This window comes from Momordica charantia (genome assembly GCF_013281855.1).
Source record: "Momordica charantia cultivar OHB3-1 chromosome 9 unlocalized genomic scaffold, Mcharantia_2.0 BLBB01000009.1, whole genome shotgun sequence".
NCBI classification, from domain to species: Eukaryota; Viridiplantae; Streptophyta; class Magnoliopsida; order Cucurbitales; family Cucurbitaceae; genus Momordica; species Momordica charantia.
Genome location: NW_028275167.1, coordinates 3,878,911 through 3,998,203, shown reverse-complemented (window position 1 = coordinate 3,998,203; position 119,293 = coordinate 3,878,911). Strand labels below are relative to the sequence as shown.

The following is a 119,293-nucleotide window of genomic DNA, read 5'->3' as shown; positions in this document are numbered from 1 at the left end:
ATTCATCGTACTTAATCGTTCATATTTTTGTCTTGTTTCGATCATATTCTTACTCGTAAACGTTCATACTTTTTCGTGTTGGTCCTTACATTTAAAAATGTTGGATTATCTGATGTATAAATTTTGCATTTGTTTTTTTGATTGTCAAAATTCAAACTTCATGTCGTGAGATCAGCTTAAGTACCAATTTTGAAATTTATACGCATTCTTTTATAATACATATGAAGGTAGAGATTCAAATCTATAAACTTTTAGATATAATATTGTTGGTGCTGTCTGATCTGACACAGTGCTGCCACTTCAAATAGTGATGCAAAAACATCTATTTTTACTACACGAATAAACATAAAATAATTGAAAAACTAAAAGAAAATAATACCAACAAAGAAACACAATAATTTACGTGGAAAACTTCATACCACAGAAAAATTATGGCCCACAAATGAAAATTCATTAAGTTAAAATTTATTACAATCACATAGAGTTTTTCTCCCTCCAATCTCAATTACACACCAATTGCACAAAACAATCTTTGAACGCTTTATACCATTCAAACAACTAAAGTTAGTTTATCTGAGTTAGAAGTATTTTCAATTGGAATTTATAAAACTCAAAGTCATGGGCTCTTTTTATAGTACTATGGAGCACATTTCCTTTCAATATTATGCAAAATAAATCCTACAAATTGAACATTTCATCTGGTGCTCGAGCACGTACGCTCCGAAGCTTAAGCTAAAACTTAATCTGAATTGATGTCGAGCTGAACTTAGTTTGAATGCATATGTACCCATTGAGAAGGTGAGACTCTGCCTTTTATATGATGGGAGCATTTGGGAATTGAGACGTTGTCACTGCGACTTTCGTACCTATTATTCAACTAGTTTTCTACCGACAATTGGAAGATCCTCTAACAGCAACATAATCCTTCCACGATTCCATCGAATGTCAGTGGACTTTCCCCCAGTTAGAATCGTCCCCAAGTCGGAGGCTGAGTTCTGCTTACAAAGTTAGCGTCTCTTCCTCCTCATCTTTGGAGCGTCCTAATAAAGAAGGTCATATGTTGTGTTTTTACTTTACCTCACAACAGATACTATACACAATCCAACAAGCTAAAATGAAAACTTAAACACACATAATTCACTCACTCCCTCAACTACCACCACACTTTCTTTTCATTGAAATATCGCACCACAAACCTTTTAAGCCCGAACACATCTAAAAATACATCATTTACTCCAGCATAGATTTAGCTACAATTCCACCCAAAACACTTCACATTACTAAATATATTAATGTCTATACTTATATAGTATCGATATTTCTTTCCCTGGCGGATGTGAGACTATGTTCGCATTAAAAAAAAAAAAAAAAGCATCGTCGAGAGGTGTGGGCATGTGGTGTAGAATCTAGATCCACTTTGTGCCACAAGATTATAGGGTTGGGTAGCCTAAAGCCTAGAATCCTTTGGGTACAAAAGGGGCATGTGAAAATGAAATCTGAATCTGGTGGGAGATGAAAAAGTCACTGTCCTCAGAAATGATGTTTGATTTGGAGGTCTTTTTATTTTCATACATCTCCCAAAAAAATAAAAATAAAATAAAAAAATTCTTTACCTTGTACATTGTTTTTTCAGATTTCTGAGCTCCCAACTTTGCAGTGAGCCAGTGACTATAAAAAAAGGGAGGGAAAAAAAAATTAGCCATAAAAAATGGGTATCAAAAGGAAAATGAAAACCTAAAAGTGTGTAATTATAGCCTTGCCCTTTGCCTCTTTTCCCAGGATTACAGAGATTTTCTCCCCTCCAACAAGTTTCAAATTTTCTCTGTAAAAACCTAATCATGATGTTGTAAAATTACCCAAAAAACAAAAAATAAGAAAATAAGAAAATAATAATAAAAGCCTAAATAAATATGTGTGTATATATATTTTTAGTTCAATTAGGAGATTCAAACCTTTTTTATATGTCTTTTAATTAGTCTTATTTAATTGAGCTATTTTCTGTTTAGTTACTCACATAAATATTAATGATTAAGATATTATTAAACTTACTTTTATAGATGAATCTCTGCCTTCAAAAAATGTTGGTGACAAGTGAAAAATAATGATCTTACTTTAGTTGAATATTTTTGAAAATACCATCAGTTTATTTAAAGCCTTATTTCATTTTTTTTTAATGACATTGTTATTTGATTTAGGGTTTTCTCTTTTTGTTAAGATAAAATTATGTCTATTGCATGTTTAAATCTTTTATTCTCTAACAACTTTTAGAAAAATGGTTTTTTTATAAGTAATTTATCTCAAAATAGAGCTAAGAACATTTCTAAGTTTCTTTAAAAAATATTTAAATTTAAATATATATATATATATATATATATATATATATATAAAACATTTAAATTGGAACTGTTTTTTTGTCCAACTTTTTTTTCCTTCTCAGATGAATAACTAAAGGTAAGACCAGTGCCTCTTCATTTCAAACCATTATTTTTAGGTTTCGTTTCTAAAAATTAAGTTAGAAACTACTTCGATTTTTTACTCCTTCTATAAATTTATTTTTATTAATATTCATGAGTTTCAAACTCAAATGAAGAGAAGTAGCTTGTGTCTCCTATTATTACTTCAACCCATAAAATTGAATCTCGTTCCGCCAAAAATAAATTAAATACACTCATTCAAATCTCAAGTTGGTCCATTATATTTTCTTTTAGATGTGCGATCTTCGTGGCTCTTTTGACTCATCGATCTTGGCTAGATCCATTTTGACTGGATGCGTGTGAATTTTTGAGCTCTGATACCACATTAATATTCATGAGATTTAATCTTAAAACTAGCTGGCAATGAGATGTGTTGGATGTAGAATTTCAGCTTACACGTGGGAAGAGATGGATAGATCCAAGACGTAACACGTGGCTCATGACTATGGACAGCCAAAGTATCATCACATCGGCCATCAGGTGTGGCGAGCCGATCTCCTTTGGTGGCTGAGTCGAACAAGTCTACTCATAATCCCATTTCCATATCAGTGGTTGAACCGATTACCTTAACTCGGCTCAGCCCCATCTCCGACATACTCCACGACAACACGCTGTATTTCACGACAGCCTTAAAGAGTCGTTGAGGCCTTGTCGGGAATACTGTCGGGAATTTTGTCTATAAATAGAACCATCCCGCTCCATTTTGAAGTACGCGAATACTAAATTTTTTTCTTGAGTTTGGTTCGGCCAGCTACTGATTTTGGCATTAGAGTGTCTTCTGTTTTGCAGGTCACCCTTCCAACTCATCCTTCGAGCAGTCTTCAGTCCAAGCCGAGCTATCCATACTTGATCAAACAAGATGTGTAGTCTATATGTCTATTACAAACCTTTATAAGGTCTATTTTCTTTTGGATCCTTAATAGTTTTGTCACGTAATTTTTAAAAACAGAAGACGAAACGGTCATCAAACAACGTCTAAATATACATTACACATCGAAACCCCACCACAAGTCCAAAGTTTCTTTTGGTTGGTGTTTAACCCAAGCTAGAAATACCCACAGTACAAAAGATAGGGAAGCAATTGGAAATGTAGAGAGCATTGAAAAAGGGTACTACAAAATGGAAGAAGGCAAAGGCATTGATTGGCATTTGACAGCAATGCCAAAACATGAACATGAACAATGGTTTTCAATAAATTTATACAAACCCTATTCAAAGATAAGGCCATCATCAACCCTCTTTCTCTCTGACTCCAAATTTATTAATAGAGACAGAAAATTATTACAAAAATATATTTATTACGTCATATATGTGAGTGAACAGTGAGTTCCAATGATAGACAAAAAGTGCACTGTTGGCCATCCCCATGCAAATTGCTCATCCCCAAACTCACTGTTCATTCTACTCTCTTTCATTTTTAATGAAATAACTTGCTTTTTGTACCATATACTAATATTTATGAATTAAATATATGTTACACAAACTTGTAACACTAGTTTATTTGATCTTAATTTTTCATTTTTTTTAACATCCGTGTGAGCGTTTGGATTAACTTACGCGCACATTAACTAGGACAACCATCTAACCCTACAATATTAAGTGCTGAGAAACACATAGGAATTACTACTTCCTAAGATAGGTGGTCATCTTAAATGTTGGTTTTGGTCTAATACTTTTAAAAAATGCGCATTTCGATCTTTTAATTTTATTGTTAGTTTCATTTTTCTATCACAATTTCGACCCAATACTACATTCAATATTTTTTTGAGATGTAATCATTATTGTATAATTAAATTTTTTTTGTTATGTATAGAATTTTGTAAATAAGGACCAAAATGGTAACTTTTTAAAAGTATATGAATCAAAATGAACTAAAATCGGAAACACAAAAACTATTTTAACATTTAATTACTTAGATAACTTGGAGTTCAATTTTAATGTAACCTATACTTATTAAAATCAGTAGCCGAACGCCTACAACTTCTTCCCTCACCACTTGTTCAAGAAAAAAAAATCTTCCCTCATCCTAATTAGCTTTGTAAATCTTTAATTAATTAGTTTTTCAATGGTGCATTTTTTATGGGTTATAATAAATATTCAAGATCAAGCACGTGAGTCTGTAACGATTTGTGTGTGTGTGTTTGAGGGTGCTTTTAAAATAAATGGAGTGGAAAGCACTTTTTTGTATAAATACTTCATTATTGAAAAGTATTTGTTTGCTTAGCAATTCGATATTTAATTTTCAAAATTCACATTTCGAACTCTTCTATTAATAGTCAACTTTAAGCATGTAGGGTTAAAACATATATTCCCAACTAAAAGATTATTGTAAGTTTGAATCTCTATTCTCACATATTGCTACCCGATTTCTCTCATTCTGTACAATACAACGTCTCCTTTTAATAACCCTCTATATTAACTCCGCGCACTAATTTCTCTCAACATACACACATTCGGTCTCTCGAGACAGGTCGAGGTGGGGCATGTAATTGAGAAAGTAAATGAAATGTGTGAGTGTTGAATGAGGGAGGGATATATACATAAATTATACATATGGTACTGAATGAAGTTAAGGGCAGGGTGTCCTAAGGAGGAAGGGCAGATTATAATGAATGATGGCATTGGAGACAGAGGGTCAGGGCTTTGGAGAGTGGAGAGGGGTTGTTATGTCTTTTTTGTTGTTGTTTTGTTATTACATTATTATAGAGAGAGGGGCTCTCTAAATAAAACCAAAACCAATTTTAGAAACAAACAATCACCAATTCCATTTTGTTGTGGGTTCCAAGATTGGGAGACATAACTTGTTGTGTTCAACAATCAAATAAATTTTTTTTTTTTTGAGTTCTGAAAATAGCTTTGGAAGAGATGAATGAATGCGATGATGTGAATTGTGATGAATAATTTTTCTTTTTTATTATTGTTTTTGTAATTATTTATTCATTTATTATTATTATTTGTTTAAGATTAGATCTTTCAGAGAGAAACAGAAGAGAGAGAGAGACTCACTTCCCAACCATGCACACTCGTGTAGTCTATAATGCATTAAATTATTGCCCTTTCCCTCCTCTTTTAGAGAGAGAGAGAAAAAATTAATCTCATATATATATATATTATATTATTGACCATTTTTGATTGGTTGAAAACTTAAAAGTTGAAGGAAGTTTACATTTACTCATGGAATTTTGGGTATTTTAATAGTATATATATATATAGTAGTGCGTGTTAAAAGTGTCAAGAGCTAACTCGGAAGTAAATGACGTCTATTCATTTCATTGGAGTTTGGAGGAGAAAAATTCAACCGTTAATATACGATGTATTTACTACTTTTATTAAAATTAGAGGTCAAATTTCACTCCTACGTTATAGTCGCTATCCGAATACTTTTATATATATATATATATATATATATGTATGTATGTATGTATGTATTTGACAAAGAAGATCTATAAATAAAACGAATTGAAAAATTAAATTAACAAAACCAATCGAGAACTCGATCAATTTAAAGTAATACTTGTTGGTCAGACCGATTTTCTAAAATATAAAAATAAGAAAAATAGTTTATCAACTTAATTTCGTCGGTTTGAAAGTTCAATTCCATCAATTTGATTGTTTTAAGAAAATAGTTTCAAAGTACGAATGAGGCCTAACACCTCTAATAGCTGTTAGAGGTAGATTATTCCAAAATCGTATGGATTCTTAGTGACATTATTAGATACAATTTTTTTAAAAGAATATTAGATATAAATTTTAAATGTCATAAAATAAATATATATTTTTAAAAATATCATTACTTTTTTCTTTTTTTTTTTTAAATGTCACATATATGGATATCAAATATATTAATTATTTCCAAATTGTTTTTCCATATCCCCTCACTCCCATAATATATAGCTGTCATTTTGGAGGGTTCCTTTGGGTATGACTTGGTGCCCTTCTTCTCATTTCTGCCCTCAACTTTTCAAACTTTTTTCTAACTCCCATTCCATTTCTCTTCGAAATCATTTGTTTATCCGATTCGAATATAGCTCAACCGATAAAGAGATATTGATAAACTTTTGAAAATTCGGACGTTTAAAAAACCACTTAAAAATTTGTTAGATAATTTTGTTCGAACTTTAAAAAAATTTAATCACATTTATAAATTGTTGATTTTAATTATATCAAATTGTTTCTATTGACGTGGTATGTTAATTAGGATTAATGAGTTATGATTTTAATGATTGTGACACTAGAAAAATAGATAAATATGATAAAATATAAGCATATTATGTCAACAAAATTTCGCAAATTTACCTACACACCCTTAATTCCTATTTTTTTCCTAGTTAGCAACGTGTCCTACTATTTATTTCTTTTTATTTTATTATTATTTTTTTCTTTTTGCCAACTATTGCCGATGTTCTACTTAGTTAAATCTACAGGCTACCGCAATTATGCTACTGATAATAGCTTATTAAAATAAAAAAATGGAAGTTTATAAATTAATCACAAATTTCATAGCAAATGGATTAAGTGGACTAGTACCATAAAGTTTATGAACTAAATTTATAATTTTATCAATAATTAAATTCATTTACCATATTAGCTAGAATTTGGATTTATCACCTCTTACCTTACTTTTTATAATAATTTTGGTGTCAAACTTTTAACAAATATGGGGTAAAGATTTTCGTTAAAAAACAAAAAAGGTAAAGATAAGTTTGCACCCTTATTCGGTGAACTATATTGATATTGACATTAAATTTTTATTTTTAACAGAAGCAAAAGCACGGTCAATTTTTAGTGCATAATTTTCTTTTGCCAAATAAGAAATTGGATGTTGATAATTCAAAATAGCTATTAGATATAGGCTCCCATGTAATTAAAGCTTTCAATTATATATTAAATGTGATGAATCTTGCTTCAAAAAAAAATGATGAATCTGGAGAAAAAAAGAACATTTCTTAAAAATAAAAAACCAAAACCAAAACAAACTAAATAATGAGTGACCATTCAGAATAAAATTAAATGTGAAATTAATGGGTGTGGGAGAGAGCCTGGTTATAAGATTTTCAGTCATGTTAGATTTGGTTTTTAATTAATATCATATTTATAATATCTTCTTCTTCTTTTTTTTTTTTTGTAAATACTCCCTATTTTTTGTTTACCTTCATAAAGAAAAGGAAAAAAATAAAGGGCTTGAAATTTATTTTTTAAACCATATAGAAAATACTGTATTATTTTTCTGGTATGATGTTGACTACATATGATGATTGATCGCAAACAATTAATAATATTTATTTGATTAAATACTATTTTTGTTTTTATATTTTATATTTTTATTTATTTCGATTCATATTTTAGTTTTTTTACAATATTTTTAAATTTTGTTATTTTTGTTCTTGTACTTTTAAAACGTCTTTTTTTTTTACATTTTTAAAGAGGGACCAATTTAGTTCTTATTTATAAAATTTTAACACAAAGTTTATACTCACTGGAAATCTGCTAATAAAAATTTATGACTATAAAAAAATTTATTGAGCTAAGTGTCACATTACCATTAGTATTGAAATAAATAAGATAAAAAAATAAAAATTAAGAGACCAAAACGATCCTTTTTTTTCAAGTACCAAAAGACTAAATTTGACGTTTTAAAGGTATAGAGACCAAAAGATGTCTTGAGAGTAGATGATATAAATGAACCAAATTCGAAAGTAAAATAACTAAAATAGTATTTAAACTTATTTATTATTATTATTATTATTTTCGTGAAAATGTTTATTTTTTGTTTAAAGTGAATTAATCCATGCCCTTCCCAAACCCAAAACCCCTGAACGAAAGAGTACATTAATTATTTCCCGAAGCGTTTGGATTTTTGTTTGTTTTCTCATAAAAAGCTACGGCCATTTTTCATTTTCCATTGAGAAATAATTGAATTGGGATAACTTTTTTTTTTCCTTTTACAAATCTTTTTATATATATTTTGGGAATAATTGCATGCTAATTATAACTTTAGTTGCTTGAAACTATTTTTAAAAATATTGAAATATGGTTTTGCAAAACAGGGAGTCTAGGGTGTTATTTCTTATCAGTGGAATCTAAACTTTATTTTTGCAAAAACATATTTCGAATTTAATATTTTAGATTAAATTTACTTAAATTCAATTTTTGGTTGTTCCTATCTTTTCGAGAGTTTCACAATTGGTTCGTATGTTAAAATTTAGTTTCAATTTAATTTTTTTTAAATTTCAATTTGGTCCACGCAGTTTGATTAATTAAATTTCATAATTCTTAAACCGTCTTTGATCTAACTTGGAAAAATCTATCTATTTCCTCCATTCTTTTACTCGACCCAAATTCCTAACACAACAAGACAACTAATTAGCTAAAGCGAAGGTAACATAGCTAACCGGTCAAGGAAAAACACATCGTCCCAATTTAATTAAACTATAGAGATTAAGTTGAAACTTTTAAACTATTCGAATCAAACTAAAACCACCAACTCCGACCATACGAACTAAATCGAAACTCGACTTAATTACCATGGTTGACAATTAAAGGGAATATGGAAGAAATGAATGATGGGCTACAAAATGCACATAATATACGTACAAGAGATCATGATAAGACTAAACATAATTTTTATATATGCGTCTGAAAGCTTGTCAATGTCACTTCGTTAACTTAAAAAAGGCAATCCCCAGAAGAAAAGATCATTGCATGAACAAACCCAAAAAAAAAAAAAAAAGGCAAGTTCATAAGATCATTCAGAGAAGAAGATTTTGGCAAATTGGATTTGATTGACAATTCAAAAAGCCCCTATAGCCCTTTAGCTCTGTTGGATTCTGCCATTTCTTTTTTCCTTTTCCTTCCAATAATTTTGATGGAAAATATATTTTTTATTTTTTGGTTCTCAGAGCTTTTTCATGTTTAAAGCCAAAACTAGGAGAGGGAATATTATTGAAAAATGTCTGAGGAGAGAGAGAATGATTCATATGGGAAACATTAAACACGACAATCCAAGCAAATGCTGGGATTTGGGTTTGCGAGAGAACTGAAATAAAACCCTGTTTGGTTGATGAGAAAGATGAGAAGAAAAATAAAATTATATATATAAATATATATAAATAAATATATATATGCATGCTTAAATTAAAAAGAATGTTCTCTCTCTCTCTTGTTTTTTTTTTTCTTTTTTTCTCTCTCTCTTTCCCCATCTCTCAGGGGACAAGCAGCATGTACTCTCTGACGTTGTCTTTTGGCTTTTTCTCTCTCTTTTTCTTTTACATTATTATTTTTTTTAACAGAAGGGGCTTAATTATAAATTATAATTACCCTAGCCGGTGAAAAAAATTTCTCGTTTTTTATTTTTATTTTTACTTCAACTTTGCAGGAGGGTTGAATTATTTCTCTACTTTTCCTCAGTCTGAATTAGCTTTGTTTTCTTTGCCTCACAGGTTAAAATTACGAGTTTGGAGAGTAATTTTCTTTCGGGGGTGTTTGGGGGTGAGAGTTTGGAATATCTCACGGGGGTTTGGCGATGTTTGTCCCGTGGATTTATCGAGCGTGTAAAGTTTATTGGATAAATGCGAGAATTTCCAACGGTATTCAAACCTACCCCTCTCTTATGTAGTTCTTAAACACTTCATTTAAATCCTCGAGTTCTACGTTCTCCAGTATCCGAACTCACACCATAAACTAGGATTACGTCTATTAAATCTCCGTACTTTAAAAAAATTTCTAATACATCCCTGATTTGTAGTACTCTATACTTTATTAGAATTTTGATATACCGTTTTTAATTCGATATTTTGTTCTCTAGTAGACTCGTATTATTCCTTTTTGTTATAAGTTTAACACTTAGAGACCACCATACTAAACACACTTAATTTGCCCAAAATCAACCGCCAAGGCTAGGTAATCCTCAACCAATACAATTAGCATGTCACAACTAATAGAGTTTTACAAAAAGCAATAACCTTAAACACCAGATTAGAAAATATTAGATAAAGAGGTAAGATAAAGCATCTAATTCACTCAACTATGTTTGAATTAGCTACATCTCTAAAGTGTGACATAATCATAGTTCGACGATAAAGTAACATACATACTGTTAAAAATCTCACGAAAAAAAAAGATCTAACTGTTAAGGAGACAACATGATAAAGCGTCTAATTCGCTGAACTATGTTCGAAATAGCTACATCTCTAAAACTGACATGATCATAGCTCAAATGATAAAGATACACACGGTTAAAGATCCCACCTTGATAAAAATAGGAGGCCTAACTGTTAAGGACAACAAGACCCAAGTACCCAGCTCATTTTCAGCATAACTCTTATAACTTCGCTTTTGGTTTCATCCAGAAGCCTCGTGTCAATAGAGATAATTGTCATCTAATCAAAGTGAGACTTTATTCGTATTCTCATTTACAAACCTAATACTAACAAAAGCGTTTATAATATAACTGAGTTACTTCTCTCATTACCAATTGATTTTGAGATTCAACTTGTGCTTTCAGGTGAGTTCGAGGTTGAAATTTCATCTTTCCACCTACATTTATTGTACTTTGGAAAAGAAAGAGCTACACACATCTCTTCTCTACAACATTTGTATGGACAGCAAACTTAAATATTGCATCAAAACATCACATCTCTCTTTCTCTCTCTTATCTCTCTCCTCTCTCACTTCTTATCATCAATATATTACTGTACTGGCCAAAGTACAAGCCTAAAAAAAAACCCTTGAATCCCTTTTTCCGTTTGGCAAATCTCTGCTGCAGAGCCCCCCGCCATGACAGATCCTTACTCCAATTTCTTCACTCCCAATTCCTTCAACTTCATCCCTCTCCATTCCGAATCAAACCCTTCTTTAAATTTCTCTCTCTCCCACCACTCCCATTCCGCCGCCGCCCATTGCCGGCCGCCGTCCCCTCCGCCGCAGGCCCTCCCTCTCCTCAACACCCTCTCGCCGGAAACCGCCGACCCCTCCTCCACCAGCTGCAGCTTCGACGACGAATCTGCCCTCGCCCTCGAAATCAGCCTGTCTTGCCCTAGCTCCGATCTGGAATCCCATTTCTCGCCGGAGCCGGCCGGAAAACCCGACGACGCCGACCTTTCCGGACACCCTTTGGAGAGCTCCGGCAAGGGTCAGTTCTGGATTCCCACTCCGGCTCAGATCCTCATCGGCCCTACGCAATTCTCTTGCCCTCTTTGCTCCAAAGCCTTCAATAGATACAATAATCTTCAGGTGATTTTTATTTTAATTTATTTTCAAAACCCTTAATTCTCGATTCTGATCTGTTTAATCCGTTGATTAATTATGACCCCATTTTGATATTCGGGTTTGTTTTGAATTTTTGTTGGGAATGATGGGTTTGATTTAACCTTTCGAGAAATGTTCTTTGTGTCTTTTGGTACTTTGGGAAGATTTGAGTTATTGCCATATTAAGGACTGTGAGTTCTTTTTCCTTTTTTATTTCGTTTATTTAATGTTATTTGTGTGTATATATATATATATTTTTTATTTTTTGCTTTCGTATGAGAAATCGAGTGGTCTTTCTGCAAAAGAACTGTTTGATATTAAAGTTTTTTGGCAGAAGGAGGGAGAAGTGAAGTAATGGAGAGAAGGGTTTTCTTTTTGGGTGACTAAAAGCTTCTGAAAATGGTGGAATTTATATGGAATTTTCCAATTCTCCTCTTTCGGGACTTCAAAGAAAAATGTTTTGACTATTATATATATATTGGTGATGTGTTTGATTTGGTTAATTTGATGATGATTTTCAGTTTTGGTTTTCTCTTTTGTTTATTAATATTAACACTTTTTTTTTCTTGAAATCTTAGTCAAATTCAAGAAAATAAAAAAGATGTTTTTTTGTGGGTTTGAAAATCTAGGTGAGATTTCAAAATTGTCTGTAAAAGAAAAACTAAACAAAGGGACTGTTAAACTAAATATGTCCAGTTATATTATATGTATTTCTTTCTTCTCCTTTTTTTTTTCTTTAAGATATTTCTAAATTTAATAAAGTTTTTGTTTCTGGGTTCATAAGTTCCATGTATAATATCAAAGGAATAAAAAAAAGAAGTCAAACTAAATATTATTTTTTTAAAAACAACATTTTGAGGAGGTGTTCTCTTTTTCTTCAAAAAAAGAATACTAAAGAACAATAAAGCATGTTTTTGTTTCTTCTTTTGTTGACCAGTATAAAAACTTTAACTAATTACTTCAATTTCTTTGACCTAAATCTCACAATCATTTCTAAGATAATCCTCTTTTTCATCTTATAATTAATTAAATCTTCATGGTTATAAACTCCTACTCAATTAACTTTTTGATACTCATATGAATCTTATTGATATTGGGTCATACAATACTTTAATGAGAAAGTATGTTCAAAATAATTACTTTGAAATAACTTTTGAGAGTAGTAAAACGTAGTTTTTTACAAGTGAAAACACGAGCTAAAGTTATACTAAACACGCTCTAAATCGGTAGTAATTTGTAAGGGAATTATTTTGTTAGTGTTGATTTTGATTGTATTGGTATGCAGATGCATATGTGGGGGCATGGTTCTCAGTACAGAAAGGGACCAGAGTCCCTAAAAGGGAGTCAGCCAACGGCAATGCTGCGGCTGCCGTGCTACTGCTGCGCCCCGGGCTGCAAACACAACATCGATAACCCGAGGTCGAGGCCGCTCAAGGACTTCCGCACCCTCCAAACACATTACAAGCGAAAGCACGGCGTCAAGCCCTTCACCTGCCGAAAATGCAGCAAAGCCTTCGCCGTGAAAGGCGACTGGCGAACCCACGAGAAGAACTGTGGGAAGATTTGGTATTGCTTCTGTGGCTCCGACTTCAAACACAAGCGCTCGCTCAAGGACCACATCAAGGCCTTTGGACGAGGCCATGGCGCCCTAGGCCTCGACTACTTTGAAGATGACAACGAACCTGCGTCCGAAGTCGAACATGAAGGCGTTGTCATCCATTGAGATCTACATAGTGATGATCCTTTTTTTCGTTCTTCGTTCTTGTTTGTGTGTCGAAATAATGTGTCGAGCAATCGAAGAGAGCGATCGATGTTCGTTGTTATGTTCCGTGGTGTTATGTGTATATTATGTGTTGAGCTGATCGGTTAACTCGGTTTCGTCTTCGGCTTCGGCTATACTGTAACTCTTGGGTTATGATACAAAGCTGCAAATATATTGAATTAGTTGTAAAGTTTTGGATGCAATTTTCAACCAATATTTATTTCTCTCCTCTCTCATTGTTGCTTTTCTAACAAACATGTTGTTGATCAGTCCTAAATATATTCTTAAAATTCCTTAGATATTAAGAGATTTTGTGATTTGACTTAGAACTCTATAGTTTGTTATGTAATTAATGTTTTCATTTTAGCCCAGTTTGAAATAAATGGAAGAGGAGCTTTCACTTTACTAGTTTTTGGTAATGATGACCAAAGTTTCATGTATAAATTTAGTGTGGGTCTGATAACCATTACATTTACATTGAAAAAATATATTTTTTTTATTTACAAATCTAGTTATGAAAAAGTTTGTTTTAGTTTTCTCAAAAACTTGGTTAAGAAGGGTGAAAACTAATGAAAAAATAAACCTAATTTTTAGTTGAGTTATGGTTATGCTATTATATATTGAAATGACACATGATACTTAATAGTCAAAGTGGTATAACTCAGCAATAATTGACATATATAACCTCTTAGTTGGAGATATGTGTCAATTACCGTTGACGTTGAACTATGCTCGCTTTTGGCTGGTGGAAATCAACATGATACTTAATGATTTATCCAGAAAAAAAAAAACATGATCCTTGATGACATCTACTTAATGAGTTTAATTCGTATAAATTATTAAAAGAAGTTAACAATATATCAGATAAAAATTCAATGGATACTTATTTCTTAAACGTTTGAAAGAAGAATTAATTAACATACATTTGACCAAAGCGAACATAACTCAGCGGTGATTGGTATATGCCTCAAACCAAAAGGTTGTGAGTTCGATCCCCCACCCCCACATATTGTATTAAAAAAAAACATACGTTTGAAAGAATAATTTGAAATTTTAAAAATGTTTTTTTTTAATATCAGTGACCATCGGGACCAGCTTGCACTAATATCACGGAACAGTAGTATGACCCTACAACATTTGGTACTAGTAAAACACATAGGAATTTAATCCCTAAGGTAGGTGACAATTGGAGTTTGAGCCTATTTCCTCTCAATTTACCCTATGATGGTTTAAAAAAATGTTCAATTTGGTCCAGTACTTTTAACATTAGTTTATTTTAGTCTTTATACTTACAAAATGTTCGTTTTAGTCCCTATATTTTTAAAAAAGTGAGAATTTTGGTTCATATTTTCAAAAGTTTAGCACAAATTCTACAAATAACGGAAACTTTTTAAAATAAAGTCATGATTATATTTCAAGAAATATATTGGATGTAATGTCGTGTTGAATTTGTAACAGAAAAAAATCAGATTAAAAATTAAAATTACAGGATCAAAATGATCACTGATCACATTTTAAAAGTACATTGACCTAAACAAACATTTTGAAATTACGGAAATAAAAATGAATTAAAGTTGAAAGTACATGGACCAAATTAGTATTTTAACATAATTTATTATCGAAACTAAAACATATATTTAACTGGTATAAAATAAAACATTTACGCCATAATATAAGAATTTCTTTTAAATTAAAGATTTAAAAATCTGAAAGATATATTTCACGAACATAAAATAAAACAGCAACGCAATGTGAAATATAAGATCGAGGGCAAAAAGAAAGGAATTATTATTGATCTGTTTTTGTCCTTTTTGCAGGAAAAAAGAAAAGACTACTCAACATATCATATGAGAATGTAAGGTAATTAAAGATATATGGATAAATTGCACCCCTATTGAAGCAAATGTTTTCTTCATTGACAAGACAAATTGGACCACAAAAGAGTATTGGGAGTGTCTAATTTATAAGGCTCGTGAAGATGAACGTAAAAGAAGCATGATCATAGGATTTGGGAAATGAGGAACAAATCAATTTTCAAAGGTATTCATTCAGAAACTAGAGACATTCAATTGACGATTGACAGATACATAATCAACAGTGCAGTTCGAAACACAAATCTAGAAGAAAAGTCAACAAACAAGGACTTGCACCTGACAAGACGAATTGGAGACAATACAGGAGCCTGATGGAAACCTTCCACGTCAAATTCATGGAAGTTAAATACGGATGCAGCACGACGAATTGATACAAACACCGGGGGGATTGGCTAGCTTTTAAGAGACGAGAAGGGAGGAGTCATCAGAGCAGGCCGTAGAATTATAAGAGCGGAAAGAAATATTACTTATCTAGAGGTGATGGCTATTTGCGAGAGATTGCGTGCAATTTGACAAGAACACCGTCGACCAATTCACTTGGAATCCGACTCCCTCGAAGCGATTCATCTACTTCACTGTCAAGATCAAACTGAAATTATTTGGCTTTTAAAAGAAATTTAGCAGATAATGGAAGATATAGAAATAATTTCAATGAGACATATCAGTCGAGAGGCAAATAAGGTGGTCCATGATTTAACCAGAAGAACGATGGAAAACTATTCGAGGGAAGAGTGTTGTCAAACTCCCTCGTGGCGGGAAAATTTAGTTTTTTCGGAATTTGTTTTTATGTTAAGTTGATTTCTTCTTATTTCCTTAAAAAAAAAAAAAGGATCGAGGGCATTATCGTAAAACTGTTCAAACATATGGGTGCTTTCGTAAATCCAGTGTTCATTCTCTACAATGGGCCGCCACAAACTTAATGGGCCTTACTTAGCTCGAAGCTTCTCGTTGACGGCCCCACCCGATCTCTCTGCAACTCATCCCTAACCTCCGATTCTCTCTCGCTCTCCTCTCCTGAAGAAAATAGAACTCTTCCATGGCGTTTGCCGGAAAGTTTTATCAGATCTATCACTGCGGCGCATCGAACGGTCCAAAAATCAAAAGCTGCTCAATTACTCCTCCGACGAATCCCTCTAGTTTCCGATCTCCGGCGACGAAGCGCTGCTTGCGGTGCCGCAAGCTATACTCCGACCACGACAATTCGCCTTCCGCTTGCTCCTTCCATGGCCACATCACTGGTTCGTATCGTCCTTCAACTCCCAGAATTTTTCATTTTCGCCGTTTGAGAAGAGTTTTCTACATTTTTAGGTTTTGAATTTTTAAAACCTAATATTCTATTTTAGGGATTTGAATTTTTAAAATAAGCATTTTAGACCATGATATTAAAAATTAAAAAAGGAAAATATTATTTGGTTTATTTTTACCATTTTTTTAACTACAACCGTATGTAGGGTGGGATCAAACTAGTCGTGATAACTATAACAACCAGTTAAATTAGCATGAGGTTGCCCTTATTTTATGTTGCAATTGATAAATAATGATATAAATAATAATAATAATAATAAATACATAACATATTAATTCGAATATATCTTAGTAGATAATACATCTATTATTATTTTAGAGACATCCTCTTTATTTTTTTTTAGCAAAGTGTTAATATGCATATGGTACAACATTTATTATTGTTCTAAATGTATGGTTAGGTCATCGTCCTTTAATTGTTAAATTCATAAAAAAAAGTTATGCGTTAATACGTTGATATCGATGTGTATTTATGTAGCTTGGTTAAGGTGAGTTTGGAGTGAATCAAATGACAAAAAATAGCCTAATTATCCAAAATAAATATTTCGAAAACTTACATACTAAAATAATTATTTCCAATAGAAAGTAATTTGATAAGGTGTATCAGTTTTTACACTTCCCAATCTCATCTAATTAGACACTCGAAAATTAAAAAAAAAAAAAAAGTTGCAATTTTTTACTCTCTAGACTTTCGTTCAAAGGATCATTTGGAAAACATTATTAGGTGCGTTTGAGATTTTGGGTCTCTAAAGAAAAAAATGAATGATAGAGTTAGACTTTTGTTGAAATTTACGAGTTTTAATATTTTGATTCGATGGTTCATCTCATGTATATTGATTCAACTTATGATTTCCTCTTTATTTTTTTTTCTTTTTCCTATATATTTTTTTTAAGATCTTGTCCTATTGCGCTTCTTCTAAAAGGTGTTTGAGAATTATGATTGAGATGACGAAGATTTTTGTGCGTGGGTGGTGGTATTCAATTCATTCAGGGGAGAGAGGGCTGTTTTCGATGTCGCCGCCGCACCAGGGGATCGACGGGGAGTGGAGCGATGGCTCCGGCGTGATTGTGTACAAGTGGAATGACAAGGCTCATAGACCGAACACCGGAACCGGCAACTGGAAGTGCCGGTGGAGCTGTTGCTCGGAGTACGACGAGAACGCCCCTCCTTGTCGGAAAGGCCGACACGTTTCTTACGACGATGGCTTCACCTTGTTTTAGCTTTTACACCCACACCAATAATGTCATTGAGCATGCCTAATCTAATTAATTAATTTTAACATTCAAACATACTTTATATTAAAGAATGGGTAAAACTTTGTAAAATACCTCATGACTCATGTCTCGGTGCTTTTTCAAATTTAGTTTTAGCTTTAAATGACTTGACATAAATTTCAAAATGATATAACTGAAAAATGTGAACACTGCTACTAAGTTCAAACACTTAGAATTCAATAAGAACTCTATTTATCTTGAAACTTTTAAAACAGCAAATACCATATTGAAATGAGCAGTGAGTGAGTAATTTAGATTTAATTGGTTTAAATCCGATAATCAGCTCAGATTTTTTTTTCTTCTTTTAATCGATTTACAGCATTAAATCATCCTCCAGATCATAAAATTTTCAGTTCCTGATAACAGAAATTCGCGACGAAATTCTGAAAACAGAGCAGAGAAACGAGATTTCCACCATTCAAGAACAAAGCACATAACAATCAATTCGTAGTTCGTACCCGGCGATGAAGCTCTCTCCGATCAAATTTCCGGCGACAAACAAGCCCTAATACGATCCGATCGTCTTGAACGACTCGTGCACATGCCGGAGCAACTCCCGGTCCCGGTTCCACTCCGGCGTCGGCGCGTTAACGAAATGCGCGTACAGCTTGTTCTTCGCACAAGTCACCGATATCAAACTGTGAGCTCCGGAGCCGTCGATCTCGTACACATAATAAACTTGTCCGTTCTCGTCCTTCTTCTCCTCCGACGAGACACTATCGGCGCTCGCGATCTGATCCTGCAAATTCACGTCCGATAGCGCTAGGTTGTTCAGAATCACGTCCTTCGGCGCCAATTGCCGGATTCCGGCCAGGAAAGTTAGGTATTCTTTCTCCGATCGCTTCTTCGGATTGTAAAATTCGCTGTCCGTTCCATTAGTTCCTGCGCCATTAAGAAGGATTAATCGATTCCAGAACGATTGAATGAAATAGGGCTCATCGATTAGGGAATTTCGATTACGATTCTGGAGTACCTTTTTCGACCTTCGATACCAATCGCTCCTTCCAGCCGTCCGGCACGTCGTACACGTACTCCGCCGTGTCTTTCTTGCTGGCGTTGCCGCCGTAGCCGCCGTAGTTGGCAGCGCTGGCAGCGGTGCCGTAGTAGACGTTGAAAGCGGCGCCGGTGTCGGCCAGTGACGGCGAAGCAGTGCTCAGGATCGCGGCTACGGCGATGGCGGAGGCGTGGGCGGCTAATGCGGGGAGTAGGGGCTTAGATTGGAGAGTAGGTAGATGGAGCCTAGATAGTGGCGGAGTTTGCGGCGGTTTTTGAGCGGTTGTGGTGGAGGATGCGGCGGCGGCGGAGAAGACCGCCAAGGGGGAGATTGCTGTGGCCATAGGGCTTGATTTTCGTGGATTTTGGGTTTCTGGTTATCTTGTCTGAAGATTTTCTCCTTATCCATTACTTTTTCTATTTTTCTTTGCTTTCTTCATAATTTATTTTTTTCCCCTCTATTAATAAAAATTATAAGTGATGTTCTTGCATGCACGGCTGCGGTTTAAAAATTTTTAACCTCAATAATAAAATATAAACTATAAGTTTATGCCGTTTTTAATTAATGATTTCGAATTTTAAAAATTATGTTTACTTTATCAATTATTTGGTTTTTTTTCCCTTACCGATGTATTTGAAATCTAACCCATTTTCAACAATTTAAAATTATTTTGGCAGTTTTTTCGAGGTTCGTTAGTTAAACTAAATAATAATTGACATATATATCTAACCAATAAGGTATGAGCTCGATCTCTACCCATATATTGTATTAAAAGAACGTTGACTTATCTTATTTAAATAATTTTAAAAAGTAAAAAACAATACAAATAGATATAAAGGTAAAAGTAGTGCCTGTGAAAATTTGTAACATAAAAATAAAATAGATGCCAAACTAAGTCTAGATAAATATAATATTTGAAGTTATAAATGGAAAGATAATATGCTTTAATATTCATTTGTTTTATTGTAAAACGAAAAAAAAAAAGTATTTTTGAAGTCCGGGCAATTTCTTAAAACGAATATTTAATTTTTTACAAAAAAGTTATCTAATAATTCAAAATGTATTTATGGTATCGTGAAAATACTATAAACTTTTAAGAATTTTAAAAGAATAAAACTATAGACCAAATCATTGTCAAACAAGGCTTAGTTTTGAAATTTTAGAAGGTTTAAATTATGTTTATACGTTCTGTGTAATTTTAAGAATATGACACGTAAATGTGGAAGTGAAATTTTGACACGTTACCAATTCTAACTTTCAATTATACTTATTTAATCCATCTTATAATATTATCATATTTTTTAGTACAATATATAAAAGTGGGAATTTAAATCTACTATATTTTAGTCGGATATGAATATTTTAATTAGTTGAGATATGTTCACGTTGGTATTATATTACTTTTATTTACAAAATATTGACATAACATGTCCATTAGTTTACTTTATTACTTGTTATGTCACACTACTTTAACTAAAAATTGTTTAATAAATATTATATGTATAACTTTGTCTTAAATCAACAAAACGCCCAGGTTAAAAAAAAAAGACAAATGGCCAACAAAATCTCACGAGTTATCTGGTTGAAGACAAATATATATTTTTCTCAAAAAAATAAAGAGTTATTTTTGTTGCATCATGAACGTTTAGTCAATCAAGACACAAAATATTATGTGTATTGTTCGAAGATGTACACTTTAAAACTTAAGTTAGTACTAGTGTCAATTCAAATTTAATTAGGTTATAATATAGAAATTGCAGATATGTGTGAGGAAATAATTTCACGTTTTATAAGAAAGCTTTGAGAAGTATCGTTGCTATTTCAACACTTCTTAAATATCTGAAGCTGAGGTCAGAACACGTGTTCCATAGCAAGAGAGCACTCTCACTCCTAGCAATTTTGATTTGCAATTTTCACTAATTTCCTTATAAATTATATCTATCTAAATTTTATACCTTAAATGGGACCATGTAAAATAAATGTCACCTTTAAAAAAAAAATAAATAAATAAATGTCACCTACTCTTACGCAAACGGATTGCCATGCCACGATGTTAGAAGTAAAACGTACATTTTAAATTTCACGTCAAAAATCAAAATTGTCCGAACGAAGACAAAATAATTAGATTTTGACCCCGCAGCTTTCAGTAAATGGCAAGAATGCCCCGTATCTCCCAATTTCCCGCAGGGGCATCTGTGGAGTTATCCCTAAAATGAATGGCCAATGCTTATATTGGATACAGACCGCCAAAAAGAAGCCCTAGGCAGAGGTGCGCGAGAGGGGCTGCTTTCCTTCTCCGAATGAATAATCGCGTTGATTTCGTGGATTTTTCCTCCCTCCACTGCTTATATTTTATTCAAATTCATCTCTTGATTGTTTAATCCACTAAGAATTCGAAGGGTTTCGTCCTCTCTCAATCGTCTCCTCCCCCTTTTTTGCCTTCACCATCGATCGCCATGTCCAGAAGGTGAGTTTTCCATCTCTTCAACGACTGTTCTTTTGTTTTTTTTTTTTATTACGCTTTCATGTTTATATCATCGTTCTTGGCCTGGCAATACTGAAAATACGTCCAACTACAGTTTCTATCTAATCGGTAAGCAAGTTCGGAAGAGTATTGATGTTTGGATGGCAGATTATGCGCATCTTGATTTTCTTTTTCCGGGCTTGTTAGGAAATTGATTTCTCGGGAATACGTATCTGGTCTTAACTACGGTTCTTTGATATCTGGTTTATTTTTTAGGTATACGCTATATGTTTTTGGTGTCTGGAGGAGTTGGCTTGTAAATATTTGAAATTAAAGTTCATAGGATGCCGGTTGGTTGGGCTATTGTTATAGGCGATATATTTTACGTTATGAAGCTTTGTTATTTGTTGGTCTTGGAATTGAGTTGTTCGTAAGCGTTGTAACTTACTTTTGCTGGTTTATTCAGGGTTCTATGCAAGTATTTTGCACATGGAGCATGTTTGAAAGGGGAGTATTGTGAGTTTTCGCATGATTGGACTGATCCATCAAACAATGTAAATTTTACTTCAACTCCTCTTCGTTGCCATATTATATAATATAAATTAATTGTCAGTTAGGCACTCTGATCATTCTTTCTTTCTGATGTATCGTTTGTAACAGGTTTGTACTTTCTATCAAAAGGGAAGATGTGCTTTTGGCAGTCGATGCAGATATGATCATGTTAAAGTTTCTCATGCAGAGTCATCAGCTTCTTCAAATTCCCAGCAACCTATTGTGTCTGAATCTGTTTCTGTAACTCGCCCCCTTTTATCAAGCCAACCTTCTACTTTGCCTGGGTCTACTGGAGAGCTGGCAGGTTCAGAGATATCTTGTCTTCCCCCCCAAGATGAACCTGCTTGGGGTGGACAGTCTGAGCATCATCCAGATGATCTTGATGATTGGAGGGATGGGGAGACAAGGACTGATGGTCCATCAGATATACCTATTTGTTCTTTTATTGCTGGTGGTGGTGTTTGTCCACGCGGTGAAAATTGCCCTCATATTCATGGGGACATATGTCCCACATGTGGGAAACAATGTTTACACCCGTTTAGGACTGATGAAAGGGAGGAGCACATGAAGGCATGTGAGAAAAAGCAAAAACATATCGAGGCTTTGAAGCATAGCCAAGATATAGAGTGTAGTGTCTGCCTGGAGCGTGTTCTTTCTAAATCTGAATTGGGTGAGAGGAAGTTTGGGATTCTATCAGAATGTGATCATCCATTCTGCATCTCTTGTATCAGAAACTGGCGCAATAGTTCATCTACCTCAGGAATGGATGTTAATAATGCATTGAGAGCTTGCCCAATTTGTAGGAAGTTATCATACTTTGTCATTCCAAGCGTCATTTGGTATTCTTCTAAGGAACAAAAGCAAGAGATTGTTGATAGCTACAAGACAAGGCTGCGGTAAATTTTTTTCCTTCTACGTTTTCTGCTTCCCTTTTTTTTCTTTTTTCAAACTCATTTTTATCTATGGATGTTATTACATATCAAATGTGATCAGAAAATCTTCTTAAGAAGTTATATAGATTATGGGAACTTCATAACTGCTGAAGTAATTGTGTGAGCAATTGAGATAATTTTTCTATTCTGATTCTGCAACTTTATATTATTTTCAATGTGCAGATCAATAGATTGCAAGCACTTTAACTTTGGAAATGGGAATTGCCCTTTTGGAAGCAGTTGTTTTTACAAGGTAAGTTTAGCTCTCAAAGCATGTTCTTCAGTTTTCTTGTCCTAATTGTGATCTTCTCAGCATGTGTATGTCTCCCTTTCCTGGATACTGTTGTAGTTGCCTTTTTACCTTGAAAGGGACTTGAAATTTTCCTGAGCTTTATTGTTCTTCCTTTTGTTTTCTTAATGCTTTGGTCCAAGTTGATTTGTTTTTCCTTTTCTTACTAATGATGTTATATGTTGGATGGAAATCTTAACGTGTCTGGTTTAGCTAATTTTTTAATGCCTTGGAAGTGTGTTGATGATTAGTTACATGATTGGCTTCTTCATGGACTTGACATGAGCTTATGGAAGCAATTCTTTTCGAAATATGGATTTGGAAATCTAGTCCAACAGATGGGTCTGTAAGCGACTCCATTGGCCACCGGTAGCCAATCATGGTGGGTTAGAATTAGATATGTTGAATCATACTTAACTTGTTTTTTAGCAGATCAGTTGGTCAACTTTCTCCCCATTTTCTTGTGCAACTTTGTTGCTATTAGGGCACTCTTAGTACTTGACTACCTTATACGATGGAAATATATAAATTTCTGGTTTTACTAACTCTTCGTGTCTTTCATTTTAATATTAAGGGTTCCTCTTTCTTGTCCCAAAAAAAAGAAAAGAAAAAAGGTACCTCATTTTATCATGGGGATCTTCTCGTTGAAATCCTTGTTTCATTCGGAATTGTTTGAGGATACCAACATAAGCATAGCTTAGCAGTAATGGTATTGACATCTACCCTTCCCCATGTTGGAGGTTCAAATTCTCATGCTTAACATTTGTTGTACTAAAAGAAAGGAAGAGTTTGAAGTCCCTTTCTTGCTCTCACTGCTTTTCCTACCATAACCAACTTCTTCACATATTAATTCCTCGGGTGTATACTACATACAATCCATATCCATATATTGTTAGTTTTCTGTTTCTAAAAATTTATGCTTGGTTTTTAACCATTTTTTTTGTTTAATGTAATCTATTTTTAAAAATGTTCTGATAATCCCAAGCAAATTAATAAAAGTAGATATCAAGAATATATCCTTTATGTTTTCGGGGTGGGTATGAATTCAAAAGTGTTTTAAAGAGTGAAAATTAAAAAAAAAAATATATAGAAAACTTTATTTTTTGCTTTCAGTTTTTAAAATTTATTCTTGACAAACGGTTTTGTATTTTTATTTTTTAACTTTGGCTAAGAATTCAAAACTGCTTTTGAAAAGCAAAAAACTATAAAAACTAAACTAGGTGATGGCTAAATCTACAAATACTTATAAAATTTACGTGGACAACTACACATTTTGTCAGATTAAATCTTTACGGATACTTTTGTTGGTCCCTCATAAAAATTTCTGTCCTCATCCTGATTTGGCTGACTGGCTCTGTTGCCTCTGTGTGGGAATGTTTAGGGTTTGATTGACAAACTACACATGATTAAATTTTTGGATTTGGATATCAAGATTGTATTGCTAGAACTGTTACAACTGATTCGATCGATCTGCTTGAATGGAAGATAATGGATCCTTCTGTTTCAAATTATTAGAAGTAATATACTTGTAGGTGTTGGACTTGAACCGTGTCATCATGGGGGGTTAGTTTTAGGGAAGCACCATAGCAAGATTGATTGGACATGATCTAAAAAGTATTCTGTCAACAAGGAAATGTCATTAGAAAAATCATTCTTCTGTTCTAAAACCAATCGATGTATGCTTGCTGATCATCTGACATATCTATTTAGATAATACGTATGCAACTGCCGTGACAAATTCTTCTTTGTATTTTCCCTACATATATGAGTTTCAAACTCAACGATCCTACTATTTCTTGGTAATGTGTCATAGGTGGGACATAAGCAGTGCTGTTCATATTCGGTCGGTTATTTTGGTAGATATTCAAAGATGTGGTTCATAAATGGATATTATCTTCTTATCTATGCACATTCTATTTGTTATTTAATATCATTAGAGCAGATTGGATTTCCAGTCTTTTGATTGATACAATGTTTGTTGTGTTCCAGCATTGGGTCAAGCCTGGTTCATACACATGGAAATATCACAGGCCACCTCCACGCAGACCACGATCACGGAGAACTCCTCCAAGCAGATCTAATATTGTGGATATGGATGCCTTTTTTGATATGTTCGAAGACTTAGAGGATTTGGATTTTAGTGCTGAAGATTTAGATATGGAAGATTTATCACCTTTGGAGATGGCATTTTGCCTAATGCAGTTGGGTTGTGATTTTGATAACTTCTCAAGTGATGAGGAGAATTATAGTTTTTGAGCTACAATTTTTCTAGATAGTCGTAACCTGATGTACGTTGGGTCTTTTGAATCTTTTCTATGCTAGCATTTTGGCCACCTAGCACTTCTCCATGTGCAGAAAGTCAAGCTTGTTGACCTTTTAAAATTGTCATAAACGCCATGTTATTGGTGAATTAGTCATTTCTGTCCTGGGGTAAAGTAGCTACTGAGTAACCAAGATGACGATAGTCTATTTATGGAAGACCAGTTTTCTAATGCTTAGATTTTACCATGATTTCTCAAGTGTTATATGGGAATTAGGAATATTCGTTACTGGTTCATCATCATCATTCATAGATTTTACAGTGTTCCGTTTCACCCTGGATACCTAATTACCCAAGCCGGATTATACGTTCCTAATGGTGTACTTGTGCATTTAGCGAAGTGCAGTGCAGGGTAATTTTTACCAGTTTTGGTTTGTTATCAAGGATGTTTGAATTTTGAAGTGAACGTTTTATTTTCATGTTCCATTATCTGTGAAGTTCCCGTATGTGGACTCTCACATGATGCTTGTTTCTCATATGTAGATTTTCTGTTTGCAATTGGAAAGTGTGTATTTTTTCTGTGGTTCAAGTATTTTGCTTCTTTACTTTCACATTTCTTCTATTAATCTGCTTTCTTCTCTGCTGGTATATTAGAACTTTAAAATGAGATTCAAATGTTGATGTGACTCTCTCATTGCAGCATGCATATCGGGACGGTCAGTTGGAAGAGGTCGTCCTGCGTCATATTGGAAATCAAGATGGTCTCACTGTTATAGCTAAAGATATTAGGTCTTGTTTTGTGCGTATGCTTGATATTTGTCCATTTATTGTGCAACTTCGCCTTTTATAAACTTGGAGCTATTTTCAGGTTGTCGGACTTTCTCAGTGACTTGCACATCAGGTGAAGAGCCATTCAATCAGGTATGAGAACACACTATAAGTCGCTATATAATATTTCACATGTTAGTATGTTCATCATTTTTGTCTTCTTTGGAGGGTGAATTGATATTACCTTAATCATAAAACTTAATATTCCTTCCCATGCTCAACCATCTTAAATTCTTGCTTGGACTTTGAAATTCAGCATCTTTAATCACGAGTTTATTATCTATATTTGATCAAAAGAAACCCAATATACACTTGTTCATGAAGTGCCAAAATTTGTGTAATTGTTTCTCTTGCAATACCATCTAAGAGATTTCAAAACCAGTTTCAGATGTCGAATTGCTTGTCGGAGTCCGATATCGAGAAATGGAAGGTGGGTTGCCCAACACGATGCATGGAGAAGCTTCGTCTTCTCTGCATCGAAATAAAGCTAAAGACACTGAGAAATGAAGGTCGTAAGTCCAAGCTTATTTTTCCGATGATGGCAAAATAAAAGGTCACACCTAGTAACACAGCTTAATAAAATGTGTGGAAGCTACGGTGCTGTACTTTGAAACATTGGAAAATATCGAATGTATTTTGTTTGTATTTTAAAAAGGAAAGATAAAAGAAAAAAAAAGTGGGATTTTCTTGTTAGGGTTGATGAGGGAAACAAGAGAAAAGTAACCGTTAGAGTTTGGATCAAATATTGTACTCAGATCAGTTTTCACAGTCAGAGAACTCTTTTTCTTTTTGAATTATTATAATTATAGTTGGCTGCTCTTATCTTTTTGGTAGTGATTTGTTTACCATAGTATAACTATTTTATGTATAAAAAAAGTGTTTTTAAGCTCTGATAGCTATTTTGTTTTAAAAATTGAACTTATTAAGACTTTAAAGTCCTCAAATAAATATGTATTTTAAATATTTTAGTGTTTGAAATTTTATAAAAATAGTATGATCTAATTAAATGTATTATAAAACTAGGAAAAATTACATTCATATTATATCCCAAATTAATCAATACTTGTAAAGTCTAATTATTTGAATTAAGTTCAAGCCCCCAAGATTTTTCACTCACTTTTTAAAAATTTTAATATTTTGGTATTTGGTATAATCCCGTACTTTTTACATAAAAATCTAATCCAATTTGATTTCAAATTATCACAAATGCATCAACTAAAAACCTCATCTTATCGTCTATTTGTTTAGTTCAACTATTGTGAAGCAGGGATCAGATCATTAATCTTAGAAACGATGACAAGGTTCTTTATCCATCTTATTTTGAATATGGAAGGAACTTAAAAGTCAAGTGGACAATTAAACTATTGGAGCTTGGTGTCAATCCCATTGTTTTCAGAAAATTAAATATAGAGATTTAAAAATTTTATTAGTTCGACGAAATGATTCAATGCCATTTTGGTGGTTATCGAGTCATCATATTCTTCTTGTAATAGGTTAGAGAAGAAGTAGCCTAAGATCTTTATTGATGTTTTAATGACAATTGCTTTTTTGAACTCAATCAAAGAAAATGGCAATGACTTCTATCAACATCTAAAATTTGAAAAAATTTGTTTTCTCCGAAATGTGTATTAAATATGCAAAGACTAAAAATAAATAATTAAGTAAAATTCTCATTTCTTGTTTTTTATTTTTGTAAAAAACAAAACCGTTTGGTAACTATTTATAATTATTTTCTCACTTATAAGAAACATTTTTAAATAATGTATAAATTTTAAAAACAATAAAATCAAGTTTCTTGTTAATGTTAGTAATCGTATAAAAACATAAATATATATATATATATATATATATATATATGTATTTTATTTTAAAATGCATAATAAAACGAATAAATAAATACAACATAAAAATCTGAATATTTAATTTGAAGAAATAAAATCCATATAAATATCCTTTTTTTTCTATTCTAAAATTTTAGAGAATAAAAAATAAGAAATTGTTAGCAAATTATTCTTTTGTTCATTTTTTCAATAAAAGTAAAAGAGAGACCAGGAATCTTCATGTAATAGAAGTTCTATTTTTTTTAAAATTAAAAAAGAGGAAACAAAAACAAAAACTAGAAAAACGTTGGATTAAAATTTTCTTGTTTCTTGTTTCCATTTTCAATTTATTTCAAAATATAAATAAAAACATTCTTTTGTCATTCTTAAATTTGTGGTATTATGGCTCATGCAATGCTATTTTTCTTTATTAAAAAAAGAAAATAAAATAAGAAACAGACCAAACCGACTCTTAAGGACTAAAATAAAATTCAAAACCTTTAAAAATCAGCAACGTACCCCCCATTGAGTTGTCTTTTTTCTTATTTTTTTTTAATTGAGTTCTTAATTTTAATAATATAAAATAAACCAGTCATTTGCTCTTCCTATGGAAATTTGACACATAACGAAAAAGACACGATTTTCTCTAAGATTAATAATTAATTAACAAAATGAGTCCAATCAGCTAGTGCAAATTTTCAATTTTCAATTTTCTTCTTGTATTTTTATAATATCTTAAAGAAAGAGCATTAGTAAATTATATAAACAAGATTAACTTAATATTTCACTATTATTGAAAGAAAATAGGAGACATAACACAGCTGTTATAAAATAAGTATAATAAAGTTATAAGAGATACGATATAAAAACGTTGAAAGATATATATTTTTCGGTGTTTACTACTTTTTAATTTGTGCGAAAATAGCAAAATTGAAGGTACAACCCATGTCCAAATAAAATAAAAATCCCATATACTAATAATATATCTGATATTATTTGTGTGTGTTATTTATATTTTTTAGGCTAAATATCCGTTTTTATAACCTAAATTAATTTGTAATATACAATGATATAAAAAATACACTTTTGGTCTCTATTTAGTCTGTAAATTTCAAAATAAACATATTTTATTCTTAAAGTTTTAGTTCTAAACGGTCCTTTGACCGGTGGCTTCCCATCCTTCTTCTATTCCTCTCCTATCTCCCACCAAGAACCGACCATTTTTTCTTTTTAAGTGAAATATTAGGAGGGGCGAAAAAATATTATATGAAACTATTTATTTTTTACACTCTAAAAAGAACTTGAAAGTTTTTTTGTGCTGGCGAGTGGTAAGGGAGGTATTTTTCATACAGAAAAAAAAAGAGGAGGAAATATTCATAAAATCACACTAATAATAATAATGATAATGATGATAAATCATACAACAAATACTTTTCACAAAAAGTTACAGACTAATCATGAACAAATAAACCTAAAGATAGAGATTATAGCATCTCCTTTTATTTTTCTATCAAATAAATTAAAGATCAATATCTAAATAAAAACGTGAGAAATTCCACGAGTATATATATATCTCTGTGTGTAGAGAATCATTCGAGAGCGAAACGATGGACGGCGATTTAGGGCTTCAAAATGGCAGGGAGAGAGAGGAAGAAGGAAGCGCAGAGCAGAGCCATGGAGGCGGCGGCAGGCAGAGCCGCCGCTCCTCTGTCGAGCTGCGGAGCCGGAGCCGGCGCCGGTGATTCCTGTGCGGAGGCGACGGCGAAGAGGATCGCAGCGACGGCGAGGAATAGCACGGCGAACATCTTGGAAGGGCCGGAGATCGCCATTGAAGATGGATTGAAGAAATGGAGAGCGAGAGAGAGGAAGCTTTATAGAAGAATCTGTGATGTCTGATACTGAAACGGTGAAATTAGGGCGTCTCTTGCGGAGCTTATTTATAGAGTGGGCCTGAAGCCGCGTGGACCCCACTGGAATTTTGAATCCAATTACGCGGTGACAAGTGGCGTGGGGAAGCTAGCCACGTGGAGGAAAAAAAATGTTAAAATTACATGAAATAGATTTAACTAATAAATTCCGACATTTTCAAGTTGCTTTGAATGCATTTCTAAATTTTCAGATTTATATTTAATAAAGATCATTCTCAACCTGAGCTTACCTCAAGTGTAATTGACACTTATATCTGATTAAAAAGTCAAAAGTTCAAATCATACTAAAATGAAGAAATAAAATATTGAGAATTCTTAAAGTTTATTAAAGAAATAAATAAAAAATTTATGACAAATATTTTAAAATATAAAGACTAAATAAACTAATCTATTAGAAAATTGTTGAAGTATATAAAAACTAAATAGCCTCACATATTGTAAATAACGTAGTTAGAAAGGAAGAAAGAAGTTTTGAGTTGAAGAAGGAAACGGGGAAAGGCGAAAGGCGGTGGCGGGACAGGACAGGCTGGGGAGTTGTAGTTGGTTCAACAAAACAGGCGAAACGGCTAAGTGTTGTTTTTCACATTTCTTTTCTTTGACTTCAAATTCTCTTCATTTCTATTTTCATATTTTGCTTTTCACACTCTACATTTGGGTTCATTGTTGGCCTAATTCGCCCATGTCCTAAAAAAAAAAGAAAAATCAAATATTGTCTCAACAAATTTTTCGGGGAATTATACTAAAGAATCTAAGGAAAAAATATTAATTAAATTAAAATTTAAATAAGAAAATCATAATTGAAAATTATACTAAAATACAAAATTTAAACAATAAAATCATTATCAAAATGATACTAAAACATCTTAAGATGGAAACAAATAGATTAACACAGTGAACACGTGAACAATATGGTGAAAAAACAAATACGGTGAACACAAAAGAATAAATATGGTGAAAAAGAATAAATATGGTGAACACAAAGGAACAAATACGGTGAACAATAAAGTATTTTTGTGAACATTTAAACACTCTACCTCAGAACCAAAAAGTTCTCTCTTCTATCTCTGTCACTCTGCCGCCTGTCGCCCCACTTGCAAGTTACAACCACTCGTTGCTTTGCCCCACTTGATTTTTGTCTCCCTTGCAATACTTTCCGTCTCCTCCCTTTCTTCCTAACTTTGATCGCTAGCTATCGTCTTCTCGTCTCCCTCAACGTGCTTGTCTACTTAGTGAATTTTGTCTCTACATATATATATCAAGTAAGTTTATAACAAGATTGTCGATGGAAAAAAAAATTAGAATCAATGAGAGATAGAATCTCGGAAGATAAGTTGAGATATTTTACTTTTAAAAATAATAACCATATAGACAGGTTAAAATGGTCAAAATAAAAAAAAAAATAGAAATTGACATTTTTCATTGTTAAAAATCATTTGATCATTTTTTAAAATTGGGTAACAAATATAGACACCTAGTGTAAATTCTCAAACAAATATTACTTTTATTTTAAAATTGGCTCGTAAAATTTTAACTATCTCGACCAATGTAAAAGTTTCTTATAGAACTGATGAATCTCTAGAAACTCCATACACAGAGCCTGTAATCTTATAGATCAAATCCTGCTTTTATTCCAATTTCCAACTATTGGTAACAAAGAGGCAGTAAGTTAAGTTACCTCTTCGGCAAATTTTGTTCCCCTAATTGAATCCTGTTCAAAGTTAACTAAAGACTTCTTAAACAGCTAAAGTAAGGACACAAGATCTGTTCCAAAGATAGCAATCATACAAAACCAAAAGAATAACTACAGCGACAAGTAAATGTTGCAGGAGAGAGCTCAATATTCTGCTAATTTCGGCTTGGTTTCTATTAGATGAACTCGAACAATCAGAATCAAACAATTCAAACTGATACAAACAGAAGAGACGAAAGAATAAAGTTAACAATTCAGATTGGCAACACATTGTCGAAGTATTTGTTTCAGCATTGGCTCAATTGAACAGTAATCGGGGAGATGAAAGGACACGGAGAATATACGAAATGCGACGAACTTCAAGTACATAATGTGGCGGTGGATGATTGGAAAATGGAAGAATTACCTTCTTTAGATTTCTCTTTGATGGAAGAGGACTGAGATTTGGAGGAGAATGTGTAGAGCCGCTGACGAGAAACCTAGCAGGTCTGTGGCTGAGTTGCATGGCGGAAAAATGAAATTGTGAATTTCTCTCGAGAAGCTTGGTGGGGAAGCTGGGATTTATCCGGCGCGCACGCTTTGTTGTGCTTACAGTGGACCCTCGCCTCTTATTAATGGGCTTCCGTTTCGGCCCAAAATCCGTTTTTCCTCTGGGCTGTCAACCTTTCTTTTCGGCCTCAGTTTTTATTGGATAAGTAACAATATTAGAATTCAAATTATATAAATAAATTCATGTTCAAGATTTTGTCTTAAAAACTTTACAAATTTACCCTCTCAAATATATATTTAATAAACACAAAAAAATTAAAAATCTGGTAGGGTGTACGACCAAACCAATGAAATTGATCCAATTGAAAAATCGATATTGTTTATTATTATTTTTATTCGAAATACTAAGTTTAAAATTAAATTTGGAATACTAAATACCAACCAAGGAACTAAAAATTAATGAGGTAAATGCGGTTCATGATGGTTTCTATTTTTATTTTTCAAATTTTGATTTCGATTTCAAGGCATAATCAAATATCTTATTGCATGCAGGTACGAAATCATGCGGAAGAAGTGTGAAATTTAATGAACGTCGAGTATCAAATTGCTTCGGTTATCAAGTAAGTTCTATACCTTCATTGTTAATACCAATGTAACTCTATTGATTAGATATTTGTATTCTCCATTGTGATTTCAATTTTTAATTTTACAATATTAATTTTTTGAAATAACCTATTTTTATTAGTGTTTTAATCTCTTTTTACTAGCAATATCGTTACGGTGGCTTTGAAAAAGTATGGTCCACTTTAAACTAGACTGAGATAAAAATTTATCATTCATCCGTAGGATTAATATATATAATCTATTTAAGATTAGTAACCTTCTTAAACAATTGAAGATGAAATCTTCATCCTTGCAATTATAATGTATAATAAAAAGAAGTTTAAATACTATTTTTGTTTTTTTTCAAGTGGTTCACGTTTTTCGAAGTACTTTCAAGTTTTTTTCATTTTAGTATCTATATTTAAAAAAAAACAATCATTTCAGCATGTTCAATTTTATTCCATCATAATTAAATAAATTACAATCTTAACAAGAGATAGACTAATCTACGGTCTATGAAAATAATTATAGTTATTTTATTTGCAATAATGAAATATTTCAAATAATAATTTTAAAAATTTACATGAAATAAAACGATAAAATACATACACATTTTCTGCCTATGACATTTCTCTCACTAAATTTCTTGAAATTTAGTTGTACAGTCGTGTTAAAGAATTTTCATTACAATTTAAAATAAACATTAAATTGGTCACTTAAAAAACTACATAGACTAAAATAGACGTTTTGAAATTACGTAGATTAAAATGAACAAAAGTTACAAATAAATGAACTAAAATGAACGTTTAAAAAAGTACCAGATCAAAATAACAATAATTGAAAGTAACGAAATAAAAAAAAAATTAAATTACTATATTCAAACTGTTTCTATGGTTCACTATATGTATTAATCCATGTTATTCCAACATTATGACTGGCATAACTCAACAAAAGACCTTAATAATTGTTGGTGAGATTCAAATTTCCATACTCAAAATCATAATCCCATATTATATATGTAATGTATATGATAAACTCGTAATATTTTAAATATATTTTCCCAAAAAGATCGAAAAAAAAGGCCACAAGAGTCGCTCAAAACCAGTTATTTCCGGATAATTAAATTTAACAAAACAAATGAAAAAAAAAAAGGAAAAAAAACCTCCAAAAATAGCATCGATTTTCAGCTATAAAATCCCACCGTGTTCCCCATTGTTCCTCAGGCAGCAATCTGAGATTGAAGGCTTCTTCGGTTCGATTTCTCTCATCTGAATCCTAATCGGAAGTGAGTTTTCAGCCGGAGAACGCCTCCGCAATGGAAATGAAGAAGATCGCCTGCGCCGTCCTCTTCGCCGCCGCTTCCGTCGGCGCTGCCGTGGCCGCCGATGCGTCACTCTCCCCCACCGCCGCGCCGGCACCCACCAGCGCCGCCTCCGCTGCTCTCCCCGCCCTCGGATCGCTCCTCGGCGCCTCCCTCGTCGCCTACCTCTTCAACTGAACACCAATCTGAGCAGCGCCGCGCCGGAGGGAAATTCAGATTTCAGATTTAAATTTGTGTTTCCTTTTTATGCGATTTGGTTTGTTCAGTAGAAGGACGATGTGATTGAAAAAATAAAAGGATTTGGATCCGTTATATTAGAAATATTGTTTATAAAATTACGTATTTTGTATTTTGTATTTTGCTTCTGCTTTTTATTATTTTTTATGCTTATTAGGTATTACTCTACTCTCGGCTCTTTTGAATTGCTTAAATATATATATATTTTTAAGAAAACGTATAAATTAAAGATAAAATTTTATGAGTATTGCCATATTTTTTAGAATTTGTATTCCTGATTGTTGAAAAGTGTTTAATAGTTCGGTATCAACCCCAATTTAATTTTGGCTAATTTTAAGAACAGTGTTATTAAAAAAATTAAATTACAAAAATTTAAATAATGTAGACTTTAGTAGAATGAAAAAAAAAAATGTAGATGAAATAAAAATTTTCAAAACCAAGGTAGTCAGGAAAATTATTGACAAATACGGATAATTTTTATTTAAATCAATATTATTATGACCTGTGTAATTTATATATTTTACTAGCCTTTTCTTTTATTTGATCAATTACTGTCCCAGTTCTGGTAGAGAAAAGTTGTCTTCAGCTAAGGTTATCTAAATAACCTGCTTCAAACTAAATCAAATTATCAAACACTTTTATTGGATAATTTAACTTTAAAATCAAAATATTTCCACATTATATTTACTAAGATTTATAAAATAATTTTGAAAACAAATCTCACTAAATTTTCGAAAACAGATTTTTTTTTATATAAAAAAATTGAAAAATAGATTTAAAGAATACATTATTAGGGAAAAAAAATCCAACTTTCGAACACTAAATTAAAAATTCTAAAAATGAAAATTATGCATAGATCATAAATGTAGCCAATAATTATGATTTCACTGTCCTATTTTTGAAAATAATTGTTAAACTACATTATTTTTTTTAACAAATATATTTAAAAAATCTGTCTAATTTAGTTTTCTAGATATACTTTTAAAAAGGAAAAAATGTCTTTTCTTAAAGTAAGTAATTAATTTTGCTGTCTAATTAAGTTTTTGTTTTAATATGTCTAATTAAATTTATATCACTAAAGATATATTTTTATTAAATTTAAATTTATAATCCCAAACTCAGATACATCTTATAATTTTTTATCGCTATATTCAATTTTTTTTTCGTTAACTTATTCATTAACAAAATCGCAAAAAATCACTAAGTTAATAAAAATCAAGATTCTCAAATCCCAATACTTAAACAATTATACTAAAACTTGCAAATTTAAGGGAAAAAAAAAGCCAACTCTAATGTAGGCTTTTGTCTGAATCCTATCCATTATTTCATATGTTTTCTAACTAATTTAACATAATATTTTTTTTAACAAATTTTCAAATCAACATCTATCAATAGTAAAGTTTGTGACACATATGAAAATTACAACAACAAGGACTAATTGATACACATTGTCAATCTGTGGTTTAAAATTGATATTTTTCGATTATATATATATCTGTATTTCCTAAATTCAAACTCAACATTTATTTTATTTTAAATTTTTTAGTTCAATGATGTGTAGACATGAGAATTCGAACATTCATATTTTGTCGTGTTACATATCTTAACGCAAGGGAAAAAAAGGCTTTGATGACTAAATTTATAATTAAACCTAAAATTAGAAGTATTTATGTTAATAAATTGAAAAAAAAGGTAAATTACAAAAATACTAATAATGAATTTTGTCATTTGTTTAAAAAATACAAGTTTCTACCTCTTTCGACCTTTTAAAAATACCCTTCGTAGTACCAAAAAAATTGAACAATGATAATTAACAAAGGTAAAGTTCAGGATTATTTATTTATTTATTTTTAGGAATTAAGACTTAAAAAATCTTGATTCTTCATTTCTTCGTTCGTCCGACTGGAAAAGTCTCTCTCTCTCTCTCTCTCTCTCTAAAAGGGCCTAATCAAGAAACGAAAAATGGCCGCCATTGTTACGCGAAGGTTAAGCTCCAAATTTCTCAGACCGCTTCCATCTTCGTCTTCTTCCACATTTCCCATCTCCCAAAACCCTATCGAAACCTTTCCCCACATCTCTTCTCCACGTTTTAATCGACGAACATTTACAAACCCTTCTATTGGCCTCTTCAATTCCCGCACAGCTTCTGAAAATCCCTCCCTCAACACTGCCCGATCTTGCTGCAGATCCACCGATTTCAATCCCAGCTCCATTACCAAAGTAATCGCTCCCAATTTTACAGCGCCGATTCAGAGTAAGAGCCCTAATTTTGATTTTCGGGTTCGGGGCACAACCGGGTCGGATACTTGTTCGATTCCGATTCCGAGAAACCCTAATTTGAACTATCAGAAATATGGATTTTCTTCAACCTCGGAGAACGAGAACGCGCAGAAACCGGCCGAATTGATGCACCAAGACATCGAAGGGCCCACTGTGGAGCGCGATCTGTCGGCGCTGGCCGGCGAAACCAGAGGAGTTCTCGAAGGGATGATGAAGAACGTGTACAGCTTAAGCAAAGCCATGGCGGTTCTAGGTCTGGTTCAACTCGGGATCGGGGGTTGGATTTCGTACGCCACTCGCGGATCCCCGATTACAGAGGTTTCGATCCAGAGCTTCGTGGCGTTCGGGTTTCCTTTCTCGTTGGCGTTCATTCTGCGGCAGTCACTGAAGCCGATGCTGTTCTTCAAGAAAATGGAAGAACAAGGTAGGTTGCAGATTCTAACTCTGACTCTTCAGATTGCTAAGAATTTGAATGTCCTGTTTGTTCGAGTGCGAAGCGTTTCTTTGTTGTGCATAACGGGATTGTCTGTTGGAGTTTTGTTTGCCTTGATTTCGAGATGAATTCGATTTTTGTTTCGTATGATCATTTGCATTTTCTCAGGAGCTAATTTAATTTTCCTGGAAAATTTAGGATTTTCCATGGAAATTTGTGTTGGGTTTTTGTAGGGATGTTAAGCCTGTTGGGTCAGAACTCAGCTCAATTGTTTGAAATGCAAATAATTGTTGATAGATGATCCACATAATCTTGAACTTTTAGCTTTGCAATTTGAATCCATTTCATTTTTTGTTTTAAAGATTTCTTACCATTTCTTTGCTATGTACACATGAATCTTTGATCCATTTTTTAAAACAAAGCAGGGTTTTTAGTCTTAATTTTTCAAAATAAAAAATAAAAATTATCAAAATGGACCTTATTAGTAGTTAGTAATGTAGATTTTGGCTCATCTACTTTCAAAAAGTGGTCATTTTAGTCATTTAATTTTATTCTTAATCTATTTTTTATATCACAATTTAAACACGATACTAAAATCAATATATTTCTTCACATGTAAACATTACTTTATACTAAAAAGTAAAAGTTATCGTTAGGTGTAAACTATGGGTTAAAATTTTATAAAGAGGTAAAATAATCGTTTTTTAAAAGTATTGGGACTAAAATGAACATTTTCAATATACAATGGGTTACACTAAGTACGAGGCTGAATACTTTCAATCAAACTAGTATTTTAGAAACATATATAAAATTAAAGGTGAGGTTATGAGATTTAATTTATTATTTCAAATTTAAAATGTTCATTTTACAAATTAGGACTAAAAAGTTATATAGGTAGATTTCAAATGTTAGCGAATTTTAAATAAATTAAGTTTATGATAATGTAAAGGAGTTGTTTTATACATGATAATTCATGTGAAAGTTTTCAGGTAAAAAAAAATTCTGATCGCAACAATTGAATTTAGCATGATTTCATAAAATTTTAAAATAAATTATTTGTTTAACGTTGCCATATTTTAACTAAGTAATAAATTAAGATTAAAAGTCTACATTTGTTTCTTTTTTTTTTAGGCTTCAAACAAATTTTTTTAAAATATGTTTATTTTAAATTATTCTTATTCCAAATAAGATGATAAATTTAAAATTATACTAGAGTAATCTAACAAGAGAGAGATAAATAACGGTGAAAATAATCTCTTCATTCATTTCAAAATAATGAAATTTCACCTATTTATAGACAGGAAGAAAGCCACTTCAATCAACAAATTTCACCTATTTAAACACGAGGAAAAACTACCTTAATCAATAAAATGTTAACTATAAATAATTCAATAACAACATAATTATCCATTCTTCTCTCGGAAAAAAAAAACTTATAAAAGAGGAAGATAGAAATAAATGTAAAAATAATCTATTCACTAATTGCCGAATAATGCAATTTCACCTATTTATACATAAAGAACCAAACTACTTTAATCAACAAAATAGTGATGGTGTATCTAATAAAAAAACATTTATCGTATTTCAAATCACATATTTAAAAATATTGTTGGGCTCCAAAGAGGAGTTAAAGAAATATATAATTTTTTTAAATTTTCAAACCATATAATTTATAAATGCATTAGTTTTTATTTTCAAAATGAATGGTTTAATTTCATTCTCAAGAGGTTGGAATAAACCAAGTTTTGGATTTGAAATAAAAGAAAAAAGGGAGGTGAATTATAGGACTACAAAACAGAAAAAGCAAACTCATGTCCAAGTTAATGAATTTCGAGGTGTTTTTTAGACGAACAATCATAGGTACCTGAACACGAAGACTACTTTCCTATTTATCAATAAGTGGTATCCACTTTAGTAGTTATCAAACTTTAGTGCGGAACATATTACGTTCCGTAATGGTAGAAAGATAGTTGATATCGATTTAATTAGGGAGATCTCTACTCGATTTTGTCTATCATCGAAGTTCTACGTAGGATTCCTCGAACTTCTGTTACAATATATTATTTCTCGAACTCTCTCAATCCTCTCTTATTCATGGAAGGCCCTCGTGAGATCCAACATGGAAAGCGATTTATTTTCTAAAAAAAAAACACACGCGCGCGCGCACCATGAACATGAAAATCATCCTTTCAAATTTCACTATTAAATAAAAGAACAAAAATATCACTTTCCACGTGTCGATGGCAGAGCAAGAAATCACATGGGAAAGAGTAGAAACGGAACACGTAAGCCCCATTCCGAAAATGATCGCCTACAACCAGACCCAGATGAAACCGCCACTATCTTCATTCCCATTGGGTCAGACTCCTCTCCTTCTATTGAATTCTTCCCGTCTCCCCCACTAAAGACGCTCCACGTATGGCCAATAACAATTCGAAACGTCCTTTTTTCTTTTTTGTTTTCGTTTTTCTTGGCCCACACCCCACCTCCATGGCCCTATAAATTGGGAGCTCCATCGTTGGGACTTGGCTTTTCCTTTAAACCTTCGAAACCCCATCTCCTTTCTCCTCGTTGTAGGGTTAGTTCTCCCATTTCTTCTTCACTAATTTTCCTTTCAATTTTACTCGATTTCTTCTTTTTCAAACGGTTTTTCTGTCTTTTGATTTGCTTATTTATGTGTTTTCGTGTTGATTTTCCAGTGAAGGGGGGGAGCGAGCGAAGAATCGTATCATCTCGCTGGGAATTTTATGGTTTTTTATTCTCGTCGGTACGCAGCGGCCGGACTGAGTTCCCCTCCCACACCCAACAACGAACAGGTTAGAGATTCCTTTCTCTTTCTCGTAATTGGTTTCTGTGTTTTCGATTTTGGTCGTAATTGTTTCTGGAGAAACCGATTCTGTTTCTTAATGTGTAGATTATGTTGTCTGGTGGTTAATCCCAGTGGTATTTTTCTCTGTTTTGTTGAAATTTCTAATAAAACTTGTCATGATGCCTCTTGGTCGATGCTTTGCTTTTCTGAAGTTTTCAGACAATACTAGAATAATTTTGCATGTCTATTTTTGTCATGTTGAGGATTTTTGCTTATCGGCCTCCAATTATTTGTTATGTTTTGATTATTCTGCACATCCTCTCCCTTCTTTTTGCTCATGTAATGAACTAATTTGTTTTCTTAACTGGCCTAGCTGTGATTAGCCTCAAAGTTTTGTTTTAACTTTAAGCCTTTAAAGTAGAGTTCTGTTTTAGAATATAACTGAAGGTATTTGGCACCGGCAAGTCTGTGCATAATTGGACTTGGATATTGCTATTCTTTGAAAAAGAATTTGAGAGGCAATAAGATGAGACTAGTTTGTTCTTCTCAGTTACCTTAGGATCCTGATTTTGTAAGGTAATTCATGACTTCGTGTTATGAATTTTCTCATCTCATGAGAGCCTTACTGGAACTTCAAGTGGACTGAGATAATTACTCAGTTGGGTTTAGCTGCGCTTATTATGGACAAGTATTTTCATTGCATTCTCTCTTATTTGTCCCTTGCAGTTTTTGTATCTCTGTAACCTCATTTCTATCAGGGATGCCCTTTGAATCCAATATTTGTTGGGTTGGCGAGACTGAGTTTGAAAGTTTTTTACACTATTTGTTGACCTTTCTTTCATTCACCATATTCGGCTGTGGTTCTTTAATTCTCAAGCATTCTTAGTTTTTTAATACTTAATAGTTCAATATTTTCCCAGTCATATGAATGGTTTGTGTAAAGCACTTAGTAGTTAATAACTTAATACTTCATATAATGGATGGGAGTCTGGGTAACGCAAGAAGTGTAGATGTTCCATTTTCGTACGGAATTGCAATAGGTGCTGCATGATTAGCCCAATGAGAGAATAAAATTTTGAGAGTGGAGGACGGAATTAGAGATGTAAATTGAACTCGTGTGAATTGAAGTCAGTCGATTCGGTGGTACTCTTTTTTTCTGTAAATTACGTGTAACTATGCTAATCATGTTCTGTTTCTCGAGAGTTCTACTGTTGCCTGTTGGAAGTTCTCCTTTTCTTGTGGTGGGATGGTTTGGCTGCAGATAACGAATCAATAAGAGCCATGATTGGCTTGAAAGTTTCAATTTGTGTATTGTATCTATAAACTGATAGATCACTATATACAGGAAAGGTGAATAATAGAGCATAAAGAGACAGGATGCCAAGCTCCTCCAGAAGCTCCCAAGCTTTGTGCAAACAACTGTGGATTTTTTGGAAGTGCTGCAACTATGAACTTGTGTTCAAAGTGCCACAAGGATTTCATCATGAAACAAGAACAGGCTAAGCTCGCAGCATCCTCGATCGGAAACATCGTGAATGGAGGACCAAATGACCATGGCAAGAAGCCCATTGTCACAGCTCCAACTAAGCTCGAATCCAAACCAGCCGTATCATCCATCATTCCAGCTCAGGCACCTTGTACCTCTTTGAATGCGAGCAGCAGCAGCGTGGAGAAGGTGAAAAATAGCCCAAGCAGGTGCAGCACCTGCAGGAAACGTGTAGGTCTAACAGGGTTCAACTGTCGATGTGGAAGCCTCTTCTGTGCAGTCCATCGCTACTCTGACAAACACGACTGCCCTTTTGATTACCAAGCCGTTGGTCGGGAGGCAATCGCAAAAGCCAACCCTGTGGTGAAGGCTGAAAAGCTGGACAAAATATGAACACGAAGATGAAGAGAACACGAATCCAAAAGTTGAGGTGCGGCACCAACTTTTCTAATGTGTGTTGAATGAATCTATGGTGTTTTTCATTTTGCTTGATGTTTTTGGTAAAAGGGGTTGTGCGCTAAGGTTTGTTAGACATGTTTGTCACCTGGTAGAGGATAAATCCGATGGAAAATGGTGTCTCACTGTGATCATCGTAGGTTATGTGTTTGTAACCAGTCCGCCGTGTATGGATTATGCTACGGTTAAATTTATGCTGGTTGATTTTGCCTATTGCTTGGTTGAGCTTTAGCTGGTGAAAACATTGATTAAAATTTGAGTGATATTGTGAAAATTCTAAATTTGATGATTGTTGTAACATTTTAATGATTCCGGAACCAACCGCAGTAAAAACTGTGTGGGAAGAAGACAATAAATAATTGGGTGAGGGTTGAGCATGAGCTGGGTAAACAGTGGGTGATATTTAATTAAGTTGAATAACGACATGTCGTAATGGGATGTCGGAGGACGGGTGACGACATGGGGGGGACAGGATTGGGAGGGGGAAGAGCGGGCAAGTGGGTCAGTTGGAGAAAGCGGCAGGCGGGGGGGAAGAATGTGTTCAGGGCAGCGGCGGTCAGATTTGGCGGCTTAATAAAGGTTGAAAAACAAAACGCTGTGTTTTGTGTACAAGTTCTTCTCCTTCTCATCTCCCAAAGCTCACCGTTTCATGTGAATGTAGTCCCATTATGTTCCCTCTCCCTCCCTCCCACTTGCCCTTTTCCTTTCCTTTCACATTTTCCAATTTTTGTCTCTCCAAAATCAACTTGATGTCAAGTTGATTTTTTTTCTCCCTTAAATCACAACATTTAATTCCTATTTTAGTTTTATGGACAAAAAAGAACGGCCCGAATCGATTCGAAGATGTTTTGTTTGTACATGAATCGGGTCGGGTCTTTTCAAATGCTAAACGTAACAATTCAAAACCCAAAACACGAACATGGAAGATGAAGACGCTGGGTTGTCGTTGCACATCAATCGGCGGGTTGGCATTGCCTATCAGTCGCAAAAGAGGATGCCGACAACGAATAAAAAAAGGAAGGAAATAGGATGAAGGGACAAAACCCTTGAATCCTTGATCTTGTTTGGTTAAAATCGAATCCACTCTACCCACCTCTAGTTAAGGTCGGATTGGTTTGATTTTTTACACACCTAGTTTTAACTTGGTCACTATCGCTCATTGGTTTATTTCAATTTAGCTCTTGTGATTTTAGAAATTACAGTTTAGTTTCTTTAATTTGGTCAAACTTCTGAAACTGAAGATGTCCATATTACGAATCATGATCGAGATCAGTTGGACAATTTAATTGTTTCTTTTTTTTTTTTCTTTTAACATAACAAAATTGATCAAACGTAAATTCACATAATTTTATCATTGTGAAGTAAGATACAAGTGAACTATGATTGAAGGTATTTCATCTCAAATTTAGAGACGACTTTGAATTTTCGACGAATATTATTTTCATTATTTGTAGAAGCCTTATCCGTTTTATTATTCATTATTTATCTCTACTTTTATAATGGGTTCACGATTCTAATTTTGATGTGAAAACAAACTCGATTTTCGTATATCAAATATTGATGCAAATCACACGCAACATATTCTCATTCCACAAAATTTTTTTTATTACTTCAATGGACCTTTTTTGAGTTCTACTTTATTTTCCAATATTGTTAAGAATTTGAGGAACTATCAACTATCTATATATTGCTTGACTTGGGAACTACCTATACAACTTAGGACACAATTCATTATTAAAAGAAAAGGCATATAATGGCTTGAGAAGACTAATTCCATGGTACCTTTTAAAGCTTTTTTTGTGATTTTTGTCTTTGTTAGGCAACTTAAAAAGATAAAAAGCTTAATTTAACAGTAACTTCGCATGAGAAAAATAAATTAAAAAAAAAACAAAATGAGAAAAGAAAATTTTCAAAGTGATTCGAGTCCTTTCATTTACATCATTGTCCCCCACAGCTACTTTAGGTGTGCATATTTTACTTTTCAACTTATTGACTTGTTGATTCGAATGGCTTTGAATTTTTATAAATATATTGCTTTAATGCTAGCCTAATATACATATATGTTTAAATTATTTTTCTTTTAATTATAAGAGCTTAAATTATAGTAAAAGTTTTAAGTAATGATATGTGAGTTTATTGGTGTTCCTTGATTATTTCAACATGTGTTACGAATGGATTTTTGTAAGTTTTATGATATAGTTGCGGATTTCACGGGGAAGATATACAAGAACTAGCAATATAGTTCACTTGAGGTTAGAGTGGATTGTCCTCGTGATGAAAATAAGTTATCAAATGAAAAAAAGTAATATTAATTTGGATAATATCAAGCAACATGGATAAATTTCCTTATTTAAAATTTACTTAATGTGGTTAGATATTTTACCAACCCAAGCATAATTAAATTGGTTGAAATATCTATCTACGATCAAAAGGTTGTGAGTTAGAATTTTCACTCCTAGTAGAATACTTTACTCAGTTAATTTGATTTTAGTTTCATCCATTGGAATTTAAAACGTACATAAGCGCTAATCATTTGAAATTATTAATTTCACTACTTAGTTTAAACTAGATTTATAAAACTATTGCATTTTCCAACCTGGAAAGAAAAAGAAAATGGTAATTTCTTGAGCACGCATGTAAACCTAATTAATTTCAGAACAATAGAAGAAAAAGCTAATAATAAAAGGTAAAATAAAGAAAGAAAAATGAGAGTTTGCCCAAAAAGAATGTTGTAAAACAAGTTTGTCCTGTCCTAAGCAACTATTTACTCCATATCCTTTGATTCATAATGATTTAGTTTTATACTTTCAAATTGGTTCAAATTTAATCTAAAATATAACAATTTAGTATTTATAATTTAAAATTTATAATCAAAGCAAACCTAGTTCAACGATAATTTCAACCGAAGTTCAATTTCACACCCCATATATGATACTAAAAAAGAATTCAAAATTGGTAACTATTAAGTCCCTACTATTTTTTATAATAAAAATTAAACCATTCAATTAAAATTTTTAACTAAACTGTTAGAAATCTAAAGTATAAGGATTAAATCGTACAAAATAATAATGAGAAATGAAAGGGAGGAAATGAGAAAGAAAAAGTAAGAAATGAAAGAAAATAATAATGATCCATTCAAGGGATAATGTTCCAAAAGAAGAAACTTGGCGAAGCGTAATTTGGCGAGTTACCATAATGACGAGGAAGGACACGTCAGAGGGGTAAATAGGAAAAAGTAGTGAGGGCATTTTGGTAAAGTAGGCGAAAGAAAAATGTTCGATACGCGTCTCTATGAGGCCCATATGCCATCGCCATTACCGACCTTCAATCCCTTCATATTCATCTCCCGTTCCCCGTTTCTCTCTCATCCTCTCGAAAAACCCAACCCCGAATTCTCCTCCTTCTCCTTCTCCTTCTCATCATCTCTCTCTCTCTCTCTCTCTCTCTCTTGAGGATCTGATCGGAACGATATGGCTCAGAGAACCGAGAAGGAGGAGACCGAGTTCAAAGTCCCGGAGACCATCGCCCTCTGCGTCAATAACTGCGGCCTCACCGGCAATCCGGCCACCAACAACATGTGTCAGAACTGCTTCAACGCTACCACGCCGGCCGCCGCCACCATGGCGATTAAATTTTCTGGCGACAAAAGTCCGAGATCTACCGCGTCTCACTCGCCGGAGAAATTTCGGTTTATTTCCGAGTCTAGGAGGAGCACGACGTCCGATCGTCCGAGGCTCGACGAATCGGCCAAGCGCGAGGTGAATCGGTGCTCCGGATGTAGAAAACGCGTCGGTTTGACCGGATTCAGGTGCCGATGCGGCGATTTGTTCTGCGCGGAGCACCGGTATTCAGATCGTCACGATTGCAGCTTCGATTACAAGGCCGCAGGGCGCGAGGCCATCGCCAGGGAGAATCCGGTGGTGAAAGCGGCTAAAATCGTTAGAGTTTAATACGTAGATTCGGAAAAAAAAAAGTAAGAAAATCCGAAGATGATGAAATCTGTGAAAACTCTGGGCTGATTGTTGAAATTTTCTTGTGGAGTATTGTATTGAGGATCACTTCCTCGAAATTTCCTCTCTCGATCTTTAGGAGAGAGAAGCATGAGAGAAGGAGCAAAATCCTTGATGAAGATGATGATGATCGTTCGTTGTGTTTTCTCGGATAATTATTGTTCCTATTTGATTTTTTTTCCTTTTTTTTCACCTTTTTTGTTCCTCTTCTTTTCTTTCGGTTTGTTGGAAAAAAGAAAAAGAGAAGAATATCGCGACCTATGAAGATGTTGGTGTTCTTCGTTGATTCTTACTTTCGTTTTGCTTTGAAAATGCTAATGGCATGTGTTGTAAATTCGATCAAAATCTCGGGATTTTATTGGCAGTTGAAAGTTGAACCATTCTAGTTTCTGTAGCACCGGAAAATGTCGCATTCGGATTGGGAAGGGTGTATTTATTATTGTTGTGTTTCAACTTTTCGTGAGATATCGTAATTCTTATTTAATTTGGCTTTCAAAATATCGGCCACCGGAGAATCTTTAAATGGCGATGTGGACAGTTGCGTAAGCGTAACCCACTTTCCTTCTGAACTAATTCATCCTGCGAGAATTTTAAAGTCTCGCCGCTGTCTCTCCATCTCACCTTTAAATTTAGTACTAAATATTTATTGACGTATTCATATTTTCGTTATATTTTTAATGTCTTTACTTGAGTTGATTTTGATTTATGTTATTTTTAAAAAATGATCCATTTAGTTATTCTTTTGCAAATTTTTACACAAATTTTATACATAATTTAAAATTTTAAATACAAATTTATAGCTATATTTCGTTGAGTAAAATATGATTAGGGATGTTCATTTTTCCCATAGACTAAATTCTCCATGGGACGAAGGTGGGGAAAGTTTTTTCCCTGGCACCTAAATGAAGATAGGGATGGGGATCCCCGTTCTCCGTCTCGTCTCGCATTTTTTTAATATATTTTATATACTAAAAAATATTGTTATTCTTTCTGTACTTAGATATACTTATAAAATCATATTATTGTCTACCCATCAAATATATAGAAGAGGATTAGACCATGTAAATAAAGTTTTTATCTTTGAAAATTAATTAATTAATTAGAAATTTTCTTAAGAAAAAATTTTAATTGAAAAATAATTTTAAAGTAAAAGAATAAACGGGAAAAAATCTCCATGGGGAACACGATCTCCATGAATTCCCTGTGGGAAGTCCCACCTCGATCCTCGCAAAATTTCATGGGGAATCTCGTGGGGATGGAGAATTAAATGGAGGGCGGGATGAGACGGGAACAGAGAAGCTTGCCCCACCTCAACATCCCTAAATATGAAGCTAAAATTAGAATTTGGAAGAAATGAGACAACATTAAGAATGAAGGACCAAAATAGGAAATACAATAATAAAAATGAACAAAAATTAAAAGTACGAATACTAAAATAAAAGTTTCATCAAAATAAACGTTTTGAAATTACACGATTAAAATGATCCAAAATAAAAGTATGGAGACTGAAATGGTATTAAACCTATTGTATACGACCAAAATGCAGGAATTAGAAACTCCAAAAATAGGTGGAAGAAATATAAAAATATATCTAAATCATCTAAAATTTTGATTAGTATTAGTTAAATTGTCGATTTAATTTCATTGGTTGAGCTTAGTTTTAGTTTTATTTCTTTCCCGCTAAAAAAATATCCTCATGATTTGGTTATTTTCACAATTTATCCCTTTTTTTTCTAAGAAATATTCAAAAGTTAATTAGGAGGACTTTTTTCAAAATTTTCGAGTGGGTAAAAACAATTTAGGTATAGTTTTGTTTTTTTGTTTTTTTTTTATGTTTATTCAAATTATAAGGGCAAAGTATATTAACCAAATTTGAAATTAAATACAAATTATATCAAATGCAGTATGAATGTTATTATAAAGTTGTATGCGTGCGTTCAATTAGGCAGGAAGCAAATTGACTTTCCCGACTCCATCCGCATCTTGGCTAAGAACGATATTTTGGTTTAAGTTTTAGCGTTTTTGAATATATATAAATATTTATAACTTAAGTTAAGAAGTATGAGTTATTTGTTTATTAATTTGAATTTATTAAGTTTTTATTTATTTTAGTTCAACCAGAGAAATTCGTCCGATTTTTTAATCAGTGATATATGTTTAGTTTAACAATGTTCAAGTTTTTATTTTCGATCTTATTTATGGAGTTTCATTTGTATCTTCATTTCAATATAATTCATTTGATGATTTTCATTTGATTACGATAGATTTATGATGATACAAATCAAATATTTTGTGAATTTGTCTTAACTGTTTTTTTTTTTTTGCAATGATAAATATATTAAAGTCTTAATTATCCCCTCTCCATAGTATTGAAGATTTCATGTAATAGAATAATTTGTTCATGATAATGAAATTTATCCAATATAACAGATTAATAATATTAAAAAATAATTAAAATTAGAGTAACAAATTAAATAGTTAAATATTCCATGTGTTTACCATGTCATCGTCAAACAATTACATTAATATTCTAAAAATATATTCTCATTCTATTTTTCGCATATACCAAAAACTTGCCATTTTAATTTCATAAAAGAGATCGACAATGAAATATTATTCATTTTTCTTTCTCTAGTATCCAAGTTGGGATCACGAAGATACAATTTTACAAATTTATTCTAATTTAGATCTCCTTTCAATTTTGAATATTTTGAAGTGAAAGAAAATACATACATGTCATTTTTCTAGAAGAATAATTAGATTTAGGTAATATTCTTGACCATCCATTCAATTAATTAAAATTGTTAAATTTAGCCCATGAACTATTTTTAATCTTGTTTGACCAAGGTAATATTTTATAATGCAAAAGAACAAGTAATTTATTAATATTAAAAAAGTAACTTATTATCACACCATAGGATAATTATTGTAATTATTCTATATTAATGTCCCATCAATTATCAAAATTTATTTTTCATTTTTGACATGATCATCAAGTTTATTCAATCAACTTAAACAACATATGTTAAATGATTGAAGGTTTTCTATATTTGCTTGATTCGATTTCGTTTGATTTTCATTTACCAACTTGAGTATGCCTACAACAAGAAAAATAAGAAAGATTGAATGTTAGAATCTTAAGTTTTATTTGGTGGCTGTTTTCGATATTAATTTTTTAATTTATGCTTAAATTGATATATTAATTTGACATTAGGTCAAAAAATTGAAGCCAACCACGTCTCATATCGATAATTAACCATAATGATGATTAAAATCATAATAAATATATAAGATAATTAACAATAGTTTTTTAAAAAATATATATATAAAGCTGAAGAACTAAAAAAAAAAAAGCTGAAAATGACAACTAAATCTATAATTTAGATCAAAACGATATACTAAAAAAGAATAAATAGTAATAATAATAGTGGGTCCCACCTGTCAGTGCTGGGACTTTTGGATGCGATGAAAAGCTGTGCGAAAAATTGGTAGGATGGTTGGACCCACCTGTAATATTCAATCACTTACCAACACGTCACCAAACGAACGATGCGAATTTACCAAACACCCCTCCCTCTTTTTTGCCCTTTATTGTTATGTCGGTTTTTTTTAATTTATTATTTTATTTTGATCTTAAAAGCACTTATTTTAGTTCTTAAATTTAAAACAATATTTTAATTATTATTTTTTTAAAAATATTTTAATTCTCATTATTAGTCTACGTCTAATTGTTTAATGTACAGTAAGAGACATATAATGGAGCTGAATAAGTTAAGATGTGAATGAGATGAAAAATACGTATTATTTTTTAAAGATTTGAACAGCTAAATGATATTTTAAAATTTAAAAATCAAAAGTAGTTGTTTATTAAAATTATTGCACCAGGAAAATAAATAATGTATGCACTTTCAGCGGCAAGGTATGGGCCGTCGATAAAATAATGGATTCGAGATTTCGAGTTATCTACTTACTCCACAGATAAATATTATACACACACAAAAAAAAAAAGGAAAAAAGGAATATTATACGCACAAAACCTTATAATTAAATTAATTAAGAGCTGGACAGTCCAATAATTTCCATTATTCTAGGTTTGGATATTGTATTTATTTTCTGTTGGTTAGCAATCATTATGAAAATTTATACTTTTATTTCCCATAAATAACTCATTCAAATATTGTTAGTTCTACCTATTTTATTGGTCATTGTACTAAATATTTACCTTTGGGAGTTTGAATCCCCCCAATAGGTTAGTACTAAAAAAAAGAAATTCTGATTCCAATTGATTTTTATTCCGATTCTTAATCATTATCCTTTAAAAAAAAAATTCCAAGAAACTATTTCTTGGCCCTTATATAATATTTAATATAAACTTAGATTCCACACTTTTTCAAATTCAATTAAGATGTTTAGATGAAGTAGGTTGAGAGTGTGAATCCTTATTGGAGTATTATACTCTACAAACAATAGGTAGAATGTAAAACAAAAAACTTACACTATATATGATCATATAATTACTGCATAAAAATATAAAGGTTTACTATTTTGAGTTAAGTAGTCTCAAACGTTTGACTTCTCATTTTAGTTCTTCTACTTTTGAAATGTTCATTTCGGCCGGTTCATTTCCTTTTTTTCATCTTATTTATTTTAATCAAGATTTTAGCATGTCATTCCACTCACTAAATCTTTTGAAATTTAACCTTAAATTTACACCGAAGAGTTTTCATTCTCCATAAAGTTTGTGTTAAAATTTTACCAATAGAAATTAAAATGGTTATTTATTAAAAGTAGACCTTTTAAAACTAAAGTGAACAAAGATCGGAAATAGAGGAATCAAATTTTAAAAGTAAATAAACTAAAAGTATTTAAAATGTATATACACACACAAGTTACAAAAATAAAGAAGACTTTGATTTATTATTTTTTTTTTTTGCATTATCCAAGATTTTGGATATTTCTCACATCTTTTATTACTTCTTGATGTGTAAAAGTTATCAAAATTTTGGTATGAGTTGAGTGAGAGATCCCTCAACGTCTCGAGAGATTTAAATTTGGTGTGGTTTGTATGTCTTTATAATTGGTTGCGGTTCCCCACCAAAGCCTAGTAATACGAGTAATTAAGGATGGGAGAGGGTCTTGTGATAAAAGAGTAGTCCTCGACTGACCATAATAATTAGAACACGAGCCAAGCAAAAATTGATGAAATACTTTATCATCGAAACGTCGTTTTTCATGTAGTTTTCCAACCGACAAGTACACTTTCTACGGTCGCAAGAAATCAGAAGTTCATGTTTATCTAACTCATCCAACAAGACATACAATTTATTAAAGTAGACAGCAATTGACATATTTTTGCTATGTTCACAACGACTAATATCTCCCTTAAGTTGGTAAATATGAGGATCGTTCATAATGGAGAATAGTTCATTCAAATAATCCCATAACAGCTTGGCATCATTATAATTAGATAGCATAGAACCTACCTCAGGATCGATTGTATCCATGTACCATGAAACTAGCATATAATGAATCATGACCCAATCATCATTTATCCAAGACGGAACGACCTTAGTGATAGTTCCATTAAGAATAACCAAATTTTCGTCGAGACGAAAAGACAACTCGAATTGCATGAGACCATTTGTCAAAATTATCAACTTTAGACGAATTGGAGTAATGAAATCACCAAGACGTTCTAGTGGCCCTAGGTAAAACGGCGAATTTGTATCAATCTTCGTGGCAACTCCTAATAGAGTTTTTGCAACTGAAGTTTTGTCGTCCTCTGCTATGATGAACCCAACCAAAAAAACAATGCCAGAAAGAAACGTAAAAGGAAGAGCTACTTCTGTGCCGAACCGAACGAGCCACCGGACCGAACCGCCAGAGTGAACCCAACCGTTAAAATTGAACCAGACCGAACCCGAACGTGAACCGGACGGAACCAGATGCTTGAACCGCACTAAAATAAAGTAGCAGCGCCCTTTCGTTTCGTGAAACCCTACCAGTACGAAATCTTCCTTGAATCTGCAGCGATGAAATCCTCCAAATTTCCCCCAAATTCAGCGATGAAATCTGCCGTGAATGACAAAATGACAGTCGCTGATACGAAATTGGTTCACCCACGAAAGCAGTGAATCAGCCGTGAATCTGCAGCGACGAAATTCTACCACGAAATTGGTCACGAAGCGTGAGCGGCAACCACTACGAACACCACGAACACAAGTCGAACGGTACAAATCGGTGCAAATCGGCGACCGGCGCCAATCGTTGCACACGGCAACCCCAAGAACAACCAATCGTTGCAAATCGGTGCAACGACAAACCGGTGCAAATCGGCGACCGGCGACTGGTGAAGTAGCGGCGACCGGCAACGGCGCCAAATCCTAGCAATCACCAAAACCCTAGCAATCACCTAGGGCTCTGATACCATGTAAAATTTGGTATGTTTCCTTGCCTTTTTCATTGATTAACTTTGAGCATCGATGGGGATTCAATTAGGGGAACGAAAAATTTGCAGAAGAGGTAACTTAAATTACAGGCTCTTTGTTACCAATAGTTGGAAATTGGAATGAAAGCAAGATTTTATCTATAATTGCGAAACTAATGTCTTACCACTACCGGAATTAGCAAAAACTCGGAGGCATCGTGTATGGAGTTTTTAGAGATTCGTCATTTCTATAAGAAACTTTTACATTGGTCGAGATATTTAAAATTTTCCTCCTGCAATGCGTTTTTAACCAAAGTTTCTATGTTTCTACTATTGTTTTGTTTACTGAGTGAAACAGTTTTCAATATGTTCACCACTCTGAACTTGATGTTGTTTGTCCTTTTCTTTTATGTAGTTTTAGATATGGACAGTGACCAGGATCACTCTCTCAAACTTGGAGGGTCGCCTGTTGACTCTGATGACCTGAAGTACATTTCTGGGCTTAGTACTATTTTGGTTGCAACGATCCAGGAAACAAAAGACAGGATATCCCAGATTGAATATATCTTCTGCAACCAGATATTTCCCAGTTTTCAAGCGAAGTCTAAAAGTTTGCAAAAACTATATTCTGATGCTAGAAAATTTGCAGAGGATGCATGGAAAGACAAAGAAACCGATCTCCTATTCCAAATAGAAAAACTTAAACGGGAAAATCAGCTTGTCCATGAAGAGAATCAGTCTTTGAAACTTGAGAAAGAAAAGCCATCGAAGGAGCAAGAGGAAAGGATGGATCTGCTGCGATCCAAACTACTGGGTGAGCAACTCAAAGTTGAGGAACTTTCACAGCAACTTAAACAGAAATCAAGAGAAATTGATGAGGGAATTGAATTGCAGCGGAAATTACTTGAAATGGTTCGGTCCAAAACCTCCCTGATAATGGGCAAGGAACAAAAACTGAAAGAGCATGAAGACCAATCAAATGCATTGCGCTCCAAACTGACTAGCCTTGAGATGAAGGTTGACGAACTCCAGCGGAATCTTAGTGAGAAGACAGATGAAGTATCCCGGGTTAAGAAATTGGAAGAGAACTTGTTCAAAAAACTTGAATTACAAGCTTCAGAAATTATGAATATTGAAAAGATGAATAATGATCAGCAAAAGGAGAAACAAATACTAGTGGTCAAGTTAGAAAAATTGCAGGAGAATCTCAATGACCTTCAGAAGAAGCTTTTTAAGAAGACCGAAGAAATTGAAGAAGGAAGAAAATTGCAAACCAAGTTGCTCCAGCAAATTGATTCAGCTGGCTCGGAAATTTCAAAGAATAAAGAGCAGCTGGAGGAATTTGAGAAAGAGAAAAAACTGCTTTTAGCCAAGTTGAATGCTTCTCTGGAGAAAATTAATGAGCTCAAGTCGAATCCTAAGGTAAATAACAACGAGGAAATGGAAGGAAATGAATCATATGAAAGTTTACGCCAACAGATTGAATCAAAGTCCTACAAGTTACTGGCCGAAAAGAAAGCAAGAAAGGGTGTAGTTGATGCCTACAAAAGGCTGAAATCACAACATAACTTCCTTCTTAAAAAATTTGGCCTTACTAGCAACAATATGCTGAAGAACATAAGAGAAAATGAAACTGATTCAATGGCTAATAATCTGGACCTTGCATCTTCACCAGGTAAACATCCCCTTCTTTATACTAGAAACACAATTCTGAAATCTCCCTTAATGTTCAATTCTCAAATCCTGTTGTCCATATTCCATGCCTTATTAGTTATCTATTATTTGGAGCAGTAGATCCTGATGCTGAAACTGAAGAACCTTACATGGCAGTTTCTGACCCATGCCAATTGAAGAAAGAAATCGGCTTGAACAGTAATATAGAGGATACAAAGGGAGTCAAAAGGGAATCATCTCCTCCAAAGGCTCCTACTTTCCCAATTGGTTCCAAACGTAGTCCCAATGTAAAAGCTGCACCAGTAGCTTCCAAAAGATCGGCATCTTGCTGGAGAGATACCAGGGCTCACCATCAAGCCCAAGTGGGGCCTGACCCACATGATGATTTTCTCGACACCCCATTTGAGAACATCAGAGAAAACTTAAACAATCCAGTGAAGGACGGAGTACAAGATCTTCCTCTTCCTGATGTGGGTGTAAAAGACATCATTATGGATCGCTCAGATGACGAGACACAGGATATGAATGCTGCTCATCCACCAGAGAATCCGCAGGCTGGCAATGGAAGAGGAAGCTTCAAGTTCTTGGAGCCTGTGAGAAAGAAAGCTGACAGGCAAAATCTAAAAGGAATCGAGTGCAAGCAATGCAAGAAGTTTTATGATGCTGTTCTTCCAAATGATGGGAATGGGGAAACCAATGGTGATAAACCGGGTCTACGCTGTGAGCATCATGATGGGGTTTCGAGGCATCGTTACAGGTATGTTCCTCCCATGACTCCTGAAGGATTTTGGAACATTGGATTTGAATCTGAAATGTAATTGTAGTGTAGGAGTAGGATGTTCAGAAAACTATCTGATTAAAACCATTGATTGATAATCAATCACAAAATTGGTAATGTATATTTTAGGAATAAAACTTCACAAAAATCTTATACCTTGGGTGAATATAATGAAAATTTCCATGTTTTAAGTTTTTAACACAAATTTATTGTTCGAGTTTGGGTGAAAAACAGAGTGCATGATTTCTGCAGCATTTTCCGAACATAGTTTCTCTCTCTTTTTTTTTTTTTTTTTTTTTTTAAAAGAAAATGATTTGTGTACGATTGTAATATTTTAAGGAACAATTTTCATCATGCCTTGAGGAGGACTCGAGCCTCTACAGTCTAGATTTTGAATCTCGCTTGTCTATCATTCAAAGCTAATTCTTGTTGTTTCTTCACAATAACTATGATGATAATTATGATAGAATTCAATTTGAAATTCAAAATTCCATTGTTTTCAAACTAGGGGTGAAAAAAAATCGGTTTGGTTTGGTTTATGGTCTTTTATTATTTATGTATTTATTATTATTATTTTTTAATGGCCAACGTCTCTTTCTATTCCATGTTGATTTGAGGAAAAAAAACAAAAAAACTTGCAAAATTATGTACCTCAAACTTGTTTGCAAACCTAATATAATATATACTTTTGCAACAACGTTAATAGGATTGCATAGTATCTACTTTTGCAAAATTTTAACACAAATTTTACAATCGAAAGTCTTTTAATTCAAATTTGTAATTATATTTCAAGAAATTTAGTGAATGAATTGCCACATTTTTTCTTTTTTAATAAAACAAGTGAAGTGATGCCAAAATTATTTATAAAGAATTTAGATGAAAATAATCAAAATGAATGGACAAAATTAAAAGTAAAGATAAAAAATGACTTTTAAAGCACCTGAATTTTTTAGAATTGGGAGTCCGAACTTTATTGTCCTATACCTCAAACTGTCAGGGCACCTATATCCGCTTCAAGAGTTTTTGGTATTAAGATTATCAGAAGATTTAAACTTTTAAGATATAATGAGCATGGTTCGATGATTAAAGTATCTCTACATCATAGATTTGAATTCGGACGCAACAACCAGTACAACAAAGATAAGGTAAAAATATTTCTTTCAAAACAAATGCCCCTCACTGTCTTCAATAAAATGAAAATGGTACAAAATTTCATATCAACGAGTCAAGCAAACACATCCTCTGTAATGACAGATTGTTCATCGTTATTACAACCCTCTGCTGGAAACTGAAGTTGCTCATAGTTTAGCTGTCTCGAAGCTTCATATACAGCAATACCAACACTTACTGAGAGATTGAGACATCTAACATAAGTTTCAACCATTGGAATTCTCAAGGTCCCTCCCCCAAATGGCTGGTTTTTGCAGTCCTCAAGAGCTTCAGCTGGTAAGCCACTGGTTTCCGACCCGAACAACAAGTAATCACCCCGCCTGTATGAAAACTCCTGCAAAAACGACACAGATAAAACAATCCGACATTCCTTGTTACTGAGCGATCGATGTTTTGGGAAGAAACAACAAAGAAATGGGCACTTGCCGAGTGAATTGCAGTTCCTCTCTTTGTGAACGCGAGCAGCCGCTTTTCTCCTTCCTGTATATATATATATATCAATCGAATTGGAAGATACGACTCAACAGTACAGATCAATGCAATTTGGAACGAGTTCGAGGTGCAAGATTACCTGTTTTTTGAAGTAGTCTTGGAAATCCGCCCACGTGCTATGAATTTTAATGACGACGTATCTAAAATATAATGTCAATACTTGAAAACATTGGACCATATATGTATAAAGTGAGAGATTGATTTAACTATTTGCCTACTTCAACTAAAAATGGAAAACAACATTTAGGGAGGCAAGCACAGGCAGAGGCATGATTTCCTAACATTCAAATACTCTAAATAATAGCAATAGAGCGACTTAAAATGGATCTCAGGATACGGCCAGTAATCCAAACCAGCGCGCTTCAATTTCGTGTCGTCCACCTTAAATCCCAATGGCTGAAAGAGAAGAAAAGATAGAGACGATACGAGCGTTATTAGAGTCAGCAGCAGCTCCACACATGATTTTTCAATGTCTTAAGCTAACGTTTGGAGGGCAAATCAGAACCACTCAAAGTAGCGATGTTTCGGTACTCACCCCAACTAGATGTAGTCCAACAGCCGATGCAGCACATGTTCTGGCTATGGAACCAGTGTTCCCAGGAATCTGTCAAGGACAATAGAAATCTCAGAGCCAGCCTTGAGGAATTGAGGTTGTCTGCAACCCAAAAAGGAAAAATGGAGAAATTATGTTTCGGAGTTCATCGAGTTCTACACAACCAACTGCATATAACTCGAGCCACAATGTAAAAGCATTTGATGTTTTCGACCAATCTATCGCTCTTTCTATAAGCCATTGTTTCCAGGACTTGAAGAAAATTTCCAACTTTCCAAGCATCTAATAAGACCATCTAAGATCTCTAGTTTATCATCAAGCTTCTGCACACCACAGAGATTTATGCAAATGGCTAAAGGCTTCCTATTGATTTGCTTTCAAATAAAATACCAAATAGGATGCTGCAAACGTCCCTATGCTAAAGGAATCCCCTGGATTTCTCAAGTTAAAGTGAAAAATGGAGAAGAGTGATTGAAATAACATGCAGAATCTAGGCGAAGACATCTTACTCATAGGACATGCAGCCCCATTGACAGGCCTCTGTGATATCATCTGCCACGAAGTCTTATATTTGAACCTTCGAATGAACTCATTCAAAAAAAATCTTTGAGACAACCCTTGACGTGGGAACTCCCTCTTGGGATCTTTAGTTTCTCTCATTTAGGACTTGCTTGGCCCTAATTCCTGGGGGCAAAGTGGGCGAATAATCATATGCTGGGCATATCCGGGCCTTGGAGCGGGAGCAGATGCTCCTGGTTATAGGGGTAAAAACTAAAGAGCTACCAATTTCGGGTCCTAAAAAAAAGTTCAAGCTAAACAATGAGCTAAGAACAGTTATCCCTCTCCCCCATGAAAACAGAAACATTAATCGAAAGCACGAGGCAGAAAAGAAGAGCAAGAAGAAGAATCAGCATATCATTTGAAGTAAGTACCAGGGGAGAAACCAACACAACTTGAAGAAGCTTTGGGTGAGAAACCCCATTAATGGACTCACCAACGCCGCGCGGCAGGGAAGCGTAACCCTCCCCTCTTTCAGCTGCACCATTAGCGAACCAAAACCACACCCCAAAATGAAATTACAGAATCAAATCCAGAGGACCGATGCGAACAGTTGACAAAAAAAAAAAAAAACTTACAGGAGTAGCAAAAGGGGAGGAGCCGAATCCGATGGTTTTGTTGTGTGTGGTTGAATTGGGAGAATTGAGGGCGAAGATTAAGAAAATTATGAGGGCCGAATGAGCGCAGTCGAAAGGGGGAAAATGGGTTTAAGTTTCTGAGAGTGGATGTTGTTGTGTCCATTAATGGCATGGTTTCGTAGCAATCTTCTTGCTCTTGCTGCCGCTCTTCTTCTGCACTATTGGGAAAATGGGTATAGTTTTATGTTACAGATAAAATTATCGGACACTTTGAAATTTTGGTAGACGCAGAATTTAAACTTTGAAACTTTACAGACTCGTTGGACATATTATTAAAATTGTCAAATTAGTCTTTTGTGTATTGAAATTTTTAATTATATATTTTTATTAGTAGATGTTACATAGATAATAATTTAATATTATTTTGTTAAAGCGAGCATAGCTTAGCGATAATTGACATATACCTCAAACTATGAAGTTATAAGTTCGAATCCCCTCCTCCTTCCACTCTCTATCCTTTCTCCTCTCTGGTTTCTCTTATTCTCTAGCAAGTTGGGCCGCACCTTTGACAAATTTGAACATTGGATGACACCACAACAACACAAAAATAGGATTGCGTAAGACAAATTTGAACTTCTTTTTTTTTAATATAACATCGGGGTGGGGATCAAACTTACAATCTCTTAATTTGAGGTATATATCAATTACGACTGTCGTATACTCGATTTGACAATATTTTATAGTTTATTGACAAATGATGAATAGATTTTTTATTTATTGAAATTTATCTATTCTTCTTTTTTACCTCTACTCTCTACTTTTTCTTATTTTCAATAAAGTTTGAGACTACATTTTATAAATCAAGATATACAATTAAGATATCAACAATTTATTAAATACTTTTTAAAGTTGAAAATAACGTATTAGACATAAATACAACCTGTAAAACCTAAAAAAAAAACCTAATTTAGTAATACAAGAACCTTTTTTTTTTTTTTTTTGGGAAAGTAGTACGAGAACATTAGGACCCAAAATACCGTCGTGACAAACCCGAACGCAACTCCGATGCCCAATGGCGCCCTCACCAGAGACCCAAACCCTTCTTCTTCATCTTCACTCGTTGAGTTTCCTTCGTCGGTGGATCCAGTTTCTTGTTCCTCACAAGGAAGAGTTAGGAATCCACGGAGTTCATCGTTACCCTCAAAGCTCGAACTCGGAAATGTCTGGAATTGCCCATTGGAAGGGACGCGGCCCTGGAGTTGATTGTGAGACACGTTAAACATCCAAAGGAAGTGGAGGTACTGCAGTGAAGCTGGAATTGGTCCTGTTAGATCGTTGTATGATAGATCCAAGATTTCCAGATTCATCAATTTTGATAGAGTGGTTGGAATTTGTCCTGATAGTTTGTTGTTGCTTAGGTCTAGTACATGGAGTTCTTTCAGATTCCCAAACTCCGGCCAAATGGATCCGCTCAATTCGTTGTAACCAAGGTACAGTGATGGCGGAACCTCTGAAAGTTTCACGTATGGTCGCCATGAGTTTCGGATCTCTTTGTTGATAATGCGGAAGCCCTCGATTATGTCCTCTTTTAACGTGTTGTTGAAATTAACGAGGGTTTGAAATTGGGTGAAACTGCTTGGGATTCGGCCGGATAATGAGTTGTTGGATAAATCCAAGTAGAAGAGGGATCGCAAAGCAGCAATCGATGACGGAATTTCTCCACTCAAAGCGTTACCGGACAAGTCCAGAATCTGCAGCTTGGGGCTACTGCTCAGCCATGGAGGAATTGAACCGGTAAGCCCACAATTAGCAATAAATAATAGTCTGATATTGTCGAATCTGAAGTTTGAATCGTAGAATGGCATAACCTCTCCATAGAAATTGAACTTAAGATGCAATATAGTCAAGTTTCTGCAATGTTGTAGAGTTGTCAATACTGCTGATAGATTACGCAGGCCATTACTCGACATCGATAAGCTGTAAAGTGATTTGAGATTCTTGAAGCTGTCTGGGAAATCACCATCGAAACAATTCCTTGAAAGAACTACGATTCGAAGTCGGTGGCAAGATGAGAGACTTCCTAAATTGCCAACGAAATGGTTGGAGCCAAGGTTCAGAGATGTCAAACGAACCATGGCTGAGCAATTAATAGCATTGATTGAATCACTGAAGGAATTATTGTCAAGGCTAAGCGATGAAATGGTTGGTGAATTGCACAATGAAACAGGCAAAACACCTGTGAAGTTATTCGACGATGCGGCAAATTGCTCAAGCTTTCGGAGGTGGAAGAAGACATCCGGGAGCCATTTCGAGAATCGGTTTGAAGAAATATCCAAGAAGACGAGATTCGAGAGGTTCCCAATTTGGAAACTCAACTCCCCGGAGAACCCATTATCACTAAGGTCAAGATTTCTGAGCCTGGACAAAGCAAACAGATCTTGAGGCAAATTCCCAAAGAGAGAGTTGGAAGCCAGAGAGAGGTGTTCCAAGGAACTGCAATTCCCAAAACCTGATGGAACATTCCCTTGAAACATGTTTGAGGACAGATCCAATACTTTGATCTGTTTTGCAGTTCGACATAGGCCTCGAGGATCGAAAATTCCGGTAAATCCATTCGTTGAAATGTTTATAAACTTGATGGAAGATGAATTGATATTGAATGGGGCATGGCCAGAGAGATAGTTGGAACTCAAGTCAAGAACTTGGAGATGCTGCAAGAGGAAGACATTGGGCGGGAGAGAACCTGTGAGAAGGTTGGCTGACAAGTTGAGAGTTGTGAGATGAACCAAATCTGCCAAAGACTCTGGAACTTTTCCTCCCAAACTCTGGCCCGGAAGTTCCAAAGCGACAACTCGGGATACGACACCGGAATCGTCGAAGTTGCAGGTGACTCCTTTCCAAGTGCAGCAGGAAGAGCCATAGTACGGGTCCCAACCCTGAAACGGAGGCTCGACCAGATTGGCAAAGCGCTGCAGGGCTTCAAAGTCAGCAGAGTGGCATTCTGGGGTGATGGAGATGGAGAGGCGAGCGTAGAAGAAGCAGCAGCAGCATAGGGAGTGAAAAACGAACAAAAATGTAATGCCCATTAGAGCTGCCTTCGGAATTCTAAGTGAGGATAATGTGCATTAATAAAATATGATAGTTGAGGGTATGACTGGTCAAAGTCAAACTTGTACTGTAGAGGGATGGATCATGAATATGATTTAATTAAACTTTTAATATTTTTTTTAAGAAGTGATGGTGATCCAATTAATCAAATTGACTTTTACAAATGATAAAAAAATTTGAAATATAAGCACCTATAATTAATTATCATCAAATAAAACTAAAAAAAGTAGACGAGGTTAGAAAAAATTGCATTTTCTCGACTATAAACTCCAGACTCTTGTCATGGTTTAGAATCTAGTCGTTACATTTTTTTTTTTTGGAACCAGGATAAATTCGATCATTATCACGATTCCTAAATCAACTGATTTAGACTTCTATCTCCCATCAAAAGTTTATGAATCTGAATTATACTTTTTATTATATATATATATATATATTTATTTATTTATATGAGTAAATTTTTATTTTAATACATGTTAAATAAAGTTTAAATACTATTTTGGTCTTTTTAAATTTCATGCCGGTTTCTAAATTTTTAAAATATTATATATTATACCCAACATTTCATGTTTCTTACATTTTGGTCTCTAATTTTTTTTACTCCTAAAATTTGTATAAAAAATTATTCTCGATATTTGCCATTAATTTGTTTAATATATTATATAACAAAAACTTATCATAAATATATTTTATTAGTCTACTTGATATATGTATATCTATGTTTAAAACCACACCTAGTTCGAGTTGAATTCTAAATTCATTTAAGTAATAAAAAAATCAGTGTCAAAAAATTAAAATTGTTTTTATGTATTGTTTATGAAATAAAAACATTTATAATTTAAAAGATATTAAAATAAAATATTAAAATGTTTGACAACCGAGCATGAAAATAAAATTTAGGTCTAGCTCACAAATAACCTAAACTTTAGGGCTAGCTTTCTAATTTCCACATAACATTTTATTTTTATTTTTTTCTCTTCTGTTATTTAATCAAATTGCGGACATCTCATACGGAACTGAAAATTTCCCTTTTTATATTTTTTGTATGACCGACGAGCGAAGAGGCGTTCTCCTATTCTACTTCACTTTTCTGCGCGAAACATAGATTGCCCAGCGTTCCGGCCAGTTAATGATTCGTTTTAATCCAATTGCTACTCAATTTTTTCCATCGATTTCTAAACAAGCCTAGCGAAATCGAATCGAATCGATTCGGTCCGGCGTCCATTTTCGCAGACGAAGCGTAAGTTTTTCATTCTGAGATTAAAGATTGTTCTGGTCAGTTAATGATTTACTCTGATTGGTTTAATATTAGTTTCTCGCTGTCGGTCGTTCTAGATTGTGTATTTGCTTGTGTTTTCAGTTTCAATTACCATTGTTCTCTGCTGCCAATTAGGTTCAGGATTAGGGTTTTTTTCTTGTTTTTTGGATGTTTATGTGGTGTTTTTCCACGCGTTCAACATTTTGATATGGGCTCTCGAAATTTTACCTGCATCAATATTACGGAAATATTGGAGGGCTGTATTTGGTAATCGGTTTCTGGGTCTGGTCGTTGTTAATTTTATTTAGTATTGGTCGTTTTGATTTGTTACGAGTTTGTGATCGAAGTTCGATTATGATGCCATGCGTAAGCATCTTGGGTTAAGATATTTTTGTGGACGATTCTTTGAATTAATTTGTTCACGTAAGCATCTTGTTCTTATCTTATTACAAATTGCCACTGTTTTGATGTGTTTATGATATATCAATGGAAGGTGTCGATATACTTTAGGGTCTGCTGAACTGTGATTATACGTTTTTCTTTATATTTATGTGGCATGAAAATGTTATATTTAACTAGAGCAAAAGTCACAGGGGGTTTTGAATAGAGAAGGTTTTCATCTACCCTTTGGAATTTACCAATTGTTTCTGGATGATTTGAATATTGTTTTTATTTTTACAAGGTTTGTCTGTTAAGGTGCCAAGTTTAGTACTCTACTTTTACCTCATCGTTTTAAATGTTTGGATTCCTGTGTGTCTAATGATGACTCGTCTAAGCAGCCTGAGATCTAAGTGACCCTCAATGGACAAAGGAATGCCCCCTACCCTTTTTGTCAATGATGGTTCATTTATGGAAAGGTTTAAACAACTCCAACAACAAAATGGTGACAAGGATAAGGAAAAGGATAAAGGTGCTACTTCTGAGGAGCCAAAACCAATCAAGCTTGTAGCAGGAACTTCCATTCCCCACAGTACTAGTAGTAAAACTAATATGCAGTTTAAGGGTGGTGAGATTCGAAAAAATCCTCCATCTGGAAAACTTGCTTTCAGCTTGAAGCAGAAGTCAAAGCTTGTGACACCTGTAAAGTTAGGAGGAGATGAGGATGAAGATGAATCCGATGCGGTAGATGCATCTGATAATGTACCAGATAAGCGTCAAAAGTTAGGCTCACAGGATGGTGCTGAGCAACCAGCAGGTCAATCCGGTGTTGGTAATTACTACTTTATACTGACACTCCTTTCTTGTTGGGATCAATGGCAAGTACTGATCAGATATTTAGATTTAAGCCAATAAACTTAGCATTTAATGGTTTTCTGGGTTGCTGTGGTGAACTGATTATTTTCTTTTAGCTGGTCTGTTCTATGCATGTTCAATACATCATAATTTAAATTCTATTATCATGGAGCATAGCTAGAAGCTATCTATTGGCGTCTTTTATATCTTTTTATTGACAAGTTGACGGAATTTGTTGTCTTAAACAACTGTTATCTACTGCTGTTGGCAAGTAATTTGGGACATAAATAATGTTTATATTTTATTTTTGTTTCATGGAGATTTTTTTATTTCTTGATAACTTGGAACCGAAGCTATTTAGCTTGTGGATTACTTCCCTATAATCAAGGATACTTGCACCAGCCCTGGTGCAAAGTCTGGAACTGAGAGACATCAAAGATTTTTCATATTAAGCTCATCTGGAAGTTTGAACCCGGGACCTCTTAGTAGGTGTTATCCCATGCCCTTGTCAATGGTGCCGATGGGGTTTGGTTCACGGAGATTGTTGGATCACAATAGGTTTAAGTTGAAAAGAACTATGTTGGGAGATGTTCCTGTCCTGTATTCTGCCTCTCTATTTTAAGATTTCTTCCTGATTTTTTCTTCACCCTTCCATCTTTTTGTTGAAATTATTTGAACAAAGAGTTGTACCTTTTTCTTGAATTTTCATACAGGCGTTACTATTGAGTGGGGGTTTTGGGCATAATTTTTCCTATTTTTATATAAAACTTCCATATAGGTCTTAATCCATTTTCCTTTGATTCCACTGCATTGGCTTTGTTGGGACCGTGAGTTTAAATCTCTTCTAAAACTTGGAATGCTTCAGATGTAGAGTACAAAGCACTCTTGAAAATTTCTTGTCTCATGAATGCAGTGTATACCTTTAATACCTTTCAACATTGGTGGAAGAGATGTTCAATGAAAGAATTGGAATATGTAGCAGCCTGCTGCAAGAGTAATTTGCATTCACTTGTTCATGCTCTTGGTATTAATCAGTTTTATAAGTGATATGCAGCACCACCTTCCCCAAGTGATCCTACAGTGAAGAAAGTTGCCGACAAGCTAGCAAGTTTTGTGGCTAAACATGGAAGGCAATTTGAGCATGTTACTCGCCAAAAGAATCCTGGCGATACACCTTTTAAGTAAGTTCTTGATGTGGTTTAAAAAGGTTCCTTGCATTATTCTTTCTCAACCTTTTCCTTTCTGCTGTTTTCTAGTATTTGTGGCTTAATTTGGTATTTGCTTCTTAACCTCTCAAATGTGATCTTTTAAAAATTATACCTTGACATGGGTGCATTGTAAATATGGTCACTATGAGCTTTCCATGTGGTAGTTATTCTCCTAAAGTGTTTTGGTCGATGAATGTCTTGATCAATAAAATTTTTGTCTTGGTATGGTTTCATTACCTTCTTTTGGTAGAAGAAACTTGGGAAGTTTACCACAATGTTCTCTAAAACGAATAATTGTCATCTCTTACTTGACTTCAATAGCATTGCTATCAACTATCATATTTTCCTTCTCAAGTTGGTAAAGCTCTATGAATATGTCTATTATGTTTGCAGATTTTTATTCGATGAGAGTTCTGCAGATTACAAATACTACGAATATCAGCTAGCTGAAGAAGAAAGGGCTCTTTCACAAACCATAGAATCTAAATCATCTAGTGGTACGGGCTTCTCTCTAGAGTCTCATATTGCAACCTTTGAAAAAAAGAATTGGTGTCAATAAATTCTATTTTGGTGTTTGGAATGTTTTATTTGAGAGAGGGAACCCAAGGGTTTGGGTAGCAGTTAGACTTTTTTCGAGCAGGTGGTCATGGCCCTCATGGGTTGCATGAATTAGATTTTCCCCAAGGTTCCTAAGTATCAAGTTTCTTAGGGATCAACAATTGTGTACTTCTAAACTTCTTAACTTATATTTTTTGGATGTGTCTCATCTTATTTTTCTTTTAAATTCTTCCCTACAAAATACAAGTTCACATTTCTTATGAAAGACATTAGTCTACTAGGGACTGCCTGCATTGTTTTGGGAGATTGAATTGCCTTTGACACTCATTTTCTCTTTTCGATGTATAGATGGTGGGAGCACGCAAACTTCTAAGTCAAGAACTGGTTCCCAGAAATCTTTCCAGCAGTCTTCATCTTCAAATTATCAAACCCCTGCCTCTGCTTTGTATGAATCATCTGAGGATCCAAGAGCTTCCGTGGGTTCATCTACTACTGCTGCATGGTCTGAAAGGACAAGTAAATTCAACAGATTAACTTCTTTTTGTCCTGCAATTTTTCTTCTAATTGAACTGCTGCTCTTCCCCTTAATTCTGTTGGGGACATCATCTTGATCTTCTCTTCTTTTTCTTCTCTCTCTTTTTACTCCACCCCATCCCCCATCCCCCATCCCCCCTTCTGTTATATACCTCTCAGAGCTTCTTTTTTTAGGCATGGTATTTTCTTTAGACTGCTGCTCAGTCCTCGTCCTCTCTGTGTTCATTGTGTTGATGTTGTACTTGTCATGTGGGGTTTCACGTTTTAAGGTGGGCCACCATCAAGTGGAGATCCAATTGCAATGATGGAGTTCTACATGAAGAAAGCTGCACGTGAAGAGAGGATGAGACAACCTAAACAGTCAAAAGATGAAATGCCCCCACCTGCTTCTCTTCAAGGTATCAAGGCCCGGCTCCATAGTTATTTTTTCCCTTTTTTGTCTATGAGAAATTACTGTTATTGGAGTATATATTTGGTTGACCATCATTTAAGTAGCTTTTGGCATTATTGGCGTTATTGCTTGAACTTTTCTTTTTTGGGGGACAGCTTCAGGGAAAAGGGGGCATCACATGGGTGACTTCATTCCCCATGAGGAGCTCGAAAAGTTCTTAGCTACTTGCAATGATGCATCTGCCCGGAAATATTCCAGAGATGCTGCTGATAAGGCTAAAATCCAGGCTGATAATGTGGGGCACAAACTCCTATCCAAAATGGGATGGAAAGAAGGTTCTCCCTTTCTCTCGTCCTTTTGCTCTCACACCACAGGACACACTGCACATACCAACCGTACATACACCACTGGACTTAAACAATGCCTGGCTGGAGTCACCCAATTGTTGAAGCTCTAAAATTTTTAATTAGATCTATATCTAAGTTCATTCTTCTGAATCTTTTGATAAGTCATTAACCTGTTTTCTGGGGACTAAAGTTCAACCTTAAAGTGATACTTTATTTCACAACGGAGGAATTAACCAACTAATAATGCCAAGAGAATCGCAGGTGAGGGTCTGGGAAGCTCCAAGAGTGGTATTGCGGATCCTATAATGGCTGGCGACGTGAAAACAAACAACTTGGGTGTTGGAGCTCATCAACCTGGTGAGGTAACTCCTGAGGATGACATATACGAGCAGTATAAGAAGCGCATGATGCTTGGTTATCGTTACAGACCAAACCCACTGGTACGTATCACACCCATTTTTTTTTCCAAGTTGCTTACTTTGATGCCTATGTTAATCAAGTAGGTTATAATATGCATGTTTTTTGGTTTTGGTAGAACAACCCCCGGAAAGCATACTATTGAATGATGATGGTTTCTGCGAGGCACTATGATCATTTTGGCTGTTGTGTTTGAAAAATTATAAGAAGTCGAACAACGTGGAACGATGTATTGTGGCATAATTAATGTCTGAACTCAATAAATAGATAATAGACGTAGTTATTTGTCATTGTTTCGTTTCTTTTCTTTCCCTTTTCAGTGCGGGGTCAAGTCAGGTGAGGTCGGGTTGTTCAAACCGAATGCTTATTGGTATACTAGACTATACCTATTTTTGTGCTAAATATGCATATTTTGAAGCAGTGTTCACTAATATTCTTTGATGAACAAACTAAGAATCTCGATGGAGATGAAATTTTAATGGTTTTTGGGAATCAATTTCCCCATAATTTAATTTAATGGGGTATCCTTGCATCTTATACCCAAGAAATAAAGGTGAATTTGACTCTTCAAGATTTTTTTTTAGTTAATATAGGAGTAGGGATTTATCTATGGATTGTCTCTAAACTAGTTCTAAAAGATTTAGATAAACAATAAAATTTGTTGCTAAAAGATTCCGGCATATATCTTAAAAGTCATACATATTCAAATATATTTCTCCAAAAAGAAAAGAAAAGAAATCTTAAAAGTGCTTAATCAATCAAATATTCGAGAAATTCATCCAAAAATAGATTGGATAGGGCAGTGTCCGTATCAGCGTCAAGGTGTAACATATTCGCGCATCCAAACAGTAGGGAGATCCGTCGGAAATGGAGACGAGACGACAATTGAAGCGTTGTCGGCGGGCAAAAAGCATTGAGAAACGACAAGTCGTTGACCCGATGCCCCGTCCCCTTTTCCGGCGCCTCCGCGAAGGACTGTTTCTTTAGAATCTCAATAATTTTGCGTCTCTTTTTAAAGCATAGAATATAATATGTGGTACATTAATTCCTTTGAAAAGACAGAACATCTTATAATAATAATGTAAATGTAATGATACCCATTTTCCTCCTCAACTTGCATTTCATCTTAACATATACAACAAATATCTTATCTCCTCATATTGTTTTCTTTTCTTCTCTTTTTAGGTCATGGATTGTGATGTGAGTTCATATGTCCTCTTCAACACCTTTTTTTTTTCCTTTCTTTTTGCTTATCTATTCATTTACTTCAATGGTGCATCGATTAATTTACAATATCAAACGCACACTAAAGATAATGGAGATTTTAGGAAAACTTGCCTTAGACAGTGCTCTCCAAAGAGTTTTTTTTTTATTTCGTATTTTATATCTCTTTCTTTTGTTTAGAAATTGATATATTATGTTGAAAGTTCTTTTGGAATGGAACTTTTTGCTTTTAATTCACAATTAGCTTTTAGAATTAAGAATAACATACCACTTTTCTGCTACATTACTACTAGCGGAGTCGTACCTAGCACAAAGTTTATGTGCGTCAAAATACCTATTAGCTCAACCATCGTGAGATCGAGAGAAGTTACCTAGCCTAAAGGAGTTGTAACTCACAATGAGGCCTAAGGAACTACCTAGATCTGAATGAATCCACATAGGTAACTCTTTGCTTGCTGGACAAGAGGTAATTCGAGTGAGTAATGTATCCAAGTGTAGGTGAGGTATTTACAAGTGGTATAGTTCACTTTGTAATTAGCAGATTCCTCCTGACAAGTAATGTCATAATTACCTAGTTGCCTAAGTAGTCATCATAAATGAAGGTTGACAAGGAGATGAAAGTATGCTCGCTTTGCTTTTGGTTTCACCCAAAAAGTCTCGTACCAATAAAGATAATTGTCCTCTCTCATATATCATGTACCACTTCCTTCCTTAACCAATGTGAGACTTTGTTTGCATTCTCTTTATAAACCCAACATCAGTCTTCTTAGTGCGAAAAATACCCACATAACTGATTTCATTTTAGCTTCTAAGCTAAAGGAGTAACCAAGATCTATTAGCGGCAAATGATAGAATGACTTGTATGAATTTCTTTTTAGTTTGACCACAGTAGTAAACGTCTCTGGATAATCGATGTCATTGATTTGTGTGAATCCTTTTGTGACAAGACTAGCTTTCTCGTGTCCAACACCTCTTTATCTTTGTAGGTAATTAAGCTTCATATATATGCACACCCCTCTTACATAGTCACCTCCAACCAAAAATAACCCAACAAGATTATAAAATTTTCACTAGATACTAATCTCGTTCATTATTTGATATCTGCCATAAAATTGACGTGGATTCATAAGAATTAAAGAAATATTTATAAAAACAAAATTAGAGCGGAAACACCCCATGAATACTCAGTGTACTATTAAAATGTTTCTCCAGCGGCATCTTCAATCTTCAAACAATAAATTTAGAAAATCATCTAAAAATCAAATTCTTTAAATGCACAAACACCTAAGTTTCAGCATTAAATTCTTTAGGTCTCGTATATGGCCCTTTTTCAGATTTTTTTATAAAAATTTTCTTTATTGATAACGAGTCTTTATTCAATTAATACTACTATAGAAACCTCAACCAAATTTTCCAAGAAAGAAACCTTTAAAAAAATATTCAGCAAACGTAGAAAAATAAGAGAAATATTAATTAAAGAACTTATCTTTCAAACACACACACACACAAGAAAAGTAATGAAGAATAAAATAATTACTAAAAATATCCTTTTATAAAGGCAATTAATATTAGCCATTAACTATACAAATTAAAAATTGAGAAAATGGGACTGTGATGATATGACCTACCGACTTATTTGTCTAATTTTTGTTGGTTGTAATTTTGTTTTGTCTTTTTCTGACAAAGGAAAAGTATTGATTCCTAAGAAACCATCTCCCCAAAATCTGTGGTCCAAATTCCAAGTTATTCTTCAAGCCATTGTTTCCAATTATTTTCAACGTGTAATAATCTCTTTCATTTCATTATAAATTTAGTTTTAGACTATTTAACTGAACTGATGACACACTATATTCGATCAAAAGATTTTAAATTTGAAAATATCTACATTTATATGTTATTGTGATGCAAAAAAAACGAAAACTTTGATGGTTTGTATCTGATTTTAATTTTAATAAGCTTACGAGAGTAATATTTATGTTTCATGTTGATGTGACATATGATATATCTGTGTATATTATAAAAATAAAAATTTAACCCTAGTGGAGGATTATTCATTTCTCTTTAAAAAAAAAAGTTATAAATGTGGAATATGGAATTTGACCCTTGCAAGTATTCTGCGAGGAATTTCGTGGATCTCTTCTCCGTTAATACTCCTAAATTTGAAACGATGTGACTTTTGAGCAGAGTAAGATAAATAAATTCTCGTGTCATCTATTGTTAAATTATGTTAAAAAGTGACTTGTTAATTCAATAAATATAGTCCTGAAATACTAGTCATAGAGGTGGATTTAGTAGAATTGAAATTAAAATTTTAGAATCATAATTGAATTATTATTTTTAATTCGTAGAATAAATAGATACAGCCAATAAAAGTTCTGGCACTGAATTTGTAATTTAATGGAATATTTTTCATTTATATTTTAAATAGATTTCTATAACAGGTAGACTTAAATATTAAGGTAATTTTATATTTCTAACTATTCTCAATTAAAACAAAACCATTTTTAAAAATAGTTTTTTAAGCACCTTTTTACCATTTTTTTTTTGTTCCAAATAAACGTCTAAAAAGACTTTGGAATATAACTTCCAAACTACCATTGAATTTATGAATTGAAATAATATTGCCAAATTTACCCTTCTCTCTCTTTCTCTCTCATGCAATATTTTTTGGGAACCATAAATATAACATATTAAATTGCTAATGTGCATGCATGATATTGTTTCTATTCTGGGGTGTTTTTTATTAAAAATTTCAATAATTAAATTAGTTATTATTTGAAAAAAAAATCCTCGTACGGACAATGATTCAGATGATATCATTCAAATATTTATGTTAATAATTATTCTATTTTTTAATCAAATTATTTCGATTATTTTTAAGTTAAATTATATATTTCTCGTTATTAGTATAGTAAATTGTATTGAACTTTGATGAGAAGTTTACTTTGATATATAAATTCTTTTAACTATTCTACCAAATTGATATGAATTAACTAACTCTTTTATTTGTCAAAACGAGCATAACTCAATGGCAATTGACATATGTCTCCAATCAAGAGGCTGTGAATTCAATTTTCCATCTCCACATGTACTAAAAAAGACGTGAAGATAAGATTTTGATTAAAATAAAAGTCATGATGGAGATTACTAATAAGATTTAATTAAAATATGTATCCTAAAAATGAGGGACGGGAAAGATAAAGTGGTAAATTACGAGGAAATTAAATATAAGAATATTTTTAAAATACCGCCCAATTTTAACATTGTCATGAAAAGAATTTAAGAAAAAAAACTTTGAAACATTAAGGATGGAATTAGAGTCAAATCGAGAAATAATATAGGTTAGATTATAAGTTTGGTCTATGAAGTTTTGAGATTACATCTAACAAGTCCCTAAACTTTAAAGTATTTAATATGTTTTCAAAACTTTCAAATGTTTGTGTCTAATAGATTTTTCAAATTTAAAAGTGTCTGATGTGTTTTAACTTTTAATTTTGTGTCTTATAAGTTTTTGAATTTTCAATTTTGTGTCTTGTAGACCATTGACTTATTTGACATTTTTAAAAGTTTAGGGATTTGTGGGGTACAAAATTCAAAATGTAGGGACTTATTACATATTGTACAATCGAACCTATTACTATTAGATACAACATTAAAAACATTGTGACTTATTAGATGTTAGGATTGTAGAGATAAAACAAAGCTCCAGCTTCAGATTCAGTGGACCCGAGCGGACAACATTGAGATGCTGATCAGAGTGTCGCGATGCTAGTGCGGGGCTGAGAAAATTAGACATGATACCAAAGTTCGTAGTATTGAGACGTTAATTGTAGTGTCGCAACGCCACCAGAACCAAAACCCACAAAGGAAACGTGAAGTGGAAAGACATGCAGCGAAGCTACACTTCGTAGCGTTGCAATGCTGAGATGATTTTCTATAAAACTTGCAGGACGTGAAGGACAAGGTTGTGGTGCTTGGCAACCGCCGTTGCTGTAGTACCCCTTGGGAGCATGGTAGAGCGTGAGAGATACCTATTGTAATTTTCATATCATAGTAGAACACTAGAACCTATAGTTATAAAAGCTTAGACATAGTTCAAAATTAGGGGTAAACCAATATAAACTCCGGCCTATCCTTATCTTGTATTTCCTTTTGTTATCACTAAATTGTGATTTACTTTATTGAGAATTTGTTAACTCCTAATTGGATTTTAAGGATTGCTCTATTTAAAAGATGATTAATTTCCCAACATTAGATACCTTTTAAAAGTTCACAAACAAACTCATTAAAAACAATTTCAAATTTATAAGGGATTAAACTTTTAATTCAACCATTAATCTATATATACTCCAAAAGCTTAATAATATATTCGAGTAAAAAAAGAAGAACATTATTTTATTATAATCAAAACGAATATTGTTCAATAGTAATTGACATATACCTCAAGCTAAGATGTTGTAAGTTTAAATCATTTTCCCAACATGTTGTACTCAAAAAAGAAAAAAGTATATTATTTTATTATACAAAGCGTAAAAACGTGATTATTTTCTAAACAAAAATAAATGAGTTTGACCATATAATTTATAGATAAATAAAAGGTAATTAGATTATTTAATAAGGGTCGCATAAAGTTGGCTAAGCTGCCCTCGCTGACTTTCTAAATAGAACTAATTTTTGTCTATTTTGATGTCTTTTCCAAAAATAAATGACAAAAAAAAAATTATATAATATAATTTTTCTTCCCTAGTTTGAAACTCGAAACCTTGAAACCACTTTTTAAGATTGGCGGTAAGCTTGACTTCAATTATCAAAGTCTTATAAGGATCACGATGGTTTACCAAACTTGATTTTGAACCATACTTAAAAGCTATAAATAAATAAATTAATCTTAAATTATCAGGTTGATGTCGTCGTGTCCTTCTGATTTAAGCTTAATTTCATTTTAGCATCTTTAATATTATCGCATATTGAATCCTTGTTTTTTTTTTTAATTTAACTGAATGTGCTATTGATGTTATAGAGTTTAAATTATGTTGGCTATCGGAGGAGTCAAAACAATGATTTAAGAGGTTTAATGAAATCATAAAATTTAAATTGAAATTACATGGAAGAGAAACTCAAGAGTAAAACAACCATCCTCATACGCAGATTGTCTAGTACGAGTAGGAGTGGGGGATTCGAGGTTATACGAGTGAGATCAGTAGGAGATTCGAACTCATAAGCTCTTTGATCAGATACATGTGTCAATTATTATTAAGCAACTCAGGTTGGCATTAACCCATATTTTTAAAAATCAAGTATTTATTTTTTTTAAACCAACAAACGTCACATATTTAAAATAAATACATAGGTAAATGTCACACTATTTAGTGTCCCAAACTTCAACATACCATTTTTTTTAATTTGAAACTCAGATTTTTTAGAACTATTTTTTAAAACTGATATAATTATAAATTTTTTAAATTTAGTGACCAAATAAACTTTATCCTTAAATTCAAGGACTAAAATTACATGTATATTTTATCTGATAAATTACTCTATTTTCCACTCCAGCAACGCAGACGGAGAAAATAATTTTATTTTTCCTCAATGATTCGATATTTGTGGATATAAACGTTCCCGGAAAAAGTAAAATTCTACCGAGAGAAAATAATATTTTATTTTTTTGGGGAGTTCTATTTTGTTTTTTTCTGTAACGACTTCAATATTTCTGGTCAATCCAATTAAAAAAATATATATATTATTTTCTTCAGTTGCTCCAATAACATTAAATGAAAACTTCGACTAAATATTTTTTATTGGTTACGTTACCTAGAGTTCACAACTTCTTAAGATATACCAATTATAGTTGAGTTACGCTTACTTTAACAATTATGCACATATTTGTTGTTTTTTTTTTTTTGGTTTGGCGTTTTACTAATTGGATTTGAACGTTTCTAATTCAACTTTAGGGTTTAAAAAAAATTGCTCTATGGTTAAAGTTTTGTATTTTATTGTTGAGTTGGGTATTTTATGACTTACTTTCGGATATATTTCATCAGTTAAATTTTAGATTTATAGACAAATAATTAACTTAGATTTTAAAGATGAAATAAAGTTTCATGGTACATATAATATTTTACTAAAATAGTCAGATACTTGAATCTTATCTCACCTGTTATTCATTTTTAATTCACATTTCATACACAATAAAACGACATCATTAGTTTGGTATTATTAATTTTAGGCAGTACATAGTTGGCCATTTCAGATCATAGTATCCATCACCAACTTGCTCCAATGAGTTGAGTTAACTTTGTTTAAAAGTCAACCCCTAGTTTAATGGTGAGTGAAGAACAAACATTACAATATGCATTCAATTAATTAGTGTCACTTTTAAAAGTGATTTAAAGATTAGTTAGGAAGACTCCATTCTTAGTCTCACTTTAATATTCATTCAAGGTTATAGAGATTCCAATTTAGTGACATGTCATAAAATTTTGAATTTGAAATGTTATTCAACACTACGTACGCCGCGTTAGTTTCAAATGGACATACATATAGTAATTTTTTTTTTGAAAAAAATATACGTCTATCTCCTATTTTTAGAATAACTTTTGAATAGTTTAATTTGAATATTTGCATAATTAAAATTTTAGAATACAATTTACAGCTCCAATAAAATTAAGGAAATATATAACCTCAAATGAAATTGTGGATTTAATATTTATTATTGTCTTAATATTTTCAAGGAGAAAAACACAACTTTTTTTTTTTTTGAGCATAACACGAAATCTTTTTGGGGCAAGGGGAAATTATTAACACATTAAATTGATAGTGTGAGTGATAAGATTTAAGGAGAAGGGAGAAACACAAAAGATTAAGAAAAAGGTAAATTTTCAATTTATTTACTGTGATTCTAATTTTAACCTTAAATTTAAATAAATGATAAATATGTTAAAAGGCCCAGGTCACCATTACTTAGAAGTGCAGACCTTTTTTTTTTTTTTTTATTAGTTGGAAATTAATGTTTTCAACTAGTTGAGTTTACCGTTTCTCGAAGAATTGTGGCAACCCAAGCACTCTCATGTAAGCAATACTATTTTTGTAGGAAATAATATTTATGAACATGTTGTATGCTTTTTAGCTCTTAATCGCTTTGTTTTACATGTTTAAATTTGTTACTAAATTCGAGTATTTTCAAGGTTAAGTTTGGATATTTCAATGATTTTACGTGTTAATTTCATATATTACTTATCAAGTTGGTTCAAATTTATAATTTAATTTGACAAAATTAAGTCAAATACTAAAGTAAAAAGTGATTACCCTTAAAATTATGTTCGGATTGACAAATAGGAATAAATATGAAAAAAGGAATGACGATATTATTGTAGCATTGATTCTTCATTGGGTAATCTTCTTTGGCATCATCCCTTGACGATTGAGATTCTTTGACTTAGGGATCTAACTCGGATGCCAACTCGCCGAGTCAAGGAGCGAGTCACTCCATTTGGATCGATATAAACCATCAATGTCCTTATCCATTTGAAATGCATCATTTTCAAACTTTATGAGAAAGTAAAGATTTTTTTTTAGAAGAAAATTTCTAAGTGTATTGTTCTACAAGCCAAGTCGGCAATCGCATTTTTTTCGATCTCACCTTTTTTTTTTATAATTTTATTTATTTTATATGCTCATTTCGAGATGTAATTATTCGCTTAATATTTTAAATTTAAATTTAGTTTTTATATTTTTAAAATTTTATTTATCTAATTTAAACAGAAAGATTATTTTTCTACTTAAGTAACCTGTAACTTTAAACTTTTTTTGCCCTTCATTAATTATAAGACATTTAGTATCCTTAAATAGGAGTAATAATGAAACATTTAAAAGACAAAGGACCCAATTAAGAATTATTCTTTTTTTTTAGGCAAAAGAATTATTCTTTTTTAATTTACCCACATGAAACTTGACATAACTTTCTTTCTTCATTTGTTTTTTTCTTGAATTATAACTAAATTCCAAACCCAAACTTAATATAGAATTATAGGACTACATAAATAGATTGATGATATCATTTTAATAAAAATTCTTCTTTTCTTTAAGCTATCCAAATTCATGAGAATTACTTAATAAGATTTTTTTATTACAATATATGAGAAATGACATTTAAGATGGGAGTTTTTTTTTTATTCATCAATCTTGACCGGATGTTCGTTTGTGTTTTTAAGCTCTAATATCATATAGGATTCCTTCTAAAAATCAATTGACAATAAAATACGTAATCTATATTTATAATAAATCATTCTAAAGGTCTTTTATTTTTCGACGAAGGTCATTCCAATCCCTCGATCTCGATCTCATTTGTTGTACCACCATTGAAACGCGACTTTTTAATCTAAAAATTATGTCAAAATAAAAAGTACGAGGCGCGAAGGATGACCGTTTTGGTCAACGAAAATCTGATGTCATGGACCAGATTTCACTGTTCATTGATGGCAGTTTGAGTAATAATTCTCAAAATCGAGGGTATTCATGAAACCTTGAGCCCTTAAATATATGAACAGGTGGCTCAATGGGGTATTACCATTTTCTTCTCTCTTCCTTCAAATGCTTGAAGTGATAGTGGAGCTTCTTCAGTTTGAATTGCTGCAGAATTTGCTCTGTTTCCTCTGATTCAATCAAGAATTTTCTCGAGAAAACAAGAATTCGTAAAGGGTCTTGTCGGAATTCCAAATTCGTGAGGTGAGAGGAATGAAATGATTCCAGAATTGAAGTTGTTTTTTCTTCGTGTTCTTGATTAAGCTCACTTTTCTACTTCTATGGCTCTGTTTGCAGATTCTGGATTTGAGGGGAATTAATTATGAGTCTTCTTTACAGTACGAATTTCAAATTCTCCAACGACGAGATGAAGAAATACCCTGATTTCATGGATTGCGATACGAACCCCAATCATCCTCCACAAGACCACCATAATTCTGGTGGTCTTCTGGGCTATTGCTCTGCTCCCACCTCTCTCTTCGCGAGCCTCGTCGATGGAGCTGAAGGTCTTAATTCGAGCGAAAATGGCGGCGGCGACGGTGGGGGGCGGGAAGATTATCGGCTTGTTCGATCTTCAAGCCCTGAGGTGGAAGTTATTTTGTCGAGATTCATGGCGTCGTGTAATGGAACCGTCGATTCGGGATCTCAAGGGCTGGGGGAGACCGTGGTGAAGCAAGAAACTGTGGAATCTATTCACCAGCAAAATGGATATCGCAATCAATCTTCTTCTTCTTCTTCTTCTTCAATGGTTAATTCTGCTGCTGGAGCTCGGATTGGGAACTCGTTTAGTGTTATGAATTCGTCTGATTTTGGGAACTCGATGCAATTGCAATTGGGTGCGAGGAATTGCTCTAATCTTTTCAGGCAAAATAGCTCTCCCGCTGGGTTTTTCTCCCATTTGACTGCTGAAAATGGTAATATTTCTTTCTTTGTTCAATTTGAGTTTTGCTCTTTCATGGTGAAGGATATGAAAGAAACTCTTATATTTCAAACTATAAGATGTAGGTTTATTGGGTGGATGTTTTTGATAACTTGATTGGTTGAAATCCCTCTGCTGTCATACTTTTGAACTTGTTAGCTCCAAATCTGAATGAATATTTTTCTTGAGATGGAAGACTTTTGATTTCCCTTTGCTTTAGCTTCTATGGAGATTGTAGATGGTTGATTGTTGGAAGTTTGAAACAGTGATCTGTTATCCATGCCTTTCTTTTCCCTTTCCTTTTGAATCTTCTTTCTTTTGGTAATAACATGTAAAAGAAGTAATCTATTTGGATAAAGAGGTTGCTAAGGGGAAGAGGGGGCAGGAGACCCTTCCTTAATTTCTACTTGTAAGAATCTGACCCCACGATAAATCAAGCAAAAGGCTACCGATTTCATGTGTGTGCTATTTAAAGTTTTTTGAATAAATGAAGTTCAAAACGAATGCTTTCTTAGTTCGTAGCGGGAGAAGTAAACCTGAAATAAAGAGTCGAGGGATGTCACTCTTTAATAGGATTCTATCTCTTGTTTACTTGCAGGCTGTAATACGACGAGGGATGTCGAAAAATTCGGGACTTGCAATCGAAAAGATGCAGATGCTGCTTATCCATTAACTACACGGATTGGTAATCAGTTGAACTTATCTGGCCAATCTTTTGGCTCAAGCCACATGCCTCCCATTGCAGAAGAGGAGAACAAAAGCATGGATGTGGTAAGTAGCTCTCATCATCGCATACAGAAAGTCGATCGACTTCACACCGACGATTTCCTCAATAGTTCTTGGGATGAGTCTGCGATGAGGGACTTAAAAAGAGGAAGAGATAACAATGGGCGCACGTTTTCAACTTCGATCATGCTTGAAACAAAGGTACAACTTAGTGAGTTGTTATACTTGCAAGTTGTTTCTACTTGATGTTGGTTTGAGTATGGTTTAGCTTAGCTATTCTTTTTTACAGAATACAGATTCTCGAAATAGCATTCGCGGTTTGTCTCATCATTTGAGTTTACCTATAAATTTTGCTGATAAGGCACCTGTGGAGAATTTCTTGACATTTCAAGATCCTGTTCCTCATCAAATTCGGGCGAAAAGAGGATGCGCCACGCACCCACGAAGCATTGCAGAGCGGGTAGATCCTCTCTTCTCTCAATCAAACTTTCATTGTCCTACACTAATTAACTGTAATTCATCAAATGTATAATCTTCGAATCCTCGAATTTTCAGATGAGAAGAACCCGAATTAGCGAGCGAATGAAGAAACTGCAAGAGTTGTTTCCTGACATGGACAAGGTAATTATCCCTAGCCTAGATAATAAATCTCGCTGTGGCGTACGGTTTCGATGTTCAAAGACTGAATAAAGTTGAATGAATCAATCTTTTCTCACAGCAAACAAGCACGGCCGATATGTTAGAGTTAGCTGTTGAATACATTAAAGGCCTACAGAGAAAGGTCAAGGTAATAACCATAGAAGTTAATAAAATCACATGAAGAGCCAAAACCAACTTTCTTTTTTTCTCACAAAATCTCTTATTTTTTCGTGCAGACCCTCACGGATACGAAAGCAAGATGCACGTGTTTGTGTTCGAGTAAATAGAAAGAAGCCAGAAAAAGAAAACCCCGTTTTTTAGCTTTACTTTTATCTGTACAGACCACAGATAAGCCATGAGGAACATGAAGAGCAACAACACAACATTGTCTACTCTGTTTAAAGTTATAGGATTCTAGGAGATTGTCTGTTTCATATAGGACTATTGGAAGTAAAAGTTCAATGTAAGAACCAAATGATGGATCATTCATTCAACAAAATCGAATTGAATAGTTTGCATTTTTACATGTAAAAGTGCTTGTTGGATCATCATATGCATAGCTATAAGCCATGGGACAAGCTAACTTGAATGCTTTCGAATAAACCGTAGGCTTGCATGTCTGCGGGGTGCCATACGCCCCGGTGCAGCAATACTCTGGCTTGTCGAAAGCCAAGCACGCGCTTTTACAAGCCACAGTCGTGCCATTCCTCTTCACCTCCAGCCCACCGGGGCATTGTCGATTCAAGTCCGATATGCATTTCACCGTTTGACAAGCTCCTGACCCACCGGACGGGGATACCGAAACTGGCACGTTATAACCATCCACAAGGCTAACATCATAAAAGTCCAAAGGACTATCTAAGGTGAACTCTGCAAGTGTAGCAGGCGGGGTGCCTCCTGCTCCTGCACATTGGAGTAGCCCACCGCAGTCGCCCGTAATGCACGCCCCTTTGCCGGAGAGGTCGAACGAGCATCCGCGTCGACCCCAGAACCGGCCCGACCACCCTGCAGGCGCATTGATGGTTACGGTTTCACCTGGCTTTAGCGGAAATCCGCCGTTCATCAGCTGAGGCTTCCCTGCTCCTGGTTGGATTCCTGGCCATACCATGTCGCTACATTTGTTATACAAAGTGAAAACTGCCGCATCAGTGCCTGAAAAAACAACCATCAACAAAAACAGAGACAGAGCAAGAGATTTGTGTTTGGTACCTAAGAAAAAGGGGAAATCCAAAAGGAAAAACAGGGAGAACTCCATGAGATTAGCAATGGGGGAAGTTTGTGGAGTTGGCTGTGATCTTTGAACATGATTTTACACCATGAATTTATAGCAGTGGCTCTTGGGGGTTTCCAAGTTTGAATGTTGGTTTATAGAAAGCCAGTAGGATTTACTACTCATCGATAAGTGGGTCCCACTAAATTATTTTAACGAATAAAAATATACGACGCGTTAGAAAGTCAGTAGGAGCTCTCACGTACCGAGGTAATCATTTGGTTGTCAAAATGATATATTTGGTTTGGAAACAGGAAAGAAACAATTTGCCTGTGCTGCCTTGTATTCTATTTGTATTTGATTATGGAAGCAGACAAGAAAAAATATATGGTAACTTTTCAGCAATTATGGTTATGGTTGAACTTTTGAAAATCAGCTGGACAGAGAAGTTTCATGTTGTAAAGGATCCTTCTACAGTGAGAATCCTGTGATGATATGGGAAAATTTTCTATCTTTTACCTAGTTGAGTGGCCAATGGGCTAAAATTGATTTCTGTTTGGTTTATACATTTGTGTACATATTACGGCGTTGATTCAAATTTTAGATTTAAAGATATTAATGAATTTCTATATCCATATATCTATAAGTTTTCACGTCGACATGAGAAGTAAATCGAAATTTCTACCATAGTAAAAAAAAATTGACAACATACGAAAAATATTAACAAAATGTCATTAATATATACATAAAATTAATATTAATCTTTTCTAACCTATAGAAAGATAGAAAAATGCTTTATTTGTTAATTTAAATATTTTTTATGATTTTTTAAATTTCTCTCACTTACAGAAATTTCCATCATTTTCTTGAAATTAATATCTCAACATTTCCATCAACATCAGTATTTAAAACATTGATTTTAACTAGTTAAAATATACTCACGTTAACCATTCTCTTTATTATGAAACCAAAAAAAAAATATACATGGTAATTTGTTAGCCATTATGATCATAATTGAGCTGTGAAATTTAGCTACTCATGTTTATCTGGTACTTAATTGACTCTTCAATCTATCTAATTCATTCTTCAAATTATATCTTGGATATTGTCCGGTATAAATTCTATCTTAAATTATAACTTAGTTTAAACTAGTGCTGATCTTAGTTAGGTTACATAGAAATTGCGTACTTTCGTGAGAAACGGACCCACTTTTTATAGGGAGTTTTGAGAAGCATTATCATGTCATGTAGGTACTCCATACCTACTGCTTAGAGTTACGTCGATCATCTCTCTATTTTCAAACGGTTTTGAATTAGGAATTCATGGGTCAATCAAAAATGACTATGGCCCGTTCAATCTTGAACTGATAGATACGTGATTCTAAGCGAGAGGGTCATGTGACAGTCTCTGTTTCTACCTATAACCAGAGATATTATCTTTACTTATCTAATTAAGGTCTTCCCCACTTCTAACTAAGTGGTGGCTAAATTATAATTTGTAGCACCAAGGTTTCAAATTATAATTTCAAAAAAACAGAAGAAGAAGAAGAAAAAGGGGCTATTTACATTGACACCACTGGAAATGTGCAATTTCATGCTTGGCCCAAATTGACAATGTCATACAAAAGGCCTAATGCCATGGGCCTACTTTCAAGTATTGATGTTGGGCCAGCCATTAGAAGAAGCCCAACATTACATCAATTCAACAGAACACTGATTTTTGTAAAATATTCAAATCTTTCAATATATGTAAATAGATAAGTTAAGGAGATGTGAATATAGTTTTAAGTGATCAAACATGTCTTCGTTTTCTTATGAGTTGCAAAATTATAAGTTTGGTCTTTGAATTTTTAAGATAGTGTGTATTTGTTTCGTACTTTAAAAAGTTTTTAATACGTCAATAAACTTTTGTGATTATATCTATTTAGTCTTTATATTTAAATAAATAAATATATATATATATATATATATATATAAATAAATAAGTCATTTAACTTTTAATTTTAATTTCGTGTCTAATAAATTTTATGCGGGAATTTTATTTGGTAGGAATTTTAGATGCCAATAAGTTTGGTAAAATTATGTATTTGCTTTTCAAAAATATAGAAAAAAAAATTATTCCACAACCTATAAACTTCTAAGCTTCTCACGATGAACTTAATTACAAATAAATAAATAAAACTCATGATGAAGACATTGTATAATGGCATTTTTATCCCTAATCATTTGTCTCTATTTTAACATGTATATTTTAAAACGATTATAATTGTACAAAATTTCTACCAATTATTTAGATTACAAAGGTTTTGGAAGAACAAAAAATATAAATGAATATCAAATGTTTGATTTTAAGAAAAAGGAACGAAAAATAAAATATAAGATACAAATATCAAATCAAAACATTACTGAAGACACCTCTAATAATTACAAACATCCAAATTTAAAAAAATTTAAATGTTAATCATTCAAATATTTAGATTTCTTTCGAACAAAGAACATCCTTTTTAATCTATCAGTGTCATAATAATGTATGGTTAGTTTTTTTTTTTTTAACTATTTTTCATAAAATGTTATTAAAATTAAACAACGTAAAACTTGATTAGCCACCTTTGAAAGTTATCTCAATATTTTATTTTTAAGAGAGGGATTCAATCTAATAAAATTGCTTGTATATAATTGCAATTTTAAATTGTTGAAATATTTGAAGGTTTGTTGAGTTGGTCTCAACATGTTTGGTAAAAGAAAAACCAAATTGAAAATAATAATAATAAATATAATATAATAAATAAAGTTGAAGAAAACCTAATTGATTGAAAGCCACTCAAATTCATTGAAAATAATCATAATTGATAATGACACCATTATTTATATATATAAGAAAACCTAATTGATTGAAAGCCACTCAAATTCATTGAAAATAATCATAATTGATAATGACACCATTATATATATATATATATATATATATATATATATATATATATTTTAATTAGTCCTTAGTTTATAGCTGTTCATAGAATAAAACTTGTGACATTGACCAAATAAAACTAACATATTTTTTAAAATAATTTTATTCGTGAAGTTATCTAAATGATTTAGGGCCCATAGAATAAGTAGTGCATAATTCCATTTTTTTTAAATAACATTATGTTTGGCACAGATAATAATCTCAAATATTCAAATATTCCATGGTCAAAGTAATTTTTTTTCTTTCTCTTGTCTAAAAAAACAGGAATACTTTTTTTTTTGAACAGTGTGGTCAAAGTAATAATTGACTGGCTTGATTTCCTTTAATTTTACTACTAATTTGAAAAGAATATTGGACACATTAATGTTCTTTTTTATTTTGTAAAACTGTTCATTTGAATTAATATATTATGTCTCCTACCTTTCGCTTTAGTTTTTTTTTTTTTTTACTTTCAACTTTAGTTTATTTTAGTTCTTGTACTTTAAAAAATTATGTCTTGACTTTTATACTTTTAAATAGGACTATTTTGGATGTCTTTGTTTGCATAAATATTAAAGCAAATTTTATTACATTATTTTAAAAAATCTATTGAGTATAGTGTTGTATTGAAATAGTGATGGAGAGAAAATTAGATAAAAATAAAATAAAATCATTAGAATCAGAGTCGGAATGAATCCATCGAAATCAAATCAATTGGAATGAGAATAAAACGGTTTGAATTGGAATTAAGAGATATGACAATTACTAGTATACCCTTTTGTTTTTAATCTTTTTTATTAATTACAATAATATTATATTTTAATTTATTTTAATAATATATTATTAATAGTGTAATATTAATATATAATTAACAACCAAAATAAAATTACATCAACTAAAATACCTTTTTATTCGAACAACCTATCATTTAATATAAAATATTATTAAATTTTTATTATTCTAATATTTGATAACATTAAATTTTATTTTTAAAAATCTATTAATGTTAATTAATAATAACAAAGTAAAATTAAAAAATTAAATATAAGTTTCTAATATCTTGTAACACAAACTAATAAAAGTTTTATTAGTAGAAAAATTATTAATAATATAAATGAAAAATAAATAATCAAAATATAAAACAATTAATAAAAAGAATTATAAGTCATTAATAGATGATAGAGAAAGAGTAAGTAAAGTAATTATAATAAATATGTGAGGTCTATGAAATAAGGAATTGAATGGTATTAATGTGAGATGAGATTACCAAATTTGAGTGAGTCTCACCGCTTGATTTTGTTTCTAAAAATTAGTAAACATTATCATTAAAAGTTCATTTTCATTCCTTGATTCTCATTATTTAAGGTAAATATGGTCTAAAATTATCATTATTATATTGTCTAAAATTAAAGTGATATGTTTTTTTGTCAAGAATATTACGTAACGTAATTTGTTTTTCTCATAAAAAAAACGTTTTGATACCTTTCCAGATGACCTCCATAACAGGGTACAAATGATTATAGGGAACAAACAAGCTTTTATATATTTATATATATATATATATATGGTAAAAAGTATGGTCAATGCCCACAGCACCTCGTTTACATCAAGTTGTGATTAATTTATTACATATAATATGATATGATTAATTAGTCTAAAGTCAAACTCCAACTCTTAGAGAGATAATTGTAGGTGAGGTATCAAATCAATAAATGAAAAAATAAATAAATAAATACATATAAGTGCGAAGGAATAAGTAGACAAAAAAAAAGTGTAATTTAAAATAAAGTCTAGGAGAATTAAATGTGTACAAACTGAGTATAAGATCATAGATTTGAAAATAAAATCAAATTTAATTGAGAAAAAATTCTAACAAATCTGCACCATTCCAATTTTTGTTTTCAGTAGTTGTAAGCACATCGTGTAAACAAGGCAAAAATTAGATATAAAATAAAGAAAAATCCATACTTGTAAATATCTTGAAAATGATGAAAAAATGGTAATAATTGTGTAAATAAAATGGAACACATAATATTTCACATTATGAAGATTAAAACACATTTATATATTGGTATCTGCTTGCTTGTTGTAAACTTTTGAATTTTAAAAATGTCACCATTTTTACATTTTTTTTCTCAAAAGTAAAATTAATAGTCTTATCACAAATTTCTTTATGATTTTTATTAGATAAAAAAACACAAAGGTTTTAGTGGTAAAGGTAATTAAACAATAAAAATACATTCCATATATTTTTTCTCTCTCTCTTTCTTTCTCTCTTCCATATTTGCAAATTCCTTTAATTAGAACCAAACGGGTTGAACTTCACAACCGGAATGCAAGTAAGCGGGTGGGCCATGGGCAACCCGAGACCCGACCCGATCTCCATACTGGCCTTTTTCTCCTCTTTCCCGTCAACTTTCCAGTCAAAGCACTGAACCACGGCGGCGACCACGAGGGTACTCGTCGTGAATGCCAACGTGGATCCCGGACACCCCCTCCTTCCGCCGCCGAACGGCACAAAGTTGAAATTCTGGCCCTTGATCTCGTACTGAATTTGCTTCATCCCCTCATTTTCCTTCGCCGGGGAAAAGAATCTCTCCGGCCGAAACTCGTTTGGATCCTCCCACACATTTGGATCTCGCATGATCGCGAATAGGTTAACACCGACCATCGTGTTTTCCGGTATGTCGTAACCGCTGACCTTGCAACTCTTCGGGCAGCTCCTCATGGCAATAGGCACAGCGGGATACATTCTTAGGCCTTCCTTCACGACGGCCTAAAAGGAAAATATATATATATATATATGAAAATTAAATAACTTAATTCAATCATGATTGATATATATCTTCATTTTCGTTACGAGGTCGATGATTTTGAATAATCCTAAAAAAAAAATACTTTTTGCTGGTATGAACTTAAAAATATTATTACTTTAAATTAACACTTTTATAAACAAATATTTCCATAAATTCAGATCTCCATATTTAAAACCTTACTTGTAAATAGGGCATTTTGGCAACGTCGGTTTCTTGGACGAGCCTCGAATCTCCGACGACGGAGAGGATCTCATCTCTTAGCTTTTGGAGTTCTTTAGGGTGGTTGATCAGCTCTGCAACAATCCATTGCATCACCTCCGTCGAGGTGCCGGTGCCGCCGACGAACAGATCCTGAAATTATGAAAACAACAAATGTTTTAGACAAAATTTTGATCTGTTTTTTTTTCTCTCTCTTCGCCGGCTGATATCCTTTAATTACCATTAATCAATTACCAATTAACTAGATAATATGCTCTTAAATTAATCATTCTGGTGTTTATTTCGTGTATATTTGATTCAGTCAATCTATATTGTTCTTACCTACACAACGCTCCACATTAATATGTTAATGATGACGACATGAATTTGAATTGTTAGGTTAGTGAGTCATTTAAGAGAATCAAACTCGAAAGTAATGTAAAATATACTAAGAAAAATCATATTCTGATTGTGTTAAAAGTAAAAATAAACTTTTATATTAAATAAGAGTGACTTTCTTTCAATTTTAAAGTTTAGGAATTAAAATTTACCAACCAAAATAAAACAATTCTTTAAATACTGACTCAAAATTAACTGAACACCATTAATGCCCAAAAAATGAGATGAATATCTTAAATTTCGTCAAAATTCAAACTTTGGTGAGAAACCCAGATCTGGATCATCATTTTTCTCTTATTCAAAGAATAATGCCTCTCTCTCTCTCTTATGAGAACAAAATGACAAGAAGAATTTAGAAGGGAGCAGTTGATACACCAATAAAGACAGAAAATAGATGATGCATACAAATTTAATGAAGAGAAGAGAAACCCAAAAGTGTTAGTTACTTACCAGCAAATAAGCCTTGACGTTTGTTCTTGTAATCTTAAACTCAGCTTCACTATCTTGATGAACCTTTAATATTATGTCCATCAAGTCCCTATCTTCTCTATCATACCCCTCTATCTTCCCTCTCTCCTCGTGTTGCTTCAACGCTTTCTCTAATATCTCGTCGTACCTGCAATTATTGCACTTGTCCCGCAAAATTAATCGAGTTACATGCAAGTTGGCTTGAAGTACAGGAGTATACCGGTGGATATTGGTTGAAACATGTACCTCATGGTCACGTCGATGGCTTGTTTTCCGTATATCCAAAAGGCCAGCCTTTTAAGCGGCCACCCCACCACGTCTCCGAACGCGACTTTTGCTCCGACCTCCATTGTGTCCTTCACTAGCTGTCGGATCTTCTCCGATTCGTCGCCGTCGTCCGCACATCTTATGCTCATCATCATCCTGTGTTCATGCAAAAGACAAGTTTATCATAAGATTAAGAAATGTATATATCCAAGGCTCCTTAAGAAAATTTATGGCGACCTGCAAATGCTGTTGTTGGTGAGCTTCATGAGCTCGCCACCAACATCAACGAGCTGGTTCTTCTCCGCGGCAGAGACCATTTTTTTCAAAAATCTCAAGACCTCTTCGTATCGAACAGCACGTGACCGTTCGACTTGCTTGGGAGCGAGAAGCTCGGTCATGGTGAGCTTCTTCATGAAGCGCCAGTAGTCGCCATAAGGGGCAGCAAAGAATCCAGAGCTGCCGTAGGGGGTCTCGTCGCTGAAAGCGAACTTGGGACGGGAGGAGAAGGCGAGATCCTGAGTCTTGAAGACCTCGGTGGCGAGGGCGGCGGAGGAGACGACGATGCAGCGGACGGCGCCGAGCTGGAGGCAGAGGAGGGGACCATACTTGGAGGAGAGGGCGGTGAAGGACTTGTGGAGGGAAGGAGAGAGGAGGTGGAGGTGGCCGAGGAGCGGCAACGACGGCGGGCTTGGCGGAAGGCGGCGGAGATTGGTGGTCCGGCGGTGGAAGAAATATTGGAGGAGGAGAGTTGTGAGGAAGCAGAGGATGATGTAGAAGATGTAGGTGTTGGTTTCTGTCATCATCTCTCCCATGAAGAATCAAATGAATAATGAATGATTCTATTTCTTTGGTAGTGTCATTCCTTTTCCCCCATTTCTCCACCCCTTGCCCTTTTATAGACTTTCAAAGCTTGTCCTTTTACTTGTGTGTCCTCTTTCAATTAAATATTTCCACCCATTTAAAAATATATTGATGTCTAATACATGACAACCAATTAAATTGTGTTATAGTGGAATTGGAGCTTGTTACGTGACGCTCTCGCCTGAAAACTCATGTTTGGGCAACATTTTGAACAGGCCTAGGCCTAGGGTTATATATGGGTCGACTCACCTTGTGAAAGTCTAACCTGACATTGAATTAAAAACATGGATCTTACGTGCATAAAATTCGTTGAATATTGGGCACGGAGCACTTGAATGGTAAGACAATACTTCGCAAAGCTCCCTTGAAAAATGTGGGGTTCATTCCTCACAAATGATATGCAGCCTGACTAATTAGTATGCATAGTCATAATCGAGTACCAATCCAAGATTTTGTTTGTAGGTTATTACTTGGCTATAATTAAACATCTATCTTGAATTAGAAGTTGACTCGTTCACCTCATCACGATCATGCGCGTACAAATATTTTTATTTTACATTCAGAATTTGAAATTTAAATTTTTAAAGAGATAATTTTAATTAATTTAACATTTTTTTATTCTTCTTGAAAATTTTCAAAAACTTGTATTCTTAAAATTTCTTCTAAAAGTTACTTCCAATTAACATGATTTCTCCACTGATTAAAGGTTGAGTTAGATTCTAATTTAAGCTTGTCGTGTTGGTTCCATTATTGAAATATATAAATTTTAAATTAATAAAAAGACAGTTGAATAAATAACAAAAGGACAAGTAAGCAAAAGTTTGTATTGTGTGATGTGGCAAAAGAGTTAAATTATTTTGGTAAATTTCAATAAATTTTAGCATAAAATCAAGGTCAACTTAAACCCAAGTTTGAAATCTTCTATTTCTCAAGTCCAATTTGACTCGTCCAACTCCATTTTTTTCCTCTTATATTATATCTCCCAAGAAAGTAAATTAATATATATATAATTATATTTCCCCTGTTCACCATATACTTTTAGGAATATTATACATTTTTTTATAAAAAGATCTATTTGATTATTACTTTCATAGTTTCCTGAATTATTTGGAAGATAATTCCACTAATCAAAATATTGGTAATCTCATTTAAGGTCATAGATTCAAATCTCCCCCCTATTTAAATTAATAATTCCACCAGATTAAATTGTTAAAATAAAAAATAACAAATAAAAAAATTTACCTTAAAATACCTTTAGTCCTCATACTTTCAATTTTGTTCAGTTTGGTCCCTGTCGTACTTTTAACATATTAATTTTTGTCCTTTTACTTTCAACTTTTGTTTATTAGAAAGTTATCATTTTGGTCCCTTCGTTATTTTATGTCAACTTTTCGATTTTAATTTCAACACGACACTACACTTAGCCATGACTTGATATTAATGAAATTCTCACTTTTTAAAAGCATGTTAAAAGAATATAAACTAAAATAAATTAGAGAGACAAAAATGAACATTTTAAGAGTAGATGAACTAAAATCAACAAACTAAAATAATATTTTAACCATAAATCAATTATCAAAACTCTCTTATCTATCAAAATATTAAACTAAAGATACCCTAAACATTGGTTAGAACATGATTTTGGAATAAAGACGAAAGAGGGACAATCTTTTATATTTTATTCTATAAGTCTATAACTTATACTCAACCATATAATTAATTTAAAACTTATTTCCTTCAAAAAAAAAAAAGGTTTAAAATAGTGTCAACTTCGAGCAAAGGGTAAAAATTAAGTGTGCCTTACTTTATCCGTTATATTTTTTATACAAAAATTATTTTTAATCTCGTGAAAGAATGATTCCATTTTATTAAAATTATTTTTTTGGAAAAACAAAGGATGTACGTTTGACACTTTCAAACAAACTGCCATTTAAATTAAAATTTCGAAATTTGTCTCTTTTTTGAAGAAAATAATTTCCTCGATATACAATATTAAATTTTTCAAACAAATTTTAGAACGATTCGAGTTATTATTATTATTTCTTTTATTATATATTACAACTTGAGTGCATATATATACATATATATAATAAGAAAATAAAATATTCCACGTCACATGCGCCGCTTAGCTCACAATGTTAGGTAAGGTTCTTTTTCTCTTTTCCTTTTAAAAATTTCCCTTCATTATTTAAAAACAATAAAATGAAAATTGTAGGATTTTACATTGATCAAATTGCAAGCAACCACGTTTTGACCCGGCAGCCAATGGCTATTTTTTATTTATTTCTACAATTTAAAAATGTTTTACCTTCCCCTTCTATAAAGAATTATTTCATTTATATTGAATTTAATTTTTTTAGATTAAATTATTAATTTGATTCTTATAGCTTAGACTCAATTTAATTTTCCATCTATATAATTTTATGATTTTCCTATAATTTAGTTATAAAAAATATAGACTAATATTAATGAATAGATATATCGACATACCAATGAATATTTAATTTCAACTTTTATAAGTCTTTGAATTTGTGTGAATCAATGGACGACACGTAATTCAAAGCACTAAAACACATGCTTAATTCATTCATATTTTTGCATAAATATTTTCTACTTTTTTTCGTGATTTCTCTTATTTTTCCTTATAACATTTATGTTTCAATATTTTAACGGTGCAAGATATATAAATTTGTATAGTTTTGTAATGAATGTTCAATAGAATTAGAAAAGAAAGACGTTATAAAGAAAATTATATAGGTGGGAAGTGAGAAGAGGAAACAACGTGTTTGGAAGTGATAGTGAAAATCACTTTTATGATTTTCTAAAATCACTTATATTTTACGATCAAATATTAAGGTATTGTACTTGAAATGTAGGTATGTATGTATCTATGTATATATGTATTAAGGTATGTATTTGTCATTGCAAAAATCACTTTGATTTAAAATTGTAATATTGGATAATGATGTATCCTTGATTTTAGAAAGTGACAATTAATTTTGACATTTCAAATATACCAAAAAAAAAGTGGTATAAACCTGGAAGAAACGTACAAAAAATCACAAGATCCTAAAAAAGAAAGGCAAAAAGAAAAAAAGAAAAAGAAGAACCTAATGATATGAGGAGCTCTCTATAATTGACTTCTAATAACTGTTTTACTTTCCAAGAAACTAGAATGATAGATTTTCTTTAGACATGATTATAATATAGAAAATAGATCAAATAATATTCCATTGTAAAATAATGTGATCCATATTGAAAAGACCAAAATAACCTTTAAAGATCTTTATTTATTATTATTTTTCTTTTCGTTTTCGTGATTGCTTTACAATTCAATTTGACCAAGCGGTTTTGTACTAATAGAGTGCTTCTCCTCAAAGCACTTCTCACCCGTTCGAAAATAACTCGTTCCACATCTCATAAATTAGAAAAATAATTTGTGGACTTGGTTTTTTTCCCTTAAAATTTGTGGACCTTTTACATTTTTCTGTGGCAACTCCAATTTTTTCAAAAAAAAAAACCCCCTTGTAATGGACATTATTTTTATTTTTTCATTATTATTATTATTATTATTATTATTATTTTGAGATAAAAGAACTTCATTAAATTAAGAAAATGTCACATCGACTACATTTGAGAGGGTATCTTCCTCATTAAGACTCTGAAGCCACAAAGGGAAAAAATTGGTGGACCATATACACGCGCTTGCCTGACAGAGGTCATTCTTGGCTAACATGTGTGCTGGTTTATTGTTCAATCAACAAACATGGTTGAAGGTAATAGAGGATAAATTTAGGGCTAAATTCTTTATATCCATCAACCAACCAAGTTCATCCCCAAAAGTTGAGATCTCTCCATGTATGAGTCTAATCGAGTTGAGAGAGTCTGATTCAACTTGGAGGTGAGTGAATCTCATGGATTGAGCTTATCGCAAACTTTCAAGAATTGCCTGAAGCTCAATAAGCAGGGGCGTGAATGGAGTGGGAAGGTATGTCGAAGAAACCAGCCGAGTAGAACAGTATGAGTCTCGATCAATGGCTCCCCAGCTTGTAGACCTTGTAATGGCAGACATTAGCCACTACTTGTTGCAACTCCATTATGATATAACTCGCTAACAATTTTTAATGTTAGGTAGCGATCAACTATCATTGTACCTTCATCGTTGTTGTTATTATTTTTTACAATTTATAGGACAAAATTTAAATTTAGTACTTTTTAATTTAAAATAGTTAAATTAGATTCAAATTGGCGTGTATTAGAAAACTATTTTAAAACTCCCTGGTAATAACTTATGTATTAAGTAAAAATAATAATATAGTTTATAAAAATAAATGACAATAGGGTTTAGTTAATATTACTAAATTAATTAGTCATTTCTTAAAAAATTCACAACGTTGACCAGATCTCTATTATTTTATATCCATATATATATATATTCATAACTTAACATGACATACTCGCACGAAATGTGTCAAACCTTATGAGATATTACATAATAAATAAGCTTAAATATTAAAAAAAAAAGCTCAAATAATGAAAACATAATAGACAATGAAACTGTTTTTTAACTTACTTTTAAAATATATATTTTTCAAATATATTTTCAATATATTGTTATTTTATTTTCTTTTTTATTAGAAGGAAAAATATTGTTATTTTAAATGGGATGATTGCACGACCTTTAAAACGGTTAGTATAATCGTCATCTATAATGTCTTATCTTAAATTTGTTTGATTTCAACGTGAATATAGTGCAACAAGGGACAGATTTACTCCGAACTTTATGCAATATATAGTTAATGTGCAAATATTTGAACAAAACACACTCTAGCACAGTGGTTTTGTGTGCTCAAGCCCTCCTGGCATCTGAGCTCCACTTTTTATTTTTTATTTTCCTATTATTTTATATATGAATTTCGTGCCAGATCTTTGCGTTCGAACCCCGCTTTTTACTTCTTTTTTTTTCATTTTATTTTAAATTTTGTACCGGATCTCTTGCGCGAATTGTCTAAAATCAAATATGATATGCATTGAGGTTATTTTAAATATTATAGTTAGTAAATATTGAAATTACTGGTTAAATTAGAATAAACTCGTAGATGACGATTTTGAGGTATTAAATTATAGTTCATTTTATGTATGATTTTTTGAAATTACTCGTTAAATTAGCATAACCCCTCTAAACAAAATTTCTAGATCTACGGTTCAACTGCATATAAACTGCTATATTTCCCTAATTTTTCAACATATTAATAACACTGCCTACAATTTCAACAACATACAAATGAATGAAACACGTATTTCAAGAATCTCTATCAGAAAACCAAAATTATTCTCATCCCAAAGTCGAAACAAGCATTTATTTTAGCTATAACATAATTTCCAACACCATAACCAGTTTTATTCATCATCTTCTCCACACCCCACCATTTTCCAGCTTTTAGAAGCCTGCACCAGAAGAACCCAACAAACAAAGCCAAATTTTTCAAGAGTCCCAAATCCACAAACGACCATAAAATGTTCAGAGGCAAGAAAAAAGTACATGGGTCGAAATCTGCAGAGCACTTCTGAGGCAGCAACATGGCCAAGTTGTAATCAACACCAGAAACAGGGGGCCCATCCAACAGAGCGCAGAGACAGGGCTGCCCAAGAGTTTTTATGGCATTGCAACAGAGAAAGCTTGGTGGGATGGGGCGGAATGGGGAGAGTGAGGGCCTGCAAGGAATTAGCTGAACAAGAGAGGAAATCACACTGTTTGAACAAAACTTGGCTTTACCTTGCTCCATAACGCATGTAGTTGCCATCATGAACACCAGAAATTGCAGGGGCTTGAAGTTTACCTGATTCATCTTTTGGTGAATTCTGTAGAGAAAATGTGGGGGTTTTGTTGGGATGAAGAATGTGTTCGTGTTGCTTTTATTGTGAGATGTAGCTAAAACTAAAGCTAAAGCTAACTCATGCTTTCTACACTATCTTCCTAACACAATACACACTTGTAATGCAAGTTTTGGTTTCTCTGTGTCTCAAGTGTCTGTGTTTGATCTGTTTTCTTGGAGGGTCTAAGGCAAATTTTGTGCTTTTTCTGCAGGTGAAAACAGTTGCAAAGCACTTGGTTGGTGTAAAAGGAGAAAAAAACATGCATTTTTTAGCAAATCCTAAGCCATCAACAGAGAAACACATAATGCCATCAGATATTTCAATTCAAATGGGTCATATACAGCCTTTAACCTATGCTTGTTTGGCCTAAAGTCTGAAATATACCGAACATTTATTCCAACAACCAATAAAAAACCCAAAACAATAACTCTAATGCAAGCAAATTCAATTCCATAACCTCAATCGCTGACAAATCCCAAACATATCAGACAAAGTTATAGTTACACCGAAAGATGGAACATCATGTAAACAATCTTGGGAGACCCAGGTCAACAAATGGTTTAATCAGTACAATGGCGACTCCAATGTCAATAAAAGAACTTGAGATCATCTAATTGCAGTAAGAAAACAAAGAAATAAAGATTTAAGCAGATACCCACAAGAAAAGAGTCTAGAATGAAAGGGGCTGATTAATTTAGTACACAGATTTTGAAGTCCCATATACATGCGACCTACAATATACCCATGGGATAGCAAATCAGACACGGCAGATTTAGATTTACACCATAAACTAAAATAGAATCAGAAACAGAATCTAAAAGAAATAAGACAGCAAATTAAATCAATGCACCCCTCTAAGCCCTTTCTCCTCTAATCCTCCTGGCCAATTGAATGTCCTTAGGCATAATCGTGACCCTCTTCGCGTGAATCGCGCACAGATTCGTGTCTTCGAACAGACCCACCAAGTAAGCCTCCGCCGCTTCCTGCAGCGCCGCGACGGCGCTGCTTTGGAATCTCAGATCGGTCTTGAAATCCTGAGCAATTTCACGAACCAATCGCTGGAATGGAAGCTTTCGGATCAAGAGCTCTGTACTCTTTTGGTACTTTCGGATCTCACGAAGCGCGACGGTTCCGGGGCGGAAGCGGTGGGGCTTCTTCACTCCTCCGGTGGCCGGAGCGGACTTCCGGGCGGCCTTGGTGGCCAATTGCTTTCTGGGGGCCTTGCCTCCGGTGGATTTTCTGGCGGTTTGCTTGGTGCGAGCCATTCGGTCAAATGGGTTGTGCAAATTTGAAGATTTGAGTACTGAAAATTGAACTTCTCGATTGACTGATAAAGAATTGGGCGGAATTGGAGGTGGAGATATAGGGATTGCGATGGAGGAGAAGCGGGAGATTTTAAATTTCGAGGAAGTTTTCGGGGGATTCCTTTTTTAGGAAGACCGTTGGATTGTCGAGATTTGGACGGTTAGATTTGACGCATTCATTTGTTTAAGGATGGCGATCCGTGGCAAAAGTTAATTTACAATAACCTTCTGCCACGTGGGAAATCCGCGCCTTTTTTTTTACTTTTAACAATTTGGAGGGAATCGTTTAGCCGCGTAAAAGTTTTTATGCAATTCTAAATTGTTAATTTTTTAGTTAATATTAAAGTAATTAAAATTAGTATATGTCGAATACTTTGTTTTAATTAACGAAATGTTTCATTTTTAGTTACCATTTTTTATTTTTTAAGTTTCACAGTATGTGAAGGCTATTATATTTTAATTTGTTAAGATGGTGCATTTAGACGATTCAGTAATGGAGAAAAAAAAATCATATTTACTACATTAATGAATGGGGATATTTGAAAAGCCCTCAAAAGTCCAAGAAGATTTGAACACTCCTCTCTGACAATTTTAGGATTTTTCCCAACCTATTGCTCGGAAAAAATTCCTTCTCAAAACGTAATGTGTTATAAAATTGAAGAACAAAGCGCTATGAAATTGTCACACACCATTAACGTAAATAAGGAAATAACAAAGACAAATAAAATTATGAAAAATGAAATTTTTGTTTCTAGTTGTATTCCTCCCTCAATACTGCCTTGAGCTTATATAGGTAATTGAACTCGAGCACTAAGTAAACAAAGCATGAGCCTAACAAAAATATCAACAAGTGTTTGTGTGGGGTCTTGACATCGAATGGGTATGGACATCTAGAAATAATATTTATAATATGTGGTTTATGGTTTAAATGGTTAATTGGTAATTAAGAATTGAATTATTTAGTTGAGAAGAAACTTATTTGTATATAAATAAGTACAAAGTAGCTATAAGTTTCTTTAGAGGTAGATTTAGAATTATATAGATTTCAATCGTCTAGCAATAACGACACAAAAGGTCTAAAATTCAATATAAAAACATAATTGTTACCTCGATCAAGTATTTTTCTAAAAACTCTTCTAGCTTGCATTGCACTAGACAAACACGCAGTAATATTTTCCAACTTCAAGGGCTACTTTAATTGATCCAAATTTAAAAATTCATAGGTCAAGATCATGTATGTTTCCACTTTGTTCACAAAGATGTAATCTTCTTCAAACTATTCGTTGATGGTCACATCCTATTAATCTAGTAAGATGAGTAGTCATCATATTTTACTATGGTGTATCTATTGTCAATTGCCACTTTACTAGCAAAAGTTGTAGACCCTAAGGATGCATTAGCATTCAACCATTCACTCCCTTTGAATTATCTATTAATTGTAGCCACTAAAGTGGTGATAAACTTCATCAGTAAGTCTTTATGGAAAGTTCATCGTTGGCAAACTTACTCAAAAAGTTCTTCAAAATCACTAGAAGGTATTGGGCCAAAATGTGACAAAATAATAGTCACAAGATCATTACTTTATCATCGTATTTGTAGCCATAATAATTTGCATAATGAACAAGTATAGTTGGGCTATAAATAAGTTGACACTCATGTCCAGCAACCTATCCCAAAATCACAAACTTCAAACTTGTATTCTTTATAAAAGAAAAAATTGATAGTACTCCTATTTTGTTAAGTAAAATTCTTCAATTCTTTTTTGTGCCAAATTAGTTGAGGAGTTTTCCAAGTAATTTACTGTGTCCTATTCCTACCCTTCTTCATTATCTCTTCTCAATCAATTTTAGCTACAATCATAGTCTATTCAATCAAAATCCTTTTCTCATCACTATTTAACAAGTAAATCAGCAAAATGTTGAACTTTCGATAGATCTCAAAAAGAACAAAAACAAAGTAATAATATAAAAAAATCAATAGAAGATGTGAAGCGAAAATGGCGATTCATTCAACTAAACAGGATCAAGATTTTCCCATATACATCCGACCAGCAACAATCCAAACACCCCAACCTCAAAAGGATCTGATCAGAACCATCAAAATAAATCAATCCACAACTTCTAAGCCCTTTCCCCTCTAATTCTTCTGGCCAATTGAATATCCTTGGGCATAATTGTGACCCTCTTCGCGTGAATCGCACACAGATTGGTGTCTTCGAAGAGGCCGACCAAGTACGCCTCCGCCGCCTCCTGAAGCGCCGAGACGGCGCTGCTCTGGAACCTCAGATCGGTCTTGAAATCCTGAGCGATCTCACGAACCAATCGCTGGAATGGAAGCTTTCGGATCAGCAGCTCTGTGCTCTTCTGGTACTTTCGGATCTCACGAAGGGCGACGGTTCCGGGGCGGAAACGGTGGGGCTTCTTCACTCCTCCGGTGGCCGGAGCGGACTTCCTGGCGGCTTTGGTGGCCAATTGTTTTCTTGGGGCCTTGCCTCCGGTGGATTTTCTGGCGGTTTGCTTGGTGCGAGCCATTCGGGCAGATGGGTTTGAAGAAATTCGAACCTTTTTTCGCAGAGTGAATTGACTTTTGCAATAAGCGAAGATTTTGGGGTGTACATATAAGGGCAAAAAGCGGGAGATTTTTAAATTTTGGGTTTCGGAAGCGCGGAGGACGGCCGTTGGATTGTGAAAGTTTCGGACGGTCAGATTGGACAGATTGTGTCGGTTTAAGGATTACGATCCGTGGCAAAACTGAACACGCAATAGAAGTATGCCACGTGTAATGAACACATTCCCGCCTTTTTCACAACTATTTTATTGATTTGGTGGGAATTGACCGCGCTTAAGTTTTTATCCGATTCCCAATTCCTTGTTTTTCCCTTTTTTTTTTTAATAAAAAATTTCCCTGTTTTGCAGATTAATATTTTAACGAGTTTTCCGAATTGTTTCATGGACGACACATTTAAGGCTAAATTACCAAAAAGGAAACAAAAAAAGTTAATTATGAAATCTATTTTAATTAATACCTAGTTTGAATTTGGTCTCTATAATGTTTTACTTACCCATAAATTTTACACATCTCCTTTTGTTCTTGGTCTGGTTTGTGTTACTTGCAATTGCTAGTTTCTCAGTCCAAGTAGTACCAATAGTCTCTTTTCTTTTTATCCAATTAAATAAATATTGAATTCTTATCTCTAATAGGTTTTACTTAGGGTTTAGGGCTAAAACCCTTTTTTCATTAAAATTAGAGGACGAATAGGTAGTAGTAAGGTGAAAAGGCATAATCTAATAAAGTTTAGCCAAATTACGTAACTGCAATTGCCATCTAAATAAGTATGCTAGAACAATAAGTACGATTTCTGAAGTTTGCTAGAACCATGCAACAATCAAATTAAAACTTTTAAAACTATGAAAGCTAAAATCAAACCATAAAACTAACAAAATTTTAACATATATTTAATATGTTAGTAATATTACAACCAAATTAGCATAATTTTATATAACCAAACATTTGCACCTTTCCATTACAACTCATAAATTTAAATACATATCTGAAAAAAATATAATATTATAATCAAAATTTTCATTATATTGCTATACTAACCTTACTCAAACAAAATTAGGAATACGTCAAGGTAAATGTAGCTATTAAAAAAAGCCAAAAATATTGCTAACGAATAATAAGCATATATTTTGGGCACATTTGAAACTCATATTTCCTCTCAATTTTGGCTAGTTTACTTTCCTTTCCCTCCATGGAGTTTGAAGGAAAAAAACATGAATAAAATTATTGAACTAGCTTCTGTCTCTAAAGGGACATCACTCAGATTCCAAAACCCATCTCAAGAAATCAATCGAGCAGAAAGAATACCATCTCGTGGACATTGATTCCATGCCCATTATGATAAAATAAACAAAACAAGTCTATACAATGGAAACTACAGTATGTCTACATATGGCGTTCGACTCGACTCTCGCATAAATATAACCAACAATACTCCTACAAAACTTTTGTATTGGTTGGGTCCTAATTGGATAGTAGAACCATACCATTTTCCTTCCTTTCTAAAACTGGAGACTTGGCTACAACAAAATGGGATGGGGGTTTAAACAATAGCTCTTAGAATGTTGTATCTACCCGGACGCTCCAGCAGCCGTGCGTTTATCGTCTTCTCCTTGCTCTTCCTTCGAGAATTCCTCGATCAACTCACGCTGCCTTGGAGTAAGACTCCTATGGACGAAAATACAGTGCATTTAATACAATTAAAGATCAAATGTGCAGTCCTATAAATGCATAAGTTAGTATTTCTTCTATCAAAGATCAAAAGAGACGGACAGAAATCCTGCTTGAGTGCTAGATATTAAGACAATATTGACTGAGATGCGGGGACGGGAGAGAACAGGTAAACTCACGTTGGTATGCTGACATTGAAGTGCACATATTGGTCCCCGAATGAGTAAGAGTTCCTCGTTTTTATCCCTGCAAGATGACATCATGTAGCACGGGTTAGTTATAAGTAAACTATTTTTTGTGGACAACCATCAACAACAATGGCATCAGCTAAATATGTAAGGGAAGATATGGGACTCGTGTAACGATGAGATGAACTGAAATTTTACGAATGAGGTCGAACAGTTAAATAATTTGAAATCAATGAGTTGAGTAATTAATAATTACAAACTTTCACAAAGGATTTCGGTGAAGGAATTAGAGTACACATTTGAATTTTTAATATAATACAAGTCAATCTTTAAATACCCTTAGTTAGAGGCCCATGTCTCTACCTAACAACGATCGAAGTTTGAATTTTGATTGAAACTTGATGGAACCGGACAAACATAACTCAATTTTTAAGGGTTCTTTTCGATTTTGGGTTCATAACTTAACAAGGACTGTTCGGGTTATAGGAATCTACAACCCGAATTTATCAAGAAGCCTAACAAATGATATTGGCGAGCACAAGTTCATTGTATTACCTTTCTTCTTCAGAACAACCTTTTGTCCAGGTTGAGTGCCAGGACGGACCTAATAATTAAGAGTCAATATAGTCAGTAATGGCATTGAGTGCAGAATAAAGGCATGACTAGCAATATTAACATATTGTCAAACCTTAAGGACAACATCGCCCGTTAGAGTTGGAACCTGGATAGTGCCTCCTAATACAGCCTGCACCAAGACAATGAATTAAGTTCAAGTGAAAATTTGTAATTAACAACCATGTCACAATGCCATCAAATGAGAACTACAAGCTTTATGTTCAAATGTATCCTGAAAATCTAAATGATTTTGTCGTGCCAAATCCCAAACTAGCTTCTGTAGGAAATTTCAAAAGCGTTAGTACCTTTTCAATTGATAGCTCAATCTTGTTTTAGACTATTACAAAGTAGTTTAGGGGACATATACGGAAGGAAAACAAAGCTAATCAATACTGCAGTCACCAATTTCCTATAGGTTGGGATAAAAAGGATAGAACCACACCACGCAGAGTAACTTGATAAATTTTGTCACTTCCTTATACTCAGCAATTAATTAAATAGCAATTACTACCTGAGTGATACTTAAAATAGCATCCACATGAATATCAGAGCCCTCTCGTCTGAAAACTGGGTCTTCGCGAACCTGTTTTTCAACAAACAGAACAGTTGTCGCATCAGCCAAGGGAGAAATGGGCCGAACAATATAGACTTGGAAGAGGAAACAAATGAATGAAAAATCAAAGTCACCTTAATAGTAATATATAGATCACCAGGTTGGCTTCCATCAGGATCTGCACCTCCACTCCTAAACACCTTCATAGTTTCATTATCATCTACCCCTGTATAAGCCATCAAGAACTCCAATCCAGCATTGTCCCACGAGTGTAGAAAAGGTGCAATAGTTTTCACTTTCTAAGTAACATCTAAAGGATAAGACATTGTATGGAAACAAGAAAGACTTGCCTGGCATTATGTCCACCTTAACAGATTTCAATCTTCTCACAACTCGTTCTCCTTTACAGGACTTGCAGAAGTTCTGAAATAATTTTTTTTTAATGAGAAAGCAAACTTTCATGATGGATAGATTAAAAAGACACATTCTAAAAAAAAGGTGGAACATACCGATACAATTTTCCCACTTCCACCACATTGCTGACATGTAGCTTGCATTCTAAATGGACCAGTTTGCATGTACGTCTGGTGTTTAAACACGACCAACAAAAATGGCTTAGAACTTGCAAAACATTCATAGGGAAAAGGACTAATGGATGTAGAATAATAGATAAAACTAACCATGCCTGAGCCCTTACAGCGTCTACATGTTTCAGGTCTTGTTCCTGGTGGAACACCACTTCCACCTGCAAACTCAAGTCAATTATCCTATCGAAGAAGTAAGAACTAGAAGGAAGGCGAATAGAAGACAAAGTTTAATAATTGAATAGATTTGGCCTACCACAAGTATCACATGGAACAGCGGCATTAAATGACACAGTTTTTGAGCATCCCTGAACAGCTTCCATAAAGGATATATCCAAAGCAACCTACCAACACAAACCAACAATAATATGTGTGCTGCCTAGGAATGAAGCCTAAAGCTTATAACCAGATAGGGTTAGCACCTTGATATCTTCTCCACCGAAGTTCTGGCGAAATATATTAGTGAACTGATCTCCACATGCAGAGGTAAGCACATGAAAAAGACTATGTAAGCTTTCAAGAAAAAAAATCATGGCAAAAGAAACTCAATAGAAGACTGGCTTACATCAAATCCCCTAAATATTCCACTAAATGGGTCAAAACCTTCACCAGGGAAGCCATTCTGATCTTGTTGGGAAAATGCTTCATGCCCAACCTACAACATTGTAATGGAAACAAAATAAGTTCATATTAAGTCTTGAATGATTTCTTTTTAAGAAACTAGTCATCTTTTCAGAGTAAATGAAAGATAGCAAAACAAACAACAAACAAACAAACCAAAACAAAAGGATTTACAAAAATAACTCCTCTTTTTTGGGAGAAAATCTCCAGTTGGCCACTGATGGTTGATCACAGATACAAAATAATCTGGTGAAGAACTTCACGAAGAAAAAACAAAGACTATAATCAGTCACAAATACTTGAGTTATCTATCCTCCCCTTCGAAAATTCCATTACTTCACTCTAGCCAATTCTCCCACAAACTGACTTGCTTGCTAATAAGCTGAACCCAGTAAGAACTAAAATTTTAAATGAACAACCACAATGTGGTTTATAAGCCTTAAAAGAAAGGTAGAAATCTCAATGAGATGTGAGTACAATACTAATTGATTTGCTTCATATAATAGAAAGTACATAGGAAAAGTTATTCGTGAGTAGAACAAATGAAGAGTTCTATCTCCACCAGGAATGCTGAGGAGATACATCTTCCTCCTTTGCGCACTAAACTGATAATTTTTAGAGCATCACATCATCTAAACGTTTATGCGGAATTTGGAATCATACCTCATCATATTGTCGGCGTTTATCCTCATCTTTTAGAACCTAACACCAAAATAACAGAAATTTTTGAAGACTTGAATTGTAGAAAGTTAAAAAATGAAAAGAAAAAAAAAGGTATATATATGCTTATCTCTTATGACTTATCTCTGCAAAAACCATAGATATATGGTGATTACCTCATAAGCCTTGCTAACTTCTTGAAACTTCTTTTCAGCATCAGGGTCATCCTTGTTTGTATCTGGATGAAGCTTTTTTGCGAGCTGCCAAAAAAGAAAGTTCAGTTCTTCACTGTAATGAAACTGCTCGGTCCTTATCAATAATTTCACTCGAAGAAATCCAGTTTTCTCATTAAAGATATTGATAGAATAGAAATATGACTTACAGAGAAACATGGGGTCAAGCTAAATAGTAAACTTTTAACTTCTTCTAGAAAGAGACTTACTCCAGAAACTCACCCCGTAATATGCTTTCTTTATTTCAGATGCAGTTGCGTTTCTGTTCACACCAAGTGTGTCATAAAAATCTCTCGCGGCCATATGTGCTGATTAAGAAAACAAATAATGATAAAAACTTTTAAGTATTCCTGATACGTATGAATAGTAAAATTGATAGCAAATAATAGGAGTTTAAAAAAAATAAAAAATAAAAAGGAATAAGAAGAATGGTATACGATCTCATACCAGTGCCATGAATTAATTTTGCCTCTCCACAGTTGGCACCTAGAACTCCTAACTGAAACCAGTTCTTTTTATTCACTGCACCACAAAACACAGATAAAGTAGGTAAAAATCAATTACACCTATTTCGCTTTATAAAAATAAGTACAAACAACAAGAGATGACGAGTTTTCAATAAAAGCCCAAATATTGCAATCTCTTTTATGCTTTAAACTCAACGCAACATGTAGAGGGAAAGACAATAAATCAGAACCTGGATAAATAAAAGAAGGTTACAGATATATACCATTCTTCGAACCGCAATTTCCCAAAATAAAAGACGTGTAGCAAACCCCTGAATTGAATCGCCTACAACTCCCTCGAAAAATCGCGTCCTGTACCTGCAATGAATCAATCCCAAAATAAACCACAGAAATTCATGAAAAACGAAGCATTCGATCAGGAGATTATAAAACCACAAGAAATACACGTACGGAGCTCCCGGATTCAGACAGGAGGTAGGATGTGAAAGAACGACGAGCCAACGAACGGATGAGCCTGACGCCATCGGAGCGAACCATTTGGAGCTACGTGACGCAGACAGTCACACTGTATCTGAAGCTCTGTATGTGATGTGGGTCGAACAGTAAATTAGGGTTGGTAATTGGAGGATACCAAATTGACGACGATATGATAAACCCTGTAAAAACCCTAATTGGGAAAGGCGGAACTGGAAGGTTCTAGTAGGAAGAAGGAGAAAATTTGAGAGGAGGAGAATTCAGAATCGCTCGGCTTTTTGTGGTTTCGGCATCAATGGAAGAAAAGGCCCAAGCTTTCCGGAGGAACCTCTTGCAACAGCGAGCGAGCGTGTCCCAAGGAGCCCAATTATTCCAAAATTTCCCCTTTCTATTTCTTTAGGTTAAATTAGTTTTTTTTTACACCCGGTGGAGATTTGAACTCGTGATAAGTACCTTAACCGAGTTGGCTAGTGAAATTTGGGTCAATTAAAAAAATTTCAATTTCATCTCAATAATGTGTCGGGTCAATTTAAGAGAGGGATTTTCCTCACTAGCTCGGTAGATTAGAGAGTGATTGTACCATTTTTTACCCATTGTAGTGTTTAATCATAATAAGATTGTCTTTTTACGGTTCAAAAATATATATATAGGTAAGTGAGACGATTGATTAAGTAGTCAGTTTTAAAATGCTACCATTATTATCTATTTATTTTAGTACATATAGATAATAAAATTTATTTTTATTGTCTTTTAAAAACAATAATTGATTATTCTAATATTTTTAATAATATTTATTCATCTTTCGTTTATTTAATTTAATATTTATGTTGATGCAGCTGCAGGTACGTTATTTTTTAAATTCTATTGGAAAAAACAAACCCAAAATAAATTAAAATCTCTTTGAAAAATACCAAAGAGTATCGTAACTTGTCTTTCAATTTGCCCAAGTATTTTCAAATTTGCTTCTTTTAACCTTCTCTTCTGCAAACCTTCAAATTCCCTTTGCTAAATTTGTTATGGAAGTGCAAATAATAAAAGAAACAATTGGTATACAAATAATAAATAAATAAAAATAGTAGATAATGATATGGTTGAAAAAGTAAGCCACAAAAATAAAATTTGAAGATATATTAGATTAAGATATCTCTCCAAAATTTTGCCTTACACTCCATATAATTTCAAGTTGCCCGTAAGTTTAGTTTCAATGAGTCAATGTAATTTTAGAAGTTTCATTACTGTTCTTGTGATTTGGTTAAACCCTATCGATTACATAAAACTACTTTTTACTCCCTTTTTCTTAACTCTGACTCTAAATTACACAAGTAATTATTATAGTCAACCACATAGAAAATATCAGATTTTTGTCAATAAATTAAAAAAAGGGTCACATATTTAATAGGGATGTGGCATGATTAAACCATTGAGATGGAGTTAAAACTTGTAAAAATATATGGACCAAACTAAAACTTTTAAGATTATAAGAATTAAATACAAAATGTAACATGTTTTTAGGTATATATACCATATATGTGCGAGTTTGTATGTTGGTTCGTGTGTTTTTAAAATTGGTCTCGGTGGGTTCATGTCTAGTCTCAATATAGTTATTTGTGAGATTTAAACAAATCTAAGAATTGGACCAACCTAATTCACCTCATTATGACATATATCTCTACTTGTGTATTTGTGTATTCGAATCCCGACTCTGACATGTTGTACCAAATCATAATTTCAACTTATTTTCCTTTTAATCTATTCTCATCACTGTGTTTGAAACTAATGTTATTTCATAAACATGCCATATGACCATTTCATTTTTACAAATATATTTCTACATATTTTCCATACCATAACCTCAAAACGATAGATATGTGTGTATTTCACTAGTTAGCATTTATCTTCATTACCAACTAAAAAATATTCCTCTTACTGACATATTTCACTCAATGTATATATATTGACTAAAACTTGAAATATCTGCAATGGAATATTACAGAACCAAAGATTAAAAATAAAGCAATACCAGTATTCGAAAAGAGAAGAAATTATGAAAATGGAATCTATTTAGAATCAAAATTTGGAACAAGCCAACTATCATAAGTCAAAACCAAGTTCAAATAAACAAAAAACATGGTGACAGTCAAAAAAGAAACCAAATCCTTATCTAAAAGACAAGCTCATGAGGTTTCATTCCTGCCTTAAGAGAAAATCTTGCTGCCAAGTAAGCCTTCAACTCCGGGACCCCCTCGATCGACTTTAACAACGGTGTATCCACGGCTTTTTGGTCGTCCTTCTTCTCAGCTGGGAGCACACTTTTCTCCTACAAGATGGAATAAAGAGAATTAGGACAACTAAAACAATGGGTAAGACTAGTTAACTTTCTCGACATACCTCTTTCTCTGCCTCGAAAAATTCGCCTTCACCCTTCTTCTTCTTCTTCTGGACTTCCTTGGAGAAGTACTTGTCATCAAATTTATCTGCATTAACTCCGGAGACGTCAACTTTGGTGGAGGTTGCAATCACGTAAGATTGATTCACCCGTCTTAGAGGGACGCCGTTGATCTTGAAAGGACCTATAGCCATAAAAAATGTGTTATCGTACTGTTTTAAAAGCACATCAATGATCCTGGCTAACAGAAACGGGATAAGGCTACAACTTTAATTGGATGCATTTGGCAATCACAAGCAATAGGAAGAATTAATTGACTACCTCAGCAGATAAATTCACAAGCTGGTTCAAGAATCAAATATTTTCATTTCAATCAATGAACAAACCAATCTGAATCACACAAATACGTTATAAAATCCACACACAAGTTCCAAAAGCCATATCAATTGTAGCGCTTGGCAACAGAGATAAAATGAGACCACAATGGCAGAACATTACAACACAACCCTGATCAGAATCAAATAAGATAGAAATCAAATTCACAAAACAAGAAACAAGAGAACTCACCAGTGACGAGAAGCAACCCAGATGGAAGCTGTTTCAAAAAGACAACTCTCTTCCCCTTGAATCTCCCAGCAAGGATAATCAACACAGTACCAGGAGTAATGCTGGCTCTAAAATTGGAAACAGAACAAGATAAAAAATAGCTCCCGAAACAATATAAATCTACAAGTGAGAGACAGACCAATGACAGAGGCAGAGTTATGACAATGAGGATCCCAAAAAAGAATTTCATAATCCTCAGGGTTCACTACTCAGACCCAAATCAAAACCTTAACGCACAAAAATCAAACAGAGCAACAATACTACTACTAAACAAACGAATGGGGTTACCATACCTCAGCTTCGTGAGCCTGGCTTTGCGCTTGTTAACGAGGGGCTTCTTCACATCATCGGCAGGGTAAAACTTGGGCGGCTTAACGGCGGGAGCTTCAGCTTGCGGCTTCGCATCGTGACGAGGTAACGCTCCGCCATTCTTGGCCTTAATTGCCCAAAGACCTCGCTTGTGATACATCTTGGACCTCGAGTACTTGCCGACACCTCGGATTAGATCCGGGTTTCTGCTAACCCTAGGGGCTTTCGGCGCCATTAGAGTATCCCTGCGAAAACCTGGAGCTCTTGTTCGCAGGGAGAAAGAAGACTACAGCCAGAAACCCTAATGAAGATATAATGGCTCTATATATTTTGGGTAAATTTTGTAGAGAAAACCCTAATTAAAAAAAGTCGAAATAGTTTGGGCTTGGGTCCAAGCCCAATTGAGGTGGGCTTTTTTTTCTTTAGGATTTATTTTTTCTATATTTTGATTTAAATTATAATATACGGTATTTAATTATTTATTTCGAAGAGAAAAATGATAATAAAAAGAGAGATTCTGAGTAATTTTAGAATCAATATTTCACTAATGTATTTACCTTTTAGATTTCAGCATTAAATCCAATGATGAAAATTTTCGTAAGAAAACTAGAGAAGGTTACTATGAGATAGATAATATATTTGTTTTCTAAAGAGATTCAATTTGGAATTATTATATGTTATGGTTTAATATTCCTTTGACTTTGTCCGCGTCAACAAACAATTCGAAATGCTTCGACTTTCTTAGAACATGTTTGAGTGAAGCACCTTTTTTTACACTATTTCGAAAACCCAAGGACTAAATTGTAACATATACTCAATTTAAAGTGAGTGATCATCTTATGGCATTTATTACATTATTTTAATGATATTTTTCATAATTAATTAAATTGGGCGCAAATTTACAAGATAAAATATTTAAACTTTTTATTTTTTTTGTTATCGTTAATTTCCACTTACCCTCCAAATTTCCATTTCCCATCAAATTAGTGGGACTAGTATAAAAAATATAACATTCACTTCAAAGTTTTCTTTTTCAAATAAAGTTACAAATTTAAAAATATCTTTAAATTTTCAAATCTCCATTGCTTTAGATCATTTAATTGTTTTTATTTTGTTTTCAAATTTGCCTGTTCGTTTAAATAGTGTTTTTGCATCCATAAGCTTCAATTATTTTAAGAAATTGTGGTTAGATCAAATGTTGGAGATTAAAAAGATTGTTTGGCCAATATATTTGGTAATATAGTATTTAAAGGGTGCTTTTGTTTTCAATAAAATATTGTTTTCGAGATCGTAATTCTAATAAATATGATTGTTTAAAAATAAGTTACTGTGAAAACCAAACTAATGAAAACACATATTCATATTCAAAACAACTCAACAAACTCGTTCTTGCAAGAAGTCTAAACAAAACAAATAACTATTTAAATTAGGAATAACACTATGAAGTGAAAAACAAAAATGCAAAAGCCATCTCTAAATTAAAACAACATTATTGTCAAAGCAAAGTGTCTGTTCTAGCAGACATTCTCCTAATAAAATTTTGAGGTAAAGAAGGCAAATTTATCCTAAATCTTGGGTGCCTCATGGCATAGAACCCCAAAGAAAGCACAATAATATTCAGAGGAACAACAAACATTACCACACCTCCAACGAGGCAAAACATCATAAAAAGAGTTGTAGCCCTTGGATCCCTCCAGCTTAGAAGCCCTTCCACCCTCTCCCCTTGTGTTGCAAAGTCCCCCATCACCACTTGCATCTTCCCGGCGATGTGTCGAAGTCGGTCGTATCGTCTCCTCAACGTTCCCCCCGTCACCTTACTTGGGAATGAGTCGAATTCCTCTTCTAGATCGTCGGGTGTCACTGTGTGGGCGCGGGAGAGCTCGGCATCCATGTGCGGAGGATGCCTCGGCCGACCACGATACCGCAAGATACCCACCACGAGGCAGTAGAAGAACATGGTGGGGAAGATTAGTTCGGGAAAGAAAACAATGAGGAGGAACATGACATGAACTACAACCGTTATATAAGAATTTGTCCAACTTCGTACATGATGAAACCACTTGCAGAACTTGATCAAACTGTCGAAAAGTGCAGTGATCCTGTCGAAGTTGGCTCTCGATTTTCGTATGCTCCATATGTGTGAATCTGCATCGAGCATGTAGTAGATGACCTCCCTTCTTAGCATTGGCTCAGCACGTCCGAGCCGATCCGAAAGAATGTTTAAACATTGGTATCTCAAGTGATCGATTTGATAAATGGACAATGGGAGAGTATAATGCATTTCAGGCAAGAGAGGCTGTGCATAAGTATGCATCATGTTGATCAAAGACGAGCAAGAAAATCTCACAGCCAACTGAATCTCACCCATTTTCTTCACACCAGAAGGCTGCAACGCCACAAGAGGGTAAGAATGTGTGTAAATCCGATCGGTTTCAAGCGTCGACAATCGAATTCGAACCTTCCCGATTCGAGTATCAACCCCTTTATCCCCTCCTTGGAGACAACCATTATCAAACACTCCAATGGTGAGAACAGTACAAGGATCATAAACCTCAAAAATGTATTGCTCATTCCATTTAGGAGCACCGCTATTAGTAACCGTCCTAGTTCTCACCCATTTTGGGCCATATTTTGCAACACAATAAGCATCAGTTCGATTCTCTCTTGTCTTCATTGGCAACAATCCATTAGCACTCAATATCCCAAGCTCCAAAACACCAATGCTTGGCGTCCACAACAACTTAGAAGTTGCCTTTAGATCACTTGCATAGTGAATTGGCTCATGAAGAACATGGTACCCTCCATCTAAAGACACCCTCATATGCAACTTGCTTGCAAACTTCACCTCTTTCGTTTCGCCCTCGGCGCCGCCCCCGCCGGGCCTCTTGAGATCGTACCATTTGTTCACCGCCGGTGAACCATCCAGCCTCACATCAATGTTCTCTAAAGGGATTTGACAGACTCCCAAAACATCAAACTCATTTGGACTAATTCTATCAACCACACGAAGCTCCAAATTCTTCTCAAATGGCTCTGCTGCAACAAGCATCATATCTTCATTCCACGACGGGTTCGAGTTCTTAGTCTCCGAAACTCGGCTCGTCATTTGTAAAATCCCAAGCTTCACTTCGATCAACACCTCCGGCTTTCTGTTCTTGTCCCTTAGCTCTAAATCTTGAGCTTCAATTACATTCACTCTGAGGTACCATAGCTTCGGCGACTGGTAAACTTTAGACTGAATGTTGACGAGCCCGTCTCCGGCGACCGACGCTGCGTCGGAATGCCACGCATTCGAGTAATGGCTGTCAGCCTGAGTCCCCATCCAAACAGAGAGCATCAGCTCTCCCCTGACTTGGCCGCCCCCGCCGTGTCGGTTTTCGAGTTTATACCATTGGGAAGCCAGCTGACTGTCCGGCGGCACCCTCATCGGAGCGTCGCCGATGCTCAAAACAACAGAGCCAATTACGGCGTCCCCCGCCGCCTTGTTGAACAGAGAAATTTCGACATCGGCGGTCTGAATTCGATCCTCTGCAAAGGCGAAGACAGTACCCCATTCTGGATTTGCCGTTTTCTCGAAGAATTTGGTGGTTCCTCTGTAGTTTCCGAGCTTGATTTCAACATATGGGTCACAGGGCTCCGGCAAATTTCTGGCTCTTTCGACTTTCACGTAGAGGAACAGCATCTGTTCGACGAGATCGAAGGAAGTGTTGACGCCGATTGAGGATCTTCCGCCATTGATGTTCGGGGAGGTCTCTTTCAGAGAGAAATCTTCCTGAGGCTTATGTGGGGCTGCCTGATTCTTCTTCCCCATTGATTCGAAGCTTCAGAAATTTGGAGAAAAATCCCAATGGCCTGCAAAACAAGAAGAAACTCAGATTTTGCAGAAACAGAGACAGAAACTGTAAAAAACAGAGCATTAAAAAGCAGAAAACTTTACCAGATATAGAAGAGGAGATTTTCAGAGAGTTGTGGGTTTGAAAACTTGGAGACATGGGAGGCGTTTGAAGCTTGGGGGAGAGATGGATATGGAAGATTTTGGAAATGGTAACTGATGGAGAAGGGAGAGAGAGAAACAGGGGATGACAGAGAGGAAAATCCGGGAAACTATGATATATGGTAATAATATGTTTTTAATTCGAGCCTTAATGGTTTTGTTTTAATTTCAAGAAAAAATCTTGAAATGTTTCCATTTTGATCGTGCAATTATGTAATGATTTGTTTTGAGAAAGCAATGAGATTTTAGACACTGCCGTTTGATTTATTTCAATTCTAGAATTAATTTTGGAATTGTAGACCAGTTATGCAACGTTTAAACTTTTTAAGTTTTGATAAAAATCTTAGTAATGATATATAGTTTATATATTTATTGAAAATAACAGTGGAAAAAATGTAGCCTAAAGTTGAACTAATATCTATGCTGTTTTAACATTTTGTCTATAATATCATTTTTTTAGTATCCTTTCCTAAATTTAGGGATTTGGGACAGTTTTAATGGGAGAAAATTATTATTGGAATAGATATTGTATATAAGTATTTAACTTTAGTATGTGAACTTGGAACATCACGTATAATAAAATTGTGAAATTTAAAAAAGTATTTTTCATGAATTTTCAATTTCGTGTTTATTAAACATAAAATTTAAAGTTTATAAATTGGTTAAACATGGTTTTAAATTTAAAAAGTATTGGGAATTAAATTCGCAACCTCTTGATTGAACATATATGTCAATTACCACTAAACTATGTTAGTTTTAGCGATGTTTGAGTATTTTATCTCTTGTGAATTAAAAAAGAAATTAATGTTAAATACTACTTTGATCAATCTAATTTCAACTTTTATTTATTTTAATAAATATCAATTTGGTCCCTGTACTTACATAATATTTGTTATGATTCATATACTTTTGAAAAGTGACTATTTTGGTATATTTATTTTCCTATTTATTTAATTTATTTCAATCATAATTATAACCTGACATTTCATTTACAAAATTATTGAAATGCAACCATAAAGTTTGTATTAAATAGTTAATATTGTGTAAAAATTTATATTGAAATTTTACAAATATAAATAAAAAATATCACTTTTTAAAAGCATAAGGTCCAAAATAGATATTTTGGAAATTCATAAAATTAATAGATACATCAACCAAAATAAAGAAAAAGTTGAGATGGCAAGGACAAAATAGTATTTAAACCAAAATTTATTTTTAAAACAAATTTTAACATATGTAAAGAAGAAAAAGAAAAAAAAAATAGAAAATAGAAATGCCACGTGCGAGCAACACGAGTAAGCTCAATCTCTCTCTCTATCGACTGGATAAACCTCTGGCCTCGCCTCAGGGTTCTGTAATTCTATTTCTCTCGTTCGCACCCCAAAGCTTCACACTCCAAAATCCACAACAATGGCTTCCCTCTCATCCATATTATCGCCGCCGAATCTCATCCACAGCTCCACAAAACCCACCGAAACCCCACATAAATTATCCAATCAATTTCTCCGACCGATCTCGTTCCACCGCCGTCCTCCCCTCCTTCGACTTTCGTCGGTGCTTCAAACATCCGCCGCCAAACACACCATCAGACTCTTCGCCGTCGCCGAAGCGGCGGTCACCGCTCAGGATCCCTCTTCGGCGGCCGCCAGGAGACTCTACATTGGCAACATACCCAGAAATGTGGATAACGAGCAGCTCACTCGGATTGTCGAAGAACACGGGGCTGTGGAGAAGGCCGAGGTGCGTAATTATCTGCCTAAAATGGAATTGTTCTGATTTTTCGTCGTCTTCTTTTGGGGATTTTGAATTTTGTTCGATACCCAGCTTCGAATTTTTGATTTCGGGGGCAATCTGGCTGGACTCTCTTGCGCGCCTTATCTGCTTATTTGTCTTGAATCTTCGCATTGATCGAGTTCACTTGTTCATAAATTCATCAAACTGCTGAGTGTATGCGGGTTTTTGGGCTAAATTTGTTGACCATTATCTTCCAAATGGAGTCTGCAGATTGTTATCTTCTAGAAAGAATTTTGAACCCTTTCTTTACTTTTGTTTTGCACAAGCTTTGAAGCAGATTGTTTAGTTTTCGAGGTTGGATTTGGTTCGATTGTCGTCTATGAATCAAACCGAATCAATTTTCACCTCCATCAAACTAGAACATGATAAGAAGTAGTTCAATAATAGCTAAACACACGGCAGTCCTTGTTTATTGCTTATATATGGTTTCCAAAGTATCCATTCCAACTCGAATATCTTATGTCATTCTCATTAGAACATGCCTGTGGCTGTGGAGCCAATCACATAAGTTTTATCCATTGTTGCTCAGGAATTGGGATCTTATTTCCGGGACACAGGTAAGTTTTAGGTCTTTAAGGAGAGGGATGAGTTCATAGGAGGTGAAAGGACAGTTACATTCTGTTAGTCAACAGTAAGTAGCCATGTATTAAGGGGACAGAGACTCAGAGAGTGTAGAGGAAGTCAGGAAGATGTTAGGAGAAACAGAATCAAATCCTCTGAAAAGCCTGTCATTGGCTCGTAGAACTTCTGTAGGTTATAATTCAATTCTTGCTGCTTTTCGGGTTCGATCAGGGTCGTTATGTTTGCATGAGAATGTCTTAGATAAGCAGATATGGCTTTTCAGCTGCTCGTTGTAGCTGTAGCTGATCTTTAGCTAGAATCTTCTTGGTGACAAATCCAAGTGTAAACTACTTTTGGCACCAGAAAATTAAATGCCGTAGATGCTGTAGCATTTGGTTGACTTCGGTCATGTATCGAACTCACCCCGCACGGCCTTAAACCGAACTGTCTGTTAAATCGAGTAGCTAGCAACTTTCCTTGAATTTTAGCATCACGATCCACTTGTCCTTAGTCTTTACTTGGTGGCTGTTGATGTTGGCTTTAAGACTCCAATTTTCTTCCATTTCCAGGTTATGTATGACAAATACTCTGGAAGGAGCCGCAGATTCGCCTTTGTTACCATGAAAACAGTCGACGATGCAAATGCAGTAATTGAGAAATTGAATGAGACAGTAAGTTAATACCTACAAAGTGAAATTCTCTCATATTGTCTCACTATATCAGTTGTGCTGACGGTATTGTTCTATCGACAGGAAGTTGAAGGGCGTACGATTAAAGTCAACATAACAGAAAAACCTTTGGTTACTACTACTTCAGTTGATCTGTCACTTCTTCAGGCAGAGGAATCCCAGTTCATCGACAGTCCCTACAAAGTCTACGTAGGAAATATTTCGAGCACCGTTTCTACCGAAACACTAAAAAAATTGTTCTCCGAGAAGGGTAATGTTCTCAGTGCAAAGGTCTCTCGGGTTCCTGGTACCTCAAAATCAAGTGGCTATGGTTTTGTTACCTTCTCTTCAGAGGAGGAAGTTGAAACCGCCATTTCATCTTTTAACAACGCTGTAAGTAACTTGCTCCCATTCTATATTATACCAGATGCTGTTATACCAATACCGATAACGTCTCTTGGTTCGGGACTTGTGCATCGGCGACATTTTTATTCCTGTTTGGTAGACATTGATCAGTAGAGCATTTATCTGGTAGTATCATCCAGAATCACTAACTTCTCATAAAAGTTTCTGAAACTAGTTGAAGAATAGACATGGCAAACTCAAACATCTTTCGTTAGTTATCGATATTACTCAACGGTTGGACGATGCAATATTAACCAGAAAACTCTCATACAGAAAAGGTTAGTGTCTGACATGCTTTTCCTTTTCTTTTGCAGTTGTTGGAAGGCCAAGCAATCCGTGTAAACAAGGCTTAATTTTGTAGGGTTATTTTGTAAGAAAATGTATGGAAATTGCTCTTCTGCCTATTGTCATAATATTGATAGGGCAGCATTTTCACTTAATTTCTCTGTATTAATCATTAATGTATAATTTTGTTTATTTTTCTGTTTAAGATAATACACGTGGCACTTTATTGATGAGAAATACTAAAATTGTATTAAATAATTTGTTAAAAAAAAAAGGTTAACCATGCAGACAGAACAATTTAAAATGGAACCATGAAGATTAGACATTAAAATTTTGAAAACTAAACGGGACTAGAAAGGGAAAAAAAATTTAACGTTCACTTTATTTTATTTTTCCTCTGCGGACTCATTTATTAGATGTGTTTTCTTTTAAGTAAATGAATATATTTTTATAAGCCTCAATAAAAAGGAAATCATTTTAAAACAAGTAGGGCAGGGTTAGTTTAAGAGTGTTCACAAGTTGAGTTGAAGTAATTTATCTAATTTTTCGAGTTTCCATTAAATAATAAATCCAACTTAAAAATATTTAGGTCTTAGATTATTTGAGTCACTCATCTAAAGAAAAAGAGTAAATATTAATATCTTAAACATTTATTATAAACATTTATTATTTTTTTATAGTTCTTAAATATTTATTTATATATTGTTTGTTAAATCAAAATCCGGAAGATTGATGTTTATTTATATAATGAAAAAAAAAACTTAAGAAAAAAATTGGTTTAAAAGGTATATAATAAATATTTCATAAAAAATTATTGAATGAAATAAAATAAAAATAAAATATAATTTTGATGGTGGAATTTTCATTTATTTGAACCCAATCCAAACAAATTTGGATTAAGTTAATATATATATATATATATATTTTTTTTTTTTCCTTTTTTTTTTGGGTCCTAGAGTTTTTTGAACAGCCTAGTCTGTTAAACAAAATTTGTAAAATGCATAAAAGTTTTAAATTAAATTTAACCTTAAAAAAAAAAGACGAGGGAAAACATTAAATGCTCGATTAATTTTGAAACGGATTAGAGAGTAATTACGGAAACCAACCTGTAAATGTCGAGTAGAATCTGATCTGAAGGCATACTTCTCGACCAAGAAATTGGACCAATACTTTCCATCTTCTTCTTCTTCTTTCTAGGAGCCTCCGATTAATAATCAACGGCCGGTGGCGGATCCGCCGCCGCGAGCTCCGATTGTTGCGTCTTATTTTCCTGTAAATATTTATACCTCTCTATTGTAGTTGTTGCAGAGATCGACGATGGCGATGCCGGCCTTGTACGAAGAGATCAGTGTGAGATTTTGATTTTCATCTCGGATTCAATTAGCCCTAAATTACTGTGTACTGTGTAGCGTCGAAAACACAATGAATAATTGCAATATCGGAATTTTTCTGTAAAATATATTCTTCTTACCATTTGTTCATTTCTTATTTGTTTGTTCTATATATTTCTTTAGCATTTTTTTAATCTCTTACCATATATAAATACACGGTTTAATTCTTCAAAATGTTCAAATTCCTATTTATAAACTCAGGGTTTAATTCTTCAAATTGTTTAAATTCCTATTTTAATCTCTAAATGTTTTAATATTATGTTTAATTTTTCGATTTTCAAATGTGTTATAGTGTGTTTTTTAGTGTCTTATGTAATGTTGTTGTTTGTCTCAAGACAAATTTGTTCTTTTAGATTATATGACGTGTGATCCAAATAGTTAAAATTTTAAAAATAATATTTCAGTGTTTTCAAATTTAAGAATAACGCTATAAAACAGGGTAAATAATGAAATAATGGATTTGGAGGAGCATCTTGGTTGAAATATTGAAATAAGTAGATTCCTTTAACGTTGTTGATCTATATTCATTGACAAATATGTTAAAAGTTCTGTTTTTTTTTTCTTTTTCTTTTTTAAAGATATGTTAAAGTTCTGTTAAATATATATATAGTTTGTGGAAATTTAGTAACACCGATTAGAATAGTTTTTAGGCCAAATTTAAAGATTGAAATGAAATCTTTAGAAGTTTAAGGAGAAAAACCAAAAAAAAGTTCTTAAGACTGGATAGATTAAATTGCTTATAATATTCGTTTCATCACTTTCTCAGTGAATTATTTATTACATTTATTTTCTTCATTTAGTTAGAAAAGTATTTCAATTGGTATTTTTTTTTTTATTACCAATTGGTATTAATTAAGAGATAACTCTTAACTACAAAAAAAAAAAAAAAAACCCATAAAAAAAGTACAAAAAAATTATAGGTGAACTTAACAAAATGAACGATTTTACAAGCCTCCAAGAAGATTCTATAATTGAACTAGCGAAAAAAAATAATAATAATAATAAAAAAAAGAAGATTCTATAAGTTATTTTGAGCCTAATCTCCAAAAAAATTAATTTCGATTGATATGCTTAAAAATGACTTGTTTGGAAAGTGTATTACTATTTTAAATTGTGACATATATAGCCTTCTTAATCGTCTTGTTAAATAATTTTCTATATTTGACAAAGGAAACATTTTTTATATAGAAAATTTCATTGGATGGATAAATATTAAAAACACTTTATTGACATTAAAAGATAATAGCTTGTTGGGTATTTTGCTTATAAATGTTTTAAATTCATGATAACAATATAAGAACAACACAGACGAGCAATAAACCAAAACAAAGTTGCTATAATTAGTGAGAAATGATTGTTTGAGCCAAAATCTCCAAAAATAATTAATGACTAAAGGCTAGCTTGAAAAGTTTTTACCATTTAAAAAATTTTGACATTTATAGCCTTCTTCATTGACATGTAAATAATGTTGTCCTGGTACTAAATTGAAAATTTCTCATTTTTCACATTTAAAATATAATATTCTGTTGAACAAAAGTACATTAATTAAAACGGAAAGAAGGGGGCGACAAAAAAGCCCCTTCTCCTCGGACCAAAACAACAATTAATTTTATACAAATATTTTATTAACGTCTAATTAGAAAATCTAACAAACGTTTTAAGTTAAAAAGTTCATTAGAAGTTCCAGAGACGGAGACTGGGGGTCTTGAAATCGAATCGGGAAACCGAGTAGCTTGCAAAATCAAAATCCGATTGAGAGAAACAAAAAAATTGAAAAAAAATTGCGTATCTCTTCGTGTTGAGCAAGCAATTGAACCAAACAATTCTCCCAAAAATTAACCTATATATAAAGACGGGCTAGAAATTAAGTTTCGTACCTGCAATTCAAAGATTTCTGGATCCAAATCGGGAATCCTCCAAAATCCGATCGAAAATCTACAGTTACTCCACATGGCCTTATTCTTTCATCGATTTTATGGAGCTGCTTCATTTCGATCAATTCCGGTAGGCGACGAAATTGCCAGAATCAAACGAGAGATAAGAACAGAGTGCTTGGATCCGAATTTAGAGTTTAGAGAGAAATTGGCGGGAGAAAGTGAAAGTGAAAGTGAAAGTATTCGCTAGGGCAAAAGGCGATCATGATCGAGTCAATTTCAACGTGGACAAGGCGCGGGGCAGAATCAGAAAGAGTAACAGAACCCTTTCGGTGAGGAAGACGACGATTGTGTTCTTCCTGATGCTCGGCCGTTGCTTCTCGCCTCGAGTCTCCGCCGACGCCGGGGAGCAAAGATTTAAACCTATTTATGAAAACTCAAAAGAAAAATACATGATTTTGAGATACAAAGAAATAAATTTGTGGTTGAAAATTTAGAAACCAAAATGATAGAAAAATTTTAATATTCTCCTCAATTGATGAGAAACCCACTCTTCCCTCCAAAATAATAATAATAAATAAATAAAAATTCACTCCCTTGATTTTCTTCGACTTTTAGAAGAAAGAAAGAAAGTTTAGATAGATAAGTCAAATTAGCTGCCACAAATATCAACATCAACATTTAATTTTCTCAATAACCTCAATTGACGAGAAACTCCGCTCTTGAAAAGATAAAAATACTCACTCAATCTTCTAAAAGCTAGACATAACTAAAAAATTCAATATATTCCTTTTAGAATTTTAGTAATAATTTAATATAACATCAAAAAATGAAGTGATCCGTTCATAGTAGCTATGGGTTTACTTTTCTATGCTTATGAATAAAATGATATTTTTATTATATTAACTTTTTTCACT

General features: G+C 33.5%; 19 protein-coding genes, 2 long non-coding RNA genes and 3 pseudogenes across 24 annotated transcripts; 11 read left to right on the top strand and 13 right to left on the bottom strand.

The window, feature by feature from the left end:
• Positions 1-11,080: 11,080 nt before the first annotated feature.
• LOC111019465 (zinc finger protein WIP2-like) lies at positions 11,081-13,685 on the top strand. The gene is made up of 2 exons (XM_022295863.2): positions 11,081-11,705; positions 13,006-13,685. Exons 1-2 carry the CDS (start codon positions 11,250-11,252, stop codon positions 13,441-13,443), a joined length of 894 nt encoding a protein of 297 aa, XP_022151555.1. The 5' UTR covers positions 11,081-11,249; the 3' UTR covers positions 13,444-13,685.
• Positions 13,686-16,259: 2,574 nt separating this feature from the next.
• Positions 16,260-17,989, top strand: LOC111015413 (uncharacterized). The gene is made up of 2 exons (XM_022290428.2): positions 16,260-16,594; positions 17,653-17,989. Exons 1-2 carry the CDS (start codon positions 16,393-16,395, stop codon positions 17,880-17,882), a joined length of 432 nt encoding a protein of 143 aa, XP_022146120.1. The 5' UTR covers positions 16,260-16,392; the 3' UTR covers positions 17,883-17,989.
• A 173-nt stretch (positions 17,990-18,162) lies between these two features.
• LOC111015403 (thylakoid lumenal protein (Mog1/PsbP/DUF1795-like photosystem II reaction center PsbP family protein)) lies at positions 18,163-19,334 on the bottom strand. The gene is made up of 2 exons (XM_022290419.2): positions 18,910-19,334; positions 18,163-18,818 (listed from the first exon to the last, which is right to left on the bottom strand). Exons 1-2 carry the CDS (start codon positions 19,271-19,273, stop codon positions 18,442-18,444), a joined length of 741 nt encoding a protein of 246 aa, XP_022146111.1. The 5' UTR covers positions 19,274-19,334; the 3' UTR covers positions 18,163-18,441.
• Positions 19,335-21,134: 1,800 nt separating this feature from the next.
• On the top strand, positions 21,135-27,077 carry LOC111017363 (zinc finger (CCCH-type/C3HC4-type RING finger) family protein). 3 transcript variants are annotated; one of them, XM_022293123.2, is made up of 7 exons: positions 21,136-21,397; positions 21,861-21,948; positions 22,055-22,842; positions 23,062-23,131; positions 26,128-26,216; positions 26,296-26,348; positions 26,644-27,077. In XM_022293123.2, the coding sequence occupies exons 1-6, from the start codon at positions 21,387-21,389 to the stop codon at positions 26,330-26,332; spliced, it is 1,083 nt and encodes a 360-aa protein (XP_022148815.1). In that variant the 5' UTR covers positions 21,136-21,386; the 3' UTR covers positions 26,333-26,348; positions 26,644-27,077. The 3 variants fall into 3 exon arrangements, with proteins under 3 accessions (XP_022148799.1, XP_022148815.1, XP_022148808.1); XM_022293116.2 differs by having other exon boundaries at positions 26,638-27,077; XM_022293107.2 differs by lacking the exons at positions 26,128-26,216; positions 26,296-26,348; positions 26,644-27,077 and adding an exon at positions 25,157-25,678 and having other exon boundaries at positions 21,135-21,397.
• Positions 27,078-29,899: 2,822 nt separating this feature from the next.
• On the bottom strand, positions 29,900-32,246 carry LOC111019437 (uncharacterized). The gene is made up of 3 exons (XR_002602546.2): positions 32,100-32,246; positions 31,038-31,245; positions 29,900-30,091 (listed from the first exon to the last, which is right to left on the bottom strand). It is a non-coding gene; the product is annotated as an uncharacterized LOC111019437 (long non-coding RNA).
• Positions 32,247-33,990: 1,744 nt separating this feature from the next.
• LOC148208852 (arabinogalactan protein 23 pseudogene) lies at positions 33,991-34,455 on the top strand (annotated as a pseudogene).
• Positions 34,456-36,218: 1,763 nt separating this feature from the next.
• On the top strand, positions 36,219-37,357 carry LOC111015297 (uncharacterized). Its single transcript, XM_022290287.2, has one exon. It carries the CDS (start codon positions 36,306-36,308, stop codon positions 37,182-37,184), a length of 879 nt encoding a protein of 292 aa, XP_022145979.1. The 5' UTR covers positions 36,219-36,305; the 3' UTR covers positions 37,185-37,357.
• Positions 37,358-40,841: 3,484 nt separating this feature from the next.
• On the top strand, positions 40,842-42,020 carry LOC111021745 (zinc finger A20 and AN1 domain-containing stress-associated protein 8-like; annotated as a pseudogene).
• A 3,102-nt stretch (positions 42,021-45,122) lies between these two features.
• Positions 45,123-46,214, top strand: SAP5 (A20/AN1-like zinc finger family protein). The gene has a single exon (XM_022292838.2). The coding sequence runs from the start codon at positions 45,278-45,280 to the stop codon at positions 45,755-45,757; it is 480 nt and encodes a 159-aa protein (XP_022148530.1). The 5' UTR covers positions 45,123-45,277; the 3' UTR covers positions 45,758-46,214.
• A 5,585-nt stretch (positions 46,215-51,799) lies between these two features.
• Positions 51,800-54,879, top strand: LOC111018455 (protein gamma response 1). 2 transcript variants are annotated; one of them, XM_022294560.2, is made up of 3 exons: positions 51,800-52,257; positions 52,660-53,919; positions 54,039-54,879. In XM_022294560.2, the coding sequence occupies exons 2-3, from the start codon at positions 52,668-52,670 to the stop codon at positions 54,734-54,736; spliced, it is 1,950 nt and encodes a 649-aa protein (XP_022150252.1). In that variant the 5' UTR covers positions 51,800-52,257; positions 52,660-52,667; the 3' UTR covers positions 54,737-54,879. The 2 variants fall into 2 exon arrangements, with proteins under 2 accessions (XP_022150252.1, XP_022150244.1); XM_022294552.2 differs by having other exon boundaries at positions 54,036-54,879.
• An 852-nt stretch (positions 54,880-55,731) lies between these two features.
• Positions 55,732-58,326, bottom strand: AGL26 (tRNA (cytidine(34)-2'-O)-methyltransferase). The gene is made up of 7 exons (XM_022290138.2): positions 58,048-58,326; positions 57,844-57,947; positions 56,894-56,962; positions 56,696-56,754; positions 56,438-56,498; positions 56,293-56,346; positions 55,732-56,200 (listed from the first exon to the last, which is right to left on the bottom strand). Exons 1-7 carry the CDS (start codon positions 58,217-58,219, stop codon positions 55,922-55,924), a joined length of 798 nt encoding a protein of 265 aa, XP_022145830.1. The 5' UTR covers positions 58,220-58,326; the 3' UTR covers positions 55,732-55,921.
• A 668-nt stretch (positions 58,327-58,994) lies between these two features.
• Positions 58,995-61,300, bottom strand: LOC111021767 (phytosulfokine receptor 1). The gene has a single exon (XM_022298814.2). The coding sequence runs from the start codon at positions 61,131-61,133 to the stop codon at positions 59,010-59,012; it is 2,124 nt and encodes a 707-aa protein (XP_022154506.2). The 5' UTR covers positions 61,134-61,300; the 3' UTR covers positions 58,995-59,009.
• Positions 61,301-62,163: 863 nt separating this feature from the next.
• Positions 62,164-67,532, top strand: LOC111016266 (SWAP (Suppressor-of-White-APricot)/surp domain-containing protein / D111/G-patch domain-containing protein). The gene is made up of 9 exons (XM_022291583.2): positions 62,164-62,395; positions 63,193-63,623; positions 64,701-64,827; positions 65,248-65,351; positions 65,761-65,928; positions 66,216-66,344; positions 66,493-66,672; positions 66,946-67,124; positions 67,220-67,532. The coding sequence occupies exons 2-9, from the start codon at positions 63,215-63,217 to the stop codon at positions 67,244-67,246; spliced, it is 1,323 nt and encodes a 440-aa protein (XP_022147275.1). The 5' UTR covers positions 62,164-62,395; positions 63,193-63,214; the 3' UTR covers positions 67,247-67,532.
• Positions 67,533-76,885: 9,353 nt separating this feature from the next.
• On the top strand, positions 76,886-79,662 carry LOC111020789 (transcription factor bHLH128). Its single transcript, XM_022297565.2, has 7 exons — positions 76,886-77,049; positions 77,143-77,759; positions 78,363-78,691; positions 78,780-78,950; positions 79,046-79,111; positions 79,209-79,277; positions 79,366-79,662. Exons 2-7 carry the CDS (start codon positions 77,168-77,170, stop codon positions 79,414-79,416), a joined length of 1,278 nt encoding a protein of 425 aa, XP_022153257.1. The 5' UTR covers positions 76,886-77,049; positions 77,143-77,167; the 3' UTR covers positions 79,417-79,662.
• LOC111020796 (pathogenesis-related thaumatin-like protein 3.5 pseudogene) lies at positions 79,620-80,319 on the bottom strand (annotated as a pseudogene).
• Positions 80,320-85,441: 5,122 nt separating this feature from the next.
• On the bottom strand, positions 85,442-88,314 carry LOC111015491 (cytochrome P450 705A20). Its single transcript, XM_022290538.2, has 5 exons — positions 87,671-88,314; positions 87,413-87,589; positions 87,149-87,314; positions 86,282-86,452; positions 85,442-86,061 (listed from the first exon to the last, which is right to left on the bottom strand). The coding sequence occupies exons 1-5, from the start codon at positions 88,243-88,245 to the stop codon at positions 85,582-85,584; spliced, it is 1,569 nt and encodes a 522-aa protein (XP_022146230.1). The 5' UTR covers positions 88,246-88,314; the 3' UTR covers positions 85,442-85,581.
• Positions 88,315-93,493: 5,179 nt separating this feature from the next.
• Positions 93,494-94,696, bottom strand: LOC148208851 (non-specific lipid-transfer protein 3-like). Its single transcript, XM_088118100.1, has 2 exons — positions 93,837-94,696; positions 93,494-93,742 (listed from the first exon to the last, which is right to left on the bottom strand). The coding sequence occupies exons 1-2, from the start codon at positions 94,141-94,143 to the stop codon at positions 93,735-93,737; spliced, it is 315 nt and encodes a 104-aa protein (XP_087974226.1). The 5' UTR covers positions 94,144-94,696; the 3' UTR covers positions 93,494-93,734.
• Positions 94,697-94,842: 146 nt separating this feature from the next.
• Positions 94,843-95,519, bottom strand: LOC111021800 (histone H3.2). The gene has a single exon (XM_022298870.2). It carries the CDS (start codon positions 95,434-95,436, stop codon positions 95,026-95,028), a length of 411 nt encoding a protein of 136 aa, XP_022154562.2. The 5' UTR covers positions 95,437-95,519; the 3' UTR covers positions 94,843-95,025.
• Positions 95,520-97,461: 1,942 nt separating this feature from the next.
• On the bottom strand, positions 97,462-98,075 carry LOC148208850 (histone H3.2). The gene has a single exon (XM_088128396.1). The coding sequence runs from the start codon at positions 98,004-98,006 to the stop codon at positions 97,596-97,598; it is 411 nt and encodes a 136-aa protein (XP_087984522.1). The 5' UTR covers positions 98,007-98,075; the 3' UTR covers positions 97,462-97,595.
• A 1,255-nt stretch (positions 98,076-99,330) lies between these two features.
• Positions 99,331-104,455, bottom strand: GFA2 (gametophytic factor 2). Its single transcript, XM_022292038.2, has 18 exons — positions 104,080-104,455; positions 103,893-103,986; positions 103,610-103,684; positions 103,385-103,470; positions 103,106-103,189; positions 102,933-102,971; positions 102,214-102,303; positions 102,071-102,115; positions 101,905-101,992; positions 101,745-101,809; positions 101,574-101,648; positions 101,415-101,487; positions 101,199-101,290; positions 101,023-101,094; positions 100,585-100,641; positions 100,452-100,500; positions 99,888-99,954; positions 99,331-99,705 (listed from the first exon to the last, which is right to left on the bottom strand). The coding sequence occupies exons 1-18, from the start codon at positions 104,164-104,166 to the stop codon at positions 99,609-99,611; spliced, it is 1,335 nt and encodes a 444-aa protein (XP_022147730.1). The 5' UTR covers positions 104,167-104,455; the 3' UTR covers positions 99,331-99,608.
• A 1,690-nt stretch (positions 104,456-106,145) lies between these two features.
• On the bottom strand, positions 106,146-107,713 carry LOC111021220 (large ribosomal subunit protein eL6). The gene is made up of 4 exons (XM_022298095.2): positions 107,389-107,713; positions 107,057-107,163; positions 106,492-106,673; positions 106,146-106,420 (listed from the first exon to the last, which is right to left on the bottom strand). Exons 1-4 carry the CDS (start codon positions 107,637-107,639, stop codon positions 106,265-106,267), a joined length of 696 nt encoding a protein of 231 aa, XP_022153787.1. The 5' UTR covers positions 107,640-107,713; the 3' UTR covers positions 106,146-106,264.
• Positions 107,714-108,899: 1,186 nt separating this feature from the next.
• Positions 108,900-111,215, bottom strand: LOC111021807 (FT-interacting protein 3-like). Its single transcript, XM_022298881.1, has one exon. It carries the CDS (start codon positions 111,213-111,215, stop codon positions 108,900-108,902), a length of 2,316 nt encoding a protein of 771 aa, XP_022154573.1.
• Positions 111,216-112,591: 1,376 nt separating this feature from the next.
• Positions 112,592-118,941, bottom strand: LOC111021234 (uncharacterized). The gene is made up of 3 exons (XR_002602807.2): positions 118,380-118,941; positions 116,218-116,442; positions 112,592-114,915 (listed from the first exon to the last, which is right to left on the bottom strand). It is a non-coding gene; the product is annotated as an uncharacterized LOC111021234 (long non-coding RNA).
• PSRP2 (RNA-binding (RRM/RBD/RNP motifs) family protein) lies at positions 112,809-115,303 on the top strand. The gene is made up of 4 exons (XM_022298108.2): positions 112,809-113,138; positions 114,323-114,424; positions 114,506-114,814; positions 115,141-115,303. The coding sequence occupies exons 1-4, from the start codon at positions 112,809-112,811 to the stop codon at positions 115,177-115,179; spliced, it is 780 nt and encodes a 259-aa protein (XP_022153800.1). The 3' UTR covers positions 115,180-115,303.
• Positions 118,942-119,293: the final 352 nt, after the last annotated feature.

Excerpts from the sequence above, each read along its gene's own strand:
- LOC111019465 (XM_022295863.2), top strand. The coding sequence starts at position 11,250 with ATGACAGATCCTTACTCCAATTTCTTCACTCCCAATTCCTTCAACTTC. Across the intron at positions 11,706-13,005 it reads ATAGATACAATAATCTTCAG|ATGCATATGTGGGGGCATGG; the intron begins GTGATTTTTATT and ends ATTGGTATGCAG.
- LOC111015413 (XM_022290428.2), top strand. The coding sequence starts at position 16,393 with ATGGCGTTTGCCGGAAAGTTTTATCAGATCTATCACTGCGGCGCATCG. Across the intron at positions 16,595-17,652 it reads CTTCCATGGCCACATCACTG|GGGAGAGAGGGCTGTTTTCG; the intron begins GTTCGTATCGTC and ends CAATTCATTCAG.
- LOC111015403 (XM_022290419.2), bottom strand. The coding sequence starts at position 19,273 with ATGGCCACAGCAATCTCCCCCTTGGCGGTCTTCTCCGCCGCCGCCGCA. Across the intron at positions 18,819-18,909 it reads GGTATCGAAGGTCGAAAAAG|GAACTAATGGAACGGACAGC; the intron begins GTACTCCAGAAT and ends TTAATGGCGCAG.
- LOC111017363 (XM_022293107.2), top strand. Across the intron at positions 22,843-23,061 it reads AGCTACAAGACAAGGCTGCG|ATCAATAGATTGCAAGCACT; the intron begins GTAAATTTTTTT and ends TTCAATGTGCAG. Across the intron at positions 23,132-25,156 it reads GAAGCAGTTGTTTTTACAAG|CATTGGGTCAAGCCTGGTTC; the intron begins GTAAGTTTAGCT and ends GTTGTGTTCCAG.
- LOC111015297 (XM_022290287.2), top strand. The coding sequence starts at position 36,306 with ATGGCCGCCATTGTTACGCGAAGGTTAAGCTCCAAATTTCTCAGACCG.
- SAP5 (XM_022292838.2), top strand. The coding sequence starts at position 45,278 with ATGGCTCAGAGAACCGAGAAGGAGGAGACCGAGTTCAAAGTCCCGGAG.
- LOC111018455 (XM_022294552.2), top strand. The coding sequence starts at position 52,668 with ATGGACAGTGACCAGGATCACTCTCTCAAACTTGGAGGGTCGCCTGTT. Across the intron at positions 53,920-54,035 it reads GGACCTTGCATCTTCACCAG|TAGATCCTGATGCTGAAACT; the intron begins GTAAACATCCCC and ends TATTTGGAGCAG.
- AGL26 (XM_022290138.2), bottom strand. The coding sequence starts at position 58,219 with ATGCCATTAATGGACACAACAACATCCACTCTCAGAAACTTAAACCCA. Across the intron at positions 56,755-56,893 it reads TTGGACTACATCTAGTTGGG|CCATTGGGATTTAAGGTGGA; the intron begins GTGAGTACCGAA and ends CTTCTCTTTCAG. Across the intron at positions 56,201-56,292 it reads GAGGAACTGCAATTCACTCG|GAGTTTTCATACAGGCGGGG; the intron begins GCAAGTGCCCAT and ends TCGTTTTTGCAG.
- LOC111021767 (XM_022298814.2), bottom strand. The coding sequence starts at position 61,133 with ATGGGCATTACATTTTTGTTCGTTTTTCACTCCCTATGCTGCTGCTGC.
- LOC111016266 (XM_022291583.2), top strand. The coding sequence starts at position 63,215 with ATGGACAAAGGAATGCCCCCTACCCTTTTTGTCAATGATGGTTCATTT. Across the intron at positions 63,624-64,700 it reads AGCAGGTCAATCCGGTGTTG|CACCACCTTCCCCAAGTGAT; the intron begins GTAATTACTACT and ends AGTGATATGCAG. Across the intron at positions 65,352-65,760 it reads AGAATCTAAATCATCTAGTG|ATGGTGGGAGCACGCAAACT; the intron begins GTACGGGCTTCT and ends TTCGATGTATAG.
- LOC111020789 (XM_022297565.2), top strand. The coding sequence starts at position 77,168 with ATGAGTCTTCTTTACAGTACGAATTTCAAATTCTCCAACGACGAGATG. Across the intron at positions 77,760-78,362 it reads CCATTTGACTGCTGAAAATG|GCTGTAATACGACGAGGGAT; the intron begins GTAATATTTCTT and ends GTTTACTTGCAG. Across the intron at positions 79,278-79,365 it reads GCCTACAGAGAAAGGTCAAG|ACCCTCACGGATACGAAAGC; the intron begins GTAATAACCATA and ends TTTTTCGTGCAG.
- LOC111015491 (XM_022290538.2), bottom strand. The coding sequence starts at position 88,245 with ATGGGAGAGATGATGACAGAAACCAACACCTACATCTTCTACATCATC. Across the intron at positions 87,590-87,670 it reads ACCAACAACAGCATTTGCAG|GATGATGATGAGCATAAGAT; the intron begins GTCGCCATAAAT and ends GCATGAACACAG. Across the intron at positions 87,315-87,412 it reads GCCATCGACGTGACCATGAG|GTACGACGAGATATTAGAGA; the intron begins GTACATGTTTCA and ends CAATAATTGCAG.
- LOC148208851 (XM_088118100.1), bottom strand. The coding sequence starts at position 94,143 with ATGAATCAGGTAAACTTCAAGCCCCTGCAATTTCTGGTGTTCATGATG.
- LOC111021800 (XM_022298870.2), bottom strand. The coding sequence starts at position 95,436 with ATGGCTCGCACCAAGCAAACCGCCAGAAAATCCACCGGAGGCAAGGCC.
- LOC148208850 (XM_088128396.1), bottom strand. The coding sequence starts at position 98,006 with ATGGCTCGCACCAAGCAAACCGCCAGAAAATCCACCGGAGGCAAGGCC.
- GFA2 (XM_022292038.2), bottom strand. The coding sequence starts at position 104,166 with ATGGTTCGCTCCGATGGCGTCAGGCTCATCCGTTCGTTGGCTCGTCGT. Across the intron at positions 103,190-103,384 it reads TAAAGAAAGCATATTACGGG|CTCGCAAAAAAGCTTCATCC; the intron begins GTGAGTTTCTGG and ends CTTTTTTGGCAG. Across the intron at positions 101,649-101,744 it reads GCTGTAAGGGCTCAGGCATG|ACGTACATGCAAACTGGTCC; the intron begins GTTAGTTTTATC and ends TTTAAACACCAG.
- LOC111021220 (XM_022298095.2), bottom strand. The coding sequence starts at position 107,639 with ATGGCGCCGAAAGCCCCTAGGGTTAGCAGAAACCCGGATCTAATCCGA. Across the intron at positions 107,164-107,388 it reads GCCAGGCTCACGAAGCTGAG|AGCCAGCATTACTCCTGGTA; the intron begins GTATGGTAACCC and ends TTCCAATTTTAG. Across the intron at positions 106,674-107,056 it reads TGGGTTGCTTCTCGTCACTG|GTCCTTTCAAGATCAACGGC; the intron begins GTGAGTTCTCTT and ends TTATGGCTATAG.
- LOC111021807 (XM_022298881.1), bottom strand. The coding sequence starts at position 111,215 with ATGGGGAAGAAGAATCAGGCAGCCCCACATAAGCCTCAGGAAGATTTC.
- PSRP2 (XM_022298108.2), top strand. The coding sequence starts at position 112,809 with ATGGCTTCCCTCTCATCCATATTATCGCCGCCGAATCTCATCCACAGC. Across the intron at positions 113,139-114,322 it reads GGGCTGTGGAGAAGGCCGAG|GTTATGTATGACAAATACTC; the intron begins GTGCGTAATTAT and ends TTCCATTTCCAG. Across the intron at positions 114,815-115,140 it reads TTTCATCTTTTAACAACGCT|TTGTTGGAAGGCCAAGCAAT; the intron begins GTAAGTAACTTG and ends TTTCTTTTGCAG.